Source organism: Hemitrygon akajei, unplaced genomic scaffold (genome assembly GCF_048418815.1).
Source record: "Hemitrygon akajei unplaced genomic scaffold, sHemAka1.3 Scf000045, whole genome shotgun sequence".
Classification (NCBI taxonomy): Eukaryota; Metazoa; Chordata; class Chondrichthyes; order Myliobatiformes; family Dasyatidae; genus Hemitrygon; species Hemitrygon akajei.
The window spans coordinates 1,546,578-1,690,756 of NW_027331931.1; the positions used below are offsets into that span (position 1 = coordinate 1,546,578).

General features: G+C 43.3%; 4 protein-coding genes and 1 pseudogene across 6 annotated transcripts; 2 read left to right on the forward strand and 3 right to left on the reverse strand.

Annotated features, from left to right (window-relative positions):
- Nucleotides 1-20,486: 20,486 nt before the first annotated feature.
- On the forward strand, nucleotides 20,487-28,568 carry LOC140720616 (uncharacterized). Its single transcript, XM_073035448.1, has 2 exons — nucleotides 20,487-20,540; nucleotides 23,206-28,568. The coding sequence occupies exon 2, from the start codon at nucleotides 23,585-23,587 to the stop codon at nucleotides 25,040-25,042; it is 1,458 nt and encodes a 485-aa protein (XP_072891549.1). The 5' UTR covers nucleotides 20,487-20,540; nucleotides 23,206-23,584; the 3' UTR covers nucleotides 25,043-28,568.
- Nucleotides 28,569-36,092: 7,524 nt separating this feature from the next.
- On the reverse strand, nucleotides 36,093-68,200 carry LOC140720619 (uncharacterized). Of its 3 annotated transcripts, none has more exons than XR_012097226.1 (4): nucleotides 68,068-68,200; nucleotides 63,221-63,401; nucleotides 61,874-62,056; nucleotides 36,093-38,433 (listed from the first exon to the last, which is right to left on the reverse strand). XR_012097226.1 is itself a non-coding variant. In XM_073035451.1 (4 exons), exon 4 carries the CDS (start codon nucleotides 47,152-47,154, stop codon nucleotides 46,018-46,020), a length of 1,137 nt encoding a protein of 378 aa, XP_072891552.1. In that variant the 5' UTR covers nucleotides 47,155-47,490; nucleotides 61,874-62,056; nucleotides 63,221-63,401; nucleotides 68,068-68,200; the 3' UTR covers nucleotides 45,257-46,017. The 3 variants fall into 3 exon arrangements, 2 of the variants coding, with proteins under 2 accessions (XP_072891552.1, XP_072891551.1); XM_073035451.1 differs by lacking the exon at nucleotides 36,093-38,433 and adding an exon at nucleotides 45,257-47,490; XM_073035450.1 differs by lacking the exon at nucleotides 36,093-38,433 and adding an exon at nucleotides 45,257-47,561.
- Nucleotides 68,201-79,138: 10,938 nt separating this feature from the next.
- On the forward strand, nucleotides 79,139-80,955 carry LOC140720660 (general transcription factor II-I repeat domain-containing protein 2-like). The gene has a single exon (XM_073035511.1). The coding sequence runs from the start codon at nucleotides 79,139-79,141 to the stop codon at nucleotides 80,945-80,947; it is 1,809 nt and encodes a 602-aa protein (XP_072891612.1). The 3' UTR covers nucleotides 80,948-80,955.
- A 22,394-nt stretch (nucleotides 80,956-103,349) lies between these two features.
- LOC140720573 (N-acetyllactosaminide beta-1,3-N-acetylglucosaminyltransferase 3-like) lies at nucleotides 103,350-104,507 on the reverse strand. Its single transcript, XM_073035409.1, has 2 exons — nucleotides 104,115-104,507; nucleotides 103,350-103,907 (listed from the first exon to the last, which is right to left on the reverse strand). Exons 1-2 carry the CDS (start codon nucleotides 104,505-104,507, stop codon nucleotides 103,350-103,352), a joined length of 951 nt encoding a protein of 316 aa, XP_072891510.1.
- A 31,036-nt stretch (nucleotides 104,508-135,543) lies between these two features.
- On the reverse strand, nucleotides 135,544-136,788 carry LOC140720574 (N-acetyllactosaminide beta-1,3-N-acetylglucosaminyltransferase 3 pseudogene; annotated as a pseudogene).
- Nucleotides 136,789-144,179: the final 7,391 nt, after the last annotated feature.

The window sequence follows — 144,179 nt, forward strand, 5'->3', positions numbered from 1 at the left end:
CCATTAACAAAAGCTTTTAAATTTAAAATATGGAAATATGGAAACTTAGGTAAATATTGCTGTTAAAAATGTCCAAACTGAACATATTGCTGAAAATGTGTATGAGCAAGAGAAAATTTGTTAAATAACTCTTCAAAGGTCATCAGTCGACAATCACAAAATAAATCTGTAAAAGATTGGATCCCTTTATTTTTCCATCGTAGAAAAATAGGGTCAGTTGTTGAAGGTTTAAATGAAAAGTTTCGACATAAAAATCTAGACAACTTAAATTGTTTAAAAAAATTTTAAAAACGAAACTGAACACAAATCCGTAGGGATTGTTTAATAACCGGGTAAAGAGTTAAATTTGGAATTTTACTGAGCTGTATAGGTAATGGAGCTCCTAAAATTGAAGTTAAATAAAGTTGTTTAACAGCTTTTAATTCCAAATCAACCCATAATGATTTTTGGTTCTTACCAAGCCAATATAACCAAAAACATAATTGTCTAATATTCACAGCCCAATAATACAGTCTTAAATTAGAAAGTGCAAGTCCACCATCTTTTTTTAGATTTTTGTAAATGATACTTATTAATTCTTGGTCTCTTACTGTTCCAAATAAAGGAAGAATTAAGAGAGTCAATTTGATTGAAATTTTTTTTAGTAAAAAAGATATGTATACCAAACAAGGCAGTAAGGGGATTTGGGTCAAATTGGACCCTAAAAAGTTGTGAAACGGTATGGAATACTTCCCGCCAAAACTTTTCAATTGTAGGGCAAAACCAAAACATATGAATTAAAGAGGCATCAGCAGAATTGCATTTATTACAGAGTGGAGAAACATTCAGATAAAAACTGGACAGCTTCTGTTTAGAAATGTAAGCTCTATGAACCACTTTAAATTGTAGAAGAGAATGAGGAGCACAGAAAGATGATTTATTAACCCGTTTAAGAATTTTATTCCATCTATCATCAGAAATCTGACAATTTAGGTCATCCACCCAAGCTTTTTTTATTTAATCTAAAAAGTCTTGTCGAGAATCAATCATCAAGTTTTAGATACTGGTAATAGAACCATTAACAAAAGCTTTTAAATTTAAAATATGGAAATATGGAAACTTAGGTAAATATTGCTGTTAAAAATGTCCAAATTGAACATATTGCTGAAAATGTGTATGAGCAAGAGAAAATTTGTTAAATAACTCTTCAAAGGTCATCAGTCGACAATCACAAAATAAATCTGTAAAAGATTGGATCCCTTTATTTTTCCATCGGAGAAAAATAGGGTCAGTTGTTGAAGGTTTAAATGAAAAGTTTCGACATAAAAATCTAGACAACTTAAATTGTTTAAAAAAATTTTAAAAACGAAACTGAACACAAATCCGTAGGGATTGTTTAATAACCGGGTAAAGAGTTAAATTTGGAATTTTACTGAGCTGTATAGGTAATGGAGCTCCTAAAATTGAAGTTAAATAAAGTTGTTTAACAGCTTTTAATTCCAAATCAACCCATAATGATTTTTGGTTCTTACCAAGCCAATATAACCAAAAACATAATTGTCTAATACTCACAGCCCAATTAAATTCACAGTCTTAAATTAGGAAGTGCAAGTCCACCATCTTTTTTAGATTTGTGTAAATGATACTTATTAATTCTTGGTCTCTTACTGTTCCAAATAAAGGAAGAATTAAGAGAGTCAATTTGATTGAAATTTTTTTTAGTAAAAAAGATATGTATACCAAACAAGGCAGTAAGGGGATTTGGGTCAAATTGGACCCTAAAAAGTTGTGAAAAGGTATGGAATACTTCCCGCCAAAACTTTTCAATTGTAGGGCAAAACCAAAACATATGAATTAAAGAGGCATCAGCAGAATTGCATTTATTACAGAGTGGAGAAACATTCAGATAAAAACTGGACAGCTTCTGTTTAGAAATGTAAGCTCTATGAACCACTTTAAATTGTAGAAGAGAATGAGGAGCACAGAAAGATGATTTATTAACCCGTTTAAGAATTTTATTCCATCTATCATCAGAAATCTGACAATTTAGGTCATCCACCCAAGCTTTTTTTATTTAATCTAAAAAGTCTTGTCGAGAATCAATCATCAAGTTTTAGATACTGGTAATAGAACCATTAACAAAAGCTTTTAAATTTAAAATATGGAAATATGGAAACTTAGGTAAATATTGCTGTTAAAAATGTCCAAACTGAACATATTGCTGAAAATGTGTATGAGCAAGAGAAAATTTGTTAAATAACTCTTCAAAGGTCATCAGTCGACAATCACAAAATAAATCTGTAAAAGATTGGATCCCTTTATTTTTCCATCGGAGAAAAATAGGGTCAGTTGTTGAAGGTTTAAATGAAAAGTTTCGACATAAAAATCTAGACAACTTAAATTGTTTAAAAAAATTTTAAAAACGAAACTGAACACAAATCCGTAGGGATTGTTTAATAACCGGGTAAAGAGTTAAATTTGGAATTTTACTCAGCTGTATAGGTAATGGAGCTCCTAAAATTGAAGTTAAATAAAGTTGTTTAACAGCTTTTAATTCCAAATCAACCCATAATGATTTTTGGTTCTTACCAAGCCAATATAACCAAAAACATAATTGTCTAATACTCACAGCCCAATTAAATTCACAGTCTTAAATTAGGAAGTGCAAGTCCACCATCTTTTTTAGATTTTTGTAAATGATACTTATTAATTCTTGGTCTCTTACTGTTCCAAATAAAGGAAGAATTAAGAGAGTCAATTTGATTGAAATTTTTTTTAGTAAAAAAGATATGTATACCAAACAAGGCAGTAAGGGGATTTGGGTCAAATTGGACCCTAAAAAGTTGTGAAAAGGTATGGAATACTTCCCGCCAAAACTTTTCAATTGTAGGGCAAAACCAAAACATATGAATTAAAGAGGCATCAGCAGAATTGCATTTATTACAGAGTGGAGAAACATTCAGATAAAAACTGGACAGCTTCTGTTTAGAAATGTAAGCTCTATGAACCACTTTAAATTGTAGAAGAGAATGAGGAGCACAGAAAGATGATTTATTAACCCGTTTAAGAATTTTATTCCATCTATCATCAGAAATCTGACAATTTAGGTCATCCACCCAAGCTTTTTTTATTCAATCTAAAAAGTCTTGTCGAGAATCAATCATCAAGTTTTAGATACTGGTAATAGAACCATTAACAAAAGCTTTTAAATTTAAAATATGGAAATATGGAAACTTAGGTAAATATTGCTGTTAAAAATGTCCAAACTGAACATATTGCTGAAAATGTGTATGAGCAAGAGAAAATTTGTTAAATAACTCTTCAAAGGTCATCAGTCGACAATCACAAAATAAATCTGTAAAAGATTGGATCCCTTTATTTTTCCATCGGAGAAAAATAGGGTCAGTTGTTGAAGGTTTAAATGAAAAGTTTCGACATAAAAATCTAGACAACTTAAATTGTTTAAAAAAATTTTAAAAACGAAACTGAACACAAATCCGTAGGGATTGTTTAATAACCGGGTAAAGAGTTAAATTTGGAATTTTACTGAGCTGTATAGGTAATGGAGCTCCTAAAATTGAAGTTAAATAAAGTTGTTTAACAGCTTTTAATTCCAAATCAACCCATAATGATTTTTGGTTCTTACCAAGCCAATATAACCAAAAACATAATTGTCTAATATTCACAGCCCAATTAAATTCACAGTCTTAAATTAGGAAGTGCAAGTCCACCATCTTTTTTAGATTTGTGTAAATGATACTTATTAATTCTTGGTCTCTTACTGTTCCAAATAAAGGAAGAATTAAGAGAGTCAATTTGATTGAAATTTTTTTTAGTAAAAAAGATATGTATACCAAACAAGGCAGTAAGGGGATTTGGGTCAAATTGGACCCTAAAAAGTTGTGAAAAGGTATGGAATACTTCCCGCCAAAACTTTTCAATTGTAGGGCAAAACCAAAACATATGAATTAAAGAGGCATCAGCAGAATTGCATTTATTACAGAGTGGAGAAACATTCAGATAAAAACTGGACAGCTTCTGTTTAGAAATGTAAGCTCTATGAACCACTTTAAATTGTAGAAGAGAATGAGGAGCACAGAAAGATGATTTATTAACCCGTTTAAGAATTTTATTCCATCTATCATCAGAAATCTGACAATTTAGGTCATCCACCCAAGCTTTTTTTATTTAATCTAAAAAGTCTTGTCGAGAATCAATCATCAAGTTTTAGATACTGGTAATAGAACCATTAACAAAAGCTTTTAAATTTAAAATATGGAAATATGGAAACTTAGGTAAATATTGCTGTTAAAAATGTCCAAACTGAACATATTGCTGAAAATGTGTATGAGCAAGAGAAAATTTGTTAAATAACTCTTCAAAGGTCATCAGTCGACAATCACAAAATAAATCTGTAAAAGATTGGATCCCTTTATTTTTCCATCGGAGAAAAATAGGGTCAGTTGTTGAAGGTTTAAATGAAAAGTTTCGACATAAAAATCTAGACAACTTAAATTGTTTAAAAAAATTTTAAAAACGAAACTGAACACAAATCCGTAGGGATTGTTTAATAACCGGGTAAAGAGTTAAATTTGGAATTTTACTGAGCTGTATAGGTAATGGAGCTCCTAAAATTGAAGTTAAATAAAGTTGTTTAACAGCTTTTAATTCCAAATCAACCCATAATGATTTTTGGTTCTTACCAAGCCAATATAACCAAAAACATAATTGTCTAATACTCACAGCCCAATTAAATTCACAGTCTTAAATTAGGAAGTGCAAGTCCACCATCTTTTTTAGATTTGTGTAAATGATACTTATTAATTCTTGGTCTCTTACTGTTCCAAATAAAGGAAGAATTAAGAGAGTCAATTTGATTGAAATTTTTTTTAGTAAAAAAGATATGTATACCAAACAAGGCAGTAAGGGGATTTGGGTCAAATTGGACCCTAAAAAGTTGTGAAAAGGTATGGAATACTTCCCGCCAAAACTTTTCAATTGTAGGGCAAAACCAAAACATATGAATTAAAGAGGCATCAGCAGAATTGCATTTATTACAGAGTGGAGAAACATTCAGATAAAAACTGGACAGCTTCTGTTTAGAAATGTAAGCTCTATGAACCACTTTAAATTGTAGAAGAGAATGAGGAGCACAGAAAGATGATTTATTAACCCGTTTAAGAATTTTATTCCATCTATCATCAGAAATCTGACAATTTAGGTCATCCACCCAAGCTTTTTTTATTTAATCTAAAAAGTCTTGTCGAGAATCAATCATCAAGTTTTAGATACTGGTAATAGAACCATTAACAAAAGCTTTTAAATTTAAAATATGGAAATATGGAAACTTAGGTAAATATTGCTGTTAAAAATGTCCAAACTGAACATATTGCTGAAAATGTGTATGAGCAAGAGAAAATTTGTTAAATAACTCTTCAAAGGTCATCAGTCGACAATCACAAAATAAATCTGTAAAAGATTGGATCCCTTTATTTTTCCATCGGAGAAAAATAGGGTCAGTTGTTGAAGGTTTAAATGAAAAGTTTCGACATAAAAATCTAGACAACTTAAATTGTTTAAAAAAATTTTAAAAACGAAACTGAACACAAATCCGTAGGGATTGTTTAATAACCGGGTAAAGAGTTAAATTTGGAATTTTACTCAGCTGTATAGGTAATGGAGCTCCTAAAATTGAAGTTAAATAAAGTTGTTTAACAGCTTTTAATTCCAAATCAACCCATAATGATTTTTGGTTCTTACCAAGCCAATATAACCAAAAACATAATTGTCTAATACTCACAGCCCAATTAAATTCACAGTCTTAAATTAGGAAGTGCAAGTCCACCATCTTTTTTAGATTTTTGTAAATGATACTTATTAATTCTTGGTCTCTTACTGTTCCAAATAAAGGAAGAATTAAGAGAGTCAATTTGATTGAAATTTTTTTTAGTAAAAAAGATATGTATACCAAACAAGGCAGTAAGGGGATTTGGGTCAAATTGGACCCTAAAAAGTTGTGAAAAGGTATGGAATACTTCCCGCCAAAACTTTTCAATTGTAGGGCAAAACCAAAACATATGAATTAAAGAGGCATCAGCAGAATTGCATTTATTACAGAGTGGAGAAACATTCAGATAAAAACTGGACAGCTTCTGTTTAGAAATGTAAGCTCTATGAACCACTTTAAATTGTAGAAGAGAATGAGGAGCACAGAAAGATGATTTATTAACCCGTTTAAGAATTTTATTCCATCTATCATCAGAAATCTGACAATTTAGGTCATCCACCCAAGCTTTTTTTATTCAATCTAAAAAGTCTTGTCGAGAATCAATCATCAAGTTTTAGATACTGGTAATAGAACCATTAACAAAAGCTTTTAAATTTAAAATATGGAAATATGGAAACTTAGGTAAATATTGCTGTTAAAAATGTCCAAACTGAACATATTGCTGAAAATGTGTATGAGCAAGAGAAAATTTGTTAAATAACTCTTCAAAGGTCATCAGTCGACAATCACAAAATAAATCTGTAAAAGATTGGATCCCTTTATTTTTCCATCGGAGAAAAATAGGGTCAGTTGTTGAAGGTTTAAATGAAAAGTTTCGACATAAAAATCTAGACAACTTAAATTGTTTAAAAAAATTTTAAAAACGAAACTGAACACAAATCCGTAGGGATTGTTTAATAACCGGGTAAAGAGTTAAATTTGGAATTTTACTGAGCTGTATAGGTAATGGAGCTCCTAAAATTGAAGTTAAATAAAGTTGTTTAACAGCTTTTAATTCCAAATCAACCCATAATGATTTTTGGTTCTTACCAAGCCAATATAACCAAAAACATAATTGTCTAATATTCACAGCCCAATTAAATTCACAGTCTTAAATTAGGAAGTGCAAGTCCACCATCTTTTTTAGATTTGTGTAAATGATACTTATTAATTCTTGGTCTCTTACTGTTCCAAATAAAGGAAGAATTAAGAGAGTCAATTTGATTGAAATTTTTTTTAGTAAAAAAGATATGTATACCAAACAAGGCAGTAAGGGGATTTGGGTCAAATTGGACCCTAAAAAGTTGTGAAAAGGTATGGAATACTTCCCGCCAAAACTTTTCAATTGTAGGGCAAAACCAAAACATATGAATTAAAGAGGCATCAGCAGAATTGCATTTATTACAGAGTGGAGAAACATTCAGATAAAAACTGGACAGCTTCTGTTTAGAAATGTAAGCTCTATGAACCACTTTAAATTGTAGAAGAGAATGAGGAGCACAGAAAGATGATTTATTAACCCGTTTAAGAATTTTATTCCATCTATCATCAGAAATCTGACAATTTAGGTCATCCACCCAAGCTTTTTTTATTTAATCTAAAAAGTCTTGTCGAGAATCAATCATCAAGTTTTAGATACTGGTAATAGAACCATTAACAAAAGCTTTTAAATTTAAAATATGGAAATATGGAAACTTAGGTAAATATTGCTGTTAAAAATGTCCAAACTGAACATATTGCTGAAAATGTGTATGAGCAAGAGAAAATTTGTTAAATAACTCTTCAAAGGTCATCAGTCGACAATCACAAAATAAATCTGTAAAAGATTGGATCCCTTTATTTTTCCATCGTAGAAAAATAGGGTCAGTTGTTGAAGGTTTAAATGAAAAGTTTCGACATAAAAATCTAGACAACTTAAATTGTTTAAAAAAATTTTAAAAACGAAACTGAACACAAATCCGTAGGGATTGTTTAATAACCGGGTAAAGAGTTAAATTTGGAATTTTACTGAGCTGTATAGGTAATGGAGCTCCTAAAATTGAAGTTAAATAAAGTTGTTTAACAGCTTTTAATTCCAAATCAACCCATAATGATTTTTGGTTCTTACCAAGCCAATATAACCAAAAACATAATTGTCTAATACTCACAGCCCAATTAAATTCACAGTCTTAAATTAGGAAGTGCAAGTCCACCATCTTTTTTAGATTTGTGTAAATGATACTTATTAATTCTTGGTCTCTTACTGTTCCAAATAAAGGAAGAAATAAGAGAGTCAATTTGATCGATTTTTTTAAGTTAAAAAGATATGTATATTTTCGAATATATAAAAATCTAGGTAAAATCATCATTTTCACAGCATGAATACCACCTATTAAAGAAAAAGTAAATGGATTCCATCTAGAAAATAGTTGTTTCATGGAGTCCATTAAAGGAACTACGTTCGCTTTATAGAGATCTTTATATTTTTTTAGCAATTATAATAGCTAGATATCTAAACGTGTTAACAATTCTAAAAGGAATACCATCATATATACTAACATGGACATTTAATGGAAACAATTCGCTTTAATTCAAGTTAAGTTTATATCCTGAAAATGTACCAAAATATTGAAGTGCTTCCAAAACATTAGGAATTGATTCCTCAAGACTTGAAATAAAAACCAAAAGATCATCTGCATAAAGAGAAATCTTATGTATGGTTCCGTTCATAGAGATACCATGAATACTTTTAACTTCACATAGTGTTATAGCTAAAGGCTCCAATACAAGATTAAATAATAAAGGGGTTAATGGACATCCCTGTCTAGTGCCACGAGAAAGTGAGAAAAGAAGACCTGCAGTTATTAGTAATGACAAGCTCAAAGGCGGCTTCCTGTCTGGTTTATAAACCAAATGAATGATAAAATGGACTCGGCCTCACAATGTAACTCGACGTGACCCTGCACCATATGTCTATCTGCACTGCACTTTCTCTGCAGCCATAATGCTTTGTTACAGTGATTGTTTTGTCATTTTCATTTTTCATTTTTAGAATCTTTTTTATTGCTACATAATCTTTACAGCTATAAAATGATACAAACCTTCAATAGATTAATATGTATGCAATTAATAAAGCTGATAAAAAATGATCGTAAAATATAAAATTGGAAATTATATATATGGAAAAAAAGGAACCCCATCTAACTAGGGGAAAACACCCACTAACTACACACATTTGACCATCATCTAAATATGAAAATAAAAAACATCAACCGCCATTTCGTATTTATAAAAAAATAAATTTGGAAGGAAACCATACAGAGTAATTCAAATTAAATGATAATATTTGGCAAATGAACCCCATCTTCTTTCAAATTCGAATCGAGGATCAAAAGTTCTACTTCTATGTTTTTCCAAACTAAGACATAACATTCCTTGAAAAAACCATTCAATTAATGTAGGGGAAGAAATATCTTTGTATTTTAATAAAATAGCCCTTCTTGTCAGTAGTGTAACAAATGCAATTACATGTTGATCTGAAGATGAAATACACTGAATATGATGTGGAGCTATTCCAAATAGAACAGTCAATCTATTAGGTTGTAAATTAATTTTCAGAGCTTTAGAACTTGTAGAAAATAAAGATTTCCAAAACGATTTTAATGAAGTACATGACAAGAACATATGTGACAAAGTAGCTACTTCAGTTTTACATCTATCACAACATTTGTCTATACAAGGAAATATTTTAGATAGTCTCTCCTTTGTTAAATAATAACGGTGAACAATTTTAAATTGAATTAAACGATGGTGGGCACATACAGAAGAAGAATTTAAGTTTTCAAAACTCGAAGTCAATTTTCATTAACAAAGGCCATATGAAGTTCTCTCTCCCAATCTTATTTAGTCTTTAGTGATAGGTTCTCTTTTTGTAACAAAAATAAATTATAAATTCTGCTAATGGAACCTTTCACTAAGGGATTCGATTTCAAAATGTTATCCAACAAATCAGATTCTTGTAAATATGGAAACTTATGTAGATATTGCTCTTAAAAATGTCCAATCTGAACATATTGCTGAAAATGTGTATGAGCGAGAGAAAATTTGTTAAATAACTCTTCAAAGGTCATCAATCAACAATCACAAAATAAATCTGTAAACGAATGGATCCCTTTATTTTTCCATAGGAGAAAAATTGGGTCAGTTGTTGAAGGTTTAAATGAAAAGTTTCGATATAAAAAACTAGACAACTTAAATTGTATAAATTTTTTTTAAAAAAACGAAACTGAACCCAAATCCGGAGGGATTGTTTAATAACCGGGTAAAGATTTAAATTTGGAATTTTAGAGAGCTGTAAAGGTAATGGAGCTCCTAAAATTGAAGTTAAATAAAATTGTTTAACAGCTTTTAATTCCAAATCAACTCATAATGATTTTTGGTTCTTATCAAGCCAATGTAACCAAAAACATAATTGTCTAATAGTCACAGCCCAATAATACAGTCTTAAATTAGGAAGTGCAAGTCCACCATCTTTTTTAGATTTGTGTAAATGATACTTAATAATTCTTGGTCTCTTATTGTTCCAAATAAAGGAAGAAATAAGAGAGTCAATTTGATCGATTTTTTTTAGTTAAAAAGATGTGTATATTTTCGAAAATATATAAAAATCTAGGTAAAATCATCATTTTCACAGCATGAATACGACATATTAAAGAAAAAGTAAGTGGATTCCATCTAGAAAATGGCTGCTTCATGGAGTCCATTAAAGGAACTATATTCGCTTTATAGAGATCTTTATATTTTTTAGTAATTATAATACCTAAATATCTAAATGTATTAACAATTCTAAAAGGAATATCATCATAAATGCTAACATGGACATTTAATGGAAACAATTCGCTTTTATTCAAGTTAATTTTATATCCTGAAAATGTAGCAAAATCTTTAAGTGTTTCCAAAAGATTAGGAATTGATTCCTCAAGATCTGAAATAAAAACCAAAAGATCATCTGCATAAAGAGAAATCTTATGTATGGTTCCATTCATAGAGATACCAAGAATATTTTTAGCTTCACGGAGTGTTATAGCTAAAGGCTCCAATACAAGATTAAACAATAAAGGGCTTAATGGACATCCCTGTCTAGTGCCACGAGAAAGTGAGAAAAGAAGACCTGCAGTTATTAGTAATGACAAGCTCAAGGGCGGCTTCATGTCTGTGGATATAAGCCAAATGAATGATAAAATGGACTCGGCCTCACAATGTAACTGGACGTGACCCTGCACCATATGTCTATCTGCACTGCACTTTCTCTGCAGCCAGAATGCTTTGTTACAGTTATTGTTCTGTCGTATATCAGCTCAATGTACTGTTGTAATGTATCGATCTATGTGGATGGTACGTCAGGCAAAGTTATCATTGTAGCTCAGTACGTTATGAGAATAAACAAATTTCCCATTTTAATTGTGTGGAAATGTTAGACAGACTGATTTTCTGCTCTGGAACCACAGAAGGAAACTGAACTGTTTTCATTTCTGAAATGAACTGAACTGTTGTCCAGCCTCTCGTTATAGTTCGTGCCCTCTAATCCAGGCAGTATCCTGGTAAACCTCTTCTGCGCCCTCTCCAAAACCCCGACATCCTTCCGAGAATGGGGGTGACCAGAACTGTATGAAACACTCCAGATGTGGTCTAACTACTTTTATAATACCGTGTTACGAACTGAAGCGTTTTAGAAACGAACCAGCAGCAATAGAGTTCACACTGGAGTCTGGTTTTGATGGTAAAACCACTCTGTTTATTAGTATCTACTCATAATATAGTAACTTAACGAAATAAAGTTAACAGTGTTAAGTGTATATATGTGTAAATGTAATTCCCAGACTATCGAGCCTGAGGGAACAAAGTTTAGAGTCTTGAGATGGTAAAGTAGGAAAATTCAGTAATCCACGGAATAAATGACGGGAGAGAGATATTTGTAATCCAGGGTGAAACGTAGAGAAAAGACCGTTACTTCAAAATAACCGTCGACGAAGTTCTTATCCGTCAAATCCGTCCACAGACCAGTTATCAGCGAAAATGACCTGTCACAGGAATACCGTCTTCCAGGGGTTACCACACAACATACCCAGGCAAGGGTTAACACAAGATATTCCAAAATCCACTCCTATGGATTATATGAAGTGACAGCCACACACGTTCGTTGTGGTTCTGTGTACCGATGAACAACCCACTCTTGTGGGCATAGGAGAGTTCCAAGCCTCAGCTGTGACTAACTGAAGCGATCAGCTTTTCCAGTCTCTCTCTCTCTCTTTAGACTGGCCGACTGCCTGTCTGCAGATCGCTCTCCCTCTCTTATGGTTCAGTCCACAGTCAGCGCTGTCAGCCTGTGACTGACGTCATAGTCCCGCCTCCTCACGCCGGCGCTCTTAAAGAAACAGTCACAGTACGACCGCAGGCTCGGAACAGCCGCAACACAACTTCCCGACTTTTGAACTCAATGCTTTAACTAATAAAGACAACCATGACATTTGCCTTCTTAACCACCCGATCAATCTGTGCAGTCTCTTTCAGGGAGCGATGAACTTGGAGTCTAAGATCCCTCTGATCATCAACACTGTTCAGGGTTTTGCATTTAACAGTGTACTGTCTCATACATTCGACCTACCGAGCTGCCAAGATGATCATCACTAATCAAATCTCACTGAGATTTCTCAGGTCCTGTTGAATTTATTGCCAAGTGCACAAGTACGGGAAGGTACAGGGACAGAGAAACACTGACTTGTGGCAGCATCACAGGCAAGTACATTCAGATAACACACGGAACAGAAATTGTACGATTCTCTGTCAGTAACAATCTATAAATATGTTTTATGTCATTAACAGTATATAAAATACATTGTGTCATGACCAATATTGTGTCATGATGCCTCGTTATTATTTGGGATCCGGCGGATCAATGTAATGCCGTCAGCAAATTTAATTAGCAGATCGGAACCCGCCACTGCAACCCCACAGTGCACTATGTACTGATTGCAAAGCTACGAAATTGCATGTGAATAGCCTCCCCTCCAACAACTCCACTCTTTCTGCCTCACCAGCAGACTGGGACATCTCACATCTCGCTGCCTCCGCCAGGACATTAAACTGTGAACAACTGTGGTCAGGGACTGATCTCTGGGGTACTCCAAATGGTACCTCCTTCCAGTCTGAAAACATCCCACTCATCCAGACACACACTACCGGCAGTTTATCGATCTCCAACGAAAAAGCCTAATCACCTACTCCCGATGTTCAATACCATTGCTGACTCTCAGTTTACCACCGTCAAATGCCGGGAGGGACATAATAATCAGAAAGTCTCCAGTCACAGCCGTTTAAATAAAATGTGATCTCAGTCGGTGTGTCACGCATGCTAAGAATGCGAAAGAGACAGACAAACTGAGCCAAGTCACAGACTGATAAAGGGGAGGAATGATCCATTTTGATACAGAGAGGGAAGCAGAGAGTTTGATGTTGTGCCTGATGCCGGAACTGTGGCCAGTTAGAAGATTAAGCCTTGTTCCTCTAAATAGTTTTGAACAGTGAAAGTGTTTTTCTCAGAAGGCACCATGGAGACTAATATTATCTGAGTTGAAATGTTGTCCTTCACCCACTGACGTGCTTTGTAAGCTTTTAACAGTGTAGAAAAGTCCATATCGGTGATCTGATTGGATACACCGCCATGACGTTAACAGCAGTGAAATGTCATTCACTGGCTCTCATTTTGGAAGGGATTCAGTCGGCCATCGCAGATACACCAACAGCTTCGCTCTGGGAAGCGGCCGTTCACCTGCTCCGTGTGTGCGAAGAGACTCATTCAGTTAACCCACCTTGTAATGCTCCGGTGAGTTCGCAATAAATAGAGGCCACATTTCTGTCCGGAGTGAGCAAAGAGTTTTACTCAATCATCCCAGCTGCTGCAACACCAGCAACTTCACATCAGGGAGGAAGTTCAAATCAGCTCCGTGTTAAATGTTTAACCATCACGGTGACTGAAGGGAGCTGCAGGTTCATGAGGGACTGTTACTGTCAGATTCTGCAGTTCTTGCGGCTGCTCATCGCACCCAGGACTGAACCCTGGTCACTGAGCATTGGAGGAGTCTGTTCTGCTGATGTTAGCCTTAAACTAGACTGGTGTTTAATATTGTGGAGCTGTGATATATAAATCAGTTCTCTATCAAATTCTGTGTCTCAGGTACTTACTGTCTCTACCACTCTGACATTGTACACTAGAGAGGCCACTCGGCCCATCTGGTTCCTGCCCATGTTTCTGTTCCATATCAGTATATGAAAATCTACCCTTGCCGTTCCTCTCTCACTCTCCCTGAGATGACAGGTTGCAACTAGTCACCACTCCGTGGGATAGGAGCTTTCCCTCGAATTCCATAGAATCATAAAAATCTACAACACATTACAGACGCTTTGGCCCACGATGTTGTGCCGACCATGTAACTTACTCCAGAAACTGCTTAGAATTAGTCTTTTAAAAGACCCTATTGTATCCTCCTCTACCACCGTCGCTGTCAGTGCATTCCACACACACACCACTCTTTGCTTAAAAAACTTAGCAATGACATCTCCCCTGTACCTACTTCCAAGCAGCTTAAACCTATTCCCCCTCGTGTTAGCCGTTTCAGCCCTGGGAAAAACTCACTGGCTATCCACACGACCTGGTCTTACAACATTTATATTGCTGTATCGCATAGTTACTAATAAATAGCATTAGTGTAACGGGGGTTTTTTTCTTTTTCTTTGTTACTGTGTATGTAATCAAAATGGCGTCTTTGTTTTGTTACAAGTAGGAATGCTGGCGCCTGTATTAATAGTAGGAATGCTAGTGTCTTTGTTATAAGTGCTGGAAGCTTGTTTGGGACTATAAACTGATTGTTGGTGGGGGTTTTGGGGAGTCGGCACGATGGAGTGAGAGAGAGAGGACGGGGTGCTGGAAGCTGGGCGACGGTACGGACCCCGAGCGGGGGGTCCCCGGCCCAAGGTTTTCGGTGAGGGGAGGAGACGGAGACAGAGGAGTGTGGAGCGACTGGTCGATCACCGTGGGGGTCCCAGGAGGCGGGTCGAGAAATTCGGAGGGGATCGAATACCAGAAGACTTCAGTAATTGAGCTCCAACGATTGTGCACGAAGTGGTTTGGACTTTGATTTTGGCGCCTTTTCTTTTTTTCTCTCTTATTCATATATACTGTATCGTTAGTAATCGCTTAGTTATAGTAATCTTTATAAATTGTACTCATTTAATCGCATAAGGTGTACTGTCTGTTTTTGAGCGAGGCGGGGACATCACACAGCATCCACACCAGCTGATTACCCAGTTTGGCGGGGCCGAAGGCAACTCCCCCTAGACTAGAACGAGCTGAGCGAGCCTGAGGCGACCCAGGGGTTACATTGTGGGTGCGATCGTCCGGGATTGATTTCTGTGGAAGCTGTGTGATCGCCCTCTTTAAATTGTGTCTGCGGCGAAGAGCTGGTGTGCCTTTGTGGGTGTGCGATTGCCGGTTATCTCTGCAAGTGTGTTGGGTGGGGTGGCTGCTGTTGGTAGCCCGGGGGTCGTTGTTCGAGTTCCGACTAGCGCTGACGAAATGGTGGTGGTACCATGGGTTGTCCGTACTGTTTGGAGAGTGAGGAGTGACAGGTTGGGATATTTCAGCTATGGTGGGCTCCGCCCGGTTGTTGGAATAATGTCCAGCCCTAAAGGGGCGGAGACATGGGCGGAGCTGACCGCTCAGTTGTTGGGTGAGTGGCAGTGCTTGGCTGAGGGAAAGCGACAGGGATTGGTTGAAAGTTTGAGTAGGCGGGCTGGTAGCGTTGTTAGAACTGTCGGGCGCAATTATCTCGAAATGACAGCTGCCAGTTCTGGGAAAGTGTGGGAAAATGCGTGTGGTTCGACTGGAAGTCAAATGCCGCAGCTGGGGGGCTTATCATCCGTGGCAGGAGATTGGTGGGAAGTTTTTAGGGTATCCCTTTTGGTTAGGAGGGCAGATAAATTGCTTTCGGAGACAGGGGGATCTGTCAAGGGGATCAGTTGTTCCGTTGATCCGAGAGATGTCGGGAAACTTAGAGGAGGCCCAGTGGGGGAACGGCTTGGGGTCTCTGGGGGAGCACGTTCCCAGCAATGTACCAAGGAACTCCCGCAAGGAACAGACCCTATTCCTGAAGGCTTAGAGGGACCACGCACTCAGGTGTTGTTACGGATGGATGGAAGTCAAGTTAAAGCCATCCTCGGCACCGGGGCACCGGTTAAGTTGCTGTACAGTTTGTTTTATAACCACTTTTGGAAGCCTTTACCCTTGACGACATTGAGGGCACTGGAGATTTGGGATACCAGTGCCGGTGATTATAAAGATGGCAGTTGTTGGTCAGTGAAAATGGAGTTCTTAGAGGCAAATGTGGAGGTGACTGAGGTTCGTGAATCGTTAATGCTGATGTGTCCGGACACTGTTGAGACGGGCAGCGTTTCGGTTATGGAGAGAACCAATATCCTGTTGGTGCGCTTGGGGGCCTGCCCGGAGGAGGCGGGTGAGAGCTGTTTGGAGGCATTATCGATGCACCCAGAGTTTCGAGCTGCTTGTGCGGACGTGTGTAGCAGCATTGGGCCAATACCGAATTCAAACGAGAGCCGGTGGTGGTATGGCCTGGAGGAGTATCTGAGGGTGAGACCCTCTTAGTGGACGCTGCGAAATACCACCAGGGAGGGGAGTTGACTGCTGAAGACACCTCGGTGAGGCAGAGGTTGCGGCGACTGGCCCCTACAGAGTGGCAGACGTAGGCAGCGTGTGTGTGGATTATATTGGGCCGTAGAGGCGATGGCCTATCTGAGTGGTGCGAAGACGTTTAAGGTGCTGGATCTGAGGAGGGATGTTGCCAGATCCCAATGAGCGAGGCCGCCAAGGAGTAGACGGCGGTTAAAAGTTTCCTAGGAGTCTTTCCGGTCCGAAAAGATACCACAGGGTATCTCCGGAGCCCTTGCAACCTTCCTGCAGGGCATGTGGAAGACCATGGGGTGTGGAGGTGTTTGGAATTTTGACGTATGTGGATGATCTCCTGGTATTTGGATTTGCCTCAGGAGAATATGAAGTGAGGTCGTTGCTGGAGCGGCTGAGAACTACAGAGTTACAGTGTTTTCTGGACACGTGCCAGGGCTGGCGAAGGTCGCAGCTCGTGAGTGTCTGTCTCTACGGAATCAAGTTTGAAATGAAGACTGAGAGACCGGAGAGAGTGATCTGGAACCATTTGAAAGACTTACAAGTTGGAGAGAACGAAGAAAGTTGTTTGACTGAGGGCCACAGCGAACAGAGCCTGGAGAAGGGAGTTTGCGGAGGTGAAGAAATTGCGGACAAATCTCGGAAGGGGGAAGCGGTAGCTTGAAGGGAACCTGAAGATGACCATCGACAGTTCAAATGAAGTGCAAAACCTGAAGGTTGATCTGGAAGAAGTCATGAGGAGAAAAAAAAAAGAAGCTGGAGAGAAGTGCAGTGAATACTGAACTGGAGGGTGATCAATGTGTAACTGCTGCTTTTCAGGTCGGGGTGGAAGAAGCTGTTGGAGTAACTGCATTCCAGATTGAGATGGCCGGGATGCAGGAGTCAGAACTGCTGAGCCAGGGGCCAGAGAAGATGATAATCTCAATTGCAGGAGGCTGAAGAGACTGCAGGAGCAGTGCAGGTCACGTGTTTCCGTTTGGAGAAGATCAAACAGCAGCTACCGATCAAAGAAATGAGGATGAATACGGATTCAAAGGCTGATGGCTGGATGTGTGGTACATGCTGCCTTTTGCTGACTTTCCCTCGATTGAGGAAGAGACCTTTGGCCCTTCTTCCACTGAGTCAGGTGTAGTGGGGAGGGTTAGCTGTGTGCAGTGTGGGGTATGAGTGAGAGATTGAAAGAGGAGTTGGTAGTGGACCCAAGGTATCCCCAGCTGTGTCCTAGCCTAAGGGTTTAGGTGAGGGGGGTACGGAGGTCTCAGAAGGGTTTGGGAACGCCCAGATAGTTGGCCTATATAGCGCCTAAGGAACAGGGCGTGAGGTTTACTGTGTGGGGAGGAGATGTCACTGCTGGTGTTTGGGTTATGGTGTGTTGGCAGGAAAGGTGACGAGTTATCTAATAGTCATGAGGACATGACTTTTATTTGGTGGGGGGAGAGTGTAACGGGGGTTTTTTTCTTTTTCTTTGTTACTGTGTATGTAATCAAAATGGCGTCTTTGTTTTGTTACAAGTAGGAATGCTGGCGCCTGTATTAATAGTAGGAATGCTAGTGTCTTTGTTATAAGTGCTGGAAGCTTGTTTGGGACTATAAACTGATTGTTGGTGGGGGTTTTGGGGAGTCGGCACGATGGAGTGAGAGAGAGAGGACGGGGTGCTGGAAGCTGGGCGACGGTACGGACCCCGAGCGGGGGGTCCCCGGCCCAAGGTTTTCGGTGAGGAGAGGAGACGGAGACAGAGGAGTGTGGAGCGACTGGTCGATCACTGTGGGGGTCCCAGGAGACGGGTCGAGAAATTCGGAGGGGATCGAATACCAGAAGACTTCAGTAATTGAGCTCCAACGGTTGTGCACGAAGTGGTTTGGACTTTGATTTTGGCGCCTTTTCTTTTTTTCTCTCTTATTCATATATACTGTATCGTTAGTAATCGCTTAGTTATAGTAATCTTTATAAATTGTACTCATTTAATCGCATAAGGTGTACTGTCTGTTTTTGAGCGAGGCGGGGACATCACACAGCATCCACACCAGCTGATTACCCAGTTTGGCGGGGCCGAAGGCAACTCCCCCTAGACGAGAACGAGCTGAGCGAGCCTGAGGCGACCCAGGGGTTACATTAGTTTATAGCAATACCAGACTCCACGGTGTTTTCTATTTCTGCTGGTTCTTTGACCCGTCACAGGGTACGTAACAGTATCTACTGCAAATATAAAAGATTAAATGAAATAAACAGAAGTTAACAGTGTTATGCGTATATATAGCTCCCAAACTATCAAGCTTGGGAAACAATGCTTAAAGTCTTCAGATGGTAAAGTAGAAAAGTTCAGTAATCCAACGGAATAAGTGAGTGAGAGGAGGGATTTGTAAATCCACACGAAAATGTAGAGAGAAGGCAATTACGAAGAATTCCACATACATTCCACGCTGGGTAAACGAAATAACAGTCGCCGAAGATCTTATCCGTCGATTACTTCCGAAATCCACTTAGAAATATCACCAGGTGACAGTCACAGGAATATCGTCTTCAAGTGGTTACCACAGAACACCCCGATTCCACGTAAGGGCCAACAAAAGTGATACCACAGGATACTCCAGCAAATCCACACATATGGATGATACGAAGTGACAGTCACACATCCGTTGTGCACTGCGTGCCGATGATCAGATCAACCCAACCTTTTGGGCATGGAAGAGTTGCAGCCTATAGCAGTCACACGCTGAAGTTCCAACAGCTTGTCTCCCTCTCCCGCTCCCGCTCCCGCTCCCTCAGGCTGCGGTAGCTTGTGTCTGACGTCACAGCCCCGCCTCACTCGGGCACTTAAAGCGACACTCACAGTAAACGAACCTGCGGTCTCGTAACACAATGCACCTCTAAAGTCTGACAGCAGACTAGCGAGTGAATCTTCGATGGTGCAGAATCAGAAACCAAAGAGTTGCCAGACTGAGTCAGGCTTTGGGGCTCCAGAGAGAGATGGGGTCTAGAGTTTACACGGAGGAGGAATCAGACCAGCAGGATATGGCTACAAAAGAAAGATCAGAAACATTTGGAAACTAGTAGACCGAGAAAAAAGTGGTTAATTTCTGCAAAATACTGCTGGAAATCAACCGATCCGGCAGTAGATGTGGAGAGGAATAGACAAAGTTTAGACCGAGCCCGCTCCGCATGCTTAGTTGCTGCCTGAACTGCAGAGTTCCTACAGCATGTTGTATGTGTGCGTCCCTGTATTTCCAGCAACTACAGAATCTCCTGTGTTTTACACCTGCATTTTACTTTGGAATTAGATACACTTTGATATTGAGTATATTGTTTATGGGAGCCGCTTTCTGCGTTAAAACAGCTGTTGATTTTTCTATAGGTCAGTTGTGGAGAGCGCCCTCTTCTTTGTGGTGGCGTGTTGGGGAGGCAGCATTAAGAAGAGGGACGCCTCACGTCTTAATAAGCTGGTAAGGAAGGCGGGCTCTGTCGTGGGCACAGAACTGGAGAGTATAACATCGGTAGCAGAGCGAAGGGCGCTGAGTAGGCTACAGTCAATCATGGAAAACCCTGAACATCCTCTGCATAGCACCATCCAGAGACAGAGAAGCAGTTTCAGCGACAGGTTGCTATCGATGCAATGCTCCTCAGACAGGATGAAGAGATCACTACTCCCCAATGCCATTCGGCTTTACAATTCAACCGCCAGGAGTAAGATATGTTAAAGTGCCGGGGTTAGGACTGAGCTTAAGTTACCATTCAATGTATTTAAATAGTTAAGTATTGTATGTAATTAGCTTTGCAACAATAAGTGTATGGGACATTGGAAAAAATGTTTAATTTCCCCATGGGGATGAATAAAGTATCTATCTATCTATCTATCTATCTATATACACGAAAAAAAAGGGGATAGACATTGAACCGGTGCTTGCAGAAATGTTCAATGGCACCGTGATTACCCATAAGGCGCTGCGTTAAAAAATTCTCCAGCGCTGAAGCACCAATAAAATGCGCAGGCGTCAGCGCTGATGACGTCTCCGAGTATCACGCATGCGCGCAGTACACTGAAGGCCTTGGAAATATCGGGAGCAGGTAAGAACGTTTCTCTGTATTTTTATCTTAAACACCGACTTCAGGACAATTCCTGTGAAATCCGGACACCGTAGTCCGCAATCCCGGGATAGTCCTGCTCTCGTCCCTCACTCTCAGCCCCACGATCCATACACGGGCCCCGGGGAGCTTCCGGCTGATGAGGGAATGGGAACGGACGGATCTCTCAGACATAGCTGAGCTCCAGCTATCTAAATGCAAGGATTAGGAACTCGGAGAAAGGGAACAAAATCTTTTACATCACCATTTGAGAAAATCGCCTTTGTTCTACCTCCAATCACTACCGAGAGAAAATCTGCAGATGCTGGAAATCCAAGCAACACACACAAAATGCCGAAGGAACTCAGAATTAGTACTCTTTTCCACAGATACTGCCTGGCCTGCTGAGTTCCTCCAGCATTTTGTGTGTGTTGCTTGTTCTACCTCCTCTTGCTCTGGACTTTCCTACCGGTGAGAACATGTTTTGACCCATTCTCTCTGGGCATATAATGATATCAAACACCTTTGCCCTGGGCAACAAGTGGCTTTCACATCACAAATGTGCCAGACTCCAGTGAGACAGACTACTGCCCTTCCCTTCATATTCATTGCCATTGCCATCACTGAGTTCAACACTGTCAGTCGTTGGGGGAGGGTTCAGGGGGAATATTTATGTAGAATACAGAAACTAGTGATGCCTGTTTGCATTTTGGTAATGCAAGAGTTGCTGGAAAATTTGCAAGTGGGAAGAAGTGGAGTGATATTTGGAAATCTGACTTTTTAAAGTGTAATTTAGCAAGCAAATCACATATGGACAATATGCAAAAACTTTGGTGAGAAAATCCTTCATTACCTGTTACAGGCCTGCTACATAGGTTGTGTGAGAGTGCAGATGAACTGGATCGAACCCAGAGGAGATCAAAGTTCCTATTGACAGTGATTTGCTCGCTGTGAAAATGAATACCTCTCTATATAAAATTCACTGTGCACATCTTGTCACTGGGTAAAAAATGCACAGTATATGCAGACTGATTATTACAAATTAGAGGAAATATTGGAGGGAAGGAGGGGTGACCTCCAGTGGCCCTGATGCCCTCACCTACAAGATGTGCATCCAGCTGCAGCTTGTAACCCTGCACTTCAATGAGCTGCAACTTGAAATGGGTGAATTCCAGATCATCCAGCAGTTGGAGGTGTTGATAGATATGACATGCAGGGAGGTGAATTACACCCGAGGTGCAGGGCACAGGAAACTGGGTGAGAGTCAGGAAGGGGAATGAGGTTAAATAGGCATCACAGAGAACTCTAGTGGCCATCCCCCACAGGAACAGGAAGACCACTTTAGAAGCTGTTGTGGAAATTCCCTGGCAGAGTGCTAATAGGGGATTTGTTAGTTAGGGGAACAGATCAAGAGGCGACTAATATCCTAGTGGTAAGGCTTGCCAGAGGTAGTGGGGGGGGTGGGGGTGGGGGGTGGTTATGTGGTTAAAGTAAGTTGTAATGGGAATAGGAGCCAGAATGACAGAACAGATAGTGGAGAGGGTGAATTGAATTGAATTGACTTTATTATATACATCCTTCATATAGATGAGGAGTAGAAATATTTACATTACGTTACCATCTAAATGTGCAATGTGTAATTTAAATTGTTTTATAATAATTAGTTTGTATATAGGACAGTCAAGAAAGCAAAGAAATCAATTAATCAGTCTGATGGCCTGCTGTAAGATGATGTACCGCAGCCTGTTGGTCCATTTGCTGTGGTACTGTGTCCTGGATGGTAGCAGCAGGAACAGTTTGTGGTTGTGTTGAATTTGGTTCCCGATAACCTTTGTTCCCTTTTTATACAAATCCATACGCCTACCATCCAGGCTCCCATCCAAACTTCTTTTAAATGGTGAAACCGAGCTCATATTCACCACTTGTGTTGGCATCTGATTCCACACTCTCACGGTCATTTCAGTAAAGACCTTTTCCAAATGTTTCCGTTTAATTTTCACATTCCCCACTTACCCATGACCTCTGGTTATTATCCCACCCAACCTCAGTGGAAAAAAGCAGCTTGCATTTACCCTATCTATGCCCTCATAATCTTGTATACATATAACAATTTCCCAAAGCAATGTATAATTTCCTTGTTTATGTTTAGAGCCTTTTTTAGGTGTATAAGATGATGAGGGACATTGACCGTGTTCATAGCCAGAGGTTTGTTTTCCCAGGGCTGAAATGTCTAACACGAGGGAGCAGAGTTTTAAGGTGCAAGGAAATAGATACCGAGGGGATATCAGGGGTAAGTCTTTTACACAAAGAGTGGTGGGTGTGTGGAATGCACTGCTGGCTATTTGACTGAGAGTGTTTCAGTTACTGTGGGGCCAGGAACCCATGCAGCTCAGTGGGAACAGAGAATAATATCAATGTCTCTCCAAACTGAGCCAGGTCACAGATTGGAGATGGCAGAAATGCTCCTCTCTTATAGAGATAGGAAGAACATCAGAGAGTTTGATGGTCATTCCAGATAACAGCAGTGTGCCCAGTTAGATGATGATTTCACTCTCCAACTTGTGTTGAACCTCACTGTAACAGTTCAGTTCCCAGCTTGACAACTCAAGTGATCTCATCTGAAATGTTGTCCTGCAGCCACTGATGCATTTTGTTAATCTTTTTACAGGTTACAAATGACAGGGAATTTGTGTACGGGAATCTAAAACTCAACACGCCAGTTTTGCTGTCTCTGTCCAGATATTTAAGAAGTGGAGCAAGGGATTCACTCGATCATCCTTCCTGCTCAGACTGTGGGGAGGTTTTCACTCTATCATCTGACCAACTGGCACGCCTGTCATTTTAAACAGGCAATTCCCATTCATCTGCTCAGATGGTGTGAATTAATTCAGACGGATATTTGAACTAAAGGGACATAAGCAATTTCACACTGGGAGAAGGGATTCAGTCGGTCTTTCCTCCTGTGGACAAACCAGTCAGTTCACACTGGGCAGAGGCCATTCACCTGCTCAGACTGTGGGAAGGGATTCACTAAGTCATCCACCCTAATGGCTCATCAACGAGTTCACACTGGGGAGCGGCCGTTCACCTGCTCAGACTGTGGGAGGGGATTCACATGCTCATCCCAACTGAAGATACATCAGCGAGTTCACACTGGGGAGAGGCCATTCACCTGCTCAGACTGTGGGAGGGGATTCACATGCTCATCCCAACTGAAGATACATCAGCGAGTTCACACTGGGGAGAGGCCATTCACCTGCTCAGTCTGTGGGAAGGGATTCACTACGTCATCCAACCTAATAGCTCACCAGCGAGTTCACACTGGGCAGAGGCCGTTCACCTGCTCAGACTGTGGGAAGGGATTCACTACGTCATCCACCCTAATGGCTCATCAACGAGTTCACACTGGGGGGCGGCCGTTCACCTGCTCAGACTGTGGGAAGGGATTCACATGCTCATCCCAACTGAAGATACATCAGCGAGTTCACACTGGGGAGAGGCCATTCACCTGCTCAGACTGTGGGAGGGGATTCACATACTCATCCCAACTGAAGATACATCAGCGAGTTCACACTGGGGAGAGGCCATTCACCTGCTCAGTCTGTGGGAAGGGATTTACTCAGTCATCCAACCTAATAGCTCACCAGCGAGTTCACACTGGGGGGCGGCCGTTCACCTGCTCAGACTGTGGGAAGGGATTCACATGCTCATTCCAACTGAAGATACATCAACGAGTTCACACTGGGGAGCGGCCGTTCACCTGCTCAGACTGTGGGAAGGGATTCACATGCTCATCCCAACTGAAGATACATCAGCGAGTTCACACTGGGGAGAGGCCATTCACCTGCTCAGACTGTGGGAAGGGATTCACTCGGTCATCCCACCTACAGAGTCATCAGCGAGTTCACACTGGGGAGAGGCCGTTCACCTGCTCAGTCTGTGGGAAGGGATTCACTCGGTCATCCATCCTAATAGTTCACCAGCGAGTTCACACTGGGGAGAGGCCGTTCACCTGCTCAGACTGTGGGAAGGGATTCACTCGGTCATCTGACCTAATGGCTCATCAACGAGTTCACACTGGGGAGCGGCCGTTCACCTGCTCAGACTGTGGGAAGGGATTCACATGCTCATCCCAACTGAAGATACATCAGCGAGTTCACACTGGGGAGAGGCCATTCACCTGCTCAGACTGTGGGAAGGGATTCACATGCTCATTCCAATTGAAGATACATCAGCGAGTTCACACTGGGGCGAGGCCATTCACCTGCTCAGACTGTGGGAAGGGATTCACATGCTCATCCCAACTGAAGATACATCAGCGAGTTCACACTGGGGAGAGGCCATTCACCTGCTCAGACTGTGGGAAGGGATTCACTCGGTCATCCCACCTACAGAGTCATCAGCGAGTTCACACTGGGGAGAGGCCGTTCACCTGCTCAGTCTGTGGGAAGGGATTCACTCGGTCATCCACCCTAATAGCTCACCAGCGAGTTCACACTGGGTAGAGGCCGTTCACCTGCTCGGACTGTGGGAAGGGATTCAGCTGCTCATCCCAACTGAAGGTACATCAGCGAATTCACACTGGGGAGCGGCCTTTCACCTGCTCGGAATGTGGGAAGGGATTCACTCGGTCATCCCAACTGAAGGTACATCAGCGAGTTCACTCTGGGGAGAAGCCATTCACCTGCTCAAGCCTGAATTATACCTCTGAGTAGGCACTATGGCATAGCAGACTCAGTAGCCCATGCATGTTGACTACACGGTTGTGAGCATTTCTACTTGTGCGTTTGTGTGTCTGCGTCGCTCTGCCAAAATGCTAGTTGGCGTTGGGGTTCTATGCTACTGTGTTGAATTGACCCGTGTGGAGTTGGGAACGATGGCGACTGCTGAGTTCATCTTGTTGGAGTTGGAGCTAATAGATGTTGAACAAGAGTTACTTTTATTGAAATTACTGCAGCACAGAAAAGAGAGAAGTTTTTCCATTTCTTTGCGCATTCCACAACGACCAAACCGATGTTTATGGAAATTTCTTTCCACAAATTTGATGCCATTTTCAATTCTTTATGGTGTGCTGACGAAGGGTCATGCAAATGGACATATTTTCTGACTTCTTCACTTACCCTCTCCTCAATTTGGTCCACTTCCCAACTTCGAAGCAACAGGAAATGCACAGGAGGAAACTGGCTGCTGCCAAGTAGACCAATCACAGTTCTTGCGGTCTGTGTCGCCACGACACATAGGTACATTTTTGGGAATGTGCGCGTTAGACTACATTGGGCAAAAGACTCTCTTGGAGGCGCTAAATGGAATTGCTTTCCGGCTTTGCTCCGTTCATTTTAAATTTACTTACCACCCCTTTAATATCTTTATCAAAGTGTTTATAACACTTTTATATGTTTGAATTTGAATTTTAATCGACTAAAATGGCTTACAGAGGAAGAAAGGCATTAGCCGAAGGCAAGGAAACTGGTGATGGAAATGGAAATAAAGAAGATGTCTTTGAACAGCCTAAAAAATTTCCACTTACTTTACCGGCTATCTAGAATCTTTTGGATGAAAAACTTGATGAAAGATTTACTACCTTGGAAGTATGGTTAAAGGAGAGCGAAGGTGGATTGGCAACACTTGAAAAGAAGAACGAAAAACAGCAGTGGCAAATTTCAGCGATTATCAAAGCTGGCAAACTTGTATCACAAATGGAATTCTTTGGAAATGAAATGAACTTCGACACTCATACATTGGAGCAGAATAAAGTCAAGATTATTGATTTGGAGAGTCAAAGCCAGACTGCATTTGCGAATAATAGACTCAGTGCGGACGTTGAGAGCCGGGATCTTACTCAGTTTTTTCTCAATTCTCAATGGAGGTCTTTGGCTCGGAGGTTTCTTCTTCTCTTCCTGCGCTCAACTGCGCACATCGGGCGCTGAAACCAAAACGATCAAAAGGGTTAAAACCGCGTCATGTAATTCTTCGATGTCACAATCTGAATACCAAGGAGCACTTCATTCAGATTGCTTGTCAGAATGAAGTTACTGAGCATGAGAATCTTAAGTTTCATTATGTTGAAGAATGTTGTCCTGAGGTGATGCAAGAAAGATTGCATTTTAAAATGGTGATGTCAGAATTGTATCAGAGGAATCTTCATCCGGCTTTGTTATATCCCTTTCACCTAAGGGTTGCTCTGCCTCATAAATCATTTAAATGGTTTAAATGTGTGGATGAATCAAAACAATTTCTCGAAGATCTAAGCTTGAACGCAGATGTCTAATGTTTTGAAGATCAATATTTGAGTTTGGATGTCTATGAAATTTACCATTCCTTTATGTCTGTGTATATCTGGTTTATTAGTTAACAACCAGCTTATAGATTTGGACAGTTTAGAACTTTGCCCTTGAGTTGATTACAGTCATACTGTATTTTGACGTTCAGAAGTTTATTATGTTTCCATGTTAAAGTTCCTTTCTTTTACCTTCATTGTTTTACTTTTTTTATTTTTAATTGTTTGCTTTTGAAAATTATTAAGACTCTGATTTGCTGATTATTTCTTTTTTCTTGAAATATTATTAAGATTGTATTTTGTGTCATTTTTAAAGGCCTTGTCTTTTAAAACGGTCTGCAATAGGCTGTTTTCTCTGAAATGTGTTTGACATTCCTTGTAATTTTTTGACTATGGGTGCTTTGTTTATTTTTTTTTGTAATTTGGAGATTTTCCCTCAGGGGAGATGGGGGTAGAGAGGTTCTTAGATAGTTCTCTGGCTGTCTATTGGCCAGGTTTTTGGACTTTGTGGGTGGGGGATAGGGCTATTTTTAGTCTAGTATTTTTCTTTTGGGCTGAATTGAAGCTACAAAAATGTCTGTATTGTCATAACTTCCGGTTCCTCTTTAAACTTTCCCTCTTCCTGATTCGTGAGTTTCCTATGCGATATGGTTAACCCTTTACATACTACATTGTTTATTTAAGGAAAATTGATATCATTAATTATTTTGGCATTATTAATTTTGTTTCATGGAATACGAATGATTTGAATCATCCAATTAAATGGAAGAAGATTTTTAGAGTTTTTCATAGACTGAATGCTCAGATTATCTTTGCACAGGAGGCTCATGTGAGGAAGGAGGATAATCAGCACGTCTTTAGGTATTGGAAAGGCCAACAGTTTCACTCATTGACTAAGGAGAAAGGTGTTTCTTTTTTCTAGACTCCTGGAACTCATTTGTTCACTACAATACAATTTCAGACCCATATGGTAGATCTCTATTAGTCACTGGTTAACTTTATAACGATAAATTAGTTTTGGTTAATATTTATGCACTAAATACTGACTATCCTGAATTCTTTAAGCACTTTTTTGTATTTTTTCTCAATTTAAATGAATATATGGTAATAATGGGTGGAGATTTTAATTGTTGTCTGAATCCTATGATGAGTGGTGGTTCAACTCTATTTTACTTCAGGGCATAAGTTTTGTTAATTTCATTAAAGAACAGATTGCCTTTTTCTTTTCAACTAACTCAATGGAAGAAATTTTCAGTGGGATATTATACGATACCTTTAAAACATATATCCAAGGGCAAATTATCTCATACTCTGCTGAATTGAAAAAACAAATTCTTAATGAAATATGTACATTGGTTAATAATATTACAGAAATTGATAGAAAATATTCTTTTGCTCCCATTTTAAGTCTTTATAAAGAGAGAATTGAACTTCAGATGCAACATCATTTGTTATTAACATCCCCGATTGAAAATCAGTTACTTAAAACTAAGAGTCAATTTTATAAATATGGTAATAAATCAGGAAAATTATTAGGTAACCAATTAAAAGTGATTTGGCGAAACTTCAGATTAATGGGGTTTGCAAACGGGAAGGTATTTTGACGGTTGACCATGGTGAATTTAACAAATCTTTTCAAGAATTTTATACCAATTTATACAAATCAGAATTTCCTGATGATTCTACCATAATGTATGAATTTTAAAAGAAATTCAATATTCTGAAATTATCAGTTAATGAACGTTTAGTATTAGTCAGACACATTACTGAAGAGGAATTAAGCAATTTATTCAATGAATTCTGGTGAAGCACCTGGTTTGGATGGTATACTGCTGAATTTTTCAAATCTTTTTCTGATTTACTTTCTCCTGGTGAGGTAAAAATGTTAAAGATTATTTATAGGTAAATTACCACAATCCTTTTATGAAGCATCTATTTCTTTAATTCCTAAAAATGATAAAGATCTCACTGAATGTGCATCATACAGACCTCTATCTTTGTTGAATGCGGAATCTAAAATCCTTTCTAAAATATTAGCAATTAGATTGAAGAAGATATTGTCACAAATTGTCTCTGAGGATCAGACAGGATTTATTAAAAATCATTATTCACATTTTAATGTTTGGAGGTTAATGAACATTGTATACACAACTTTATCTAAGACTCCAAAATGTGTTATCTTGCTCGACACCGAGAAGGCATTTGATACACTTGAATGGGAATTTTTTTTTTTACTATACTTGATAAATCTAATTTTAGCCCAAAATTTATATTTTGGATCCAATTGATATATCATATACCTTTGGCGTCTGTTTCACTAATAATCAGAGATCCCCTTTCTTTAGGCTTTTCCAAGGTACTAGACAAGGCTGTCCTTTGAGCCCCTTACATCAGATATTGGCCTGGAGCCCTTGGCATCGCTATTCGTGATTCACCCAACATATTTGGTGTTACTCATGGGAATGGGACACATGAAGTATCGCTATATGCAGATGACCTGTCACTATATATTTCTAATTCAGAGGAATCCATTCCTGCAGTAATAACACGACTTGCTCAGTTTAGTAGTTTTTCTACCTATAAACTGAATCTTAATAAAAGTGTGCTTTATCATTAAATATGCAAGTCTCAATGTATAGACAGTCATCATTTCGATTGGTTGCTGATTATTTTATTTATTTGGGTGTTAAAATTACTAAGAAGCTCAACGATTTATTTAAAGTTAATGTTGACCCTTAATTGATCATGTTAAACAATTGTTTACTAAATAGTCCCCATTGTCCTTACCCTTGATTGGTTACATTAATGCTATTAAGATGATTATTTTACCTAAATTTCTGTATCTATTTTATGCAATATCAATTTTTATCCCTAAATCTTTCTTTTTGATATTATTGATACTAAAATTTCTTCATATATAAGGCAGAATAGAAATTCCTGCCTAAGGAAGAAATATTTACAGAAGTCAAAAAAGGAAGGCGGATCCTAGATTTTATTATTGGGCAATTAATATTCGATATTTAACGTTTTGGACACAAGAGTTGGATGAAACTCCGTGTCCAGGATGGATGAACCTCGAGCGTGAGACTGTACAGGTGTTTTCATTGCCTTTTATTTTAGGGGCTTTTCTCCCCTTTGCACTTACTAAATTGAATAAACAAATGGTAAATCCAATAATTAAACGTACAATAGGAATATGGTTTCAATTTTGTAAATTTTTGGACTGAATAAATATATACTGTCAAGTTCTATTATATCTATTTTTTTTCTTTCAACCATTTAAATTGATCAAGCTTTTCTTTTATGGAAAACGGAAAATTATGCTTTCGTGACTTATTTATGGATGATTGTTTTATGTCTTTTGAACAGTTTTCTAATAAATATAATTTGCCTAGATCACACTTTTTCAGATATTTACAGATTAGAAACTTTTTGAATGTTATTTTACATTCTGTTCCGATATCACATCAAATTGATGTTACGGAAAAAAAAAGTTCAAATCCGTATTGGAAGAGTTTATTATCATTTAGTTATGATTTAATTATGAAAATATGCTTAGATACTTCTGATAAAATTAAGAATGGGTGGGAAAGAGAACTTCAGATACCTTTACCTATACAGAAATGCGAGAAAATTCTTCAACTAGAAAATTCCTTCCTCAGTTTGTGTCAGACATGCATTCATACAATTTAAGGTGGTTCATAGGGCTCCTATGACCACTGGTAAGTTAGCTCATTTTTACTGCCATATAAATCCTGTCTGTGATAGAGGTAATTCTGAGGTAGCTTCATTGAAACGTATGTTCTGGTCTTGTCCTCTTCTAAAAATAATATTGGAAATATATATTTGATATTATCTCAGTAGTTCTGCGTATTGATTTACAACCACATCCTATTATTGCAATATTTGGACTACCAGTGATAGACTGTAGTCAACTATCCTCATCAGCTTGTCGTCTAATTGCATTTGTTACATTAATAGCCAGAAGACCCATTTTACTTGAAAGATTCCAATCCCCCTGCTACATTGTAAAGGTTTTCCGAAGCCTTAGCATGTCTAAACTTGGAAAAAAAAAACGAGTGGTACTGTGGATCCTTCGGTTAAATTTGAAGAGACTCGGAGACCATTTATTCAATATTTTCATATGATGTAAGTTGACCCTTTCCGAATCTTGTGTAATAAGGTTTTGTTCATGTATAGAGGAGCGGAGTTAATGACAAATAATAATTTCAGCCATTGTGATATGACAGCCCAATTTTTGTCTATTTGTTTTTATTTAGTTTAGTGTTTTTTTTCTAGTATAGGGTGTTTTCCCCTTATAGAATATCTTTTTCATGGTTAGTTGCTATGAGATTGGGAGGTTAAACTATATTTGTCATTTGGAATTGGTGTTTTTACATGTTAACCGTTATTAATGTAATCTCGATCTCTTTATATCATTACTATTATTGCTATGATTATTAAATTTGAAACTTAATAAAAAGATTGAAAAAGAAAAGGAAATTGGCTGCTACCAGCTGGACCAATCACAGTTCTTGTCGTCTGCGTCGCTGCGACGCGTAGTTACATTTTTAGGAATGTACGCGTTAGGCTACGGCATACGGTACAGCCTAGGGTGCAGCGTCGGGTACGCGGCTACGTAGAGCCTACGGCGTAGCCTCGACGGAGAAGAATAATTCAGGCTTCAGTGTGTGGGAAGGGATTCACTTGGTCATCTCAACTACAGAGACACCAGCGAGTTCACACTGGGTAGAGACTGATCACCTGCGCAGACTTTAGGAGGAGATTTTCACAGCCAAATCAACCAAAGGTGCATCATTGAGTTCACACTGTGGAGAGGTTGTTCATCTGCTGTGACTGAGGGAAGCGATCCACTCAGTCATCTAACCTTACGTAACTTTCACTTCAGCTGGCAGTTTAATATACGGGGTGATAGCTCCCACCCAGCCCGGCCAAACTTCAGAAATCTCATTTGGGTGGATGCTGTGTGATGTGTCCCATGTTACAGATCAGTACCCTGAAATTACAAACGATACACAATATGCAATTAAACGATTCAGCTCTATAATTCTTACTTTGACTATAGGATTAGTAAAGAAAATGAAAAAATAGAAAAAGGGCCCACTCTCTCCATTCATGTCTTCTCATCTCTCCCCAGCAAAAAACCGTGAAAATCTCTCTTCCAAACTCACAAGAAAGAATATTTCTGTCATTGCACAGCCCCACACTCGAAAACCCTATTTCCTCTAGTCGTAACCTAAACATTGCTGCCACAGAGAAACCATTACCTCAGCAGCAAAACATTACAGAGAGGCCGTTACTTTAGCAGTGAAACCTTACAGCGCGTTACACTTACCACACACTGCCGGTTCACACTGGGAGAAAGTTTCAATGAGCTGCATGCTGGATATTTGTCCATCACCATTGCTAAATGCAATTTCGAGAGTGACTGTCGGTGCTGAACTCTGCAATTATTGCTGCTGCTCACCACACCCAGTTCTGCACCCTGGTCACTGGGCATGAGAGAGGTTTCTTGTGCTGCATATTCACTTTTAATGGGACTAGATCTGTGACAAATAAATCAGTTCTATATTAAACGCTGTCTCCGGTACTTAGTGAGTTTATTACACACCTAGTGTACAGCAGAGAGTCAACTCAGGCCGGCTGGACCCTGCCAGTGATTCTGTTCCACAGCAGATCTTTCGAATCCTCCCCTGTTGTTGACCTCTCACTGTCCCTGTGAATGAGTTCCAAATAGTCACCACTCTGTGGGTGAAGAGGTTTCCCTTGAATTCTCTGCAGACCGAAGAAGTCGAGCTGACTGCAGTTCTGTCTGAGATGTTCTTCGTCCCTCAAATCTCTATGCATCACAAAGAGGAAGTAGTATTCTAAAGCTCAGGTGACAAAACCGTGGCTGATAAGAGAAACCAAAGAAAACATAAAAACCAAAGAGAGGGCATAGAGCAAAAATCACTAGTATGTTGGAGGATTGGGAAGATTTTAAAAACCAACAGAATGCAACTAAAATAATTAAGAAGGAAATGATGGAACACTTAAGTGAGCTAGCCGGTAATATTAAAGAGGATACCAAATGTTTCTTCAGGTAATTGTACTGTAAAAGAAAGGCGGAAGCGGATATCAAACCACTGAAAAGTGATGATGGAGAGGTAGTAATGGGCTGGGGGTGTAAGGTGATGGCAGATGAACTGAATATCTCTCGAAGACCCCGGCAGGAATATGGAAGTACCAGATGTCAGTGGACTGAATGTGTGAAGTTACGTTACTCGGGAGAAGGTTCTTGGGAAACAGAGATGGTCTGAAGGTAAATAGGTTCCCTGGATCAGATGGTATACACCACAGAGATCTGAAAGAGGTGGCTGAAGAGATGTGGAGGCGTTAGCAATGATTTTTCGAGTATCGTTAAGGAAATAAAATCCTAAGTTAGTTTTCCCTTCACTACTCCCCCTCTCGCAGTTTCACCTATCACCGACCACTTCTTCTACCCTTTTCACCCCCACACTTCTTCCTCTGACGTCTCATCTTTTCTTCCCCCCAGTCCTGATGAAGGGTCTGGGCCCGAAACGTCGACTGTTTACTATTTCCCATATAAGCTGCCTGGCCTCCTAGGTTCCTCCAGCATTTTGTGTTTGTGTTGCTTGGATTCCCAGCATCCACAGAACGTTGCAGTTGATACAGATAAGAGACAGATAGTTTGGAGTAAAGCTGCAGTCTGCAAAATGACTTCGATAGGTTTGGTGAACGGACAACGAAGTCGTGGATGAAATGTACGGAAATGTACAGTGTATGCAAATGTACGGTCATGTACAATTGTGGAAGGAATAAGGGCGTAGAGAAAAAATAAATAAATGGGAGAAAATTCAAAAATCAGAGGTGCATAAGTACTTGGGAATCCTTGAGCAGGAGTACCTAAAGGTTTGCTTGCAGATTGTGTTGATGAAGGATGACAACTGTAATGTTAGCATATAAGAACAAGGATGTGACTCTGTAGCTTTAAAACGCATTGGTCAGATCGCTCTTCGTGTATTGTGAGCAGTTTACAACCTGCAAAAACAGATGTGCTCATACTGGAGCGGGTCCGGAGAACGTTTACGGGAATGATTCCAGCAACGAAAGGGCTAACGAATGAGGAGCGTTAGATAGCTTTGACCCTGCACTCGCTGGTATAGAAGAAAGAGAGGGGATCTCATTGAAACCTATTAAATATTGAAAGGCCTCGACAGCGTGGCTCTGAAGAAGATGAACACTATACTGTGTGAGTCTGGGACCACAGGTCACAACCTCAATGTATCGGACATCCACTGAGAGCAGAGATGAGGAGGATTTTCTTTAATCAGGGAGTGGTAAATCTTTAGAATTTATTGCCACGGACGGAGTAGAGGCCAAGTCATTGAGTGTATTTTAAATGGATGTTGAAAGATTATGGGGAGAAGGCAGGAGAATGGGGTTGAGAGATAATCAATTGGACAGGAACGAATGGCGGAGGAGACTCGATTGACTGACCAGCCCCTGTCTGATATCTCATGGCTCATGGTCTGAAGAAGAGGCCGGTGAGGTTGCATTAGGGTTAGGATTTTGTTAGGGTATCCACGTCTGGATTATTGTATTCAGTTATAGGAAAGAGGACGCTAAGCTGGAATAAGTGCAGAAAAGATTTACGAGAATGCTGCCGATACTCGAGGCACTGAGTTCTGGAGAGAGGTTGGGCAGGTTGGGACTTCACACCTTGAAGTGCTGGAGATTGAGGTGACATTATGCAGGTGTTCCACACTATGAGTGTACATAAATGGGGAATGTGCGCAGTTGAGTGATCTCGGCCTTTTCTCCTTGGAGCGACTGAGGATGAGAGGTGACCTGATAGACGTGTATAAGATGATGAGAGACATTGATCGTGTGGATAGTCAGAGGCTTTTTCCCAGGGCTGAAATGGTTGCCACAAGAGGACACAGGTTTAAGTTGCTGGGGAGTAGGTACAAAGGAGATGTCAAGGGTAAGTTTTTTACACAGAGAGTGGTGAGTGCGTGGAATGGGCTGCCGGCAACGATGGTGGAGGCGGCTACAATAGGGTCTTTTAAGAAACTACTGGATAGGTACGTGGAGCTTAGAAAAATAGAGGGCTATGGGTAAGCCCAGTAATTTCTAATGTCGGGACATGTTCCTCACAATTTTGTGGGCTGAAGGACCTGTATTGTGCTGTACGTTTTATATGTTTACTTTTCTTTTACCCCATTTTTGTGGAATCAACAACCAGAGGGCACCGGTTTAAGGTGAGAGAGGATTGATTTAATAGTGATCCCGGGGGACAATTATTAATCCACTCACTTCCGGTTCATTGTTTAACTAACATGATGAGGGCACTGTCAGGTTGGAGGAGCAACAACTCATATTACATCCGGGTAGTTTACAACCTGATGACATGAACATCGACATCTTTAACTTCTACCTCTACCTTTTTTTTCATCAACCCACAGGCCCGTCTCCTCCATTCTGTCTCCACACTTCTCTCTTCCCCACTGCGGATCGTCTCCCTCTGGTTCCTCTTTTACTTCCTTTTGTCCCATGGCCCGCTCTCTTATCGTATCAGATTCCTTCTTTTCAGTCCTTTGCATTTTCCACCTACCACCTCACAGCCTCTCACTTCATCTCCCACCTCGCCCACCCACTCACCTTCACTCTTATCTGGCTTCACCTATCACCTACCAGCTTGGACTCTTTCCACACCCCGCACCATCTTATTCCGGCTTATCCCACTTCCAGTCCTGATGAAGGGTCTTGGCAGGAAATCTCTGTTTTGCTTTATCCCCTCTATAGAAGCTACCTGACCTCCTGACTTCCTCCAACATTTTGTGTCTGTTACTCTGCATCTCCAACATCTGCAGAATCGCATCGGGACAGAGTGCAGAATGCAGAGAGAACATCGGGTCTCACTAATGTCGAGGAGGCCACACCTGGAAAACTGAAAACAGTAGATGACCCCAACAAGCACGATGTTGAAAAGTTGCCTCATATGGAAGGACTGTTTAGGACCCTGACTAGTGGTGAGGAGAGTGGTTTGGGGCATCTCTGGCACTTCATCCACTTGCAGTTGGCTTCCAGCCCCTACACCCCTTCTTATCGCTGTAAACCTCTCCCTTTTGTGGACAACACTGCCACTTGATGGTGATTTACCACAATAACAGGACCCCCTGATTTGTGGACTCCATTGTCACCAGGTCGCAATAACGCTGAGAAACAGAAATGTGACGCTGCAGCCTGCTGAAATGTTTCTTCAAGATTCAGGGTTGTTTAATTCCATTTCCAGCAGACACGTGTAAATGAGGTCGAAATAATTATTACTCCGGCTCCAATACAACACAACACAATAGTAACAACATATATCCACAGCTTATATACTGTGCATGCATTGATTGTATGTTCATAAAGTGACGCTCGGCATAGGATGCCTGCATATAAGATGACAGACAGGAAATGATAAAGTAGAGGTGTTTGGTGTTGTGGAAGTATGGGTTAGTGGGCAGAGATATTTATCAGCTTTACTGCTTGGGAAAAGTAGCTGTCCCAGAGGCTGGTAGTCCTGGTGAGGACGCTGCGTATCTACCCCCGATGGGAGTGAGACAAATAGTCCATGAGTGTGATGGGTGAAGGTAGATTGTGAAAATTAGGTTGGTGCTTGATCTCAAGAGAGGGAATTTGGAAAATACCAATGAGATGCCTTTTAGATCAGCTTGGAATTGTGTAGCCGGCTGGTGGCGTAGTGGCATCAGTGGCGGGAGGTCCTGAGTTTGAATCCAGCCGGCACCCATCTGTGCTGGGTTAAGAGCTGGTGATCTCTTAAAAAAAAATCTCACCCGGCAGAAGGCAAATACAACAATGGCAAGCCATTGCTGTAACTAGCCTCGCACACGATTTCCCAATACGTCAGAGGAAATCGCCCGCTAAGTTGAAAATTCCGGATGTGACCTACCTTCCCTTTGCAATTGTGCCCACTAGGGAAAAGTTAATTCTGGAATGGACCAAATTTGATTGGGGAGCTTTTGGAAAAGGGAGCATGTGGATACAGTGATAATAACATGACTGAATTCACCCTTCACTTTGAGAGGGGAAAGGTAAAACAAGATGCATCATTATTAGTGGAGTGAGGGGAACTACGGAGGCACTGGAGAAGAGCTTACCAAAGTTGATTGGAAGGGGACACTAGCAGGGATGATGGCAGAATAGCAATGGCTGGAGTTGCTCCACTTGACAGCCTCAGGGTTGAAGAGAAACAAATCATATTCCACCTACGTAGCTCCAACCTGAAGGCATGAATATCGATTTCTCCTTCCAGTAAAAAAAAATCACAGCCCATTGCCTTTCCTTCTACTTACTCCCGAATAACGTAACTTTACACATTCTGACCACTGACATTTGGGACTTTCATATTCCTGCCAGTGCCTTCCACAGATAAGAGTGAGTACAATACTTATTCAGTTCATCAGCCATCACCTTTCACCCTCACACCATTATTCCCTCTCCAGCATCATTCTCCAGTGGTTTGATATCCATTTCTGTCTCTCTTTTACACAATATGTACCTGAAATTAAAAATGGTATCCTCTTTAATATTACTGGCTAGCTAATCTATTCCTTCTTAATGGTTTTGGTTGCATTCTGTTCATTTTTAAAACTTTCCAATTCTCTAACTGCCTAGTAATTTTTGTTCTGTGCCCTCTTTGGTCTTTATGTTGTCTTTGGTTTCTCTTAGCAGCTACGGTTTTGTCACCTTACCTTTAGAATACTACTTCCTCTTTGTGATGTGTATATCCCGTCACTTCCAGATTGCTTCCAGAAATTCCAGCCATTGCTGCTCTGTTTTCATCCCTGCCCGTGTTCTTTCCAAATCAATTTTGACCAATTTTTCTCTCAGGCCTCTCTAATTCTCTTTTTATTCATATCTGACTTTAGTTTCTCCTTCTCTAATGTCGGGGTGAATTTGATCAGATTAAGATCACTTGTCCCGAAGGGTTCCTTGAACTCATGTGACCTAATTAATTCCGGTTCATTACAACACCCAATCCAGAATAGCTGATCCCCAAGTGGGCTCAACCACGAGCTGCTCTAAAAAAAAGCATCTTGTAGGCATTCTAGGAATTCCTCCTCTTGAGACCAACACCATCCTAATTTCCCTAATCTCCTGCATGGCAATCTCTCATGACTATTGTAACATTGCCCGTTTGACACTCATTTTCTATCTCTCATTGTAATTTGTGGACCACATACTTACTACTGTTTTGGGGTCACTATACAATTCCCATCAAGGATTTTTTTGTACATTTGCTGTTCCTTAATTCTACCCACAGATTCCATACTGCCCAACCCTAAGCCACCTCTTATCTAATGATTTTATTTAATATTTTACCAACAGAGCCACACAACCCCACGGCCGGCTTGTTATTTCACTAAACATATAAATATCTGGGAAACAGGAAGACCTGCAGATGCAAGAAATCGAGAGAAATTCACACAAAGTGCTGGAGAAGCTCAGCAGGTCAGGCAGCATCTATGGATGGGAATCAACATTTCCGGCCATGACCCTTCACCGGGACTCTTGATAACCACGTATCTGGAAAATCAACAAGCAAAAGCAACAGAAAGTAGTGCAATATTGGGAAAACCTTTGACAAAATTTATTTCAAGGCTTTAAAAAACTGCCGAACAGAGCTCAATAGTTAACAAATACAACAAAGGCAATAAACACTTCCATCAATACCGACATTGACTTTTTTTAATGAAAATATCTTAGTCCCATTTCAATCAGTAAAATTTACAAAGATAAGTAAGAACTGAAATGACAAGTTTAGAAAAGACTATTTACACTCAAACCCACTGAGATTAACACTACCTTGGACAGAAGGAGGAAGAGCACATGAGAAAAAAATCACATAAGACCATAAGACAAAGGAGCAGATTCGGCCATTTGGCCCATCGAGTCTGCTCCACCATTTCATCATGAGTGGATCCAATCTGCCCTTTAGTCCCATTCCCCCACCTTCTCACCATAACCTTTGATGACTTGACTACTCAGATACCTATCAATCTCTGCCTTAAACACACCCAATGACTTGGCCTCCACTGCTGCCCGTGGCAACAAATTCCACAGATTCACCACCCTCTGACTCAAAAATTCTCTTCGCATCTCTGTTCTGAATGGGCGCCCTGTAAACCTTAAGTCATGCCCTCTTGTATTAGACTCCCTCAGTCACTCTTGAAATTGCATTCATCAACGGGGATGGACAAATATCCAGCCTACAGGTTATTGAGACTTTCCCCCCAGTGTGAACCCAGTCGTGTGTTACAAGGTTAGATGACTGAGTGAATGCCTTCCCATATTCACAGCAGATGAACGGCCTCTCCCCAGGGGAACACAATGATGCAGCCTTGGTGGAGAGGGTTGAGAGAATCTCTTCCCAAAGTTTGAGCGGACGATCGGCCTCTAAGTGGTGTGAACTCCCTGGTGTTTTAATAGATGACATGATCGTGTGAATGCCTTCCCACATTCACAGGTCTACGGCTTCTCCCGAGTAGAACTCACTTGTGTGCCAGCAGATTAGATGACAGAGTGAATCCCTTCTCACAATCTGAGCGGGTGAAATCCCTCTCTGCAGTGTGAACTGACTGGTGAGTCACTAGGTGAGATGATTTGGTGACTCCCTTTCCACAGTCTGAGTAGGTGAACAGCTTCTCCCCAGTGTGAACCCGCTGGTGACTCTGTAGGTTAGATGACTGAGTGAATCTCTTCCCACAGTCTGAGCAGGTGAACAGCTTCTCCCCAGTGTGAACTTGCTGGTGTCTCTGTAGGTTAGATGACTGAGTGAATCTCTTCCCACAGACTGAACAGGTGAAGTCCCTCACTGCAGTGTGAACTGACTGGTGAGTCAGTAGGTGAGATGATGTGGAGAATCTCTTCCCACAGTCTGAGCCACACAACCCCATCAGTTCCAATATCCAGATCACTGACAAACCATGTGAGAAGTAGCGGACCGTATACTGACCCCTGAAGACCACAAGTCACTGCTGGCCAACCAGAAAAGGCCCCTTTTATTCCCACTTGCTGCCTCTTGGCTGTCAGCCTTCCTCTATCCATGCCAGTATTACTTCGGATTTTTATCCTGTTAAGCAGTTTCATGTGTGACACCTTATCAGATGCCTTCTGAAAATCCAAGTAAATGATATCCACCGCCTCTCGTTTGTCCATCCTGCTTATTACTTCCTCGAAGATCTGTAACAGACTTGTCAGGCAAGATTTCCCTGTACAGAACCTATGCTGGCTTTGACTTATTATATCATTAGTCTCCTAGTACCCCAAAACCTCATCTGTTATCAAGTGATTCTTGACGTGTCATGACCAATGCATCTGTTATCTCTCCAGCAACCTCTCTCAGGACTCTGGGATGTAGTCCATCTGGTCCAGGTGACTTATCCACTTTAAGAACCTGAGTTGGCCTAGCACGTTTTCCTTTGTAATAGCAATGGCACTCACTCCTGCTCCCTGACACTCACGGATCTCTGGCACACTGGTAGTGTCTTCCACAGACAAGACGGATGCAAAGTACCTATCAAATTCATCTACCATCTCTTCCCCATTTGTACCCCATGAGCATCATTTTCCAGTGGTCCAATATCAACTCTCGCCTCCCTTTCGTATATTTTATAACTGGTTTATATTATTGTATAGTTTGCTGTCATATTTCACCTTTCCGCTTACAGCTTTTATTTTAAATTTGCCTGTTGTTGGATGTTAAAAGGTACCCAATTATCCAACCTACTACTCACTTTTGCTACCTTATATGCTTTTATACAGTCCTTAACTTCCTTTGTCAGCCACGACAGCCTAGCCCCGCTGTTTGAGAACTACGTCTGTGGGACATATCTATCCTGCACATTATGAACTATTCCCAGAAACGTCAGCCATTTATGCTCTGGCGTCTTCTCCACCTGCATCCTCCAATCCACCTGGTGAATCACCTTTCTCACGCCTCTGTAATTCCCTTTCATTCCTTTGTGATACTACACATGTGACCTGTGCTTCTCCCTCACAAATTGCAGTAGGAATTCAATCATATTATGATCACTGCCTTCTAATGGTTCATTTACATTAACCTCCATAATAAGATCTGGGTTATTACACAACACCCAATGTAAGAGAGCAGTTCCCCGAGTAGGCTCAACCATCAGCTGCTCTAAAAAGCCATTTCGTTTGCATTCAATACATCCCCTCTTTTGCGATCTCACGCCAATCTGACTTTCCCAATCCTCCTGCAGATTGAAGTCACCCACTACAGCTGTGTCATTAAATTTATTACATAAATGCCAAACATTCAGCTGTACCTGGGGCAGAAGTGAGGATACATGCTTTTACCAAGGAGAGAAGGTTTTTTTGAAGCTGAAAGGCCTGAAGGTTGATAAGACACCGCAGAGTTCAGAAAGAGGTAGCTGAAGAGATTGTGAAGGCATTAGAGTCATAAAACACTACAACACAGGAAAATGCCATTCGGCCAGTCTAGTCCGTGCTAAAGCATTAATCTTCCGAGTTCCAACAACTTCCACCTGGACCATAGCCCTCCATATGCTTCTCATCCAGTGACCTAAGCAAACTTCTCTTAAAGATGACAATCGTCCCTGCCACTTGCTCTGGCAGCTCGGTGCACACTCTCCCCGCCTCTGAATGAAGAAGTTCCCCCCTTAGTTTTCTCTTCAAGTGATGAGTAATGATCTATCAGAAATCACTAGATTTTGGAACGGTTCTGGTGGACCAGAAATTTGCAAATGTCACTCCACTCTTTAAGAAGAGAGGGGGCACAAGAAAGAAAATTATTGGACAGTTAGTCTGACCTTAGTGGTCAGGAAGATGTTATAGTGTACTAAGAGTGTGTTTTTTTGGGTACTGTAATTGGGGAAACATGATGAAGTAGGCCAAAGTCAGCCGGATTGTTTCGAGGAAATCTTGACTGACAAATCTCTTGGAATACTTTGCGGAAATAACAGGCAAGATAGATAAAGCAGAGGCAGTGTATGTTGTTTGCTTGGATTTTCAGATGATCTTCAACAAGGTACCCCATGCAAGGCTTATTGAGAAAGTAAGGAAGCACGGGATCCAAGGGCACATTGCTTTGTGCATCCAGAACTGGCTTGCCCACAGAAGACAAAGAGTGGTTGTAGACTGGTCATATTCTGCATGGAGGTCGGTGACCAGTGGTCTGCCTCAGGGATCGGTTCTGGGTCCCCTACCCTTAGTGACTTTTATAAATGACCTGGATGAGGAAGTGGAGGTACGGGTTAGTAAATTTGCTGATGACACAAAGGTTGGGTTAGGTTGCAGGGGGATATTGATCGTCTGCAAACCTGGGCTGAGAAGTGGCAAATGGAGTTCAACCCAAAGAAGTGTGATGTGGTTCATTTGCTTCGGTCAAATATGATAGAATATAGCAGTGTGGAGGAACAGAGGGATCTTGGGGACGGAGTCCATAGGAGACTCAAAGCTGCTATGTAGGTTGACTCTGTGGTTAAGAAGCCATACTGTGCATTGGCCTTAATCAACCGCAGGCTTGAGTTTAAAAGCCGAGATGTAATGTTGCAGATATATAGGACTTTGGTCAGACCCCACTTGGAGTACTGTGCTCAGTTCTGGTCGCCAAACTACAGGAAGGATGTGGAAGCCATAGAAAGGGTGCTGAGGAGATTTACGAGGATGTTGTTTGGATAGGGGAGCATGCCTTTTGAGAATAGGTTGAGAGAACACAGTCTTTTCTCCTTGGAGTGATGATGAGAGGTGACCTGATAGAGGTGTTCAAGAAAATTAGAGACATTGATCGTGTGGATAGTTAGAGGCTTTTTCCCAGGGCTGAAATTGCTAGCACGAAAGGACATAGTTTGAAGATGCTTGGAAGTAGGTACAGAGGAGATGTCAGGGGTAAGTTTTTTTACACAGAGAATGGTGAGTGCTTGGAATGGGCTGCCGGCAATGGTGGTGGAGGCGGACACGATAGGGTCTTTTAAGAGACACCTGGATAGGTGGATAGGTACACGGAGCTGAGAAAAATCGAGAACTGTAGGTAACCCTTGGCATTTCTAGAGCAAGGACATGTTCGGCATCGCTTTGTGAGCCAAAGGGCCTGTAACGTGCTGCAGGTTTTCTATGTTTCTAAGGTGCTGCACGTGAGGCTGCTTAACAGGATCACAGCTCATGGAATTACAGGAAAGAAACTTGTACTGACAAGGGAGAAAGAGTCAGAATAATGTGGGCAATTCTGTTTTGCTGTCGGTAACTAATGCTGTTCTGCAGGGGTCAGTATTGAGACCGCATCGTTTCATGTTAAATCTGAATGATATGGATGATGGAATTGATACCTTGGTGACGAACATTGCAGTTGATACAAAGATAGGTAAGGGACAGGTAGTTTAGAGCAAAGCGGGAGTCTGCAGAAGGACTTCGATAGGTCTGGAGAATGCCAGCAAAGTAGCAGTTGAAATACAGTGTATGCAAGTCATGTATATTTGGTAGAAGTAATTGGCGTAGAAAAAAAAGATGGGAGAAACTTGAAAAAATTAGAGGTGCATAAGTGCTTGTGAGTCCTTGAGCAAGAGGCGCTAAAGGTTTGCTTGCAGATGGAGTTGATTAAGGATGACAACTGCAATGTCAGCAATATAAGAGCAAGGATGCGATACTATAGCTTTATAACGCATTGGGCAGATCACTGTTGGTGTATGGTGAGCAGATTCTGACCTGTACTTCCGACTCATTATCTGAGCAAAGGATGTGCTTGTATTGGAGTGTATTGGAGTGTATTGGAGAAGTTTCAAAGAATGATTCCAGGAAGACCAAGAGTGGATGACCTGGATGAGGAAGTACGTGGGAAGGGATTCACTCAGTCATCCAACCCACAGAAATTTATCAAAATCCACTGCTGCTGATTTCCACACACAAATAAATCAAAAGGGATATGCCCAATCAAATCGATAATTAATCGATCAATAGCCCCCAAACAACACGGCCCAGCCGGACACATAACAGGGGACTTTACATCTCACAACAGTGGATTCAGCAATGAAACCCGTGATTAATGTTGTTGTCCCTCTGAAATCATAAGAAACGCACATTAAGGTGCATTTAAATGCGAGCGCATCCCCACAGGTGACGTCACACAAAACCCCCTCGCGCCTGACGTCACGCATGGGCTTCCCACATTGGGATCTGCCCTTACGTGCACAGCGTCTTACGTCATCCATGCGCTGCTGAGCTCGGGCTTTATCAGTTTAATAGCTGGGCTAATAATCGCGTGACCAGCCCTCCCCCACGGCTGTCAACAGGGGATTCAGGAGCTGCGCTATTCCCATTGGTGCAAAGCGATGTCAATCACCTGTTACCACCAGTCGCAGAGGTGGACAAGTCCAGAGGGCGTTACCCCAGCTGAGTTCGCCTCCCGCTCCAGCTTCAAACTCCACATCACAGCGGAGTAAATGTCCGTTTTTTGATTTATTTCCATTTCCCTCCAAGGGAAGTTGGGGTGCTTGTGAAGCGTCTTCTGCGGCCGGAGTCTGATGTGTCGCCAAGAAGTAGGAGACCGCTCGGCCCGTCGGTTTGATGCCATTTCCCTGGGGAGGGAGAGGAGGGATTTTATTGAAAGTAAAAAGATGGTGTGAGAGGATGTTTGTGGAAATCTGTGGAAATGTCTGAGCCCACGGTGGTAGCGAGCAGAGGGATTCGCATTGGGGGGGGGGGGAACACCGGCAGACGGTTGACCCGCAAGTGGGGCCAATGACAGTGGTAGGAGGTGAGTGGTTGGGGCAACACGGGGCTGCGGAAGATGGACATTTTTTGCACAGAGGATTAACAAAGTGGTTAGAGAGTGCAATGAAGTTTCAAGAGAGTGATCCCTGAAATGTTTGGGTCATCATATGAAGAAAGATCAAATGTGATAACGCTTTCTTTTAGAGAATCGAGGACTGAGAGGTGAACACATTGAAATGCACACCATTACCGGTTGAACCAGGGATCCCAGTCTCTGAAAAAGGGGGTGGATGCCTATATTTTATAATAAAACCCCTATTGTTTTACCTTTACCTCCTCTCCCAGTTTTATGCTTGCCCTGGTCTTTAACACCCACTTAACCTGGTTAAGATTCAGCCCATTAGCAACAGTCAGCAATTCATTCTTTTTGGCTTTTCCTAATGCCTCAGGGGTTGGCGCTTCCAGAAATTTTTTAAATGTCCACTGCTGCTGATTTCCACACACAAATGAATCAAAAGGGATTTCCCCAATCAAATCGATAATTCTTCGATCAATAGCCCCCAAATTTGTTCATATCCCAGACGCACGCCCCAAATTTGTTACGAACCATAATGCTTTAGAAACAAGCCAGCAGCAATAGACTACACCTGGAGACTGGTTTTGATGTTAAATCTGTCTTTATTAGAATCTACTTGTAATATTGCAACTTAAAGAAGATAAACAGAAGTTAACAGTGTTAAGTTTATAAATGTGTGTAAATATAACTCCCAAACTATTGAGCTCGGGGGAAACAAGGCTTGGAGTCTTGAGATGGTAAAGTATGAAAGTTCAGTTCAACTACAGAATAGGTGATGAGAGAGAGAGTTTTGTAATCCAGGGTAAATGGCGAGAGAACACAAATATGTAGAATTCCACAGGTTCCACGGTGGTAAAACAAGAGAACAGTTGCTGTAGATTTTATCCGTCATCGCTCCAAATCCACATACAAATTATCACCAAAAGTGACTTGTCACAAGGTGTATCGTCTTCAAGTGAACAACCACACCACAGCCAGGCAAGGGTTAACACATAAGTGGTCTCCACAGGATGCGCCAAATCCGATCCACTCCTATGGATCAAACAAGGTGACAACCACACATTCGATGTACGGTGATTGTATAATTAACCCACCCTTGTGGGCATAGGAAAGTTCCAAACAGTGACCCTTGGCCACTAGTTCCCTGGTTTCGATACTTTAGTTTTTCCTCCTTCGTCTCCGTCTGACTCTGAGTGTCTGTGTCCTCAGTTAAAACTAAACAAGCTGTGAGCGATGTAAACAAGCTGCAAGTCAGACTGATTCTGATTCTGATTCTGAAGGTGAATACCTTCTTAATCTCTCTCTCTTAAAATTACAGTCCACAGCAAACGAAACCCAGGGATTCATAACAATGGCCCGTCCCCACTGTGAACTGACTGGTGTGCCAGTAGTTGTGATGACTGAGTGAATCCCTTCCCACATTCTGAGCAGGTGAACGGCCTCTCCCCAGTGTGAACTCGCTGATGATTCTGCAGATGGTGTGAATGAGTGAATCGCTTCCCACAGACTGAACAGGAGAATGGCTTCTCCCCAGTGTGAACTCGCTGATGTACCAGTAGGTTGGATGACTGAGTGAATCCCTTCCCACAGACTGAGCAGGTGAATGGCCTCTCCCCAGTGTGAACTCGCTGGTGTCTCTGTAGGTAGAATGACAGTATGAATCCCTTCCCACATTCTGAGCAGGTGAATGGCCTCTCCCCAGTGTGAACTCGCTGATGACTCTGTAGGCTGGATGACTGAGTGAATCCCTTCCCACATTCTGAGCAGGTGAACGGCCTCTCCCCAGTGTGAACTCGCTGATGACTCTGTAGTTGGGATGACTGAGTGAATCCCTTCCCACAGACTGAGCAGGTGAATGGCTTCTCCCCAGTGTGAACTCTCTGATGTACCTTCAGTTTAGATGAGCTAGTGAATCCCTTCCCGCATGGTGAGCAGGTGAATGGCCTCTCCCCAGTGTGAACTTGCTGGTGGACCAGTAGTTTGGATGACTGAGTGAAGCCTTTCCCACAGACTGAGCAGGTGAACGGCTTCTCCCCAGTGTGAACTCGCTGATGACCCTGCAGGTGGGAGGACTGAGTGAATCCCTTCCCACAATCTGAGCAGGTGAATGGCTTCTCCCCAGTGTGAACTCGCTGATGACTCAGTAGATGGGATGAATCAGTGAATCCCTTCCCACAGACTGAGCAGGTGAACGGCCTCTCCCCAGTGTGAACTCGCTGATGACTCTGTAGGTTGGATGACTGAGTGAATCCCTTCCTACAGACTGAGCAGGTGAATGGCCTCTCCCCAGTGTGAACTCGCTGATGACTCAGTAGGTTGGATGAATGAGTGAATCCCTTCCCGCAGACTGAGCAGGTGAATGGCTTTTCCCCAGTGTGAACTCGCTGATGACTCAGTAGGTTGGATGAATGAGTGAATCCCTTCCCGCAGACTGTGCAGGTGAATGGCTGCCCCCTGGTGTGAACATGTTGGTGTGCCATTAGGTCAGATGACCGAGAGAATCCCTTCCCTGAAATTCAGCAGTTGACCAGCCTCTGCCCAGTGGGAACTGACTGGTGTGTCCACAGGTGGGAAGACCGACTGAATCCCTTCTCACACAGAGAACAGGTGAATGACCTTGCCCTGTGTGAACTTGCTGATGTACCTTCAGTTGAGATGACCGAGTGAATCCATTCCCACTGTCTGAGCAGGTGAACGGCCTTTCTCCTGTGTAAAATGCCGGGCTTGCTAGTTGCTCAGATGACCGAATGAATCCCTCACCACAGTCTGAGCAGGAAGGATGGTTGATAGGATCCCTTGTTCCACTTCTTAAATATCTAGACAGAGACAACAAAACTGGCGTGTCGTGTTTGAGATTCCTGGAGACAAATTCCTTCCCTTTTTTAACCTGTAAAAGATTTACAAAATCCATCAATGGGTGTAGGACAACATTTCAGATGAGATTACTTGAGTTGCCAAGGTTTGATTTGGTATCACACTGTTACAGTGAGGTTAAACCCAAGTTGGAAGAGAAATCATCTCCTGACTGGGCAGAGTGCTGGTATCTGGAATGACCATCAATCCCCATATGCGTTTCAAGTTCCAACTCCTTAAAGTGCAGGGTTACAAGCTGCAGCTGGATGCATTTCTTGTAAGTGAGGGCATCAGGGACACTACAGGTCTCCACATATTCCCTCCAATACCCCCTCTAATTTGTAATAACCAGTGTGTACATAAGTCTTGCACTGTGCATTTTTTTTTACCCAGTGACAAGATGTGCACAGTGAATTTTTTATAGAGAGGTATTCATTTTCACAGCTACGAAATCACGGTCAATAGGAACTTTGATCTCCTCTGGGTTCGATCCAGTTCATCTGCACTCTCACACAACCTATGTAGCAGGCCTGTAATGGGTAATGAAGGATTTTCTCACCAAAGATTTTGCATATTGTCCATATGTGGTTTGCTTACGAATTTACGCTTTAAAAAGTCAGATTTCCAAATATCACTCCACTTCTTCCCACTTGCAAATTCTCCAGCAACTTTTGCAACACCACAATACACACAGGGGACTCAAGTATCACCAGTTTCTGTATTCTACATAAATATTTCCCCTGAACCCTCCCCCCCCCCAATGACTGACATTGGTGAACTCAGTTTCTATATTCCCCTGAAGCCTCCCCCAATTCTCCAGCAACGTTTGCATCGCCACAATACACACATCAGACAAAGACTGACAGTGGTGAACTCAGTGAATTAAATCCCACTGAATATGAAGTAAAGGGCAGTAGTCTGTCTCACTGGAGTCCGGCACATTTGTGATGTGACAGCTACTTGCTGCCCAGGGCAAAGGTGTTTGATATCATCATGTACCCAGAGAGAATGGGACAAAACATGCTCTTACGGGTAGAAAAGTCCAGAACAAGAGGAGGTAGAACAAGCAACAGACACAAAATGCTGGAGGAACTCAGCAGGCCAGGCAGCATCTATGGAAAAGAGTACTAATGCTGAATTTCGCCAGCATTTTGTGTGTGTGTTGCTTGGATTTCCAGCATCTTCAGATTTTCTCTTATTAGTGATTGGAGGTAGAGCAAAGGTGATTTTCTCAACTGGTGATGTAAAAGATTTTGTTCCCTTTCTCTGAGTTCCTAATCCTTGCCTTTACTATAGCTGGAGCTCAGCTCTGTCTGAGAGATCCATCGGTTCCCATTCCCTCATCAGCCGGAAGCTCCCCGGGGCCCGTGTATGGATCCTGGGGCTGAGAGAGAGGGACGAGAGCAGGACTGTCCCGGGATTGTTGGCCACGGTGTCCGGATTAAACAGGAATTGTCACGAAGTCAGTGTTTAATATAAAAACACGGAGAATTGCTCTTACCTGCATCCGACATTTTCAAGGCCTTCTGTGTACTGCGCGCATGCGTGAAACTCAGGGACGTCCTCAGCCTGACGCCTGCGCAGTTCATTGGCGCTTCAGCACCGGTGAAATTCTTAACGCATGGCCTATGGGTAATCACGGTGCCATTAAACATTTCTGCCAGCACCGGTTCAATGTCCATACCTCATTTTTTTTCGTGTGTATAGAAAAATCTGCAGCTGTTTTAACGCAGAAAGCGGCTCCCATAAGAAATATACTCAATATCAACGTGTATGTAATGCCACAGTAAAATGCAGATATAAAACACCGGAGATTCTGCAGTTGCTGGAAATACAGAGACGCACAGACACAAAACGCTGGAGGAACTCTGCAATTCAGAGAGCAACTAAGCAGAGGAGTACACAGTCTAGGCACGCTGAAGGGGCTCGGCCTAAACGTTTTCTATTTATTCCTCTCTCCACAATTGCTGCCTGAAATTAACCTCCTTTTTTTCCGGTCAACCAGTTTCCAAATGTTTCTGACCTTTCTTTTATAGCCACATCCTGCTGGTCTGATTCCTCCTCCTCCTGGTAAACTCTAGACCCCATCTCTCTCTGGAGCCCCAAAGCCCTGACTCAGGCTGGCAACACTTTGGTTTCTGACTCTGCTCCATCGAAGATTCACTCGCTAGTCTGCTGTCAGACTTTAGATGTGCATTGTGTTGCGAGACCGCGGGTTCGTTTACTGTGAGTGTCGCTTTAAGTGCCTGAGTGAGGCGGGGCTGTGACGTCAGACACAAGGAGAGAGAGAGAGAGAGAGAGAGAGAGAACGTCAAAACCACAGTGAGCTCATAGTCTTATTCAGCCTGGAGAAAATCATGCAGGAAAATCATGCGGGTGTCTAAGATGATGAGAGGCATTGGTCGTATGGATAGTCAGAGGCTTTTTCCCAGGGCTGAAATGGCTAACATGAGGGGAATAGGTTTAAGCTGCTTGGAAGTAGGTACAGAGGAGATGTCAGAGCTAACTTTTTAAGCAAAGAGTGTTGTGTGTGTGTGGAGTGCACCGCCAGCGACGGTGGTAAAGGCGGATACAATATGGTCTTTGAAGAGACTCTCAGATAGGTACATGGAGCTTAGGAAGATAGGTGGCTATGTGGCAGGGTAATTCTGAGCAGTTTCTAGAGTAAGTTACATGATCGGCACGGCAATGTGGGACAAAGCATCTGTAATGTGTTGTGCATTTATATGTTTCCATGAAATTCATGGGAAATCTCCTATCCGACAGAGTGGTGACTAGTTGCAACCTGTCATCTCAGGGAGAGTGAGAGGGGAACAGCAGGGGTAGATTTTGATATACTGATATGGAACAGAAACATGGGCAGGAACCAGATGGGCTGAGTGGCCTTTCTAGTGTACATTGTGAGTGTGGTAGAGACAGTAAGTACCTGAGACACGGGATTTGACACAGAACTGATTTATATATCACAGCTCCACAATATTAAACGCCTGTCTAGTTTAAGGCTAACATCAGCAGAACGGACTCCTCCAATGCTCAGTGACCAGGGTTCAGTCCTGGGTGCGATGAGCAGCCGCAAGAACTGCAGAATCTGACAGTAACAGTCCCTCATGAAACTACAGCTGCCTTCAGTCACCATGATGGCTGAACTTTTAACACACAGATGATTTGAACTTCCTCCCTGATGTAGGAGCGTTCAGACTGAAGATGTAGGGGAGAAGGCAAGAAAAGAGATAACAAAGTTATTTGCACCGTTACGGATAAACAGAGAGGAAGAGGTGGAAAGTTTCTTAAATGTATTTATTTTAATGCTAGGAGCATTGTAAGAAAGGTGGATGAGCTTAGAGTATGGATTGATAACTGGAAATATGATGCTGTATCTATTAGTGAAACATGGTTGCAGGAGGGGTGTGATTGGCAAATAAATATTCCAATATTTTATTGCTTCTGGTGTGATAGAATCAGAAGGGCAAGAGGGGAAGGTATTGCAATGCTTGTCCAAGAAAATATGACAGCAGTGCTTTGACAGGATAGATTACAGGGCTCATTTAGGGAGCCTATTTGGGTGGAATTGAAGAATGCGGAAGGTATAGTAACACATATAGGGGTGTATTATAAACAACCTAATTGGGAGCGAGGAAATTTGTAAGGAGATAGCAGATATTTGTAGTAAGCACAAGGTTGTGATTGTGGGAGATTTTAATTTTCCACACATAGAAACATAGAAAATAAGTGCAGGAGTAGGACATTAGGCCCTTCAAGCCTGCACCACCATTCAGTATGATCATGCCTGATCATCCAACTCCGAACCCTGTGCCTGCTTTCTCTCCATACCCCCGATCCTTTTAGCCACAAGGGCCATATCTAACTCCCTCTTAAATATAGCCAAATGAACCGGCCTCAACTGTTTCCTGTGGCAGAGAATTCCACAGATTCACCACTCTGTGTGTAAAGAAGTTTTTCCTCATCTTGGTCCTAAAAGGCTTCTCCTTTGTCCTTAAACTGTGACCCCTCGTTCTGGACTCCCCCAACATCGGAAACAATCTTCCTGCATCTAGCCAGTCCAATCCCTTTAGAATTTTATATATTTCAATCAGATCCCACCTCAGTCTTCTAAATTCCAGCGAGTATAAGCCTAGTCGATCCAGTCTTTATTCATATTGTTAGGGTTAATTTGCGACTGCCAGTTCAGGTCAGCGTGATATTAGCAGACAGAAATACAAGGGAGGGAGCGAAACAAGGGATCCTTTGTCTCCAAACTGCTAGTGTCACGTGATTCAGTAAAACAGGGAATTTGTGAAAAAATGATATCAGACCAGTTAGAAGGGCAAAAGTGTCCAATATTACCAAATATGTATAACAAAGTTCAGTATTATCAAATATGTGTAGCGGGGGGTTGGGCAAAGGGAAAAGGGTATAAATAAGAAAAGAATGTAAGGGGAGGGCAGAATGCACCTTCCCCAGCAGGGGTCTTGTCTCCTCGCTGTGCCAGTTACGCTTCTGCATTAAAGCCAAGTTTTGTAATATTCCGGTGTTGGTTGTCTCTCTTCCTAAACGAACACAGGGCAGAATTTAAAGCCCAACAATATGAAAGTCCTGCCATTCCAGGCATCAATCTGTTGAACCTTCTTTGTACTCCCTCTATGGCAAGAATGACTTTCCTCAGATTAGGGGACCAAAACTGCACACAGTACGCCGGCTGTGGCCTCACCAGGGCCTTGTACAACAGCAGTAGAACCTCCCTGCTCCTGTACTCAAATCCTCTTGCTACGAATGCCAACATACCATTTGCCTTTTTCACTGCCTGCTGTACCTGCATGCCCACTTTCAATGACTGGTGTACAATGACACCCAGGTCTCGTTACACCTCCCCTTTTCCTAATCGGCCATTCAGATAATAATCTGTTTTCCTGTTCTTGCAACCAAAGTGAATAACCTTACATTTATCCACATTAAATTGCATCTGCCATGAATTTGCCTACTCACCTAACCTATCCAAGTCACTCTGCATCCTCTTAGCATCCTCACAGCTAACACTGCCGCCAAGCTTCGTGTCATCTGCAAACTTGGAGATGCTGCATTTAATTCCCTCGTCTAAATCATTAATATATATTGTAAACAACTGGGGTCCCAGCACTGAGCCTTGCAGTCCCCCACTGGTGACAGCCTGCCAATCTGAAAAGGTCCCAGCTACTCCCACTCTTTGCTTCCTGTTTGCCAACCAATTCTCTATTCACATCAATACCATACCCCCAATACCGTGTGCTTGAAGATTGCACACTAATCTCCTGTGTTGGACCTTGTCAAAAGCCTTTTGAAAATCCAAATATACCACATCCACTTGTTCTCCCCTATCCATTCTACTAGTTACATCCTCAAAAAATTCTGTAAGATTCGCCAGACATGATTTTCCTTTCACAAATCCATGCTGATGTTGTCCTATTATTTCACCTCTTTCCAAATGTGCTGTTATCACATCTTTCACAACCAACTCTAGCATTTTCCCCACCACCGATGTGAGGCTAACCGGTCTATAATTCCCCGGTTTCTCTCTCCCTCATTTTTTAAAAAAGTGAGGTCACATTAGCCACCCTCCAATACTCAGGAACTAATCCAGAATCTAAGGAGTTTTGAAAAATTATCACTAATGCATCCACTATTTCTTGGGCTACTTTCTAATGCACTCTGGGATGCAGACCATCTTGCCCTGGGGATTTATCTGCCTTTAATCCCTTCAATTTACCTACACCACTTCCCTACTAACATGTATTTCTCTCAGTTCCTCCATCTCACTAGTCCCTCGGTCCTCTACTATTTCCAGAAGATTATTTATATCCTCCTTAGTGAAGACAGAACTAAAGTAGTTATTCAATTGGTCTGCCAGATCCTTGATCCCTATGATCAATTCACCTGTTTCTAACTGTAAGGGACCTATATTTGCCTTAACCAATATTTTTCTTTTCACTTATCTATAAAAGCTTTTACAGTCAGTTTTTATGTTCCCTGCCAGCTTTCTCTCATAATCTTTTTTCCCTTTCCTAATTAATCCCATTGTCCTCCTCTGCTGGACTCTGAATTTCTCCCAGTCCTCAGGTGTGCCGCTTTTTCTGGCTAATTTGTATGTTTCTTCTTTGGACTTGATACTATCCCTAGTTTCCCGTCAGCCACGGGTGCACTACCTTCCCTGGTTTATTCTTTTGCTAAACTGGGATGAACACTTGTTGTAGTTCATCCATGCAATCTTTAAATGCTTGCCATTGCATAGGAATGTTGAGGAACCAACTAGAGAGCAGGCCATTCTACATTGGGTATTGAGCAACGAGGAAGGGTTAGTTGGCAATCTTGTTGTGCGAGGCCCCTTGGGTAAGAGTGATCATAATATGGTGGAATTCTTCATTAAGATGGAGAGTGACATAGTTAATTCAGAAACAAAGGTTCTGAACTTAAAGAAGGGTAACTTTGAAGGTATGAGACGTGAATTAGCTAAGATAGACTGGCAAATGATACTTAAAGGGTTGACGGTGGATATGCAATGGCAAGCATTTAAAGATCACATGGATGAACTACAACAATTCTTCATCCCAGTTTGGCAAAAGAATAAACCAGGGAAGGTAGTGCACCCGTGGCTGACAAGGGAAATTAGGGATAGTATCAAGTCCAAAGAAGAAACATATAAATTAGCCAGAAAAAGCGGCACACCGGAGGACTGGGAGAAATTCAGAGACTGGCAGAGGAGGACAAAGGGCTTAGTTAGGAAAGGGAAAAAAGATTATGAGAGAAAGCTGGCAGGGAACATAAAAACTGACTGTAAAAGCTTTTACAGATATGTGAAAAGAAAAAGATTGGTCAAGACAAATGTAAGGACCTTTACAGTCAGAAACAGGTGAATTGATCATAAGGAACAAAGACATGGCAGACCAAACTGAATACCTACTTTGGTTCTGTCTTCACTAAGGAGGACATAAATAACCCTCCGGAAATAGTAAGGGACTGAGGGTCTAGTGAGATGGAGGAACTGAGGGTAATACATGTTAGTAGGGAAGTGGTGTTAGGTAAATTGAAGGGATTAAAGGCAGATAAATCCCCAGGGCCAGATGGTCTGCATCCCAGAGTAGCCCAAGAAATAGTGGATGCATTAGTGATAATTTTTCAAAACTCCTTAGATTCTGGAATAGTTCCTGAGGATTGGAGGGTGGCTAATGTAACCCCGTTTTTTAAAAAAGGAGGAGAAAAACCGGGGAATTATAGACTGGTTAGTCTGTCGTCGGTGGTGGGGAAAATGCTAGAGTCGGTTATCAAAGATGTGATAACAGCACATTTGGAAAGAGGTGAAATCATCGGACAAAGTCAGCATGGAGTAGTGAAAGGAAAGTCATGTCTGACGAATCTTATAGAATTTTTTGAAGATGAAACTAGTAGAGTGGATAGGGGAGAGCCAGTAGATGTGGTATATTTAGATTTTCAAAAGGCTTTTGACAAGGTCCCACACAGGAGATTAGTGTGTAAACTTAAAGCACACGGTATTGGGGGTATGGTATTGATGTGGATAGAGAATTGGTTGGCAGACAGGAAGCAAAGAGTGGGAGTAAACGGGACCTTTTCAGAATGGAAGGCAGTGACTAGTGGGGTACCACAAGGCTCATTGCTGGGACCCCAGTTGTTTACAATATATATTAGTGATTTAGATGAGGGAATTAAATGCAGCATCTCCAAGTTTGCGGATGACATGAAGCTGGGCGGCGGTGTTAGCTGTGAGGAGGATGCTAAGAGGATGTAGGGTGACTTGGATAGGTTAGGTGAGTGGGCAAATTCATGGCAGATGCAATTTAATGTGGATAAATGTAAGGTTATCCATTTTGGTTGCAAGAAAAGGAAAACAGATTATTATCTGAACGGTGGCCGATTAGGAAAAGGGGTGGTACATCAAGACCTGGGTGTCATTATACACCAGTCATTGAAGGGAGGCATGCAGGTACAGCAGGCGGTGAAAAAGGCAAAAGGTATGCTAGCATTCATAGCAAAAGGATTTGAGTACAGGAGCAGGGAGGTTCTACTGCAGTTGTACAAGGCCTTGGTGAGACCGCACCTAGAATATTGTGTGCAGTTTTGGTCCCCTAATCTGAGGAAAGACATTCTTGCCATAGAGGGAGTACAAAGAAGGTTCACCAGACTGATTCCTGGGATGGCAGGACTTTCATATGAAGAAAGGCTGGATCGACTAGGTTTATACTCACTGGAATTTAGAAGATTGATGGGGGATCTTATTGAAACGTATAAAATTCTAAAGGGATTGGACAGTCAAGATGCAGGAAGATTGTTTCTGATGTTGGGGGAGTCCAGAACGAGGGGTCACAGTTTAAGGATAAAGGGGAAGACTTTTAGGACTGAGATGAGGAAAAACTTCTTCACACAGAGAGTGGAGAATCTGTGGAATTCTCTGCCACCGGAAACAGTTGAGGCCGGTTCATTGGCTATATTTAAGAGGGAGTTAGATATGGCCCTTGTGGCTAAAAGGATCGGGGGTATGGAGAGAATGCAGGTACAGGGTTCTGAGTTGGATGATCAGCCATGATCATACTGAATGGCAGTGCAGACTCGAAGGGCCGAATGGCCTACTCCTGCACCTATTTTCTATGTCTATGTTTCTATCCACCGTCAACCCTTTAAATATCATTTGCCAGTCTGTCTTAGCTAATTCACGTCTCATATCTTCAAAGTTGCCCTTCTTTAAGTTCAGAACATTTGGTTCTCAATTAACTATGTCACTCTCCATCTTAATGAAGAATTCCACCATATTATGGTCACTCTTACACAAGGGGCCTCGCATGACAAGATTGCTAATTAACCCTTCCTCATTGCTCAATACCCAGTCTAGAATGGCCTGCTCTCTAGTTGGTTCCTCGACATGTTGGTTCAGAAAACCATCCTGCACACATTCTAAGAAATCCTCTTCCTCAGCACCCTTACCAATTTGGTTCACCCAATCTATATGTAGATTGAAATCACCCATTATAACTGCTGTTCCTTTTTTGCACGCATTTCTAATTTCCTGTTTAATGCCATCCCCAACTTCACTACTACTGTTAGGTGGCCTGTACACAAATCCCACCAGTGTTTTATGCCCCTTAGTGTTACGCAGCTCTACCCATATCGATTGCACATCCTCCAGGCTAATGTACTTCCTTTCTATTGCGTTAATCTCTTCTCTAACCAGCAACGCTATCCCACCTCCTTTTCTTTCCTGTCTATCCCTCCTGAATATTGAATATCCCTGGATGTTGAGCTCCCATCCTTGGTCACCCTGGAGCCATGTCTGTGTGATTCCAACTATATCATATTCATTAATAACTATCTGCACATTCAATTCATCCACCTTGTTATGAATGCTCCTTGCATTGACACACAAAGCCTTCAGGCTTGTTTTTACAACACACTTAGCCCTTATACAATTATGTTGAAAAGTGGCCCTTTTTGATTTTTGCCCTGGATTTGACTGCCTGCCAGTTTTACTTTTCACCTCACTACTTTTTGCTTCTACTCTCATTTTGCCCCCCTCTGTCTCTCTGCACTTGTTCCCATCCCCCTGCCACATTAGTTTAAATCCTCCTGAACAGCAGTAGCAAACGCTCCCCCTAGGACTAGCAGGAGGGACAGCCCTCAGTGATTCCTGTGTATGCACCCTGGAAGCCTCAAGAAATGATAATGATCATGAATCAGGCCCCAGATAGAAAGGAAAAACAGCACAGTTTGCTCAGTGTGTCCACAGTACTATACAAATGTTTAATGCGACTCCGCAAGATTTATTCGGTCTCTCCTGCATGATTCTCTCAGCTGATGAGGGGCGGAAATGGAAGGCAGAATTGAGATACGAAACCTATCAGGAGTTACAGGCGGGAAAACAAAATGAGAATGAACAGACAGACCAGATCATTCAAGCTTTGTAAAGGGCTCTCCAGCAACCTGTAAACATCACTAAAGTACCTGAATGCAAACCTAAGCCTGGGGAGTCGGGACCAGACTATTGAGAGCGATTTGTGGCCTGCTACGGCACCTTCACAGGAGACCAAGACTTTAATGATGGGAATCTGTCCCCCCAGTTCAATGCCCTACTGCTCCAATGCTTACCAACTAATTTAGCCAACATGATTAAAACAAATAATATGGATTGGCCTGACAATGACCGAAATCAAATGCGACGAGCTTTGACATATCATTAGGACCCAACTTTCGAATCTCGATCAACCCCGAAGGGAACTAATATTAAAGGTGAATATGCTCAGCGGGAAGAAGGACGCGAGCGGGCTATATCTGAGGAACAGAAATGGGAGCAAAAACCTACCAAGGGACAGGTGGGGGACAACTACCCGTTTAGAAATTGACAAGAAGATGATTCCAACCATGAGTGCCAACCCTCAGGAAGAGCCCAATGTAATATTGCAAGTTGCTGGAAATCCAGTTCCGTTTATGATTGATATGAGGGCAACCACGACCACTCTCGATCAGGAAATAGTATCGGAAAAGGGATTCCAGCTATCAGACGTTATAATCACTCTGTCAGGGTTTGAAGGCATGGAACGTACGTATTCACATACCCAGCCACTGCAGGTGGATTTCCAGGGGAGCCAGTGTGAGGTTTCATTTACAGTCACCACCAGACAGGGGGTGTAATCTAGCATGGAGAGACTTGCTCTGTCTGTTGGAAATCGAGATTCTTTGCACAGACAATGCTGTCACCCTTGACAGGTGACCAACCGACAGCTTCCCCAGTTTCCGACCCCCAAGTGGAGGGCACTTAATTTGGACTCCACTCCTTCTGCCAGCAGCCGACCCTCAAGTGACTCTGTGCTTTGACCCTACAGGGTGCGCCACAGAGGAAAGCCAATATTATGCACCCCTCGACGGACAGAAGTTCCCAGTCACGGTGATTAGACAGGTTAAAGGATGAGACGGTATTGCATTACTGGCCGAATTTCCAGATTTCCTTTGGCGACAGACAGAACTGGTAGTTCCTCATACCACCATTAGGGTTTGCACTGGGTTCAAGCCAAAGAGCCCAGGGTTCCTGGCATACACCCTAATGAAACAAGTCTCCAGCACCGAGGGAGACTGGCAAGACTTGGCCGTGGGTCTAGTCCAATACGGGAGGGAGTCTGAGGTGAAGACGAGATATCTGGTAAGACAACCTTTTAATATTGACCGATCCTAAGACGCTGTACCCCATCTCTGTGCAATTTCAGGCCAAGAAGTCTGTCGCACCAACTGCCCCCTGTCTGGATCACCACAAAAGAAGGTCAGACTCTCCCATCCATTTAGCAATATCCCCTCAATCCCGAGGCAACGTTTTCTGAGGATGGAAGCTCTTTTGTGGGTCCAGCAGGAAAACGATGCGATAGTGACGGACAGTGAAGTAATTGAGCAGGCCTCTTTTGAAGCAGCTGTCTCCGCCCAGAAGGCTGAGCTGTTTGTTCTGACTCATGCCTGTATCCTAGCAACAGACTAAAGTGGGAACATTTACACAGACTCCCGTTATGCATTTGGAATTGTACATGACTATGGGGCTCTCTGGGAACATGGGGATTCCTGACTTCCTCTGGCCACCCCATTAGTAATGCCACCTTTGTAAACAACTTACTCACCACTCTACAGCTACCTCGAGTTTTGTTCTTCTCAGCGGGACACCTCTGAGGAGGAGTGAAAACTGTGGTCCCAGATGGGGTGCCAAAGACCCTGACCTAGCTTTTTGGATCACCCCAGTGGGACAGATTTGTGTTCCTACAGAGTTTTTACCAATATTGGTCGATTAGACACATAATTGTACACACCTGGGAAAGGAGGGAATGGTTGGTAACCTGTACCCTGCACATCGGGTATGACTCCCTTTCCAGGTGGACATTTTTTTGTCTACAAGTTGATTTTATTGAATTGCCTAGAGTACATTGCTATAGATACTGCTTAGATATTATAGATGTGTTTAGTAGATGGGTTGAAGCTGTTCCAACTACCAATAATACTGTTATGACTGTTGTGAAGGTATTTTTACGGGAAATAATTCCCAGGTATGGCCTGGCAGAGATGCTGAGCTCTGACAATGACCCACACTTCGTGATGAAAGTAAACAAAGGCGTACGTAATGAACTAGCTATCAAGCAACAATTCCACTGTGTACACCACCCACGGGCCGCTGGCACAGTGGAGAGAGCAAATGGCACTCTGAAGAGTAAACTGGCCAAACTAACAGTGGAGACTGGACTCACTTGGTTGAAGGTCCTACCGTTACTCAGTTCCACATGAGGGTTACCCCACAGGGGAAAGCAGGGTTGTGACCAGCTGAAATCATTTATGGATGGTCCATGAAGACACCCTGGAGACTAAGACCTTGTGTACCATTGCTCCCAGAAAGTCTACCAGCAAAATTGGATATTCATACCCGAGGGGAAGACATGGGGAAATATATATGCCAACTAACCAAAATTTTCCAAGTATACATTCACAGGTATGACAGGCTTACAAGGAAGAGAACTATTCCGCAGAGAGGAGTGACTATCCCACCATGGAACGTGGGATTTTTTTTCCTGATGAAGAACTGGGATTGAGGGAATCTTGGACCTCGGAGGAGAGGACCATATCAGGTGTTACCGACCGCTCCCACGGCTGTGAAACTGAAGGGGCAATCTCGGTGGATACATCATTAGGTGCCAAACATGTTACTGAAGGAACTGAGTAGAAGGTCTCTCTCGGACTAATGGAAAATGTATTGGTTGTTAGTGGTGTTCTTGTTTATGTCTTTGCGAGGGCTCACCCCAGCATCCGGGGGCCCCCATGTTAACACATTTCCGTCTTTCTGTCATACCTATACCAAACAGGTAGAACTAGGGGCCTGCTGGGTTTGTGCTGAAATTCCACAGCATGGTAAAACTATGGTTCCAATGTCAGTAATCCTGCTCAACCAGAGTGAGGAACTCTCAGCCTGGGCTTTCTCAAATAACATCCGGGGAAGTGAGATGAGGACCTGTGGTCTAGTCAGAGATGACTGTGGCTGTCAGTGTTTTGAGAGATAGTGTCTCAGGCCCCCATCAAACGGAACTTCCAATACTGGGAAACATGCATCCTGGCCATACTTGCAGGTGCCCAGCAGCCGAGAGGAACAACTGAGACTGATTGATTTTGGATGATTACTTTTCTCTCCTATGGAGTAGCCAGGAATTTACGAGAGATAATCAATTTGGATACAGCACTTGAGGAGCTGGCCACAATACTGCAGGGGCCCTGACAGAAACACATGCCCAAGTAACAGAAATATCCACTGAAATGATTGCAATCTGGCAAACAGTCAAACAGAATCGTACAGCTTTAGAGTTTATCCCAGCTGAGAAAGAGGGAATCTGTGCTGTTATTGACACAGAATGCTGCACGTATATCCCTGATGAACCTACTAACATTACACCCCTCTCCGAGCACACTGCAAAGGAGATTGACAGCATCAAGAAAGTAGGGCATGATTTACACGGGTTCACCGAAGGGTCGAAATGGTGATCTTTGAAGGCCTGTTTGGTAATATGTGGGGCATGATACTGCATTATGTCCTGATAGTTGTACATATCTTTGTTACAATTACTGTTGTGCCCTGTCTTTACCCACTGATAAGTCAATGCTGTCATCAGTTGCTATCTCTGTAAGAAGTTACTGTGTTGTTGATAATGTAATGATCAAAAGGAGGGAAGGATAAAGTCTGTAAAATGGTTAACACTTCGTTAAACAATAGCAGCCTGTTTTTCTGAAAGAAACTTCTGATGATCAACCAATGTGCTGAGCCTTGTGGGTAGCTAGCTAGAGTTTCAAGATGCTTATCTCCTTGCGCATTCACATGTAGAGATAGGACAGCTTCAGTCTGTTCTGTGTGTATAAACCATTATGACTATTTTGTAGTTTGTCTTTAGGGGCTCCAGCTTCTCATGTAGTAAATAGCCTGTCTTGTGTGGGGGTATCTGGACGGATATATCTGTGGTGCAAGGGGAATTGTTAGTCAGTTAGTGGATTGGGTGGGAACAGTCACAGACTGTTCCTGTTTGAGCGACTAACTAAGTAAGCCCCGGGTGCTTGGAATAAAGAGTTTGTACTGTACGGTCTCTGAGTGACTTTATCCGGATTCGACTTCCACAGAATAGAACTGGTTTTAAAGGGCTGGGCTGCTGGAAGCTCATTCCCAGACCTGGAGTGATTGCAACTGGGTCTGACAGAGGCATAACTGGTTGTTCTGGTCACATTCAGTCTCACTCCAACTATATCCCACCTTCCCTTATACAGGTATGTAATGTCTAAAGGATCAGTGTTTGAGTAAATGAGACTCACCAAACTTTCTCCTGACTGAATCAATGGAATCTCCGAGTCTCTTGAGGCAGAGCTGTTCTCTCCAGTTAATGCTCTCAGTCCTCAGGCTGGTTCACTTGTTGCTGTTCCCTCGTCTTCAGCCGTGGTTTGCTTCTAGTTGGGGTTTTTCTTCCAATAAACCTCTCACCGCAGGTCTAATTTTAACTAGAGAGACAATGAAACACAATAACAATAAAAAGGAGAACCAAACATTTCTGGTTAATGTTACTAAGAACAAAACATTGAAGGCTGATATAATGATCTCAGTAAACATTTTGTTATTGTCACTCACACATCACAAAACAATATGGGATAAGGAGGAGCCATCATTCAGTCAGGAACAGAATTAGGTGATTCTATCCATCTGGTCTGCCCCATCATTTAACCATGGCTGATTTTCATTCCAACACCATATTCCTGCATTCCTCCTGTAACCCTGAGCTACTCAGCAATCATGAATATGTTGATCTCTGTCATAAATATACCCAAATGGCAGCTTCAACCAACCTCTGTGGCAACAAATTCCACAGATCAGACATCTTCTGGCCAAATTTTTTTCTTCACTCAGTTTTAAAGGGAAGCTTCTTTATTCCAAGACTGTGCTGTCAGATCACAGTCTAATGGAAACATCCTCTCCATGTCCACTGTATCCAGGCTTTTCAGCATTTGGTCGGTTTATTTAACCAAACATCCCCCACCGTCCCTCTGAACTCCATTGAGCACAAGTCCTCATACATAACGCTGAACATTTCTGAGATTATTCTTGTAAACCTTGTTCACAACAACTGTACTGAACACATTTCTAGGAATAACAAACTAATTGGCACCAGGGTAATTTGCAGGGAAAAGTTGTGGTTACTTTATTGTTCAACTATCACAGAGTGAGCCATTTCCACTTCCACATTAAAACCGGTACATTTCAGGAAACATAAACCAATCCAGAGTGAATGTAATAAAAAGAAATTGTAATTACCAAACTGCTCAGCATGTAAGGAACAGCTGTGGGGAGAGGAACAATCTTTACAATTCAGCTTAATAACATTTTGTCAGGATGACTTCAAACATTTTCAGTTTTTAGTGCAGATCTCTAGCAACTTGAGATTCTGCCCGATTTCCACTTTATCCAGATTTGACTTCCACAAAATGCGAGTGATTTTAAAGGGCTGGGCTGCTGGAAACACATTACCAGACCTGGTGTGATTGCAACTGTGTCTGACAGAGGCATAAATGGTTCTTCTGGGCACATTCAGTCTCACCAACTATTTCCCACCTTCTATTCTACAGGTATGTAATGTATAAAGGACCAGTGTTTGAGTAAACGAGACTCACCAAACTTCCTCCTCACTGACTCACTGGGAACTCCAAGTCAGCTGATTCAGAGTTGTTCTCTCCAGTTGATGCGCTCAGTCCTCGGTCCTCGGGACAGTTCACTTGTTGCTATTCCCACATCTTTAGCCATGGTTTGCTTCCACTTGGGGTTTTTTTTTCCAATAAACCTCTCACCGCAGGTCTAACATTAACCAGAGAGATAATGAAGCACATTAACAATGAAAAGGAGAACCAAACATTTCTGCTTAATGTTACTAAGAACAAAACTCACTGAAATTTAAACGCTGAAGCCAAATATAATAATCTCAGTGAACAATCTTTTATTGTCCCTCACACATCACAAAACAATATAGGATAAGAAGGAGCCATCATTCTGTCATGGTAATACATAAGACACAGGAACAGGATTAGGTGATTTGATCCATCTATAAACGTGCAGGAGCAATGTGTGGTTAAGTGCCATGCTCAAGGATACAACGCACTGCCTGGCCTGAGGCTCAAACTCATGACCTTCAGATTGCTTAACCACTTGGCCACATGCACATCACAGAAACCACTCTCCCCCCTAGACTTCCCAGTCCGTCAGTAAAGCAGGCAGTGAAATCAAAGATCCCCACAACCTGGGACGTTCTCCTTCCACACGCACCCCAGTCCAGGAGAAGACACAACAGCCAGAAAGCTCAAGGACAAATGTGAGCAGCCTGAGGAAATGAGGTGAGTTGGGGGAAGTTAACGGGACTCAGTGACTAACGTCAGATTCCCCAACACAACATAGAGGAAGCATCCTGACCCAGCCAGGGACTCTGAGCACACACCACGTCATCTTGCATCACAAAGTGAAGGGCGGGGCAGATCTGCAGTAAACAGCCTCACGTGACCTGTTGGTGGGTCTCCCATTTCAACGCTGCAGAAATAGACAGCCTGGGCTCCAGGTTTGGATCGTTCAATGCAGATTAAGTGAAGTCTACACATTTTTGACCAGCCCAGATAATCGGAAAATAAATGAGTAATTGGTCCTCAGTTCGGGGCTCACGGCCAACATCAGATCTCCCCGCTTGGGATCGGTCTCAATACTCACCGATGGGAACGCAATATCTTCGGCCCACAGACAGTGATCCCGACCCCTGGCTCCCCCACCCAGGAGGTGAGGACCCTTCCCTCGATCCCACAGATGATGCACTTCAGCACTGAGCGGAAAAGAAAACACCGCCCGGCCGGAGACAGTGAACATGCGCGAAGTGAGTGTCACATCATCCGGAGGGCAGGGCCTTGGAAACAGATGCACAGGTGCTGCCCATCTGCTGTTAAATGGGAGGGGCAAACGGGATCACGTGACCAGTCGGGTCTCCCACCCCAGGCAGAGTTTTCCAGCTACCCACCATTCTGTGTAAAGAAACAAACTTGCTGCTTACATCTCCTCTCACCATAAATATATTAGACATTTCAACCCCCAGGAAAAATAGATTGCCTGTCCACTCAGAATCAGAATCAGATTTATTATCACCGGTGTGTGTCATGAAATTTGAAAACCGTGCAGCAGCAGTTCAATGCAATACATATTATAGAAAGGAAAAAAAACAAAATAAAATAATAAAAAGAAACAACTAAATCATTTACAGTATATCTGGGACCCTTACTCTTTGTGATTTTGATAAATGACCTGGATGAAGAAGTGGAGGGATGGGTTAGCAAGTTTGCTGATGACACAAAGGTTGGGGGAGTTGTGGATAGTGTGGAGGGCTGTCAGAGGTTTCAGTGGGACATTGATAGGATGCAAAAATGGGCTGAAAAGTGGCAGATGGAGTTCAACCAGGATAAGTGTGAAGTGGTTCATTTTGTTAGGTCAAACATGATGGTAGAATATAACATTAATGGTAAGACTCTTGGCAGTGTGAAGGATCAGAGGGATCTTGGGGTCCTAGTCCATAGGACACTCAAAGCTGCTACACAGGTTGACTCTGTGGTTAAGAAGGCAAATGATGCATTGACCTCAGTATGTGCGGTTGGGAGACTGTAGGTCTGACACGGTTGTCAGCAGCACAGGAGCGCCACAGGGACCGTGCTCTCTCCGGTCCTGTTCACCCTGTACACATCAGACTTCCAATATAACTCGGAGTCCTGCCATGTGCAGAAGTTCGCTGATGACACAGCCATAGTAGGGTGTGTCAGGAATGGACAGGAGGAAGAGTATAGGAAACTGATACAAGACTTTGTGATATGGTGCAACTCAAACTACCTGCGTCTCAATATCATCAAGACCAAGGAGATGGTGGTGGACTTCAGGAGATCTAGGCCTCATATGGAGCCAGTGATCATTAATGGGGAATGTGTGGAGCAGGTTAAGACCTACAAGTATCTGGGAGTGCAGTTAGACGAGAAGCTAGACTGGACTGCCAACACAGATGCCTTGTGCAGGAAGGCACAGAGTCGACTGTACTTCCTTAGAAGGTTGGCGTCATTCAATGTTTGTAGTGAGATGCTGAAGATGTTCTATAGGTCAGTTGTGGAGAGCGCCCTCTTCTTTGTGGTGGCTTGTTGGGGAGGCAGCATTAAGAAGAGGGACGCCTCACGTCTTAATAAGTTGGTAAGGAAGGCGGGCTCTGTCGTGGGCACAGAACTGGAGAGTATAACATCGGTAGCAGAGCGAAGGGCGCTGAGTAGGCTACGGTCAATCATGGAAAACCCTGAACATCCTCTGCATAGCAACATCCAGAGACAGAGAAGCAGTTTCAGCGACAGGTTGCTATCGATGCAATGCTCCTCAGACAGGATGAAGAGATCAATACTCCCCAATGCCATTCGGCTTTACAATTCAACCGCCAGGAGTAAGATATGTTAAAGTGCCGGGGTTAGGACTGAGCTTAAGTTACCATTCAATGTATTTAAGTAAACTATTTAAGAACTTTTTAAAAGCTATTTATTAATGCTTTTTGTGAGGGTGATTTTAGATGCATATCATATTTTTACTGAGTTAAGTATTGTAAGTAATTAGTTTTGCTACAATAAGTGTATGGGACATTGGAAAAAATGTTGAATTTCCCCATGGGGATGAATAAAGTATCTATCTATCTATCAATCGTGGGATTGAATTTAGGAGCCGAGAGGTAATGTTGCAGCAATATCTGACATTTGTCACACCCCACTGTGCTCAATTCTGGTTGCCTCACTACACGAAGCATGTGGAAACCATAGAAATGGTGCAGAGGAGATTTACACAGATGTTGCCTGGATTGGGGAGCATGCCTTATTAGAAATGTTTGAGTGAACTCGGCCTTTTCTACTTGGAGCAATGGAGGATGAGAGGTGGCCTGACAGAGGTGTATAAGATGACGAGAGGCATTGATCATGTGGGCAGTCAGAGACTTTTTCCCAGGGCTGAAATGGTTATGACAAGACAGCAAAATAGGTACCTGGAGAAAAATAAAGAAATACTAGCATAGAAAAATAGAGGGCTATGGTAACCATAGTAATTCCTAAGGTAGGGACATGTTGGCACAACTTTGTGGGCCGAAGGTCTTGTATTGTGCTGTAGGTTTTCTATGTTTCTGTGAATAAATTAAAAATCGTGCAACAAACAGAAATACTATATATTTTAAATGTGAGGTAGTGTTCAAGGGTTCAATATCCATTTAGCAATCGGATGGCAGAGGGGAAGAAACTGTTCCTGAATCACGGAGTGTGAGCCTTCAGACTTCTGTACCTCCTTACCTGCTGGTAACATTGAGAAAACCACATGCCCTGGGTGATGGAGGCCCTTGCTAATGGACGCTGCCTTTCTGAGACATGGATTCTAATCCTCTGGTAGTCTTATAAACGTCCATCCAGTCTCACCCCAGCTGGCACGGCTCCGGAGAAAACGACACAATTTTGTCCAACCTCCCGTTAAAGCTCAGGCCCTCTAATCCAGGCAATATCCTGGTAAACCTTTTCTGCACCCACTCCAAAGCCCCGACATCCTTCCGAGAATGGGAGCGACCAGAACTGAATGAAACACTCCAGATGTGGGCTAACTAGTTTTATAAAGCTGCAGCACAACTTCCCGACTTTTGAACTCAATGCTTCAACTAATAAAGACAACCATGCCATTTGCCTTCTTAACCACCCGATCAATCTGTGCAGTCTCTTTCAGGGAGCGATGAACTTGGAGTCAAAGATCCCTCTGATCATCAACACTGTTCAGGGTTTTGCATTTAACAGTGTATTGTCTCATACATTCGACCTACCGAGCTGCCAAGATGATCATCACTAATCAAATCTCACTGAGATTTCTCAGGTCCTGTTGAATATATTGCCAAGTGTACAAGTACGGGAAGGTACAGGTACAGAGAAACACTGACTTGTAGCAGCATCACAGGCAAGTACATTCAGATAACACACGGAACACAAATTATACATTTCTCTGTCAGTAACAATCCAGAAACATGTTTTACTTCCTCCGGCTAATAGGCCAGAACAACAGGGGCTGAGCGGCGGCTCATCTCAGACGGTTCGGTGTGAAGGTCTCACAACCCGGACCGACCCCGGCAGATTCTGTGAAGGAAGCGAGGCGAGGCCGCCAGTTCAGGAAAGTTCATCCCCTCCCCCTTCAGGTTTCACCGATCTCCTTGTGTTTCTCTCTCCCTTCCCCACCCCCACCTTTTATTCTCCAGTCCTGCCGAAGGGTTTCGGCCGGTAATGTCGACTGTGTTCTTCCCCGAGATGCTGCCCGGACTGCTGAGTTCCTCCAGCATTTTGTGCGCGTTGCTCGCATTTCCAGCATCTGCAGATTTTCTCTTGTTTGAGTTCGGGAAAGTTAACTCACCACTCAACGTCAGAACTCCCCGCTCGGGACCGGCTTCAATACTCACCGAAGGGAAATTGTTGGTGTTGCCCCGCAGAGAATAATCCGTCTCCGGCTCCCCGTCCAAGGGGGCGAGAACCCCCTCCCGATCCCGAACCCGAACCCAGACCCGCCGCTGACCCACTTCCACAAAGAACGAAAAAACATCACTGCACGGCTCGGGCCTGTGAGCATGCGCAATGTGCTTCTTTTTTTGCGTCACAGGCGGTGGGCGGGGCCACGGAAACAAATCCGCAAATGCTGCCGATCTGCGTTAAAACATGATCACGTTTCGCTGGAGGGTCTCCCATGTGACCGTTGACTGTTCCTCGCCCTTCACATACTGCCCTACCCACCGCCGCATTTCCCACATTATTTCATTATTTCCCTATATCATTTCCATACGTATTTAGATTTTCCCTCCATGTCTTCCCCGATCACTTTCCCTCCAGCCCCAGGTGACAGAGTTCTCAGAGTTATAGTTTTGATTCACTTCCTATCCCGACACACAATTCAGACCCACACAGAAAATGAGCTGGTTTCTTTTAAATTAGTCAACACACACAAAATGCTGGTGGAACGCAGCAGGTCAGGCAGCATCTGTAGGGAGAAGCACTGTCGACGCTTCGGGCCGAGACCCTTCGTCAGTCCTGAAACGTTCCGAAACGTGGCTAACCTGCTGCTTTCCACCAGCATTTTGTGTGTGTTGCGTAAATTTCCAGCATCTGCAGATTTCCTGGTGTTTGTCATTTAAATCAGTCTATGTTTATAAACACTCATTTCTATTCACATTCCTCTAGCCTCACTGGACAGGAACACTGAAGCATTAAATGAGAAACAACAGGAGGAGGTCATTCGGCCCCTTTAACCATCAGCAAGATGGAGGCTACTCTCCCATCTCAGCCACATGCTTCTACCGATCCTCATTTTCTCGATCCGTTGGGTCTCCACAAATCTGCCAGCCTCTGTTTTATGTGAGGACGATCACCAAGTCTTCAACACCCTCTGTGGTGTGGATTTACAGACATTCACCACCCTCGGCGTGGAGACATTTCCTCTCATCTCAGTCCCGACATTTTCTCTGCCATCATATTTGACCTACTAAAATGAACCACTTCACACTTGCCTGGGCTGAACTCCATCTGCCACTTCTCAGCCCTGTTCTGCATCCTATCAATGTCCCGCAGTAAACTCTGACAGCCATCTACACTATCCACAAAACATCCAACCTTTGTGTCATCAGCAAACTTACCAACCCATCCCTCCACTTCCTCATCCAGGTCATTTATAAAAAACACAAAGAGTAAGGGTCCCAGAACAGATCCCTGAGGCACTCCACTGGTCACCGGCCTCCATGCAGAATATGACCCATCTACAACCACTCTTTGCCTTCAGTGGGCAAGCCAGTTCTGGATCCACAAAGCAATGTTCCCTTGGATCCCATGCCTCCTTACTTTCTCAATAAGCCTTACATGGGTTACCTTATCAAATGCCTTGCTGAAATCCATATACACTACATCTACTGCTCTTCCTTCATCAGTGTGTTTAGTCACATCATCAAAAAAATTCAATCGGGCTCGTAAGGCACGACCTGTCCTTCACAAAGTCATGCTGACTATTACTAATCACATTATACCTCTCCAAATGTTCATATCCATAGCGACTTATCCAACTTGATGCTTTCCAAAAGCTGCAGCACATCCTCTTTCTCAATATCTACATGCTCAAGCTTTTCAGTCTGCTGCAAGTTATCAGTACAACCACTAAGATCCTTTTCCATAGTGAATACTGAAGTAAAGTATTCATTAAGTCCCTCTGCTATTTCCTCCGGTTCAATACACACTTTCCCCCTGTCACACTTGATATTTCAGGGTGAAAGGTGAATTATTTTTGGGGAATCTGAAGGGGAATTCTTCACTCAGAGGTTGGTGAGAGTGTGGAATGAGCTGCCAGTGGAAGTGGTGGATGTGGGTTCGAGTTAGACACTAAAGAGAAATTTGGGTAAGGACATGGATGGGAAGAGTGTGCAGGTTGTTGGCAGTAAAAACAAAAACGGGTCCGCATTGACTAGAAGGGCCGAAAAGCCTGTTCCAGTGCTGCTGGGCTCTGTGACTCTAATAATATTCTGATTTGTAATGGTGACACAGTTCTGGTCACCGAATTATAGGAAAGATATCAATGAATTAGAGAGAGTGCAGAGACGATTTACTAGGATGTTACCTGGCTTTCAGCACTTAAGTTACAGAGAAAGGTTGAACAAGTTAGGTCTCTATTCATTGGAGCGTAGAAGGTTGAGGGGGGATTTGATCGAGGTATTTAAAATTTTGAGAGGGATAGATAGAGTTGATGTGAATAGGCTGTTTCCATTGAGTGTAGGGGAGATTCAAACGAGAGGACATGATTTGAGAGTTAGGGGGCAAAAGTTTAAGGGAAACACGAGGGGGTATTTCTTTACTCAGAGAGTGATAGCTGTGTGGAATGAGCTTCCTGTAGAAGTAGTAGAGGCCAGTTCAGTTGTGTCACTTAAGGTAAAATTGGATAGGTATATGGACAGGAAAGGAGTGGAGGGTTATGGGCTGAGTGCGGGTAGGTGGGACTAGGCGAGATTAAGAGTTCGGCACGGACTAGGAGGGCCGGAATGGCCTGTTTCCGTGCTGTGATTGTTATATGGTTTATATGGTAATTTCCACAGTCATGTGCTTTGCTACTAATTACCGAACCCGGTAGTTTACAGAATGGGTGGCGAGGATGCCCAGTTACTGTTCCTGTGATCAAAGTCACTGAGACGTTTCATCACTGAGCAGATAATGTCTTCTCCATTCTCTTTCACTCAGTCCAGCACTCAACACCTTCCATGTTTACAGGAAAGCACAGAACTCACAGAGAAGGAAACCGCGACAGAGGATTCCCCGCTTTTCCTCAGACCTGGTGATGGGGAAAGGCTCCCAGTCCCAGAGAGTGATGTGGGAATCCTGTGTGGAAATCAGGAATGGGTTGGCAAAGTTGGACAAAATGCTGCAATAATTTCTGCAGCTCGGTGTGGTAAAACAACGCGCCGAACTGAAAATAACATTGAAATCTTGCTGACGTAACAAAGAACGTCAACAAAGTTCGGCCCATATTGTTGAGCTCAACCAAATAAATTAGCAACCAAATGGCAACTAAACTGATTCCTTGTGTCTGCACAATGTCCATCTCCCTCCATTTTCTTCATATTTATGTGCCTGTCTCAGTGTCTCTTAAAAGTCTCTAATATATCTGCCTCTGCCATCACCCCAGGCATTCCAGACACCCACCAATCTCTGTGTGAATGAACTTGTCTCTCACATCTCCTTTGAATTTACCCCCTCTCAGATTAACTGATAAAAACAATCACAATAAACATGCGATTGTACTGGAGTGAGTGTCATGATCCGGTCCGTGAAATCCGCATTCCGGTTCACGGTCCGGTTCATCGATCCTCATTCCGGGATTTCCTGTTTTCCCTGGGTCCAGTGGCTGCCTTAATTGAGGCACCTGATCCTCGTTTTGGGCTGGCTACATAAACAGCTTCGGGATTCATCTTCAGTCTGCTGGACTGTTCTCTCCTTTTCCTGACCCCGCATTTCTGAATCCCAGGCAGTTCCTTCGGCAGCTTATCTCAACAGTTATTTTGGCACTAACCTTCGTCAGTTTCCTTCGCCTGCGACCTTGCCTGTATCGCCGTCAAGTTCAACCGCCGGAGTGAGACTGGAGCCTCGCCATGCCAAGATATGGAGGTATCTATTACTGAGTTTGGATCTGTCTCTTTGTGTCCCTGTGTTTAGTGTCCGTGAAGGAAAGAGTCCCGGCCTTAGGAGGGTCCTGACTCTGTATAGATCCCCGGCCCTAAGTCCTGTTCCCAAGGAGGTGTCCCGACTCTGTGACCCTGTATTCCAACACCAAGGCTCTGTGTCCCAAGATCAAGGCAGGGCGCCGTGTTCCAGCCCCGTCCAAGTCCGAGCTTCGTGTCCTCATCCAGTTCTGGTGCCTCACTGAGCCCAGGAGTAGCTCGCCCAGCCTGGTGCTGGAGATTCCTCGTCCAGCCCTAGCCACATCCAAGATCCTGGTCTAGTCCAAGCCACGTCCCTGTGATCCCAGTGTTATCTTGTGTCTAGTCTGTTCCTAGTCCCTAGTCCTCGACTGGATCCGGGTTCCGAGCCCGAGTCAAGACCCATGTTCCGGGTCACTGTCCAGTCTCTGTCTCGGAGTCCTAGTCCAGACATCTAGTTCCAAGTTCCTCATCCAGGTCCCGCTTTCACAGTCTGAGTCCTAGACCCGGCTCGGTGTGCTTGTCTCGTCCAGGGCCTGTATCCATGTCCAGCGTCCTTTCCTCCTGACTTCCCTTGCATTCTGGATAATCTTAGCCCTGCTCCCAGTACTTCAGTGTCTGTGTCTTGCATTTGGATCCGCTACCAGCACCCCCCCTCCCCCCGCTGGCAACATACATAAACCAGCCCTAACTGTTCCTAACTGTGATTTCCTCAATATAACGGACATTACCGGTAATCTGGAATCTGCAGCGTTCGCGGTTACAGAGCTACTGACTTGTTAAGTCATCTTTATGTGAGGGTGGAGGTAGAGGTAGAACGCTACCTCCCTCCATTGCTGAGGAATGGGAGGAGAGTGAGGTGTTGAGAAAGTTGTGTGTGGAAAGTGGAGAGCGGGTAGCTGCAGATGAAAGTGAGTGTGTGGAGAGATGGTGGGGAAAAGAGAGGAGGAGAAAGAGAGACCATAAGACATGGAAGTAGAATGAGGCCATCTGGCCTATCGAGTCTGCTCCGCCATTTAATCATGACTAAACCTTTTCCCCTCCTCCTCAATCCCAGTTCCCGCTCTTCTCCCCGTAATGTTCATTGTCATGTCTAATCAAGAACTTGTCAATCTCTGCCTTAAACATACCCAATGATCTGGCCAGCACCGCTGCATGTGGCAACGAATTCCACACATTCAACATACTTTGGCTCGGGAAATTTTTCCGGATCTGTTTTGAAAGGGCGCCCCTCTATCCCGAGGCTGTGCTCTCTTGTCCTAGACTGTCCCACGATGGAAAACATCCTTTCCACACCTACTCTGTCCGGGCCTTTCAACATTTGAAAGGTTTCAATGAGATTCCCCCTCATCCTTCTGAATTCCAGCGATACAGACTCAGAGCCATGTAAAGCTCCTCGTGTGATAACCCTTTCATTCCTGGAATCACCCTTGTGAACCTCCTCTAGACCCTCTCCAATGGCAGCACATCTTTTCTAAGATGACGGGCTCGAAGCTGTTCAAAATACTCAAGGTGAGGCCTCACCAGTGCCTTATAAGGCCTCAGCATCTGATCCTTGCTCTTGTATGCTAGACCTCTTGAAATGAATGCTAACATGGCATTTGCCTTCCTCACCACCGAATGAGCCTGTAAGTTAACCTTCATGGTGTTCTGCACAAGGACTCCCATCTCCCATTGCATCTTAGATTCCTGGAATTTCTCACAGTTTAAAAAATAGTCCGCACATTTGTTTCTGCTACCAAATTGCATGACCCTGCATTTTCCCACATTGTACTTCATTTGCCACTTTCTTCCCCATTCTCCTAAACTAAATCATTCTTCATCCTTCCTGTTTCCTCAACACTATTGCCCCTTCACCAACCTTCGCATCATCTGAAAACTTGGCAGCAAAACAATCTATTCCATTATCTAACTCATTTATATAAAGCATAAAAAGAAGCGGTCCCGTCACTGACCCCTGTGGAACTAGTGACTGGCAAACAACCAGAAATGGGTCCTTTTTATTTTAACTCGCTGCCTCCTGCCAATCAGCCAATGCTCCAACCATTTTAGTGACTTTCCTGTAATACCATGGACTCTTCACTTGGTAAGCAGTTCATGTGTGTGCACCTGGTCAAAGACCTTCTGGAGTTCCAAATGTACAGCATCCAATTCATCACCTTTATCTAATCTACTTGTAATCTCCTTCGAGAATTCCGAAAGATTCGCCAGGCAGGATTTTCCCTGAAGGAAACCATGCTGACTTTGTATTATCTTGTCCTCTGTCACCAGATACTGCATCACCTCACTCTTAACAATTGATTCTAACATCTTCCCAACAACTGAGGTCAGGCTAACTGGTCTATAGTTGCCTTTCTGCTGCCTTCCTCCTTTCTTAAAGAGTGGAGTGGCATCTGCAATTTTCCAGTCCTCCGACACCATGCTGGAGTCTAATGAATTTTGAAAGGTAATTTCTAATGCCAGCAGAATCTCTAACGCTACCTCTTTCAGCACCCCAGGGTGCAGTTCTTCTGGTCACGGTGACTTGTGTACCTTTAGGTCTTTCAGTATTTTGAGCACCTTCTCTCTTGTAATAGTAACTGCACCCACTTCTCTTCCTTCACACACCACAACATCAGGCGTGTTGTTAGTGTCTTCCACAGTGAAGAATGATGCAAAATACTCAATTAGTTTCATCAGCCATCTCATTGTACCCGGTTATTATTTCTCCTGCCTCGTTTTCTAGCGGTCCTTGATCCACTCCAATTTCTCTTTTATTTTTTAATATACACTTGGGGAAAAACTTTTATATTCTACTTTGATATTATTTCTCAGCTTGCTTTCATATTTCATCTTTTCCCTTCTAATGATTTTAGTTGCTCGCACTCGTGTTGCGATCACATTTTCCAAAGGTTCTTCTACTTTAAGCTCCCTAATCGCCTCCCGTTCATTGTATAGCACCCAATCCAGTACAGCTGATTCCGTAGTAGGCTCAACGACAAACTGTTCTGAAAGGCTATCCCTCGGGCATTCAACAAACTCACTCCCTTGAGATCCATTACTAACTTGATTTTCCCAGTTGACCTTCATGTTAACATGTCCCATGACTGCCATAACATTGCCCTTTTGACTCGCCTTTTCTATTACCTGTTGTAACCTGTGGTCCACCTCCCAGCCACTGTTAGAGGCCTCTATATAACTGCCATCAGCGTCTTTTTACACTTGCTGTTTCTTAACTCAATCCACAAGGATTCAACATCTTCCAGTCCTATGTAACATCTCCCTGCCTTTACCAGTAGAGCCGCACTACCCACTCTGCCTGCCTTCCTATCCCTCTGATATAACATGTAACCTTGGGCATTCAGCTCCCAGCTGCAATCATCCTTCAGCCACGATTCAGTGATGGCCGCATCATCATACCTGGCAATGTATGATGTTGAGAGTGGACAGTCACGGGGGATATAGAGAGGGGGATTTAGAGATGGTTGGACCAAGGGGAGAGAGCTGGAGAGTGAGGAGAGCGAGGTAGAGAGAAAGGGATAGAGGGCTAAAAGAAAGGGAGTGGGAGGTTTTTTTTACGGAGACTGGGATGGAAAGGTGGAATTGGTGGGGGGGGGGGGGTAGGCGACGTGGTGGGCTACAGAAAGGGGTGAGGATGGATGGGTGTGCAGGATACCGAGGTGGTGGGGGTGAGCTATAGGGGTGGCGAGGAAGGTGAAGTGAGTGAAAATGGCGTCAAGAGAAAGGAGAAGGGGAGACGAGTTTGCAGCGTAAATGAGTGAATGAGTGCAGTGTGGAGGGTGTGGTAAACTGACCGGGTTCATAGAAAGGAGGGTTCAGTGTTTTGGGTGGCGAGGAGAGTGAAGCGATTTGGAAGGGAAGAGGGAGTCCACTGTGACGGGGAGCGGCAGTGAGGAGTCATGGATGAGTGAGAGGCGGTGCGTCTGGTCAGAATGATTAAACTAACCAGTTATTTATCCACAGTGGCGAATATGTCAGTCATGGTTGAGATTGTGGCCCTCGTCTCGGAATCCCACAGCGAAACTTTTACCGCACATGGCTCCGGTTCTGCAACCCGACGCTGGGGTGGAGTAGGGGGTGTTGTGGGGTGAGGCGGGGGTTGGGGGTATTGCGATTTCCACGCACTGCTCCCGATCACTGTGTCGAACTGTAAATCCGTCAGATCATGCCGTCCCATCCATGTACTTAACCAAGTTTCTGTATGTACACCAAGTGAGTGTATATTGGACAGCGAAGGAGGCTATCATATCTTGCAGAGGGATTTGGATCAGCTGGATAAATAGCAAATGGACCTTCGGTAGGAACCAGGAGGCTAGGGTTTACAGATTAAAAGTCGGACACTGATGAGTGTGTACAACAATGGGTTCGGGGAATACAAGGTCACAATACTTTGGAAATGGCGTCCTATGTGGATAGGGTCGTAAGGAAATGTTTTGACGCATTGGACTTCATGTACGGGGTGCAGGAGATGGGATGTTATGTTGAAGTTGGTGAGGCCTAATGTACAGTATTGTCTGCAGTTTTGGTCACTTAACTGCATGAAATATGTAAATAGGTTTGTAAGAATATATTGAAAATTTACAAGGATGATGCCGCGATTGGAGAACCTACGTTATAAGGAAAGATTGAATAGGTTAGGACTTTATTCCTTGGAATGTAGATTTCCAGGACATTTGATAGAGATTATACAAATTATGAGGCTTACAGGTAGGGTTAATGGAGCGGAGGGATGGGAAGAGAGGGATAGACCGGGGGAAAGGGGAATGAAGGACAAAGGATGTGCAGAGGAGAGTATAGTGGTGGTGAGGGGGGTGCTGACGGAGCGGTGCAGAGCTAGAGGCGAGAGTGTGGGCGGAGAGCGAGGGGGTTGAGAGAGTGCAGAGTGAGTGGAAAGACTGGTGGAGAGAGGGACAGAAATGTGAAGGGTAAGTGGAGATGGAGCACACAGGGGTGATGATGGTTTCACTCATCTTTCCTCCTCTTCTACACTTCGCTTTCCCCACTCTCTTCCCCAATCTCTTCCCATCCCCTCTCCCGCTTTCCATGTCCCCTGTAGAAGATGGTCTTGATTGACGCTAACCAACTCGCACCTTTAAACCTCGCCTCCAGTTGGCACAGAAATCCATTGAAGACACCTTCCCCGGTCTACAGCCTGAAGAGTTCAGTGCATTTCATCACGGGTGGCCATTTTCAATCCGCGGCTCACTCCTTCGCTGATTGTCAATCAGGTCGTCATACCCTCCCTTCGGGCATTTTAACACAGGTGAAAATTTTCAGTGAATGCATCTCTCCCTCCCAGACGACATTCTGACAACAATTTTTTACTGAAGTTCTTCCCTCACTCCCTCCATGGTTCCCATTTTGGATCAGCCCATCACTCTTTCCCGTGTTAAATCATTTGGCCCTTTGGAATAAGCGACATCCCAAGAGGACATCGAAAGCTTCTTTCGAAACGTACAGTCGAAAACAAAGTGCGAGACTGGATGTCGGACGCTGGTAAAAGATGCTGAAGAGATAGTAATGGGAAAGGAAATGGCAGACAAACTGATTGAGTATTTTGCATCAGTCTTCACTGTGACGACACGAGCAATATGGTGGAATTTCCGGGTGTCATGGTTCATGAAGTGTGTGAAGTTACCATCATTAGAGCGAAGGTTGTTGGGGAACTAAAAGGTCTGAAGGAAGATAAGTCACCTGGACCAGATGGTGTAGATCCCAGGATTCTGAAAGAGGTGTCTGAAGAGATTGTGGAAGCATTAGTAATGATCATTCAAGAAGCACTGGGTTCTGGAAAGTTTCCGGAACACTGGAATTTTGCCTGTGTCACACCACTCTTCCAGAAGGGAAAGAGTCAGAAGAAAGGAAATTGTAGGCCAGTTAGGCTGACCTCGGATTGGAAAGGTGTTGGAGTCTATTGTTAAGTAGCTCTGACGGTACTTGGAATCACATGATAAGATAAGCCGTCGTCAGCATGGTTTCCTCAAAGGACAATCTCGACTGATAAATCTGTTGGAATTATCTGAAGATATAACAAGCAGGAGAGGCAAAGGAGAATCGATCGAAACTGTGTACTCGGATTTTCAGAAGGCCTTTGACAAGATTCCATACATAGAACATAGAATAGTACAGCACATTACAGGCCCTTCGGCCCAGAATGTTGTGTCGACCCGGCCTCCCATATAACTCCCCACCTTAAATTCCTCCATATATCTGTCTAGTAGTCTCCTAAACTTCACTTGTGTATCTGCCTGCACCACTGACTCAGGCAGTGCATTCCACGCACCAACCACTCTGAGTAGAAAACCTTCCTCTAATATCTCCCTTGAACATGCCGCACCTTACCTTAAAGCCATGTCCTCTTGTATTAAGCAGTGGTGCACTGGGGTAGAGGCGCTGGCTGTCCACTCTATCTATTCCTCTTAATATCTTGTACACCTCTGGCATGTCTCCTCTCATCCTCCTTCTCTCCAAAGAGTAAAGCCCTGGCTCCCTTAATCTCTAATCATCATCCATACTCTCTAAACCGGGCAGCATCCTGGTAAACCTCCTCTGTACTCTTTCGAATGCTTCCATATCCTTCCTATAGTGAGGCTGCTTAACAAGTTACGAACTCGTGGTATTACAGGAAAGATTCTGGCATAGATAAATCAGTGGCTGATTGGCAGGCGGCAAAGAGCGGGAATAAATCGAGCCTGTTCTGGTTAGCTGGCAATGGCCAGTGGTGTTCTACAGGGACATGTGCTGGGACTGCTTCATTTTGCGTTGTACGCCAGAATTTGGATGATGTAACTGATTACCTTGTTGAAAATTTTCAGGTGAGGTGAAGAAGGGTGGCGGGACAGGTAGTTTTGAGGAAGTTGAGGAGGTACAGGGAGACAGCCAGATTAGGAGAATGGACAACGAAGTGGCTGTTGGAATACAGCATATATGTCAAACTCAAGGCCCGCGGGCCAAATCCGGCCCGCGGTGGAATTATCTTTGGCCCGCGAAATAATATCTAATTACTATTAAAGCTGGCCCCAGTAATCGAAGCGCCTATGGCGTATGATATGGCTAATGCTGAGTTTATTCAGGTACCAGGTTTTCAGGGTTTTTAGTGTTTATTCGGTTTCCCTGGTTTATTTCCTGAATATCATTAATGATTTTTTTTCTATTAGAGCTGGCCCGCCGGTATATTGCATGCACCACTAATACTACAAATCCCACAATGCACTGCCAGTGAATTGCTCAAGCTTGCCTTACTCTCTCATCAGCATCCTTATGGCGCTAGTCACGTGTGGTCAACTTTCAGCTATCCCTCACCCCAAAAATGGCTGAACGAAAGGTGGACTTTGAAAACAGGGGTTTTCAAGGCAGGTGGGAGGCAGAGTATATGTTCGCAGATATAAAGGGCAAACCTGTTTGTCTTTTGTGTGGAGACGGTGTGGCTGTAATTAAAGAATATAACGTACGACGACACTATGAAACGAAACACCACGACAAATACAAGCATCTGGACAAGAAACAGAAGCTCCAGAAGGTAGAAGAGTTGAAAAGAAGTCTGGCGTCACAGCAGGCTATGTTCACAAAAGCCAAAACACAAAGTGAGGCTGCTGTAAAGGCTAGTTTTATTGTGGCAGCAGAGATCGCTAAATCAGCCCGGCCCATTACCGAGGGAGAATTTGTTAAAAACTGCATGATGAAAGTTTGCGACGTCGTGTGCCCAGATAAAAGGCAAGCATTTTCAAATGTGAGCCTGAGCAGAAACACCGTTGCTGACCGTGTACGTGAGCTTGCCACCAATCTACAACAACAGCTGGTGGGGAAGGGAAGAGATTTCATCGCATATTCCCTTGCTGTGGATGAGAGCAGGGACACTTCTGATACTGCCCAATTGTCAATTTTTATTCGTGGAGTGGACTCAAGTCTGTGTGTAACAGAGGAACTTTTGGGATTAAGATCAATGCATGGCACAACTACTGGAAAAGATCTCTTTGAAGAGGTATCCAGATGTGTAAATATAATGAGGCTGCCTTGGGATAAACTTGTGGGACTGACGACAGATGGAGTGCCCGCGATGTGCGGTCAAAAGAGTGGATTGGTGGGCAGGATCCGGGAGAAGATGCGGGAGGTAAATGGCGCAGGTGAGCTGACAGCTTATTATTGCATCATACACCAGGAGTCGTTGTGTGGCAAAGCCTTGAAAATGGAACATATAATGAGCACCATAAGACGAGCAGTTAACTTCATAAGAGCCAAAGGTTTGAATCACCGCGAGTTCAAGACGTTTCTGGAGGAGTTGGATTCAGAATATAATGATTTGCCCTATCACACAGAGGTGCGATGGTTAAGCCAAGGAAAAGTGCTGAAAAGATGTTTCGGGTTGCGTGAGGAGATCTGTCAGTTCATGGAAAGCAAAGGGAAAGACACAACAGAGCTCCGGGGTAAAAAGTTGCTTTGTGAAATGGCGTTTCTGTGTGACATCACAAGCCATCTCAATGCGCTCAACCTGCAGCTTCAGGGGCGGGGTCGTGTGATCACAGACATGTACGCTGCAGTGAGGGCTTTTAAAACCAAGCTGCGCCTGTGGGAGACGCAGATGCAGCAGGAAAACTTGAGCCATTTTCCGTGTTGCCAAGCTATGAAAGAGCAGGTTTCTACCGCAGTGTTCCCACGTGCAAAGTTTGCTGAAAAACTTAGCATACTTGGTGCCGACTTCACACGGCGATTTGCCGACTTTGAAGCCCAAAAAAGCAGGTTTGAACTGCTCAGTAATCCAATTGCAGCTGACGTGGAAAGCGCACCAACCAACATACAAATGGAGCTGATTGAACTCCAATGTAGTGACATACTCAAGGCAAAGTATGACTCGGTGGGCGCTGCACAGTTTCTACGTTTCATTCCTGACACAATGACCCAGCTGCGTACTCAAGCTGCTCAAATGCTCTCTATGTTTGGCAGCACATATCTGTGTGAACAACTGTTCTCTTCGATGAAGATAAACACAACATCACACAGGAGTCGTCTTTCTGATGAACACCTTCACTCAATTCTGAGGATTTCCTCAGCTCAGAGCCTGACTCCAAACATTGATGAACTTGCATCCAAGATGAGATGCCAAGTATCTGGCTTAGACTAGTGTGAATCACAGAGTGTTGGCCTGTGGAAAAATGTTTACATTAGAAATTACTCCGGAAAAGCTGCAGATAAAGCCATAATAAATAAATGCAACTGATTTATTTATTTATTTATTTAATGTTCAATGTTGTTTTTGTAGGCAATAACCCAAGCTTTGTTAGTTCCAGGTTAATATGTGTAATAAATTCATTTCAATAAGTTTTGCAATAAACGCTGAACCAGTCCGGCCCTCGACTTGTACCGATTTTTTAAATTTTGGCCCACTGTGTATTTGAGTTTGACACCCCTGGTATAGAGATTTGTCACAGATTACAACAGGACAGTGACAGGACGCAGAGCATCGCCGGAAAGTTACAGATGGATTTCAACCCGGAAAGGCACGAAGTGATTCTCTTTGGGAGAATGGATTTGAAGGTAGAGGTATTACTTGCTCGAGTCAACCGAGGGCCGCACATTAGTACGAGGTTCCACAATGGAATCAGAGTGGTGAGACTTTCTCCAATATGCCGAGGGCCGCTCATCGGTACGAGAACCACAATCGGCACGGAGCGGTGCACTGCAGGAGCAGAAGGAAGTGTGATTGACAGGTGAGCTTGAACACATCCGCTGTTCTGAACATACTCATAGTGGCGATTGCCTTATGGAAACAGTTGAGTGAACTTGGCCTTTTCTCCTTGGAGAGACGGAAGATGAGAGGTGACCTGATAGAGTTGTATAAGATGATGAGAGGCATTGATCGTGTGGATAGTCAGAGGCTTTTTCCCATGGTTGAAATGGTTGCCAGAGAGGGCAGAAGGATTAAGGTGCTTGGGAGTAGGTACAGATGAGATGTCGGGGGTATGTCTTCCTCGCAGAGAGTGGTGAGTGCGTGGAATGGGCTGCCAGCAACGGTGCTGGAGGTGGATACGATAGGGTCTTTTAAGAGACTTTTTGATAGGTACATGGCGCTTAGAAAAATAGAGAGCTATGTGTAACGCTAGTGATTGCTTAGGTAGGGGCATGTTCGGCACAACTTTGTGGGCCGAAAGGCCTATATTGTGCTGTAGGTTTTCTATGTTTCTACGTTCGTATGAACGACAATATACCTGAAAGCAAATCAGGAGAAAAACAGACAACCTCGTGGCAAATAATATCCTGAAAACCTGCTTGTTACTTTTGTTCAAACATAGAATGAATGGCGAAATACTGGTAGAATTGCAGCTGGTTTGAGAATATCTTTAAAGTTAAACAGACTGCATCGCAGGTCACGGGTATGGGGTGTTCAAGTCATTCACTGGAAGAGGTCAGGGTCCCGCCAAACACCCCATGCTTGCGCTGGAAAACATTGTTCTTCAAACTGCCCACAGACCTCGCTAATCTCCCGAGGACACGTTCCCTTTTTGATCACAGGTCTCTGGAATATCGCTGTGGATCTTCTAAATTGTTTGGAGGAATGTAAGTGCAGTGTATTTTATTGTAACACATGTCAGCTGTCATATCTATTCCATCACTCACACCGCCCGGAATGACTGGAACGAACGGACGAAAAGAATGAATGAATATTCCCCCTTAATAAAGAAGTGCTCTCCATTTCACCCGCCAGAACAAACTCCTTCCCTCAATTTCAGAAGCGAATGTGCTCCGTCAAATGTTACAAGATAAATCGACTTCAATATGCATGCCGACACTAAAAGCAACACAGATATAAAAATATCCAATTTTAATTGCTAAAGCCAGGTATCATGGAAAGTAGCATGGAAAATTCACATCATACTTTGTTTTAAAATAAATAGATTGCAATATCCCTTGAGGAGTCAAATTAATGACACGGGAACAGTGAGTGAAAATAGTTTAACGTAATTGTTTGTGCAATTGGTTGTCACTAATGTCCCTGACGTGACAACCACGCTAATTGCCTCAGTGGAATTGCTCTCTCCTCAATAAAAGTCTGCTAAACCGATCCCCAGTCCATCTGAGCAGCTGAAACGCTCCGCACAACTGAACACTGCTTCTGACGGAATATGGGATATGCGGCGATTTACTACATTGCGGCCATTTTCTATCCCACACTTGTAGCGGTTGGTGTCCCCGGTAAGATGCCGGAGCTGGTTACTTTATGTATGGTGCCATCGTTACTCTGCTGCGGTATCCGCACTGTTACTGAGCACAGATGCTACCGTCGACTGAAACGTGTTTCCGGAATGGAGGATTCAGGCATCTAATGGTTTTATTTCCATTTTCAGTACGATGATGGCAGTGTTTTCTTCTTTTGTCAATTAAGTTGGTGTCGATATTGTCGTTGTTTTATAATTTCACCTCGCTAGGCTTTCTGAAGTGATGCTGGTCTCTGCTTTTCTAGGTCCGATTCTCTATCAGTGCAGAAACTTCGATTTTATAACAACGTGGCTGTTTATTTAAATGACGGCCCAGTCTATTTTCAACACATAGGTCTGTTCTTCTATGTCAGTAAATGAGAACTCGTGATGTATATCTCATTGACTCCACTGCAAACAATCCCTTCAGCTATTTCGCCTCTAATAATGGAAACGGTGTTGTTTACAGGAGCGATCGACCGCTCACCGGTACGTGAGTCGTGGATCTCGGATGCCTCGCTCTAAACTGTGGGAATATCGCCAATCCACTGGCACTCACATCCGTCATTGTCCTCCAGCCGGAGTGCAGCGACCGAGACCGCACACACTGGATTCCCGCTTTCCACTTCCAAACAAACCATACCCTGCATAGCATCTGTAGAATGTGGGTATTCAGGGAGCTGACCAAATTTCTATTTTGTTTCCAAATTTCTTGCAGTTAACTTAACGGCGATTGTGATCCTATCTCGGGGAAAATGCGGACTCTCCAAATGCATCACCCGTTACCTGGTTGGAATGGCAACAGCGGATCTGATGGCGGTTGTCATTGTCGCTTTAGTGGAACAGACCAACAATATCTACATTTATTCCAGATCCCTGCTCATCACTCCGGTATGCGCTCTGACACTTATATTTCGGACTGTAACGACGGACTGTTCTGTTTGGTTTACGGTCAGTTTTACCTTCGATCGCTTCATCGCAATATGTTGCCGAAGGCTGCGTGAGCGATACTGCACCGAGAGAACAGCAATGGTGGTTATCGTGATCGTAGTTATAGTGAGCTGCGGGAGATGTGCCCCGGTTTACTTTGCCCTTGAACCTTACGTCATCATTGACAACATGCCATGGCGGTGCACCACCACATATGAATACGCTACTTCACCTGTGTGGAAAGGGTACCAATTACTGGACAGTATCTTAACACCATTGCTACCCATCGGCTTAATCCTGGTATTTAACGGGTTAACCGTAAGACATATCGTTGTGGCAAATAGAGTCCGCAGAAGGCTTCGGCACAGCAGCGACAATCAGAAAGATGCCGAGGTGGAAAACCGCAGAAAATCGATTGTTTTGTTGTTTTCTATATCAGCTAATTTCATATTATTTTGGATGCCCTATTTAGCCCATTCCCTGAAATGGCAAGTTCAAAACTATTTTTTCGAGGACAGATATTTGAGTTCCCCAGTATACATCCTGCAGCAATTTGGGTTCATGTTGCAAGTACTCAGCATGTGTACCAATACTTGTATCTATACACTGACACAGAGGAAATTCAGAGAAGAGCTGAGGAATGGAATGACGTATGTGTTTACATTAAATGGCCATTTGTGTAGATAACACCCGTGTCTAATGGTAAGTGGCGGAGTTTTCAAATAAAGCCGTTTTACAATGAACAGGTTTGGCAAATATATCATAAATTTAAACATTCATGTGCCTGGTCATCCGGGATTTTCAGAATTGGCGGAAGATTGCTGACGTCATACAGTTCAGGTCGGTAGCAATACAATCGCTCATTGCTGCTGGCGTGATTGTCACTTTGGTTGAAGTTTGTTCCAAACAATCACAGACACTCGACTGTCACAAGGGCAGGAATGGCTTCAGGGCGTTCCCGGGTTTTAGATTTTTCAAAATGGACAGGGTCGGGTAACAGAGTGTAAAGTGAGTGTGATGGGAAACCAGGGATAGTATCGCAGCTGCAGAAAGGGAGGACAACGTGGAGCGTTCGTTTGTTAATAGTCTGTGAGACCAACACAGAAACATGAAGGGCGCGAACACCCTGTATGGAGTATTCTGTATACCCGCCCACCAGTTTAATAAAGAGACTCCAACGGGAACAGTGAGGAACCGATCGGGAGCGGAACTTGGACATGTACCATGTTATTTGCATCTCCACCAGGGTAAAAGGTTTAGGTATGGCATAATTTCTCAGTTGTGTCCAGGAAGAAATGTCACTATATGAAGAAAGGCAGAGTGGTGAACAGTCCAGACCGGATCTAATATTAGAAAAGGGAACGGATCAGGTGACAGATCTCTCGGTGGGTCAGCGTTTCAGAACGATAGGGCAGAACTTCCAACATTTACCTTGCAAAATGTTAGAACCAGGGAGCATGGGATGTATTTAACTGGGGTTCTGCGAATTATGGTGCTAACTGGCAGGAACTTGGGAACGTACATTGGGAAATGATGTACTCAGGGAAATGCGCCACAGATATGTGGAGATTGTTTAGGGAGCACTGACACGGGGTTTAGTATAGGCTTGTCTCAGTCAGGCAGGGAACGAATGACAGTGTAAAGTAACCCTGAGTGACAAGAAAATTGGAGCGGGTCAAGAGGAAGAAAGAAAGATACTTAAGATTTTGGAAGAAAGGCTCAGGTAGGGACATGGATAGTCACAATGTAGACAGGAAAGAATTTAACAATGGGCTTAGAAGACTTAGAAGGAGACTTGAGAAGTCCTTGGCGAATTGCACTGTGAAGAACAGGAGGAGACTGGAGAGAGTTTGGGCAGATCAGAGGTAAAAGAGGAAACCTTGTGTCTGGAGTCCAAGGAGGCGGTGAAGCTGCTCACTGAATACATTGATCACTATGAACACCGCGTAAAATGGCAGATATGCTCGAACATGCCGACGTTGAGAAAGAGGATGCGCTGGAAACTTTGAAAACATTATGATAGATGATTGCCCGGTGCCGAAAGGGATATAGTCCAGGTAATAGATGATTCTCCGATACCGGAAGAGATATAGTCCAGGTGATTTCGGAACGCGAGAGAAGAGATTACTGAGCTTTTATACAGGATATTTGGGTCTTCACTGGCTACGGAAGAAGAACTAGAAGACTGGAGTGTGGCAAATGTTATTCCTTTGTTGACGAAAGATAATAGGGATACTCCTTTGAATTATAGACCAGGGAGTCTTCCGTCAGTAATAGGTACACTATTGGAGAAGATTATTGTAGACGGAACTTATGAGCGTTTGGAGAAACGTAATCTGGTTAAGGAGATTCAACAAGTGTTTTTTAGGGGCATGTTGTACTTTATTAGCTAGATTTAATTATTTGTAACAGTGAAAAACAAACAGAAGTATCAGAACGGTCGATGTGGGTGCATTAATTTTGGTCATGCGTTTCTCCATAATAGACTCATTCAGAAAGTCAGGAGGCATGGGATCGAGGGAAACCTGGCTGTGTTGATTCAGAAGTGTCTTCCTAACAGAAGATAGATGATGTAGTAGATAGAGTGAATTCTGGATGGAAGACAGCGGGCAGCCATTTTCCGCACCGAGGATCGAAATTTCGGCACACTTTACTACGATATTTGGAGTCTGCATTTCCGAGAAGCAGGGCTGAGGGAAATAACCGATTTAATCTGATCACGCAGCAGCAGCTGGATAATTTATGGTATTAGGGCTGATGACGTAAGCAAATCTCTGAGCTGTTGACTGCACAGCCACGTTATCTAAACTGACCTGCCATTTACATATTATAGGACAGATGCTACAATGAACGCAAAGCAATCTTTTCCAATGGCTCCCTGCAACTTAAAACCAGCATTTCAAAGTGTTCAGCAGCAGCTTTTGCTGCTCATTAAAATCACCATCCTTCCAAACTGCCAATCCCAAATTCCCAATTCAAGTACACAGCAGTTTATCCCAATACTAGTTTACTTTTGAATCGTGGTTTTATCATATCAGGTGTAGATGCGCTCATATATCGATCTATTTAACCCTGAATCCACATGGCCGGTATGAAATCCGTGTCTCCCTCTGAAATCAATAATAAATGACACATACGAAACGACACAAACTGAAAACGCAGCGAGAGCAAAGCGAATATCCGGGCTCACACTTGTCTTCCTTCAAAACCGTCGCAGGCAATTGGAGAATACAGAACAAACAACTTCCAAAGCAAAAGGCCTCAACACGTATTCGAAAGAACTTAGGAGAGTGAGATGTGGGGAGCTGAGGCTCACATACACTAACACTTCATAGAACTTCGGAAAGATACGCAGCCTTCGAATTTCGCATCAGTTCCTGGAAATAATTTCCCGCAAGGTGCGCAATTTTTTTGTCACATGTATTGTGAAAAAGAAGATGAATTCAATCATCCCCCAACACAAACTAAAGAACACACGAATCACATAAAGCCATTTATGGCCGTAATCTTCCGCTCTCTCTTTCAATTGCACTCACTTATGTCCGATCCGTATGCTATAATTTAAATCCGCAATGCATTCATATTTGCAAAATATCGCAGAAAATGGCATGCCCTGATTTGTTCAACAGTTAACAATATCTGTAATACCAACCATACAACATTTAATAAAGCCTTTCGACTTCAAGACAAAGAGACGCAGAAAGTAATGTATTGTATTCAATTAGTATTCGACACAATTGAAATATGACGTCTCCACAACTCCAAGCACCCAACGACTGCCAAGATTTCCCACCTCCAATTTCTTTAAGGATAGGATTCGGATGAATTGACCGCTTTGTTGTATAGTATAGTATAGCATAGCATAGTAAAGTATAGTATAGTATCGGGACGAATGATCCCCATTACCACAGCCGAAGCAACAAATTTATTCACTGTACCGGGACCACTGTCATACCCACCTCCAGCCCGGAACTACTGTCTTTACTGAAAGAGTGAAGGTAAATTCCTGTAGGGTGATACTCCCTTTATCATCTCACATCTGCACTTCCATCTCCTCACGCTGTAACCATCCATTTACTACCTGGTAATTTTACTCAAGTCTCCATGCTTCAGTGTGTGCAAGGACAGAGGGATCGAACAGTATCAACGACTTTCTAGATTGGTCGGTGCTGGAAAACACTAACGTTGTAACCCGGACATGCAGTCAGTCAGGTATAGGGAACAACTGCACAGAAACAGGGTCTCCAGACCGTCAGGTCTGTGAAGAATTATTTACACTGCCTAAAGTATAGATAGATAAAGTATCTATCTATCTATCTACTCCCATCGACCTGCACCCGGACCGTGGCTATCCATGTCCCTCTAATCCATGTACTCATCCAATCACCTCTTAAACGTTGAAATCGGAATCTTAATAACCACTTGCGTTGGCAGCACTGTCTGCACTCTGACCACCCTCTGGGTGAAGAAGTTTCCCCTCATGATTCCCTTAAACATTTCACATTTCACCATTCACCCATGATCTCTAGTTGTATTCTCGCCCGATATCAGTGGAGAAATCCTGCTTTCATTTACACTCTCTATACGCCTCATAATGTTGTATACCTCTATCAAATCTCCACTCAGTCCCCTACCCGCTCGGGAATAAAGTGCTAACATATGTAATCTTTCCTTCTAATTCAAAACGTCCAGTCTCGACAATAGCCGGTAGTTGAGCAATTCCGTACACATCCCCCCCCCCCCCCCCAAATTAGGCCTCAATAAAATTGTAAATAGCATCAACATAACATCCCAACTCCTGTACACAGTACTTTGCTCTATGAAGGACAACGTGCGAAAAGCTGTTTTCACGACCCTGTCTAACTGTGCCGCAACTTTCATTGAATTATGGACCTGAATTTCCAGATTCGTTTGTTCTATCATACTCCTCGGTGCCCTATTTCTCATTGTGTCAGACCAACCCTGGCTGGTCCTCCCAAAGTGCAACATCTAACACTTGTCTGCGTTAAACCAGATCCGCTTTTTTCAGCCCATTATTCCAGCTGGTCCAGATCCCGTTTCCGGTACCATGTTCTGGGACTCTTCCTCGCCGTCAACTACACAGGTAATGCTGCTGTCATCGGCAGTTTGCTGATCCAGTTAACGACATCATTATCCAGATCGTTAATATAGATGACAAACAACAAACAACGATGACAGCAACGATCCGTGCGGCACTCCACTCGTCACAGGTCCCCAATCAGAGAGACAACCATCCATTACCACTCTCTAGCTTCCCCAACGTAGCCAATGGCGACTGCAATGTAATAGTTCATCATGGAAGCCAAGCGACTGAACTTTCTCGAACATCCTCCCCTACGGAACCTTGAGAAATTCCTTGCTGAAGTCCCTGTAGACGGCATCCACTGTCTTGCCTTCCACACCATTCCTGGTAACTACCTCGTAAAGCTCTGTGAGATGGGTTAGACATGGCCTAATACGCACTGGCCCATACTGACTATCGCTAATGTTTCTGTTTGTCCGGATACTTCCCTTCATACCCCATGACCGGCGTAGTCTGAACACCGAGGGCAATTCATTACTTATAATACTTGGCGAGTTCCTTCCGAGCAAAGATATCGAGATCATCCAGCGGTCGGTACTGATATTTGTGCCGTATTGTTTTCTAAATTCTCCTGCAGTATTATCAGACGCATTGAGAGTAGTCTGGAAAAGGAAGGCGTCATAGCTTTAAATGATTAATAGACTTACTTAACTATAGCAAGACACGGTACGCTTTATTGCTCTGATTAGATTGTCCGAGAGTCAAGAATCAGTTCAGAGTGCACGCCCTTCACATAACAAATGGCGATTTGTTTGAGAATGGCCTCAGGTTTATCAGATCATTACCTGAAGCTTCCTGTGTCCACATTCAGTTCCTCTGATTAAATTATTCCAGTGCAAGAATCAGTTCATTATCCACAAAATGGGGGGAAACAGAGAGAGCTGGTTTGTCTGCTTCCCCAGTCCTTGATCAGACTGAAGTTTCTTCTGGCCAACAGTGTTTTATGAGCCATTCAATCTGACACGACTGTATCTTTCTCGGGTCTGCTGTCGTCTGTACGCACCAGGGTGGATGATGGAGGTTTTGCGAAGACGCCGAGTGCTTTAGAGGTCGAAGGGGTTTACAGATATGCGGTGTGATGTAAGGGTTGGAACGGTGTTGTGACATACCCCGTAACGGGTTAAAGGAACCAGCATAAATGGAACACACCTGGAGTATGGTATTGCTACAAACAAAACTGTTTATTAGTATCTACGTAATATAAGTAATATAAAACCAGATAAATCAAACAGGTTAGCAGAGTTTATGCATATATGTGTAAATATAAAACCCCAAACTTCTTCAAGCTTAGGTGGGAAATGAGACAGTCTTACGATGGTATAGGAATGACGTCAGTTCAGTTCGTGATATTAAGTTCAGTAAAATTGAGGAGAGAGAGAGAGGGAGAGAGAGAGAGGTGATTTGTTTTCCAAGTAAGCCGATGCCGTCGATCTTTCCGTTGTCCTCCGAAGTCCTGTTAAAGTTACCGACTGTGAACACACAAAAGGGTACCGTCTTCACAAGGTAATGCTGTCAACCCAGTCCAGGGTTAAACACACCGATACCATTCCACCCGTCACCCCTTTTCCACACTGCGAGCAAAACCTACCCTTTCGTGGGCAGTGAAAGCTCATCCAGTGTCTATTTCTTCTGTATATCTCTCCGTGTCCTCCGTGTGTCTGTGTGTCTGTGTGTCTGTGAGAATGGATTTAAAGGCAGAGGTGATACATTCTTGAGTCAACCGAGGGCCGCATATCAGTACGAGTTCCACAATGGAAACAGAGTGGTGAGACTCTCTCCAATAAGCCGAGGGCCGCTCATCGGTACGAGAACCACAATCGGCACGGAGCGGTGCACTGCAGGAGCAGAAGGAAGTGTGATTGACAGGTGAGCTTGAACACATTCGCTGTTCTGCACACACATATAGTGACCGTCACTTAAGAAAACAGATTGAGTGAACTCTGCGTGTTCTCCTTGGAGCGACGGAGGATGAGAGATGACCTGATAGAGGTGTACAGGGTGATGTCAGGCATTGATCGTGTGGATAGTCAGAGGCTTTTTCGCACGGCGGAAATGATTGCCACAAGAGGATACAGGATTAAGGTACTTGGGAGTAGGTACAGATGAAACGTCAGGGGTAAGTTTTCTATGCAGAGAGTGGTGAGTGCGTGGAATGGGCTGCCAGCAACTGTATTGGAAGCAGATACGATAGGGTCTTTTAAGAGACTTTTGGATAGGTACTTTGAGCTTAGAAAAATAGAGAGCTATGGCTAACCCTAGTAATTTCTAAGGTACGGGCATGTTCGGCACAACATTATGGGCCAAAGGGCCTATACTGTACTGTGCGTTTTCCTTTTTCTATGTTTGTATGAAAGACAATATACCTGAAAGCAAATCAGGAGAAAGACAGACAACTTCGTGGCAAATATAGCCTGAAACCCTGCGGAATGTTCACAGATTTTACTTGTTACTTTTGTTCAAACTGAGAAAGGATGGCGAAATACTCGTAGAATTGTGGCTAGTTTGAGAATATCTTTACATTTAAATCGACTGCATCGCAGGTCACGGGTATGGGGTGTTCAAGTCATTCACTGGAAGAGGTCAGGGTCCCGCCAAACGGCCGATGACTACGTTGGAAGACATTGTTCTTCAAATTGTTCACAACCGCCGCTAATTTCCCGAGGACTCGTTCCCTTTTTGACCACAGGTCTCTGGAATATCGCTGTGGATCTTTTAAATTGTTTGGAGGAATATAAGTGCAGTGTTATTGTAATACATGTCAGATGTCATTGTTTATTCCACCACTCACACCGCCCGGAATGACTGGAACAAACGAAAGAAAAGGATGAACGAATGTTCCCCTTTAATAAAGAAGTGTTCTCCATTTCACCTGCCAGAACAAACTTCTTCCCTCAATTTCAGAAGCGAATGTGCTCCGTCAAATTTTACAAAATAAATCGACTTCAAGATGAATGCCTACTTTGAAGGCTACATAGATATAAAACTATCCTATTTAAATAGCTGAAGCCATGTATCATGAAAAATAACATGCAAAATTCACATCATATTTTGTTTTAAAGTAAATAGATTGCAATATCCCTTGAGGAGTCATATTAATGATACGGGGACAGTGAGTAAAAATAGTTTAACGTAAGTGTTTGTGCAGTTGGTTGTCACTAATGTCTCTGACGTGACAACTACGTTAATTGCCTCAGTGGAATTCCTCTCTCCTCAATAAAAGTCTGCTAAACCGATCACTGGTCCATCTGAGCAGCTGAAACGTTCCGTACAACTGAACGCTGCTTCTGACGGAATATGGGATATCCAGCGATTTACTACATCGCAGCCATTTTCTATCCCACACTTGTAGCGATTGGTGTCCCCGGTAAGATACCGGAGCTGGTTACTTTATGTATGGTGCCGTCGTTAATCTGCTGCTTCTCAGCTGCGGTATCTGCGCTCTTACTAAGCACAGATGCTACCATTGGCTGAAACGTTTCCAGAGTGGAGGGTTCAGAGTTCTGATTGTTTTATGTACATTTTCCATACTTCGATCGCAAATTTTTCTTTGTCAATTAAGTCGGTGCCAATATTGTCAATGTTTCATAATTTCACGTCCCTAGGCTTTATGAAGTGACGAAGGTCTCTGCTTTTCCAGGTCCGAGTCTCTATCAGTGCAGACAATTCGACATTATAGCAACATGGTAGCTTATTCAAATGACGTTCCAGTCTATTTTCGACACGTTGATCTGTTCTTCTGCAAATAAGGAAATGAGAACTCTTGCATATATCTCCTTCATTCCACTTTGTCATCGCTACAAACAAACCTGTCAGCACTTTTTCCTCTAATAATGGAAATGGTGTCGGTTACTGGGGAGATCGACGACTCACCAGTACTTCAATCGTGGAGTTCATTTCCTCGCTGTCAACTGTCGGAGTTTCGCCAATCCACTACCATTCCAATGCGTCATTGTCCTCCAGCCAGAGTGCAGCTACTGAGACCGTACACACTGAATTTCCGCTTTCCCTTTCCAAACAAACCCTACTCTGCATTGCATTGGAAGAATGGGTGCATTCAGAGAGAGTTGTTGCTGACCAGATTTCTATTTCTTTTTCAAATTATTTTTTTGCAGTTTATTTAACGGTGATTGTGATCATCTCTCGGGGAAAATGCATCACCCGTTACCTGGTTGGATTGGTAACTGCGGTTCTGATGGTGATTATCGTTGTTGCTTTAGTGGAACAGACCAACAATATCTACATTTATTCTATTCATATTTCTAATGGTTTTTTTCAAATTTATTGCAGTTAATTTAACGGCGATTGTGATCCTATCTCGGGGAAAATGCGGACTCTCCAAATACATCACCCGTTACCTGGTTGGTATGGCAATAGCGGATCTGATGGTGGTTATCGTTGTTGCTTTAGTGGAACAGACCAACAATATCTACATTTATTCCAGATCCCTGCTCATCACTCCTGTATGCGCTCTGACGCTTGCATTCGGGATGGTAGCGACGGACTGTTCTGTTTGGTTCACGGTCAGTTTTACCTTCGATCGCTTCATCGCAATATGTTGCCGAAAGCTGCGGGAGCGATACTGCACCGAGAGAACAGCAACGGTGGTTATAGTGACCGTGGGTATAGTGAGTTGCGGGACAGGTGTCCCGTTTTACTTTGCCCTTGAACCTTACGTCATCATTGACAACAAGCCATGGCGGTGCACCGCCACATATGAATACGCTACTTCACCCGAGTGGAGAGGATACCAATTACTGGGCAGTATTTTAACACCATTGTTACCAATCGGATTAATCCTGGTGTTTAACGGGTTAACCGTAAGACATATCGTTGTGGCAAATAGAGTCCGCAGAAAGCTTCGGCACAGCAGCGACAATCAGAAAGATGCCGAGGTGGAAAAACGCAGAAAATCGATGATTTTGTTGTTTTCTATATCAGCTAATTTCATATTATTTTGGATGCCCTATGTAGCTCATTCCCTGAAATGGCAAACACAAAACTATTTTTACGAGGACAGATATTTGAGTTCCCCGGTATATATCCTACAGCAATTTGGGTTCATGTTGCAGATTCTCAGCATGTGCACCAATACTTGTATCTATACACTGACACAGAGGAAATTCAGAGAGGAGCTGAGGAATGGAATGAAGTATGCGTTTACCTTAAATGGCTGTCTGTGTAGATAACGCCTGCGTCTAATGACAATTCAGCGGAGTTTTCAAATAAAGCCCTTTTGGATGATCAGGTTTGGCAAATATGTCATTAATTCAAACAATCATATGCCTGGTCATCCGGAAATTGCATAATTGGCGGAAGATTGCTTGTTTCATGCAGTTCAGGTAGGTGGCAATGCAAACGTTCGATGCGGCTGGCGTGATTGTTACATTGGTTGAAGTATCACAGAAGTATGTTCCAAACTATCACAGACACTCCACTGTCATAAGGACAGGGATGGCTTCAGGGCTTTCCGGGTTTTAGATGTTTGAAAATGGCCAGTGACAAGTAAAGCACACGATTGGAAACCAGGGACTGGATCGCAGATACAGAAAGGGAGGACAACGTGGAGCGTACGTTTGTTAATGGACTGTGAGACGAACACAGAAACATGAATCAACCCATTTGTAGTATTCTGTCCAGCCTCCAACGAGATTTAGAAAAAATACGCGACGTGAACAGTGAGGGAAACGGAAATTGGACATGTACCATGTTGTTGACACGGGGAAATGAAACATCTCCAACGTTCTTTGGAACCTCCCCAGGGTAAGAGGTTTCGGTATGGCATAATTTCTCAGTTGTGTCAGGAAGGATTCATGTCACTATATGAAGAAAGGAGGACTAGCGAACAGTCCATACCGGATCTAATATTAGAAAAGGAAACGGATCGGGTGACAGATCTCTCCGTTGGTCAAAATTTCAGACGATAGGGCAAAATTCCCCTCCATTCACCTTGCACAGGAATAGGACAAGAGAGCATGGGAGGGTCAGCGATGCATGGCGCTACCTGGCAGGTACTTGAGAAGGTAAATTGGGAAATGTTGAAATCAAGGAAATGCGCAGGACATTTGTGGGGATTGTTTAGGGATCACTTACACGGGGTTCAGTATAGGCTTGTCTCAGTGACGCAGGGAAAGGATGACAGTGTAAAATAACCCTGGGAGACAAGAAAGTTGGAACAACACGTCAAGAGGAAGAAAGAACAATACTTACAGAACAGGAAGAAAGGATCAGGTAAGGCTGTCTCGAGTCACAAGGTAGACAGGAAAGAACTTAACAACGGACTTAGAAGAGGTAGAAGGGGAGTTGAGAAGGCCTTGGCGAGTTGCACTGTGAAGAACAGGAGGAGTCTGGAAAGAGTGTGGGTAGATCAGAGAAAACCGAGGTAACGTGTCTGGAGTCAAAGGAGGCAGTGAGGCTCCTTACTGAATAAATTGATCAATGTGAACACAGCGTCAAAAGGCAGATATACTCGAACATGCCGACGCTAAGAAAGAGGAAGCGCTGGAAACTTGGAAAATATTATGATAGACGATTCCCTGGTGTCGGAAGGGATATACTCCAGGAGATTTACCAGGATGCTGCCAGGTTTAGAGAGTATGGATTATGATCAGAGATTAAGGGAGCTAGGGCTTCACTCTTTGGAGAGAAGGAGGATGAGAGGAGACATGATAGAAGTGTACAAGATATTAAGCCTCTTCCCCAGGGCACCACTGCTCAGTACAAGAGGACATGGCTTTAAGGTAAGGGGTGGCAAGGGGGATATTAGAGGAAGGTGTTTTACTCAGAGAGTGGTTGGTGCGTGGAATGCACTGTCTGAGTCAGTGGTGAAGGCAGATACACTGGTGAAATTTAAGAGACTACTAGACAGGTATATGGAGGGATTTAAGTTGGGGGATTATATGGAAGGCAGGGTATGAGGGTCGGCACAACATTGCGGGCCGAAGGGCCTGTAATGTGCTGTACTATTCTATGTTCTATGTAATTTGGGAAAGCAAGTGAAGGGATTGGTAAGCTTTTGGACAGGATATTTCTGTCTTTACTGTCCACGAAACCAGATGACTGGAATGTGCCAAATGGTATTCATTTGTTGTAGATAAATATTAACGATACTCCTTTGAATTGTAGACCGGGTCTTACGTCAGTAGTGGGTAAACTGTTGGAGACGATTATTGTAGAGGGAATTTATAAGTATTTGGAGAAACGTAGTCTGGCTACGGAGAGTCAACATGTTACGTTGTCCTTTATGAGTCAGATTGAATTATTTGAAAGAGTGAAAATAAAAAGAAACAGAAGAATCAGAACAGTCGATGTGGATGTATTAATTTTGGTCAGGCGTTTGAACAGTTCCGCACAGTAGATTCAGTCAGAAAGTCAGGAGGCAACGGATCCAGGGAAACGTGACTGTTTGGTTCAGAATTGGCTTACTAACAGAAGGCAGATGATTAGAGTGCATTCCGGCTGGAAGACAGAGGGCAGCCGTGTTCCGCAAGGAGGGTTGAAATTTCGGCACACTTCATAACTATATTTGGAGTCAGCAATTAGAGTGCTCCGAGAAACAGGGCTGAGGGAAATAACGGATTTAATCTGACCACCCAGCAGCAGCAGGATCATTTATGGAGTTAGGGCTGACGACGGAAGCAAATCGCTGAGCTATTGACTGCACTGCCACTTTATCGAAACTGACCTGTAATTTACATATTATAGGGCAGATGCTACAATGACTTCAAAGCATCTTTTCCAGTGGAACCCTATAACTTAAAACCAGCATTACAAACTGTTCTGCAGCAGTTTCTGCTGATCATTAAAAGAACAATTCTTCCAAAATACCAATTCCAAATTCCCAGTTCAAGTACTCACCAATTTATCCAAATGCCAATTTACCTCTAAATTGTGGTTTTAATGTATCTGTTGATACGCTCATATTTCGATCCATTTAACCCTGAATCCACATGGCCGGTGTAGAATCCGTGTCTCCCTCTGAAATCAATAATAAATGAAACACACAAAACTACACAAACTAAAAACGCAGCGAAGGCAAAATCAAATATCCGGGCTCACACTTGTCTTCCTTCAAAACCATCGCAGGCAATTGGAGAATACAGAATAAACAATTTCCAAAGATTCCATCTTCTTCTGCTGTAACCATCCATTAACTCAGTCTCCATGCTTCAGTGTGTGCAAGGACAGAGGGATAGAACAGTATCATCGACTTTCTAGATTGGTCGGTGTTGTGAGACACTGAAGTTCTAACCCAGATATACAGTCAAACAGCCATAGGAAACCACTGCACAGGTCTTCAGCCCGTCCAGTTAATGAGGAATTATTTAAACTGCCTGCTCCCATCGACCTCACCTGGACCGTGGCCATCCATATTCCAGTACTTATCCAATCATCTCTTAAACGTTGACATCGAAATCTCAATTGCTATTTGCCTTGGCAGCACTGTCTGAGTGAAGACGTTTTCCCTCATGTTTCCCTTAAATATTTCACATTTCACCATTCGCCCAGATCTCCAGTTGTATTTGCCCAAAAGCAGTAGAGAAAGCCTGCTTGCATTTACACTCGCCATCCCCCTTATGTTGTTGTATACCTCTATCAAATCTCCCCTCAGACCCCTACACGCTCGGGAATAAAGTGCTAACATATGTAATCTTTCCTTCTTATTCAAAACGCCCAGTCCGGGCAATAACCGGTAGTTGAGCAAAATCGTACACATTATTTTTCCAAATTAGGCCTCAATAAAGTCGTAATTAGCATCAACGTCACATTCCAACTCCTGTACTCAGTACTTTGCTCTATGAAGACCAATATGCGAAACGCTGTTTTTACGAACCTGTCTAACTGCTCCGCAACTTTCATTGAATTATGGATCTGCATTCCCAGATTCGTTTGTTCTATCGTACTCCCCAGTGCCTTATTTCTCATTGTGTCAGACCAACCCTGGCTGGTCCGCCCAAAGTGCAACATCTAACACTTGTCTGCGTTAAATCCGATCGGATATTTTCAGCCCATCTCTCCAGCTGGTCCAGATCCCGCTTCATGCTCCGGTACTCTTCCTCGCTGTCGACTACACCCGTAATGTTGTTCTCATCGGCAAATTATACATCGCCAAAGTTTACGACATTAATATCCATATCGTTGATATAAATTACGAATAACAACGGGCACAACAACGATCCCTGGGACACTCCGCTTATCACAGGTCCGCAGTCAGAGAGACAACCATCCATTACCACACTCTAGCTTCCCCAACGTACTCAATGGCGAATCCAATTTACTTCCTCATTGTGAAAGCCAAGCGACTGTACCTTCCCGAGCATCCTCCCATACTGAATCTTGAGAAATTCCTGGCTGAAGTCCCTGTTAGACGGCATCCACTGTCTTGCCTTCCACCCCATTCCTGGTAACTACCTCGTAAAGCACTGTGAGATTGGTTAGACGTGACCTTCTACGCACTGGCCCATACTGACTATCGCTAATGTTCCTGTTTGTCCAGATACTTCCCTTTATACCCCATGACCAGCGTAGTCTGAACACCGAGGGCAATTCCTCATTGCATAATACTTGGCGAGTCCTTTCCAAGCAAAGCTATCGAGATCATCCAGCGGTCGATACTGATATTTATGCCCTATTGTTTTTTATATTCTCCTGCACTTTATTAACTGACGCATTGAAAGTAGTCTGGAAAAGCAAGGCGTTATAGCTTTAAATAATTAATCGACTTACTTAACTGTAGCAAGATACGGTTACTCGATCGAGCACAGAACATAGAATATTACAGCACAGTACACGAGGTTCTGATAGGCTTTCAACGAATGGAAGTTCGAACTAACACATCCCCCCTGCATCTGAATCAGAATCAAAGGTTTCAAAGGTGCATTTAAAGAATCAGAACAGATTTAATATCACAGACATACGTCGTGAAATTGTTAACATTTCGGTAGCAGTACAATGAAATACAGGAGAAATAAATATAGAGAAAACAAAACTGAGATACAGGTGGCAGCGGGGAAAAAGCTGTTCCTGAATCGCTGTACCTGAGCTTTCAGGTTTATGTATCTAATTCCCGATTGTAACACTTTGTAGAGGTGACGTCCTGTTAGTGGGCAATGTTAATGATGGACGCCACTGTGACAAGAATCATCCCTTGTAACAATGATCAGTGAGATACAGAGAATCTGTATTTTCCAACAAGTATCTTTTATTATTTCTGCTAAAAGCACGTAGATTTACACACTATCTTCCTGTGTGCACCCTACTGGAAACCCTGACACTCCATGAACAATCAATGAAGAGAAAAGGTATTACCCGGGAAAAGAGTCTACGCTGGCAAGGCATTCCATAGAAACATAGAAAACATAGAAAATCTACAGCACAATACAGGGCCTTCGGCCCACAAACTTGTGCCGAACATGTCCCTACTTGGGAAATGACTCGGCTTACCTATAGACCTCTATGTTTTTAACCTCCATGTACCTATCCAAAAGTCTCTTAAAAAGACCCAATCGTATCCGCCTCCACCATTGTTGCCGGCAGCCTATTCCATGCACTCGCCCCTCTCTGAGTGAACAAACTTACCCTGACATCTCCTCTCTACCGACTCCCAAGCACCTTCAACATGTGTCCTCTTGTGGCAACCATTTCAGCCCTGGGAAAAAGCCTCTGACTATCCACACGATCAATGCCTCTCATCATCTTCCGATCCTCATGTTCCCGATCTCCACGTGTCCGTGTGGTCCTACTTTTCGGCAATGGTTGGTCTCTGGCCGCTGGAGAGTTATCAGCCCTGCATGTATGAAGCTCCGGAATCTTATACTGTTCCTCATCAATTGAACCATTGGATCTCCAAACCACTGGCTCAAGGTCACCTGACCTACCTGGGTCACATGGTTACTGATCATTGTACAGAGCTACAACCAACATATTTTACGTGGCTCTGCCCACCCCAGCCTTGTGTATTCGTATCTTTACACCCTGATTGGTCCGAACCAGTTAAATGAGGCAACCCAGACAGAGACTAACGAGACTGCAGATTGCTTCTTTGATACGTCTGGCATTTCACATGACAAGTAGCTGCTCCTCTGAGCATGGTCTCAGGTTTATTGCTCTGATTAGATTGTCCCAGAGTCAAGAATCAGTTCAGAGTCCACGCCCTTCACATAACAAATGGCGACTTGTTTGAGAATGGACTCAGGTTTAGCGGATCATTACCTGAAACTTCCTGTGTCCACATTCAGTTCCTCTAATTAAATTATTCCGGTGCAAGAATCAGTTCATAGCCCACAAAATGGGGGAAAACAGAGAGAGCTGGTTTATCTGCTTCCCCTGTCCTTGATCAGACTGTAAGTTCTTCTGGCCAACAGTGTTTTATGAGCCATTCAATCTGACACGACGGTATCTTTCTCGGGTCTGCTGTCGTCTGAATGCACCAGGGTGGATGATGGAGGTTTTGCAGAGATACCGAGTGCTGTAGGGGTCGAAGGGGTTACAGAAATGCGGTGTGATGTAGGGGTTGGAACGATTTTGTTACGTACCCCGTAACGGGTTAAAAGAACCAGCATAAATGGAACATACCTGGAGTCTGGTATTGCTACAAACAAAACTCTATTAGTATCTACGTAATATAGTAATATAAAACCAGATACATCAAGCAGGTTAGCGGAGTTTATGCATATATAAGTGTGTAAATATAAAACCCCAAACTTCTTCAAGCTTATGTGGTAAATGATACAGTCTTACGATGGTATAGGAATGACGTCAGTTCAGTTCGTGATATTAAGTTGAGAAGAATTGAGGAGAGAGAGAGAGAGAGAGAGAGAGAGAGAGAGAGAGAGAGAGAGAGAGAGAGAGAGAGAGAGAGAGAGGTGATTTGTTTTCCAAGTAAGCTGATTTCGTCGATCTTTCCGTTGTCTTCCGAAGTCCTGTTAAAGTTTTGTGATCACACAAAAGAGTACCGCCTTCATGCAGTAAAGCTATCAAAGGTTAAACACACCGATAACATTCCACCGGTCACCCCTTTCCCACACTGCGATCAAACCCCACCCCCCCTTTCGTGGGCTCTGAAAGTTCATCCAGTGTCTATTTCTTCTGCATTTCTGTCCGTGTCTTCCGTGTGCCTGTGTGTCTGTCTGAAAAGCCAGCTGACCTTGTATATATCCCAAACATGCTGAACGCCAGCTGTCCATTATATAGCCCCGCCCTTCCGTAACCATGGAGACTCATGAGCTGCTCTGTGCTCTCTCTCTCTCTCTCTCTCTCTCTCCCTCTCTCTCTCTCAATCGGTGTACACCAACTGTCTCTCTTTTTAAAGGCACAGTCCATATTGAATACACCTTAGCATGTCGTCATAGTTTTTACAGATAGCGAGGGGTGTCAGCACACTTCTCCACCAATGTAGAAATGCAGTTTACCTGTAGTACCAAACTGGCATTTCTGTCTGTAACAAAATGAAACCCGTCTTGTGTCGGAGTGTTTTGCTAATAATGTTCGTGCAACATTATGCTGAGTGATCCTGAGTACCTGACTGCAGACCGCAGTCCCTACACTATAATGGCAGAATATGGCATTAAAGGCAAAACTTTTGACAGTGCGGAGGATCAGAGGGACCTTGGGGTCCGAGTCCCCAGAACACACAAAGCTGCTACACAGGTTGACTCTGTGGTTAAGATGGCATATAGTGCATTGGCCTTCACCAATTGTGGGATTGCGTTTAAGAGCTGAGAGGTAATGTTGCAGCTATATAGGACACTGGTCGGATCCCACTTGGAGTACTGTGCTCAGTTATAGTTGCCTCACTACAGGAAGGACATGGAAACCATAGAAAGGGTGCAGAGGACATTTACAAGGATGCTGTCTGAATTGGGGAGCATGCCTTATGAGAATAGGCTGAGTGACCTCGGCCTTCTTCTCCTTGGAGCGATGGAGGATGAGAGGTCGCCTGATAGAGGTGTACAAGATAATGAGAGGCATTGATCGTGTGGACAGTCAGAGGCTTTCCCCAGGGCTGAAATGGCTAGCATGAGAGGGCATAGTTTAAGGTGCTCGGAAGTAGGTACAGAGGAGATGTCAGGGGTAAGTTTTTTTTTACACAGAGACAGGTGAGTTTGTGGAATGTGCTGCTGGCGGAGGTGGTGGAGGCGGAAACGATACGGTCTGTTAAGATACTCCTGGATGGATACATGGAGCTTAGAAAAAGAGGGCTATGGGTAAAGCCTAGGTAGGTCTAAGGTAGGGACATGTTCGGCACAGCTCTGTGGGCCGAGAGGCCCATATTATGCTGTAGGTTTTCTATGTTTCAACTCAGAAGACGGCCACTGGGTTTGTCCAACCTTCCTTTAATTTGCTCTTACTAATCAATCCCAAATGCCGATTGGCCACTAGTTGATTGGTCACCGATTGCTCTATTGCACTGCCGTGAGCTGCCCCTCGGACAATGAGCCTTGTTGAAGTCCCCTCCTCTCCAGATTTCCGATGTCCAGGTTGGCCACTACTCAAAGCTACCGGACTTACCTCTCAGTGATGACCGTGTCAATACCAGCAACATGACACTGGCAACCGAGTACATTATCTTAGACAAGACACCTGCCAAATCTAATGCCACTCCCCTTCGCACTACATATGGACTGCTGCCTATGTGTGCATATTGATCTGTTGTCCCCACATGTTCATTGATCTCTTTCCCTCTCTGCAATGTGAATACCCCAGTTAAAGCCATCTCCTGCGTGTGTGCTTCTATTTGATATGTAGTTACACAGACACACTGCAGGTTGACATTTGAGTACAGAAGTGATGACCATAAGTTTCTCTATTCCTCCAACGCTTAGACAATTCTAGATCTAGATTCTTTGTTGTCCTCACAGTTCCAGTCCAAGAAATACATTTGTCTCTTTCATATTTTGCAAGGGACAAGTAAGAAACGGCAAGAAGAAAATACACAGATATAACTGTTAGTAAAAATTTTATTGGTGGCTTATTATACAAATGCGCCAAGTGAAGATGCTGTACCTATCTGCACGCAATGCAACAAGGACTGCTCACTTGGAATAACTTTACAATTGACTTAAATTGTGGTGCTCCTGACAATGTTGCAATGTCATTATGGGTGCAGTAAGAATTAGGCTGAGTGATGACACCTGACAGCTTTACAAACATTTGTGGAATGTAGAAAGGCACCAACCCTATGAATTAATGTATCCTCCAATATAATTTAGGAATTGAGCTTCTTACATTGCATAAACAACTGATTAACACATGCTTACAAACTTCATTGCATTCCAACAGTTGCTACATGCTCTCATGACTCATGCGGTCCTTTCCGTGGATGCAGACTTCTGGGAAGCATGAACACACTTCAGATTGGCATCATGCACCGCATCCCACATCAGTAGCAGTTCGAAAGGCCGAAAACGGTGCACTAGCAGCAACTCACGGTAATAGCAAGGATTGAAAGAGTCATCTTGGGTTGAAGGAACCCTGATTCCAGCTGTCCTGAATCCGCTATGGGAGTGTGGGGCTAGTCCAGCCTTGGCCAGACACATCCCCAAAAATACATCATCAATGGGGTATAGTTCAAGGTCTTGGGCTATGTGGTAAATGATATGAGCTGTATACACAGACATAAGTATGCCCCCTCCACCAATGTATGGTGGGTACGACTTGATGGTGGTCACTATTTCTGGCACATAATACTTGCTCGACTTCTGGCGTTTGGGCCCAAACCCATAAATGAGACGGCCCACAAACAGGTGTTGGTGAACCTTCATGCCTAGCAAGTAATCAACCATGTTATCGGTGTTGGCAAAGACATCATCATCTCCATTGAAGATGAATTTAGCACTGGGGTAAAATTCACTGATCCACTGCAGCAACTTGTATTGTTTGAGGGTGAGGTTGAAAAAGGTATCCAAGAAATCCCATTGTAGGACATCTCTGTGTTCTCTGTTTTCCATGGCTAACAGCTGATTCAATTTCCTACTTTCTTTTTGGTCAGGAGAGACACCAGAGATAAAGACTCTCTTAATTAGGACCCCATTGAATTCGCGTTCTCTGCCCCAGGTCTTCCTTACCATTTCACGCCGATCCTGGTGGAAAGGGTGAGATTTGATCACCAGGAGCAGGAAGACATTCTGAGATCCTTCTCGACCACCACATTTGTCTGGGACATTTTGAATCATGTTAAATTCTCGACAGTGTTTATACATCAAGAAGTTTTTTATGTGCTCTTTCTCTTGATGAAATGAGGACAGGTGCAGCAATGTCGTGTTCGCGTGGCACTTTGGCTTGAGCACTGATTTAGTTGCATCAGCAGTAACAACCTTGGGCAGATCTTTGCGATGAAAGGTTTCTGCAAGATCATCAGTCTCACGACGTTTGTCATTATCCCAGAACATGAAGAACAATCCAAGAGTAATCAGAACACCCGGCACTACTTTCTCATAGAATCGCCGATGTCCTCCCATCTTTCACCTGAAGTAGAGAAAGATATGGATTAATTCAGAGAAAACTTTATATTTACATGATGCTTGAGAAGAATGAGAAGTTAAGCTATAATGAGGTTCACTAATGCTTTGTAATATTGACCTCAAAATGGTGGTGAGGTAAGGAATAGGCAGGGCCCGTCGCCCTGCTGAAATTTTAATTGACCTGAAGCAGTCCATCCCAGCAGAAAGACAAATTTACCTATAGGATACCAACTCTGTCATTAAACTGAAAATCGCATAGTTTCTTTCTGGGCCTTAAAGGTATATGATTTCAAAGGGTTTATTCCACCTCGCTTCACAGGTCTCATCACTCCTCTCGGGGCTTAAACTGAACTGAGACAAAGAGCAATATAGCACAATGCAGACATTTTGGCCCATGATGTAGCACCGAACTTTTAACCTGCTCCAAGATCAATTGATTCCTACTCTCTCAAATAGCTGTCCATTTTTCTTTCATCCATGTGTCTATCTAAAAGCCTCTTAAATCTCACTGATGCATCTACCCTTATCACTACCCAGGCTGTGCATTCCATACAGCCACCATTTTCTTTTTTTAAAAAAATACTACTTCTGACAAACCCCTATACTTTTCTCTAATCACCTTAACATTATGCCCCCTCATATTAGTCATTTCTACCCTGGGAAAATGTTGTTGGCTCTCCATTCTTCCTAAGCCTCTTACCAGCTTATACGCCTCTATCAAATCACCTCTCCCCACCTCCCCACCCCCAACTTTGCTCTAAAGAGGAAGGTCCCAGCTCGCTCACCATTCAGGTTGAGTTCACAGGTTACTGATACTATGGAAGATGATGTATTATTGACCATTGATTAGTAACTGAATGTATGGCAGTGCAGGGAAGTTAACGTGTTAGCATAGCTACTGAAAACATCTGATTTTCATGGCATTTCAACCTGGTCTATGTATGCCTACAATAGGAGAAACAAAGTGAAGTATACTCAAGGACCTTGGCTTTTTGCTTCTATGTTAACCAGAGAATTGTTTTCAAAGTTAAATTAGCAGTGGCCCACCCACCCTGCCATCCATTGGTCAAGCCACTTTATGAAAGGCTGCAACTAAGGCATAACTAGTTCCAAAGGCAAGGCTAATTCCACTCAGATATTCAGTAGTAAGCAATTGTAACAAGACAGCGAAGCCATCGCAAGCCCACATCTATTGAAGGAAAATGACACCAGCATCACCGATGGCAGGAATTTACGCTTCATGAAGAGCAGTGAACCTTGGACTCCAGGAGCCCAGAGAAAGCACAGATAACTGATAGCAGAACAGGGCAGATAGTTAGCATGATCCACAATGTGTGTGAGTAAAACCTTGGATGCCAGGAGCCCTGAAAAGACGCCAGTGACTGATAGCAGAACGATGTGTACAAGTAAAACTATTTGCACTGGGATGCAACTTGTGTCACTTTAGAATTATGGAATCCTAGAGTAATGCGATCTAAACAGGCCCTTCGGCTCAACTGGTCCATACCAACCACAGCATCCTCCCTGCTAGTCCCAGTTGTCTAGTTTGGCCCATAACTCTCCAAGTCTCTCCCTTCCATGTACCCGTCCGAATGCCTGTTAAATGTTGCAGTTGAACCCACTTCAACCACTTCCACTGGTAGCTACTTCCGGGTACTCACTGTCCTCCGTGTGCAGAAGTTATCACCAAGGTCTGTTTTCAATTTTTCCCCTCTTCTCTTCTATTTGTGACCTCTCATGTTGGACTCTCCAACTTTCCAATAATGATAATCCACCTTATCAATACCCCTTATGATTTTAAACTTCTGAGGTCACCTCTCATTCTCCAAGGAATAAAGGTCCAGCATGGCCAGCCTCTCTGTAACTCACGCCCTCTAGTCCAAAAAACATCCTCGTAAATCCCGTCTGCACCCTCTCCAACTTGGCGGCGTCTTTCCTATAACAGGGTAACCAAAATTGAAGATAATATTTCAAAAGTGGTCTCAACAAAAACTTATGTAATTGCAAATAATGCCCCGCCCTTAAACTCTACACCATAACTGATGAAGGCTAGCATGCTAAACGCTATTTTTCACCATCTTGCTTTTCAGTGAACTATGCATTTGTTCGTGCCTTGCCATTCACTGTACAAATCCTACTCCATTTGAATGTCTGTCATCCCACATATCACCATATAACAATTACAGCACGGAAACAGGCCATCTCAGCCCTTCTACTCCGTGTCGAATGCTTGCTCTCACCTAGTCCCACGGGCCCGCACTCAGCCCACAACCCTCCATTCCTTTCCTGCCCATATACCTATCCAATTTTACTTTAAATGATAAAGTTGTACCTGTCTCTACTACTTCTACTGGAACCTTGTTCCACACAGCTACAACTCTCCGAGTAAAGAAGTTCCCCCTCCTGTTACCATTAAGCTTTTACCCCCTAACTCTAAACTCATGTCCTTTACCTTGAATCTCCCATACTCTCAATGGAAAAAGCCTATCCACGTCAACCCTATCTATCCCCCTCGTAATTTTAAATACCTCAATTAAGTCCCCACTCAAGCTTCTAAGCTCCAAAGAATAAAGATCTAACTTGTTCAACTTTTCTCTGTAACTTAGGAGCTGAAACCCAGGGAACATTCTAATAAATCTCATCTGTACCCTCTCTATTTTGTTGACAACTTCCCTAAAATTCGGTGACCAGAAAAGTACACAGTATTCCAAATTTGGCCTCAACAATATCTTGTACAATTTAAACATTACATCCCAATTCCTATACTCAATGCTCTGATTTATAAAGGCCAGCAAACCAAAAGCTTTGTTCACCACCATATCCACGAGATTCCACCGTCAGAGAACTATGCGCCATTATTCCTAGATCACACTGTTCTACTGCATTCTTCAATGCCCTACCATTTACCATGTATGTTCTATTTTGATTAGTCCTACCAAAAAGTAGCACCTCACACTTATCAGCATTAAACTCCATCTGCCATCGTTCAGCCCACTCTTCTAACTGGCCTAAATCTCTCTGTAAGCTTTGAAGATCTACTTCATTACTTCATTATCCACAACGCCACCTACCTTCGTATCATCTGCATGCTTACTAATCCAATTTACCACCCCATCATCCAGATCATTGATGCATATGACAAGCAATATTGGACCAAGTACAGATCCCTGAGGCACACCACTAGTCACCGGCCTCCACCCTGACAGTTATCCACCACTACACTCTGGCATCTCCCATCTAGCCACTGTTGAATCCATTTTACTATTCAATATTAATACCTGACGATTGAACCTTCCTAACTAACCTTCCGTGTGGAACCTTGTCAAAGGCCTCACTGAAGTCCATATAGACAACATCCACTGCTTTACCCTCGTCAACATTCCCTTTAACCTCTTCAAAAAATTGAATGTTCTGTCAAACATGAGCTTCCAGGCACAAGTCCATGTTGACTGCTCCTAATCAGACCCTGTCTATCCACATAATTATATATACCATATCTAAGATTACTTTCCATTAATTTACCCACCACTGACGTTACAATTACAGGCCTATAATTTCTAGGTTTACTCTTAGAACCTTTTTTCAACAATGGAACCACATGAGATATACGCCAATCCTCCGGCACCACCACCTATTCTAATGATATTTGAAATATTTCTGTCAGAGCCCCTGCTATTTCTACACTAACCTCCCTTAAGGTCCTAACGAATAACCTGTCAGTTCCCGGAGACTTATCTACTTGTATAACCCTTAATAGAGCCAGTACTTCCTCTTCTTTAAACAGCTCAGGTATTTGTAAAGTAAAGGTGATAGCGGAGTAACACACCGACGGGAGTAACGTGAATAGACCCGTTAGTCAGGAAAGTCATCTGATTGATAAGGTTATTTATTTCCAATAAGTCAACACGAATCTGATGGTGAAATATGTTGTACTCTTTTGGACGTGGTTATGTCCAGTTTGTAATCTCCACATAGTTGTTGTCCTTCATTGTAATGGCCCAAATGTGGACAAATATTTAAGATTGCAGTGTGGAGTTAAATCTGGCGAAAGGGAATGTCCTGTGTTCAAAAGAAAAGATTATTCCAAAATCATAACTTTTCACCAGAGTTCACATGTCCCATCCTGCTACTGTGTCTTTCCTATAAGCCCACAGCGATTTCTGCCCTCAGCTGTCACTGAAGTTTATAGTCTGACAGTAAATTGGTCCCAAAGTAAAAAATAATTTCATGCGATGACATCACACGATCTGAACCAGGATGCAGGTCGCGGTTGCTCCCTGGAGCAGATCGATTTGTCGTGAGATACTGTATGTAATCATTGTCACCGTCTACTGAGGTACAAAATTAAGCCTGGATCGAACAGCACATCAGAACAATTGGCTCGAAGGAGTTTTTGTGTCGTTTAGTTCCTGCGCTGTGGAGCATGGTCTGGAGTTACGTGCTGATGAGTGTGAGTGCAGGCTTATGTGTGTGTTGTCAACTGAACATTACTCTGATTGTGTTCACATACTGTTTGGTCCCACGGAATTCCGGTGCTCGGATTCGCTGCTAACAGAATCAGGAGCTCAGCACAGAGTAAACACAGAGACTGTACTGGGTGGGCGACGTTATGATGAGTTAATACGTCCATTTGTGACGGCAGGTTTTCTAGTGTTTCTTCTTATGGTCCGGGCCCCCATTCCGGGTCTTGATCTGGACCGCGGACTCCGGACTCCGGGTCTTGTAGCCGTCCTTCCTTTCACCCTTTGAGTCAATAAGTCACACCTGTGGATCATTGTGGCTTGTTTGGACTCAAGGAGGCGCACCTGATGCCGATCGGCTGGTTGGTGGATATAAGGGGCTGTGAGACTGAGTCTAGTTGGGGTGGGATAGAGAGAGAGATGATGAGAATTAATCTAAGGGAATTGGGGGTGCAGGAATTCACATTAAAGTGTTGCTGGGCATGGGTGAGAGAACATAGGTCAGGGTAATTTTAGCTTAAGGGGTACAGGGTTTTTTTTATAGGATATGATGGATAAACAGAAATAGGGTACTAGGATGGGGAGGATAAAGTGTAGGTTAGGGTATGTGTATGTGTGCGATTGGGTGAAGGGATTTAGAATGGGAGTCCATCGCATACTCTGGAACAGAAGGAGGCGGCAATGCACCATTAAGTTGGGTGCCAACCGGCGTAAAACAAGACAGAGAGAGAGAGCGAGAGGGAGAGTTTAGATGGGGGTCGTCCTGCTCTGAACCTGTTTTGTCCTGTTTCCCTGGTAGGCGCTGGTCCCGCGGTTCCGTCCGGTTTGCCCAGCTGGCGCTGTCGCGCTGTCCGACTGTCCATCCCGTATTGACCTCCTCGTCCTGTGTTGCGCTGGTCGCCCTGTTTTCCCTGTGCAGACCCGTGCGCCATGTGTGTCCTGCTGGTGCTGTTCGGCCGATCTTCGTTCCTGTTCGCCCTGTCTTGGAGTACCCACCGCTAATCAACTAGTTCTGTGAGTCAGTCTCGGAGTCATCCTGGACTTAGTCCCCTTCCTATCCCTTGCTTCCGTCGGGTAGGTCAGGCCAGATTGCCGTTACCTGGCGGAGGGCTCTGCCCCTTTTCCTACCCCTCCCACCCCTCGTCGGGGTCAGGCCGGATTGCCGTTACCTGGCGGAGGGCTCTGCCCCTTTTCCTACCCCTCCCACCCCTCGTCGGGGTCAGGCCGGATTACCGTTACCTGGCGGAGGACTCTGCCTGTTTCCTACCCCTCGCTCCCGACGGGTGGTACCCCGCACCTGCCCAGTTTTACCGCGTCTTGCCCAGGCCTCTGTGTTCACGCCTGGGAGGCGGAAGGGCCAAGGAGTCATGCGGCACGTCCGAAGGTCTCTGCCCCTTTCCTACCCCTCGCCTCCGTCAGGTAAGTCAGGCCAGATTGCCGTTACCTGGCGGAGGACCCTGCCTTGCCATGAACTCCAAGACCCTGCTTTGCCTGAACTATCTCTGAACCCCAGGAGCACCTTTGAATGCCATGTTCCTCCCGCCATGGTCACTCCACCTTGTTCTATCCTTTAGTTGTCCCTGTCCTGCCCCTAGTACTTCAGTGCCTGCGTCCTGCATTTGGGTCCATTCCATGTCCCCTTATGACATTTCTACCATTTCAATACTGATTTTAACATTGTGTGGTTTTGCGGATCCCTCTGATTTTTTTTTGCAGGAGTGAGTGTGCTATTTTTTTTGCAGGAGTGAGTGTGCTATTTTAGCAAAGACAAGTATGTGTCAGTGATATTGAAAATTAAACTTTATGAGTTAAATCTCATTGTTGATAACAAATGTCGATGTGCACTGTGTTATGCTCCTCCGGTACCTATTAATACGGCCTCTGATTGTATGTCCGTGGTCTTCTACTGCCGTTGCCCATTCAGTCCAATGTTCGACATGTTTCGCGTCCAGTGATACCTCTCTGCACAGTGCAGTAGTTCGTGATTATTTGAGTTACTGTCGTCTTCCTGGCAGATTGAATCAGTCCGCCTTTACCCACCGATCTCTCTCATTACCAAGACGATTTTTATCTCTCAGAATTGCCGCTACCTGATTTTAATCACAGCATCATTCTCCATAAACTGAGACTGTTAAACTTGACAATCCCAGGAGTTCAGCAGTTCCTGCGATATTCAAACTGCACCCTCTGGCACCGACAAACATTCCACTCTCAAAATCACTGAGATCACATTTCATCTCCATGGTGATGTTTGTTTGGAGTCAGAACGTACCCTGTGCTAAGGAACAGGTCACGGAGTGACCCGCTGGTAACGCTGTGGGTTTAGTTAATAATTACCACCAGGAGCTGACTGAACATTAACCAGCGTGTGTTCATTACTTACAGAACCCGTAACACAGCCTTACTGGGACAGGGTGGTAACAGAACCTGGAGCCGCGGTACACGGTAAGAAGCTCTATATACTGAAATATAAACATCACAAAGGCAGTCAGACACTTTTATGAACACGAATGGAATTGATAACGTTGATCGACATTAGAACTGTAGCGAATCGCTTTTAAGTGAATTAATAATTCCCTTCATCTAATTGAACGCATCGACTTCCTGTGCAGGTCCCGCGGGGAACCGGGGCAGCTGATAGTGCTATTGGAATCGCCGCACTTTCAACCCAGCTCCGAATCATCAGCAAAGGCTCGGGAGGTGCGAGCTTCCCGCATCTCGGAACTGTCCCCGGGCTACTGCTTGCAGTAACAGGAAGCCGATCAGCCCACACTCGGGGCTTTACCGATCCCCGACCGAGGGAACTGAGGATTCGCTTTGTTTATTCCTTCACTGGCGGGATTGATACTATCTGTCCATCCTAGACGGCATTTCGGTTGGTGGTCAGAAGTATGGAACCACCCACATTGGAGATTACAGCCGGGGCGGGGGGTGGTCGTGGGGGAAGGCGGTGTAAGGAGTTAATTGTTCCATTATATAGTTGGTTGGTGGGACCTGTTGTGGATCACCGTCTGCAGTGTTGTTTCCTTTCTGTCAGATAAGAGTGGGTAGGTGGGAAACCAGAGGAAGGTTTACCAGACAGATATCTGCCCCTGCAAGTTTTTCTATGAGGAATCTGTTGTGATCTTGACAACAGGGGAGACCTGCTTATATACAGTACAGTTTTTTTTAAAAAATAACAATGCACTGGATTGTATCCGCGGATATTTAATTTAATTGGCATCCCGTATTCACTGTGCCCAATGCAGATCTGACTGTGATCTCGGCTCATCACTCCTGCATCTCACCTGTAAAATCTCACTCATTTGTGTATCACTACACTGCAAGATTGCAATATTAACTGAAAGACTCTCCTTCTGCTGAATATTGAGGACGATCATTCCCATGACACACGAGACCCAGAGAGGGAGAGAGAAAAACATCTCGGCTGTCTTCAGCTGGCGGTGCTTGGTTTCAGACCCTCACACAACAGGAACTATCAAACTGTCAACTGTCAAACTCCGCGGCATACTTTATGTCTCATCGAAGTTCCCCCTCATTTTACCAAATTTCCGCGGATACAATCAAGTGCACTGTTATAAAAAAAATGTATACAAGCAGGTATACATTCCATCACCAACTACTGCTCTATACATGCTGGAATCTTTCCCGCCATACCCTGGGCTCGTAGCTTGTAACTCTTACCTCACCAGGTGCTGCATTCAACTAAACCTCTGGTAGTTCTAACTAACAAAAACAAAAAAAACGATTCCTGGAAAACTCACAATGATGTCAAATGTTACAAGGAAACTTTACTGATGTACTGTACATCATTGAGGTGGGTACACACGGGCTGGAGAGAGGTTGCACAAGATGTGAGTGAATGAGGAGATGGAACCATATGGGTGAGGGATCAAGGACAGTCACTGGTGGTCATTCAGCAATACACGGGCACTGAACAAAACGTTATAAAAAGATTCTAAAATGACAAGCCTAGATCAAACAACAATAACTTTGGCTTAGGCACATTGCCCCACCCCAAACCTTATCAAAGCGCCACAGAAAGTATCCCATCCGGATACATAACGCCTTCATAAGGCTACCGCTCTACCCTTGACTGCAAGGAACTGCAGAAAACTGTGGGCACAGCTGAGGACATGACAGAAACCAGACTCCCCTCCCTGGACTGTGACTGCACTTCCCATTGCATCAGTAAAGCAGGCAGCATCAAAGATCCTCATAACCCTCGCTATTCTCTCTTCTCAGCCGGGTCGGAGATTTAAAATAACATTGAAAACACAGAGCACCAGGCTCCAGGAAACCTTCCAGGCTGCTGTTGTAAGCACATTGAATGTTCCCCACGTGATAAGTTGGACTCTTGATCTCCCAGTCTAACTCGATATACACTGCACTCTATCTGTAACCATAAGGATTTGTAACAATATGTTATCACCTCAATGTGCTGTTGTAATGTGCTGTACAAGTTTGAGAAACCCAGATCACAGGAAAAGGCTTATTTCTTGCATTTATTGGGGTTATAAAACCGGAATTATTGGCTGCGCTTCAGCAAGTCGGAACAGTGGCATGGATTCAACAAAGATAAACACAACGATGGCCACCCAAAACGAGAGGCCGTGAGAGATCTGGATCTCACTGCCTTGTCTGAAAGGGCGAAAGATGGATCTACTCAGACAGATGGAGCAGTGTCCCGAAGGGGCGATTACTCGGTTTAACTTCTATGTCTGGAAGAACACAACAGGTGGAAGGGCCGCTTCCCGCGCCCTGGAATGATGTAAAACAATTGTAGACACTGGCTATCGATCCAGGTGAAGTTTGGACCCGATGTGGGGCCGGGTGATGAAGGAAGCTCCCGGGATAAACCTCAATGAATGAGTACAGCCTCGATATCACCACCCTATCACGGTCCTAGGACCAGGGCAAGAGGGGCCGAGCGGTGGATCATCTCAGTCGGTACGTTGTGACCGACCCCGGCAGGTTCTGTCCAGCAAGCGCAGGGAGGCCACCAGATCGGGGAAGTTAACCTGGTGCATTACCTTACATCAGACGTCCACACTCGGGACTCACCGATGAGAACTTGTTTTCACGCCCGGACGGTGAACCCTCCCCCGGATTCCTGACTCTGGGGGTGATGGTCGTCTCCCAATCCGGATCCTACAGACGATCCGCCGCCGCCGCCGACCCGCTTCAACACAGAACTGAAGGAAGGCAGGACTGTAATTCATGTCATCAGAGCTGGGGACGGAGCCTCGGAAACAAGGCAGATCTGCGGTAAAATGGGAGCGGGGAAAAGGTTCACGTGACTTACACATGCATGTACGTCCATGAAATGTTGCAAGGTTTTGAAATTTCCGCCATCAGCTGAGATTCAATCAATAAAGCTTTCTTAAAAATATGCGAATATATCACAGATCTTGTAGCTATGTTTAGATTGTGACGAGATCCGAAAGATTATTGTAAAGTGGACTGTTCCTTTAAAAGAGAGAGGGGGGAGCGAACAGCTTGTGTGCTAAATCAGCAGCAGGGAGACAGAAAGTCTGTGAGTTGCCTTGGAAACTGAAAGGCGGAACTATGTGATGGACAGCTCGTGTTCAGCACTTGGAGATATATACAAGGTCAGTTGACTTTTTAATCAGACACACACCAGAGACACACAAGACACACCACAGGAGACACACAAGACACACCACAGGAGACACACACCAGAGACACACAAGACACACCACAGGAGACACACGACCCCTGAGGCAAGGAGGACACTGGTGAGCTTTGTGTGCCCACGACAAGGGTGGGGTTTTTGCTCGCAGTGTGGACAGAGGGGTGACGGGTCGGGAGCTATCAGTGTGTTTAACCCTGGTCTGGGGTTGATAAATTCACCACAGAAGACGGCAACCCTTTCTTGCGGTCACAGTCGGTGACTGTAAGCTTCGGGAGCAGGAGGAGGACGTGAGGATCGACATCGGCATTGGAAGACAAACCAACACCCTAACTCTCTCTCTCCAACTCTACTCAAACCAAATTCCTGAAATGAACTGATTACTTACCATCCCACCGTGAGACTGTATCACCCAATCACCTGAGCTGGGGAAGCTTATTTACTCACCTGTATATGTGCATAAGCTCTGCTAACATGTTTAATTTATCTCGTTTTATATTCCTTTATTCACGTACTTACTAATAAAATAGAGTTTATAACGGCAGACTCAGACTCCGTGTAGGCCCATTTCTGCTGGCTCTTTAACCCGTTACGGGGTACGTAACAGGCGTCCAAACCCAAAGGCAGTATTCCAAGTTCGGGCTCACCGACCTCGTCAATACCTGCTGCCTCCCGTCTGAGGTGTCTGACTTTGTCTGACTCGGTGGAAAAGGAATGCCGTCTTTTTCAGCCGGATGGACTTGGTTCAGTGAATAAAGGGTTAACCTAGGTGCCGGTGGAAATTGAGGATTCTCAGTTATTTGTGTTGGACGGTGTTCTAAAAGTTGGTGATGAGTTGAAAGTTGGTGATGCGAATTTTATTGGAAATATGGAGAATGGCTGTTTCTGGATTTTTGAATAAAGAACTTGGGAGGTTTGGACTGGTTTCGCGACCTTTGACCCTGCTTGCAGGACAATGGCCTGTAAATATGTGAATCTCTGTTGAATTTTGTTTTCGCAATAGGAAGTAAACACCTTCAAGGTTGTGGAGTTGTTTTTCACGATTGCAATATAGAGAGAAAGGATTGTTTTGGTTTTGAGAGACCACCTGACTGGGTTACTATGGAGACGAGTAAAGCTGAAAGTCGAAAGATCGGAATGGATGGGTTGTTTGGGAATTTTCATAATGTAAACATGATCTTCGTAAGCTTAGTAATGTTGCTGGGTTTGGTAAATATTAGGTTGGCACCTATCCAGGGTGAAGTTTATTCAACAATACAGCTAACAAGCAAGCTTGTGTCTGACGACACACGCACAGATACTGATGTGAACCTCACATGCGCAGTAGCCCGAACCCTGTCTAAAAAAGCTGCTGATGCAATTAGATAGATAGATAGATAGATAGATAGATAGATAGATACTTTATTCATCCCCATGGGGAAATTCAACTTTTTTCCAGTGTCCCATACACTTGCTGTAGCAAAACTAATTACATACAATACTTAACTCAGTAAAAAAATATGATATGCATCTAAATCACCGTCTCAAAAAGCATTTAATAGCTTTTAAAAAGTTCTTAAGTCCTGGAGGTAGAATTGTAAAGCCTAATGGCATTGGGGAGTATTGACCTCTTTATCCTGTCTGAGGAGCATTGCATTGATAGTAACCTGTCACTGAAACTGCTTCTCTGTCTCTGGATGGTGCTATGTAGAGGATGTTCAGAGTTATCCATTATTGACCGTAGCCTACTCAGCGCCCTTCGCTCAGCTACCGATGTTAAACTCTCCAGTCCTTTGCCCACGACAGAGCCCGCCTTCCTTACCAGCTTATTAAGACGTGAGGCGTCCCTCTTCTTAATGCTTCCTCCCCAACATGCCACCACAAAGAAGAGGGCGCTCTCCACAACTGACCTATAGAACATCTTCAGCATCTCACTGCAGACATTGAATAACGCCAACCTTCTTAGGAAGTACATTCGACTCTGTGCCTTCCTGCACAAGGCATCTGTGTTGGCAGTCCAGTCAAGCTTCTCGTCTAACTGTACTCCCAGATACTTGTAGGTCTTAACTTGCTCCACACGTTCTCCATTAATGATCACTGGCTCCATATGGGGCCTAGACCTCCTAAAGTCCACCACCATCTCCTTGGTCTGACAGTGGTTTAATTTATGAGAATTTTGTCAGAGACTTTTCTGCCTTCCACATTGCATCAGAATGTGGGTAGTAAGGAGGAGGAGAAAGGTTTGTCCTTGTCCTGGGATGAATTTTTAGCGGAACAAAGTCGAGATTCTGAAATTGCTGCGTTAAGGGAGACAGCTCTCACAGGAGAGGAGGTTCAGAGAGAGTCAGTAGGATATTATCTTAAGGATGGGGTGTTACTGAGAAAGCGGAGATCACCTACTGTGCCTGCAAGTGAGAATTGGGCCATTGAACATCAAGTTGGGGTCCCGAAAGACTACAGGGCTGAGATTTTAAACATGGCTCATAGCATGCCTTTAGGTGGACACTTTGGAGTGAGGAAGACAGTAAACAGCATTATGAAGGAATCCGACTGGCCTAATTTAAGGAAGCATGTTGTGAACATTTGCAGGACTTGCCATACCTGTCAGGCTGCGGGAAAACCTGATCAGGTGATCCCAGCGGCACCACTTAGACCAACACCTGCTTTTGGTGAACCTTTCTCTAGGGTCATAGTGGATTGTGTTGGCCCATTGCCAAGGACTGCAGCTGGTTATGAGTGTGTGTTAACCATCATGTGTGCGATGTCTAGGTTCCATGAAGCTGTGCCTCTCGGGAACGTCAAGGCCAAGACTGTGGTAAAAGCACTTATCAAACTTTTCACACTGGTATGTCTACCTAAAGAAATCCAATCTGAAGTAACTTTACTTCGAAAACATTCCAGGGGGTAGTTAAAGAATTGAGAGCTAAGCACATTATGTCACCTTTGACCCTACTCAGAGAGCATTGATCAGATCAGAATGTGAGTAGGAGCGGGCTCAGTTACGTTTCCGAATTCAGAGACAGACTTAACAAGGCTTGTGACCTTGTGAAGCAGAATTTACAGCACTCTCAGATAAACATGAAACAGAGGTATGACAGAAGAGCGAGGGAGCAGAGATATCGTGCTGGAGAAAGGGTCCTGATGCTGTTTCCTCTCCTTACCAACCCCCTTCAAGCGAGAGTTAGTGGACCATATGAAATAATTAAGAAAATTGATCCTTTAAATTATGTTATTAGGACTCCTGAGCGATGAAAGGCTACCAAGCTCGTCCACGTAAAAATGATCAAACGTTATCATGACCCCGACCCTGCACCAGTGAGTACGGCCGGTGTGTTTAACCCTGGTCTGGGGTTGATAAATCCACCACAGAAGATGGCATCCCCTTTTCTGTGGTCACAAGTTGGTAACTTTTAAATAGGTTTCGGAAGCAAGGAGGACGACTTGGAGGATCGGCATCGGCACTGGAAGATAAACCAACACTCTAACTCTCTCTCTCCAACTCTACTCAAACCAAATTCCAGAACTGAACTGATTACTTACCATCCCACCGTGAGACTGTATCACCCAATCACCTGAGCTGGGGAAGCTTGGGCACACAAACACACACACACACACACACACACACACACACACACACACACACACACACACACACACACTCACACACTCACACTCACACACACACACTCACGCACACACTCACACACACACACACACACACAAACACACACACACACTCACACACACAAACACACACACACACACACACACACAAACACACACACACACACACACACACACACACACGCACACACACACACACATATATATATATATATATATATAGATAGGTATACGCACATATAAACTCTGCTAACCTGTTTACTTTATTTCCTTCTATATTACTTTATTCACGTAGTTACTAATAAAATAGAGTTTATAACGGAAGACTCAGACTCCAGGTGAATCTGCTGGTACTTTTTAACCCTGCCGGATATTTGACTGGGTGAAGGAGGAGGTTAAACGCCGGAGTGGAAACATGAGGAGTGAAGCTGGTAAAAGGAGCCTCCTGAACACATTGCACTACCTGTTTGAGTCTCAGAATCGTGGACTGGCTCAGGCCGCTGTGGGATCTGTGGAAACACTTTCATTCAGTGGAATGACACTGACTCCGATTGACTGCGCGGTCCTGTCTCATGTCATCGGACTCTGTGATACAATATAACATTTCGACCTGGGACACTGCCTCATTCAGTTTGAAGGAATCCTGCGGCTGGGACCCGGGCTGCACAAGTGCCAGGAGTTGAGGTAACTTGACTTGTCTCTTCCTTTGAACTGTGAAACCGTTCCATTGTGTTGGTTCAATGTAAAGGAATTTGGATAAAACTGTAGAAAATCAGATTAAGAAGAATTGTGACAAATGCCCAGGGGATCGATCAGTAAATCTCCAAGGCGGGAGGGTTCTGTGGTTCCTTGTGAAGGGATGTTGGAGACTTCATCAGATCAGTGAACAACGGCCATTGGTTTAATGGTAGTAAATCACAGGAATTACCGTGTTTCTCACTGCCTGTGACATTTCCATTGACAATATTCTTTCTCACTGTTACTGACACCCAGACCGACACTGACTGCAGCAGGTGGGTCAGAGATTCACACTCCCTTCCCGGTGAGGGACAAGAGACCGTCAGCAAACTGTCCCAGTGAGAAGGAAAGAAATAGCATTGTGAGATTGTACTCTCCTGCCCTTCCCCATGTGTGACTATCACCATCAGTCCACCTGTGTGACTGTGCTCACTAACAGATACCCAGAACCCATGCGCGCATCTCCTCTCCCGATTGTGGGACTTAAGTCACACCCACCCCTCCAGAAAAATCGGTTTCTGCGTCATCCGGTCTGTTGGATTAACTTCTCCTATCGCTTTACTGCTGTGGGACCGCTCTTCCCCATCCCCCTTCATCCTGCGGGATCTCTTTTCCCCATCCCCTTGCTCCTCTGTGGTCTCTCTTCCACTTCCCCCTTCCTGCTTTGGGATCTCTCTTCCCCATCCCGTTTCTCCTGTGGGATCTCTCTTCCCCATCTCCTATCCTCATGTGGAATATCTTGTCCGCATTCCCGTCCCACGTTCTTGTTCTGTCTTCCCCTATCTTTTCCTCAGATGTAGTCTTTTCCAACTTATCCCATCGACAGTTCCACATTCATAAATCTTCCTCACTGTGGGCCTGCCCTTTTGACCATTTCACATCAGGAACACTTTTGTAACCATCGGGAAATGAGACAGAACATGAGGAGTTTACAAAATCACATTTGCCGACTAAATTGCTGCATTCGGTGAATAGCCTGGATATGGACAGTGAGGGACATTGAGAGTGATGGGAACTCCGAATAGTGATTTACTGAAGTGCTTAACGTTCTTGAACTATCCGAATGAGAGAAATTCCCTCCGATGTACGGTTTGAATCACTTTGTTCTTCAATTTGTCTGTTTGTGTTTAGATTCGGAAAGAATGGACTGGGAGATTCAAGAGTGAAACTGGTGTTTGCGGCTCTGATAAACCCGGAGTGTAAAATACAGCAACTGTGCTAAGTACCAGACTGTGAGAGATTGTGTTTATGGTGACCGTCAGTTCCATAGTAACAAGATGAAAACACTGCGACAGCCTCTGAGAAGATCTTAGAAATTCTGTTCATTAATCAGTTGAATAATTGAAGTGAGCGGGTATTTCGCTGCGCTGATGAACTGCTCTCTGAACTTGGACTGAGTTACCCCATAAATAAACGTGTTTGTGCAGCAACTTAATATCATCAGCATGATTCCAGCGTGTTGAAGTATGTATTCCGAATCGTTGTAATTATATGGATCCAATCCGGCGATGATATAATAAAGGAATTCGGCAACGAATACCGACCACAGGATGATGAAGCTCCCGGAGATGGTGAGAAGTAAGATCACAGACCTCCTCCTGCTCTCCATCTCCGGGTCACTGCGGTTCTCCGCCTGGTTCAGACCCCTCAGACCCTTACGAACGCGACTGTTCACTAAAATATATCTGACTGTCAGAGCGTTGAACAGTAGTATTAACAGGAAAGGGAGTAATGGCGTTAGAACTGTGGCAAACCAGTCATATCCCACCCACCCGGGATCCGTATAGTAGCCCGGCTTTATAATACAGTCCCAGGGTATATTGTCAATCACTTTCACAGAGTGATATATGAAGAAGTCGGGCACATTTTTAACACAGATCAGGACGCCGGTTGTTGTCAGAACCACAGCCGCAGTTTTCCCGGTGCAATACTTCGCTTTCCGCTTCTGACAACAGATGGCGACAAACCGATCAAATGAAAACATGACGGTGAACCAGACAGAGCAGTCAGTGGCTGCCTGTCCCAGGGCACCGATCACACTGCACACGGGGGTGATGTCCAGGAAAGTCCCGGGGAAGTAGTAATAACTGAGCCGCCACAGTATGACATCAAAGATGATGGTTAGTAGATCCGCCGTTGCCATGGCCACCAGATAGCGAGTGGTGCAGGTGGAGAGGCCGCACTTTCCCCGGGACAGGATCGCAATCGCCACTAAATTCACTGGGGGAACAGCAAACAGAATGAGTGAATTACTGTCTCACCGATCAGTGGGTCTCAGGGCAGAGACAAGCTGGAAATTGAGAACAATCAAACTGTGCAGACAACTCATTTCTGGGGGTTTAAAAGGAGTAATGCGGGAATCTCAGATCCCTCTCACGAATGCATGCGGAGTGAACGGAGAAGGTACTCGATACTGGAAAAGGAACAGGGTTTGGGAAGGAGGCGTTATCAACGGATCGCCGAGAACGCTTGAGGGAAATCAATATAAATCTCCCCCCGACAGGTTTTGGACTGATGTGTAAAACCTGGGTACCTCGGCAACTTTCTCAGCGATGCTGATTGCCGCGTTCCTGTCACCTATGTCCTGGTACTCTCACTGTGCAGCGAAGTCCCGCTCCCTCCACCTCTGTCCATCTACAAAGTTCAAAGCAAATTCATTTCCACCGTTCCAATGCCTGCGTCTCCTTCTTGACTCCCGGTTTATCACCCGCACACACCCTCCCCCCGCCACCTCCGCTTGGATGGCTTCTTTTAAATTCCGCAACTACCCTTGGCCGGGGTTCCTTCACACGCTCTCAACGGATCCGATCAGGAAGTTTCAATTTTCGTTTTTGAGGTTTATGCTTGACCCGCTGAACTTTAATGTATTTAGCACGCTAGTGTTTATATCATCAAAGACAGTGTCGGTACTCCAAAAGATCTGTCTCTTTTGGGGCCGCTCCGAATTCCTTCAGCATTATTCTAAATGTTCCGAAGCACATTGTACAAGAACGGAGTATCGCGAGCACCTTACTCCATCTGACCCCTAACGGACACCGCTGGGCTTGCTCTTAACTCCTGCTTCACTTCACGGATAACAGGGCGTGGTAATAAACCCTGGTACAAAACACGCACACAGGTCCTTACTTGACTTATATTCGGAGTCTGACTTACAAATGCAATCGACCACATTCCCCTGAATCTCAAAGTCCATTCGCTTCCGGCGTTCCCTTCAAATTTGCAGGTATTTCTTTGATCAGAGCGCAATACCTTGAATTTTGAATTTAAAGCACGTTGCTCTAATGAAACGGTATAAAACCAAATAGCCGTAAAGGTGGCGAGCGCGCTGGATTATCGGGGTTTACTTGACAGCGGCTTTGCATTGATAAATCACAACTGCCTGCTATGAATCTACAAAATGAATCCATCTACCCGATCTTGCTCTCTACGGCCGCTTCAGCTGCCGGTTTACTTCCAGCAGAAGCCATGAATTATAAAGCAAGGGAACTTCTGAACGAACGCAGAGATTGGTCGCAATGTGAACACCGCACTCTCTGACACTCCGACATCACAGCGCTGTCGGTCACTGAACGAGTCCACGGACCGCGCACCCAAAACTTAAAATGTTAATTTGCTTGTGCTCTTACCAGGAACACCGATCACGGCAATGACCAAGTACCATATCTTCCTCACACGGTAAAAGGTTGCAAGCATGCTGTCTGAGATTCACCCTGTCTTCCAGCTGACCGCGATCTCGCTGGAGAAACTCTGAGCTGATGAATCTCCACGCACACTCATTTATACTCGGTCCATCACACGGACTATTTAATATCACACAAGGCTGACGTGTTTTCGAACAGCTGGGGTTAAAATAAACATGATGTCATTCAAGTAAACTCCCAGTTGTGATGAGATATGAATAGCTTGACACGAAATTGCAAAATCTCAAAGATGAAGAAATGTCGATTGGAGAAGTCAGTGAATGTTGTTGTGAAACACTCTCAGGCTCATCTCTCGGTTTCATGATTGTTATTGTTGATCTTGTCCATTCCGAGGATCCTTGGACTTTGTCACCATAGACCAATATTATACTGTCAATGGGCTGTTCTGTTTCACTCTGGTAATTGTCTCGGTTATAGATCTTGCAATAGAAATATAAAATAAAGAATAACATGTTTGTACGTTCCTGTAACGTAGTGAAGAACCTTAAACTAATATCATATTCAGGCTCACGGAGATATTGAATGCATGTAAACGTTTAATCAGATTTAATGCAACACGCACAAAATGCTGGAGGAACTCAGCAGGTTAGGCAGCATCTTTGGAAATGATTAATCTGTCGACATTTTTGGCCAAGACCTTTCTTCAAATTAATTAACACTTCGTCGCACCTCACCTCCATCAACAGAAGCGAGATTTCCCAGTGGCAAACCATTTTCTTTCCGATCCCCGATGACTTTCCGATATGTCGACCCGTGGCTTCCTCTCGTGCCACAATGAGGCTACTCTCAGGCCGGATGTGCTGCACCTCAAATTCCGTCCATGTAGCCTGTAATGTCAGGGCAAGAACATCGATTTCCGTTGAGTTCCGGTATATTCCCCTCCTTCCTTTCCCCACTTCGGCCTCTTATCTCTCCGCCTGATCTGCCTTTCGCCTCCCATGAAGCCCCTCTTCCTTCCCTTTTCCTTGGATCCACTCTCCTCTCCTATCAGCTTCCTTCTTCTGCAGCCCTTTGCCTTGTTCACCTGTCATCACCCTGACTGTTATTTCGCCAACCTGGCAACACCCATTCCCTTCTAGCTTGTCCTTCCCTCTCCCCAACAGGTACTTATTCTGCCATCTTCCTCCTTCCTTTCTACCCCCTGATGAACGGTCTTGGCCCGAAACGTCGTCTGTTTGTTCATTTCCATATAGATGCTGCCTGACCTGCGGAGATACCCTCAGCGTTTTATATGTGAATACAATTGATATACATGCAGTCTTTCGTGTAGTAAACCAGCGGCCACCAGTGCTCGCACCGGTATGAAGCAAAGTAATTCAACGACCGTACACATGACCCTCGAATTGGTGTATATGTTTAAACCGACATAGCATCTGCATTCATTGCATTTGTAACAAGAATTGTTTGGCAGATGCGCTAAAGTGCTAGCGTTGTTGATAGTGTTGTAGACAATGGTATTTGCCTATTTAACACTTCCATTTTAAACACAACATTGTTTTAATGTTCCTAATATGCCACTTCGATTTACTTATGTATTGAATGGTCTGAACAGAATGGCTCATGAGAAGAGTAGTGGGATTAAATTGATCATTTTGTCAGCTAGTCAGCGAAGGGCAGACAGGGGTCAATATTGAGGTACGAGTTTACCTTCCATGGGTGAGTATGGCTGGGATATTCACAAAGAGTGACCGGGTTCTAGGGAGTGCTGATGTGAACAGGAAGAAAAAAATGGAAGTCCAAACATCAATAAAGGTATGGAATCAGATTTGCAATGGGGCATCCAATATGTTCTGAACAGATGCCGTCACGGACGGGAAAAGTCATGATGCAATAATATATAATAGTAGTCTGATTTTCTGCTCCCCGTGAGTGATGGACGTGATTGCTGTGGAGCCGCTGCACAAGTGTTTCACCAGGAAATTGCCGAACATAGAACATTTCCGATATCAGCGGAGAATCTGTCATTCTCTATTTTAAGCGGAGGACCAGGGGGTGTTACACACAGAAGCTAAACTATTATTAGCGACATACAGTGGCTTGCAAAAGTCCGGTCAAAATTTCTGTTACTGTGAATATTTACGTGAAGAGAAGTTGAAATGATCTCCAGAAGTCATAAAGTTAAAGATGAAACTTTTTTTCATCAGTTTAAGCAAGTTTAGTACATTATTTTTGTTTTGTAAAATTTTACAGTGCAAAATAGGAAAGGAGCACCATTCAAAAATTTGGGCACTGCAAGAGATTTGAACTCTGAGATAACGTTGACCAAGGTCTCAGACCTTAATTAGCTTGTTAGGGCTATGCCCTGCCGACCGAGCCTACTGCACTTTCAGGGTTCACAATGATGTCTCCACTACATTGGAAAATAAAACACAACCTGGATTTGCTCGGACTGCGAGCATGGTTGATCCTGAGCTCATCACAATTTAATGCTTAATCCACTGATATTCGGACTTCTTTCTTCTGTCTGGGGCCTTCTCCACTGCCATCGTAGGCATAACATAAATGAGAAGAACAGCACCTCATCTTCCAACTGGACACCTCACAACGATAGGGAACACACTGCTGTTTTTTTTCTTATTCCGGCTGAATGACCTTTCGTTGTTACTCTGATGCCCATGACCTCTTCCTGCCCCGGTGCCATATAATCCTAAATAACGTCCAGTATTTCGCATAACATTCCATGGTCTAATTGATCTTTCAACGCCCTGTCATCTCCATGTTGACAATTGGCACACTTGCACCTTTGACTCAATCCCGTGCTTTACGGTTAAGGGGGATTCACTTTCGACAGACTCTGCTACTTTGGAGGTGTTCTAAAAATTTTTTCTCTCTCACACCTTGGAATGACATCGTATCGATACACACTTTTGGGAAAAATAATGTGGCCTACATTGTCAAATGCCTGAGGCGAAAACAGGCCGATCTAAGGAAGGGAGTAAAGTGGAGGCATTAGTTGACGTGGTGTAATGACAGGTGAATCACATCCAAAACATCGCGAAAGTTCCTCAAGGATGAAATGTACATTGTGGAAAGCGACTGTGTTATAAATGAAGTGTAAATACTAGTGTGTGCGCCCAGTAATTTGTACCCGCCACAAAGTGTCAGCGCATAGGGAAGGTAATACTGGGGAAAAGTAATCCACGCTGGCCGGGAGTTCCTCGTCATCCTGATATAACGTTCAAGATCCCACCTTTGTGTCATTCACTTCCGCGATGGCTGGTCTCCACAGAGTTGTCGCTGCATGTACTCCTGAAAACCTCTATTCCTCTCTTTCCCTTATCACATTAATCTAATAGCTTTCAATTTCGTTGACTCAAACTTTATGGCCCTTTCCCCTGACATGTGATCTTGGTAACTGATTTTGTCCTTCCCAACTCAGACTGGTTCACGCCAGACACTCGGCGCAGACCACCAGGTCACAGGCTGTTCCTTCTCATCTGAAAATGGTTTGCTTTCGATCATCAAAAACAAAACAACTCATTATGTCCACCTGTAGTTATTTTGATGAAGCCATCCCTGAGAACGGACCTCCATTCCTGCGATCACATGGCAAGAACAAAAGCATCTTCTTTGTCTATTTCCATTGCCTTTGCCTCGTTTCCGTTCACTGATTTGCAGATTATAGTTTTCTGAACAAATTATATGTTCGTCTGTCGATATGCGTGTCTGCACATCTACCTATCTATCCATCTATGTCTCTATGTATCTGGCCGTCTGCCGGTGTGTCTGTCCTCTGCCTACCCGTTTCTCTGTCTGTTTGTCTGTGTAACTATATATCATTCATCTACTTCTTCCCAGATATTGTGACTTTGATCAAGCGCACTTCGCAAGAGTGCGGACAATGAGAAGCCGTTTCGAATATTTAAATACTTCTTTTCTCAATCTTACAGGATTGATATCGACAAGGTAGATACGCTGTGACATGGAAGTGATGTCAGTTCATCATTCAATTGTCACTTCAAAGGTATTTACAAAGGCCGACTGAATTCCATGATCCAGTAGAAAGCGAGTCGGCAGAGTGTAATACCTCACTTGCTGTCCCAGTTTTAACTGTATTGATGATATATTGTTTGTTGGACATGGAGTACAACAATGAAGTGAAGGTTCACGTGAACTGGCTGCGAAAATGAAGCACAGTGAGTGGACAATCAGCTCAAATGAAAATACAAGTTCTCAGCCCTGATGTGGTGTCTGGACATACAACGTAATAATGTAAAAGAATGAATGCCGTTCTCCCTTATCAGACTGCCTATTATTGCTGTCATGTTTATTCATGGAAAGTCCCTGCATGAAGTCCTCGTACTGAGCGCTCAGGGCTCAATCGGAAGAGTTGCATTTTTCGTATTACTGTTTGAGATTTCACCAACGGATTGTGTTTATATCGTTTTGTTAATTTTGAGTCTGAGTCTGAGCTAATTCCAGACTTTACTCTGCATTTGAGTTCATCCTGATCCAAACCTCCCTCGTTACGTTCACAAGATCATACGGCTCCTGTGTCATCCAATCTCAAGGTCGCTGTGTCGTTCGTCCCATAACCGATACAAAATTTGACCAGAAAGTGGAGGACTTTTAAGTGGAATCTAATCAACAAACTACTAGTGGCCGCGAACGAAGCAACCTTGAATGGCTCCCCGAAAGTCTTTTGAAGTTTGGAGGAAAATAAAATGCCCGTGAGAAACACAGACTACTGCAAGTCGAATACGCTGCAGAGTAAAATTCTGAGGTCCAGATCTAATGTGATAGCTGAAACTATATGGTCGTAATTTTGCACGTTGCGACATCCCGTCTCCACTAGCAATGATTATTCTTGTTAATACACACACACACACACACACACACACACACACACACACACACACACACACACACACACACACACACACACACCACACCATACACACACACACACACACCACACACACCTCCCGCACACACACGCACACATCACACTCAACACCCACACACACACACCACCCACACAGACACACACACACACACACACACACAAACACCACCCACACACACACACACCCACACACACGTACACCACCCCCCACACACGCACACACCACCCACACACACTCACACACACACAGCACACACACACACACACACATACACACACACCACACATACCCACACACACACAGACACACACATATATATTTTATTTATTTATTTATTTATTTATTTATATATAATTTTTGGTGATGGGGTGCGGGTCTGCGGTCTGTACAGAATGCTCACAAACTAGTGATTGCTCCCTTTCTGCTCTGAGATCTACTCCCAGTCTATCAATAGACAGTCACTCCACGGTTCCTTCCCTTTCGGACTCTGCGTGCTATCATACTCTCCCCGTGTTTCAGTGGGACTTCCTTTACTTTCTTTTACCTGATTCCATTTTGAAATATATGAACCCGGGAAAGTCCAGCAGCCATTCCTGCCCTTGCGGTCTGGCATAATCTCTCAGTTGTGTGCTGGAAGGATTCATGTCAATATAAAAAAGAAAGACAATCTATCGAACAGTCCATACCGGATCTAAAATTAGAATAGGGAACGGATGAGGTGACAGATCTCTCCGCAGGTCACCATTTCAGAACGACAGGGCAGAACTCTCCTTCATTTACCGTACACGGGGATATGACCAGGGAGCATGAGATGTATTGAACTGGAGATCTGCGATGTGTGGTGCTAACTGGCCAGAACATGGAATGGTAAATAAGGAAATAATGTACTGAAGGAAATGCACAACAGATATGTGGAGATTATTCACTAAACACTTACATGGGTTCAGTATAGGCTTGTCTCATTGAGGCAAAGGATGATAGCGTAAAATAACCCTTGCTGACAAGAAATATGGAACAGCTCGTCAAGAAGAAGAAAGGAAGATACTTAAGGTTTAGGATCAGATAGGGTTATGGCGAGTCACAATGTAGACAGAAAAGAATTTAACAATGGACTTCAAAGTTAGAAGCGGAGTAAAGATGCACTAAGATAAGTAAAGAACAGGAGGAAACCTGATAGAGTGTAGGCAGATCAGAGGTAAAAGAGGAAAACTTGTGTCTGGAGTCCAAGGAGGCAGTGAAGCTCCTCACTGAATACATTGATCAATGTGAACACAGCTTAAAAAGACAGATATGCTCGAACATGCCGACGCTGAAAAGAGGATGCGATAGAAACTTGGAAAACATGATAGATGATTCCCCGATACCGGAAGGGATATACTCCAGGTAATAGATGATTCCCCGATACCGGAAGGGATATACCCCAGGTGATAGATGATTCCCCGATAGCGGAAGGGATATACTCCAGGTAATAGATGATTCCCCGATACCGGAAGGGATATATTCCAGGTGATAGATGATTCCCAGATACCGGAAGGGATATACTCCAGGTAATTTTGGAAGGCGAGCTCAGATATTGTTGTGCTTTTGGGCAGGATATTTGTGTCTTCGCAGGCCATGGAAGTAGAACTAGAAAATTGGAGGGTGGAAAATGTTATTCATTTGTTGACGAAAAATAATAGGGATACTTCTTGGAATTATTGACCAGGGAGTCTTACATCAGTAGTGGGTAAACTACTGGAGGGTATTATTGAAGAAGGAATTTATGAGTATTTAGAGAAACGTAGTCTGGTTAAGGACAGACAACATGATATGTTGTCCTTTATGAGTCAGATTGAATTATTTGAAAAAGTGAAAATAAAACAAACAGAAGAATCAGAACAGTCGATGTGGGTGCATTAATTACGGTCAAGTATTTGATCAGCTCCCCAAAGTGGACGCATTCAGAAAGTCAGAGGCATGGAATCGAGGGAAACCTGGTTGTGTTGATTCAGGATTGGCTTCCTAACAGAAGGCAGATGATGTCGTAGACAGAATGAATTCTGGATGGAAGACAGCGAGCAGCCGTGTTCCGCATGCAGAGTCGAAATTTCGGTACACTTCATAACTTTCTTTCGAGTTTGCAGTTAAACTGCTGAAATAGGGCTGAGGGAAATAGTCGATTTAATCTGAACACAGAGCAGCAGCTGGATAATTTATGGAGTTAAGACTGACGACGTAAGCAAATCGCTGAACGATTGACTGGACCGGCACGTTGTCTAAACTGACCTGTCATTTACGTATTACAGGGCAAATGCAACATTGACTTCAAAGCACTACAACTCAAAACCAGCATTTCAATGTGTTCAGCAGCAGCTTTTGCTGCTCATTAAAATAACCAGCCTTTGCAAAATGCCAATTTCAAATTCCCAATTGAAGTACACACCATTTTATCATAATGCCAATTTACCTCTGAATCGTGGTTTTATCGCATCCAGTGCAGACACGCTCATATTTCGATCTATTTAACCCTGAATCCACAAGGCCCGTGCGGAATCCGTGTCTCCATCTAAAATCATTAATATATGAAACACACAAATCTACACAAACTAAAATCGCAGCGAAAGCAAAGCAAATATCCAGGCTTACACTTGTCTTCCTTCAAAACCATCACAGGCAATTGGGGAATGCAGAATAAACAACTTCAAAAGTTTCCATCTTCTCATGCAATAACCATCCATTATCTCAGTCTCCATGCTTCAGTGTGTGCGAGGCCAGAGGGATCGAACAGTATCAAAGACTGTCTAGATTGGTCGGTGCTGTGAGACACTGAAGTTCTAACCTAGACATACAGTCAGTCAGCCATAGGAAACCACTGCACAGAAACAGGGTCTCCAGCCCGTCAGATCCGGGAGGAATTGTTTAAACTGCCTACTGACATCGACCTCACCCGGACCGTGGCCATCCATATCCCTCTCATCCGTGTACTTCTCCAATCATCTCCTAAATGTTGACATCGGAATCTCAATTATCATTTGTGTTGGCAACACTCTGACCACCCTCTGAGTGAAAAGGTTTTCACTCATGTTTCCCTTAAACATTTCACATTTCACCCTTCACCCATGATTTCCAGTTGTATTCTCGCCCAACATCAGTGGATAAACCCCTCTTGCATTTACACTCTCTATACGCCTCATAATGTTGTATACCTCTATCAAATCTCCCCTCTGTCTTCTACCCGCTCGGGAATAAAATGCTGACATATGTAATCTTTCCTTTTAATTAAAAACATTCAGTCCGTCACGGCACTAGCCGTGTAATTTTTTTCTGCATTATTTTAACTTTATTTTCATTTTTCGCGCACACAGTATTCCAAATTAGGCCCCGATAAAGCCTTAAACAACAGCAAGGTAACGTCACAACTCCTGCACTCAGTACTTTGGTCTATGAAAGCCAATGTGCGAAAATCTTTTTTTTTTATGACCCTGTCTTACTCTGGTGTAACTTTCATTGAATTATGGACCTGCATTCCCAGATTCGTTTGTTCTATCGTACTCCTCAGTGCCCTATTTCTCATTGTGTCAGACCAACCCTGTCTGGTCCGCCAAAGTGCAAGATCTAACTCTTGTCTGTGTTAAATGCGATCTGACATTTTCCAACCCATTTTTCCAGCTGGTCCAGATTCCGTTTCATGCTTCGGTACTCTTCCTCGCTGTCGACTACACCCGCAATGTTGCTGTCATCGGCAAATTTGCTGATCTTGTTAACGACATTATCATCCAGATAGTTGATAAAGATTACAAATAACAACGGGCACAAGAACGATCCCTGGGGCACTCCACTCATCACAGGTCCGCAGTCAGAGAGACAACCATCCATTACCACACTCTAGCTTCCCCAACGTATCCAATGGCGAATCCAATTTGCTACCTCATCGTAAAAGCCAAACGACTGAACCTTCTCGAACATCCTCCCATATGGAACCTTGAGAAATTCCTTGCTGAAGTCCCTGTTAGACGGCATCCACTGCCTTGCCTTCCACACCATTCCTGGTAACTACCTCTTAAAGCTCTGTGAGATTGGTTAGACATGACCTACTACGCACGGGCCCATTCTGACTATCGCTAATGTTCTTGTTTGTCCAGTTACTTCCCTTCATACTCCATGACCAGCGTAGTCTGAACAACAAGGACAATTCATCATTACATAATACTGGGCGAGTCCCTACCAAGCAAAGCTATCGGGATCATCCAGCGGTCGGGACTGATATTTATGGCCTAATATTTTTTTAATTCTCCTGCACTTTATTATCCGACGCATTGAGAGTAGTCTGGAAGAGCTAGGCGTTGTAGCTTTAAATCATTAATCGATTTACTAAACTATAGCAAGATACGGTACGCTCGGTCGAACACAGAACATAGAATATTACAGCACAATACACAAGGTTCTGATAGGCTTTCAACTAATGTAAGTTCGATCTAACACATCCCCGCTGCATCTCCATCAGAATCAAAGATTTCAAAGGTACATTTAAAGAATCAGAACAGATTTAATATCACAGACATACGTCGCGAAATTGTTAACTTTACGGTAGCAGTACAATGAAATACAGGATAAATAAATATAGAGAAAACAAAACTGAGATACAGGTGGCGGCGGGGAAAAAAGCTGTTCCTGAATCGCTGAGCATGAGCTTTCAGGCTTCTGTATCTCCTTCCCGATGGTAACACTGTGTAGAGGGCGCGTCCTGTTAGTGGGCAATGTTAATGATGGGCGCCACTGTGACAAGAATCATCCCTTGTAACAATGATCAATGAGATACAGAGAATCTGTATTTACCAACAAGTATTTTTTATTATTTCTACTAAAAGCACGTAGATTTACACACTGTCGCTGACAGCAACATTGCGGGTGTAGTCGACAGTGATGATGGGTACCGGAGCATGAAACGGAATCTGGACCAGCTGGAAAAATGGGTTGAGAACACTTGTCTTAACAAGTAGCTACTCTTCTGAGCATGGTCTCGGGTTTATTCCTCTGATTAGATTGTCCCAGAGTCAAGAATCAGTTCAGAGTCCACGCCCTTCACATAACAAATGGCGACTTGTTTGAGAATGGTCTCAGGTTTAGCAGATCATTACCTGAAGCTTCCTGTGTCCACATTCAGCTCCTGTGATTAAATTATTCCAGTGCAAGAATCAGTTCATAGCCAACAAAATGGGGGGAAACAGAGAGAACTGGTTTGTATGCTTCCCTGTCCTTGATCAGTCTGTAGTTTCTTTTGGCCAACAATGTTTAATGAGCCATGCAATCTGACACGACGGTATCTTTCTCGGGTCGGCTGTCGTCTGTATGCACCAGGGCGGATGATGGAGGTTTTGTAGAGATGCCCAGTGCTGTAGGGTCGAAGGGGTTTACAGAAATGCGGTGTGATGTAGGGGTTGGAACGGTTTTGTTACGTACCCTGTAACGGGTTAAAAGAACCAGCATAAATGGAACACACCTGGAGTCTGGTATTGTTACAAATAAAACACTGTTCAGTAGTATCTACGTAATCTCGTAATATAAAACCTGATAAATCAAACAGGTTAGCAGAGTTTATGCAAATGTAAGTGTGTAAATATAAAACCCCAAACTTCTTCAGCTTAGGTGGTCAATGATACCGTCTTACGATGGTGTAGGAATGACGTCAGTTCAGTTCGTGATATTAAGTTGAGTAGAATTGAGGAGAGAGAGAGAGAGAGAGAGGTGATTTGTTTTCCAAGTAAGCTGATGTCGTCGATATTTTCGTTTCCTTCCGAAGTCGTGTTAAAGTTTTGTGATCACACAAAAGAGTACCGCCTTCACGCAGTAAAGCTATCAAAGGTTAAACACACCGATAACATTCCACCGGTCACCCCTTTCCCACACTGCGATCAAAACCCACCCTTTCGTGGGCAGTGAAAGCTCATCCAGTGTCTATTTCTTCAGTATTTCTGTCCGTGTCTTCCGTGTGTCTCTGTGTCTGTGTGAAAAGCCAGCTGACCGTGTATATATCCCAAACATGCTGAGCGCCAGCTGTCCATTATATAGCCCCGTCATTCCGTAACCATGGCGACTCACGAGCTGCTCGGTGCTCTCACTCTCTGAATCGGTGTACACCAACTCTCTCTCTTTTTAAAGACACAGTCCATATTGAATACACCTTAGCATCTCGTCACAGTTTTTACAGATAGCGAGGGGTGTCAGCACACTTCTCCACCAATGTGGAAATGCAGTTTACTTGTAGTACCAAACTGGCATTTCTGTCTGTAACAAAATGAAACCCGTCTTGTGTCGGAGTGTTTTGCTAATAAAGTTCGTGCAACATTATGCTGCGTGATCCTGAGTACCTGACTGCCGACCGCAGGCCCTACACTATGATGGCAGAATATGGAATTAAAGGCAAAACTTTTGGCAGTGCGGAGGATCAGAGGGATCTTGGGGTCCGAGTCCCCAGAACACACAAAGCTGCTACACAGGTTGACTCTGTGGTTAAGATGGCATATAGTGCATTGGCCTTCATCATTTGTGGGATTGAGTTTAAGAGCTGAGAGGCAATGTTGCAGCTATATAGGACCCACTTGGAGTACTGTGCTCAGTTATAGTTGCCTCACTACAGGAAGGACATGGAAACCATAGAAAGGGTGCAGAGGAGATTTACAAGGATGTTGTCTGAATTGGGGAGCATGCCTTATGAGAATAGGTTGAGTGACCTCGGCCTTCTTCTCCGTGGAGCGATGGAGGATGAGAGGTCGCCTGATAGAGGTGTACAAGATAATGAGAGGCATTGATCATGTGGACAGTCAGAGGCTTTCCCCAGGGCTGAAATGGCTAGCATGAGAGGGCATAGTTTACGGTGCTTGGAAGTAAGTACAGAGGAGATGTCAGGGGTAAGGTTTTTATTTTACACAGAGAAAGGTGAGTGCATGGAATTGGCTGCCGGCGGCGGTGGTGGAGGCGGAAACGATACGGTCTGTTAAGAGACTCCTGGATGGTTACATGGAGCTTAGAAAAAGAGGGCTATGGGTAAAGCCTAGGTAGTTCTAAGGTAGGGACATGTTCGGCACAGCTCTGTGGGCCGAGGGGCCCATATTGTGCTGTAGGTTTTTTGTGTTTCTACTCAGAAGACGGCCACTGGGTTTGTCCAATCTTCCATTAATTTGCTCTTACTAATCAATCCCAAATGCCGATTGGCCACTAGTTGATTGGTCACCGATTGCTCTATTGCACTGCCGTGAGCTGCCCCTCGGACAATGAGCCTTATTGAAGTTCCTTCCTCTCCAAATTTCCGATGTCCAGGTTGGCCACTAGTCAAAGCTACCGGACTTACCTCTCAGTGATGGCCATGTCAATGACAGCAACATGACACTGGCAACCGAGTACATTTTCTTAGACAAGACACCTGCCAAATCTAATGCCACTCCCCTTCGCACTACATATGGACTGCCGTCTATGTATGCATATTGATCTGTTGTCCCCACATGTTCATTGATCTCTTTCCCTCTCTGCAATGTGAATACTCCAGTTGAAGCAATCTCCTGCGTGTGTGTTTCTATTTGATATGTAGTTACACAGACACAATGCAGGCTGACATTTGAGTACAGAAGTGATGACCATAAGTTTCTCTATTCCTCCAACCCTGAGACAATTCTAGATCTAGATTCTGTGTTGTCCTCACAGTTCCAGTCCAAGAAACACATTTGTCTCTTTCATATTTTGCAAGGGACATGTAAGAAACGGCAAGAAAAAAATACACAGATATAGTTGTTACTAAAAATTTTATTGGTGGCTTATTATACAAATTCCCCAAGTGAAGATGCTGTACCTATCTGCACGCAATGCAACAAGGACTGCTCACTTGGAATAACTTTACAATTGACTTAAATTGCGGTGCTCTTGACAATATTGTAATGTCATTATGGGTGCAGTAAGAATTAGGCTGAGTGATGACACCTGACAGCTTTACAAACATTTGAAGAATGTAGAAAGTCACCAACCCTATGAATTAATGTATCCTCCAATATAATTTAGGAATTAACCATCTTACATTGCATAAACAACTGATTAACACATGTTTACAAACTGCATTGCATTCCAACAGTTGCTACATGCTATCATGACTCATGCGGTCCTTTCCGTGGATGCAGACTTCTGGGAAGCATGAACACACTTCAGATTAGCATCATGCACCGCAGCCCACATCAGTAGCAGTTCGAAAGGCCGAAAACGGTGCACTAGCATTAACTCACGGTAATAGCAAGGATTGAAAGAGTCATCTTGGGTTGAAGGAACACTGATTCCAGCTGTCCTGAATCCGCTATGGGAGTGTGGAGCTAGTCCAGCCTTGGCCAGACACATCCCCAAAAATACATCATCAATGGGGTATAGTTCAAGGTCTTGGGCTATGTGGTAAATGATATGAGCTGTATACACAGACATAAGTATGCCCCCTCCACCAATGTATGGTGGGTACGACTTGATGGTGGTCACTATTTCTGGCACATAATACTTGCTCGACTTCTGGCGTTTGGGCCCAAACCCATAAATGAGACGGCCCACAAACAGGTGTTGGTGAACCTTCATGCCTAGCAAGTAATCAACCATGTTATCGGTGTTGGCAAAGACATCATCATCTCCATTGAAGATGAATTTAGCACTGGGGCAAAATTCACTGACCCACTGCAGCAACTTGTATTGTTTGAGGGTGAGGTTGAAAAAGGTATCCAAGAAATCCCATTGTAGGATATCTCTGTGTTCTCTGTTTTCCATGGCTAACAGCTGATTCAATTTCCTACTTTCTTTTTGCTCAGGAGAGACACCAGAGATAAAGACTCTCTTAATTAGGACCCCATTGAATTCGCGTTCTCTGCCCCATGTCTTCCTTACCATTTCCCGCCGATCCTGGTTGAAAGGGTGAGATTTGATCACCAGGAGCAGGAAGACATTCTGAGATCCTTCTCGACCACCACATTTGTCTGGGACATTTTGAATCATGTTAAATTCTCGACAGTGTTTATACATCAAGAAGTTTTTTATGTGCTCTTTCTCTTGATGAAATGAGGACAGGTGCAGCAATGTCCTGTTCGCGTGGCACTTTGACTTGAGCACTGATTCAGTTGCATCAGCAGTAACAACCTTGGGCAGATCTTTGCGATGAACAGTTTCTGCAATATCATCAGTCTCTCGACGTTGGGCATTATCCCAGAACATGAAGAACAATCCCAGAGTAATCAAAACACCCAGCACTACTTTCTCATAGAATCGCCAACGTCCTCCCATCTTTCACCTGAAGTAGAGAAAAATATGGATTAATTCAAAGAAAACTTTACATTTACATGATGCTTGAGAAGAATGAGAAGTTTAAGCTGTAATTAGGTTCACTAATGCTTTGTAATATTGACCTCAAAATGGTGGTGAGGTAAGGAATAGGCAGGGCCCGGCACGCTGCTGAAAGTTTAATTGACCTGAAGCAGTCCATCCCAGCAGAAGGACAAATCTACCTATAGGATACCATCTCTGTCATTAAACTGAAAATCGCATAGTTTCTTTCTGGGCCTTAAAGGTATATGATTCCAAAGGGTTTATTCCACCTCGCTTCACAGGTCTCATCACTCCTCTCGGGGCTTAAACTGAACTGAGACAAAGAGCAATATAGCACAATGCAGACATTTTGGCCCATGATGTTGCACCGAACTTTTAATCTGCTCCAAGATCAATTGATCCCTACTCTCTCAAATAGCTGTCCATTTTTCTTTCATCCATGTGTCTATCTAAAAGCCTCTTAAATCTCACTGATGCATCTACCCTTATCACTACCCAGGCTGTGCATTCCATACAGCCACCATTTTCTTTTTAAAAAAAATACTTCTGGCAAACCCCTATACTTTTCTCTAATCACCTTAACATTATGCCCCCTCATATTAGTCATTTCTACGCTGGGAAAATGTTGTTGGCTCTCCATTCTTCCTATGCTTCTTACCAGCTTATACGCCTCCATCAAATCACCTCTCCCCCATCTCCCCACCCCCACCTTTGCTCTAAAGGGGAAGGTCCCAGCTCGCTCACCATTCAGGTTGAGTTCACAGGTTACTGATACTATGGAAGATGATGTATTATTGACCATTGATTAGTAACTGAATGTATGGCAGTGCAGGGAAGGTAACGTGTTAGCATAGCTACTGAAAACATCTGATTTTCATGGCATTTCAACCTGGTCTATGTATGCCTACAATAGGAGAAACAAAGAGTAGTATACTCAAGGACCTTGGCCTTTTGCTTCTATTTTAACCAGAGAATTGTATTCAAAGTTATATTAGCAGTAGCCCACCCACCCTGCCATCCATTGGTCAAGCCACTTTATGAAAGGCTGCAACTAAGGCATAACTAGTCCCAAAGGCAAGGCTAATTCCACTCAGATATTCAGTAGTAAGCAATTGTAACAAGACAGCGAAGCCATCGCAGGCCCATATCTATTGAAGTTAAATGGCACCAGCATCACCTACGGCAGGAATTTACGCTTCATGAAGAGCAGTGAACCTTGGACTCCAGGAGCCCAGAGAAAGCACAAGTAGCTGATAGCAGAACAGGGCAGATAGTTAGAATGATCCACAATGTGTATGAGTAAAACCTCGGATGCCAGGAGCCCTGAAAAGACACCAGTGACTGATAGCAGAACGATATGTACAAGTAAACCTATTTGCACAGGGATGCAACTTGTGTCACTTTAGAATTATGGAATCCTAGAGTAATGCGATCTAAACAGGCCCTTCGGCTCAACTGGTCCATACCAACCACAGCATCCTCCCTGCTAGTCCCTGCTGTCTAGTTTGGCTCATAACTCTCCAAGCCTCTCCCTTCCATGTACCTGTCCAAATGCCGGTTAAATGTTGCAGTTGAACCCACTTCAACCACTTCCTCTGGTAGCTTCTGCCGGGTACTCACTGTCCTCCGTGTACAGAGGTTATCCCCATGGTCCCTTTTCAATTTTTCCCCTCCTCTCTTATATCTGTGACCTCTCATGTTGGACTCTCCAATAATGGCAATCCACCTTATCAATACCCCTTATGATTTTAAACTTCTGAGGTCACCTCCCATTCTCCAAGGCATCAAGGTCCAGCATGGCCAGCCTCTCTGTAACCCAGGCCCTCTAGTCCAAAAAGCATCCTCGTAAAGTTCTTCTGCACCCTCTCCAACTTGACAGCGTCCTTCCTATAACAGGGTAAGCAAAATTGTAGATAATATTCCAAAAGTGGTCTCAACAACAAATTACATAACTGCAAATAATCCCCCGCTCCTAAACTCTACACCATAACTGATGAAGGCTAGCATGCTAAACGCTTTTTTTCACCATCCTGCCTTTCAGTGAACTATACACTTGTCAGTGCCTTGCCATTCACTGTACAAGCTCTACTTCATCTGAATGTCCATCACCTCACATATAACCATATAACAATTACAGCACGGAAACAGGCCATCTCAGCCCTTCCAGTCCGTGTCGAATGCTTACTCTCACGTAGTCCCACCGACCTGCTCTCAGCCAAGAAACCTCCATTCCTTTCCTGTCCATGTTCGTATCTAATTTTTTTTTAAATGACAATATTGAAGCAGCCTCTACCACTTCTACTGCAACCTTGTTCCAAACAGCTACTACTCTCCGAGTAAAGAAGTTCCCCCTCGTGTTACCCCTAAACTTTTACCCACTAACTCTCAACTCATGTCCTCTTGTTTGAATCTCCACTACTCTCAATGGAAACACGCCTATCCACGTCAACTCTGTCTATCCCCCTCATAATTTTAAATACCCCTAACAAGTCCTCATTCAACCTTCTACACTCCAAAGAATAAAGATCTAACTTGTTCAACCTTTCTCTGTAACTTAGGTGCTGAAACCCAGGTAACATTCTAGTAAATCTTCTCTGTACTCTATTTTGTTGACCTCTTTCCTATAGTTCGGTGACCAGAACTGTACACAATACTCCAAATCTGGCCACAGCAATGCCTTGTACAATTTTAACATTACACACCAAGTCGTATACTCAATGCTCTTATTTATAAAAGCCAGCATACCAGAAGCTTTCTTCACCACCCGATCCACGAGATTCCACCTTCAGGGAACTATGCACCATTATTCCTAGATCACCCTGTTCTACTGCATTCCTCAATGCCCTACCATTCAACATGATTGTCCTATTTTGAATAGTCCTACCAAAATGTAGCACCTCACACTTATCAGTATTAAACACAATCTGCCATCTTTCAGTCTACTCTTTTAACTGGCCTAACTCTCTCTGTAACCTTTGAAAACCTGCGTCATTATCCACAACGCCACCTATCTTAGTATCATCAGCATACTTACTAATCCAATTTACCACCCCATCATCCAGATCATTAATGCATATGACAAACAACACTGGACCCAGTACAGATCCCTGCGGCACACCACTAGTCACTGGCCTCCAATCTGACAAACAGTTATCCACCACTACTTTCTGGCATCTCCCATCCAGCCACTGTTGAATCCATTTTACTACTTCAATATTAATACCTAACGATTCAACCTTCCTAACTAACCATCCGTGTAGAACCTTGTCAAAGGCCTTAGTGAACTCCATATAGACAACATCCACTGCTTTACCCTCGTTAACTTTCCTCGTAACCTCTTCAAAAATTCAATAAGATCTGGGGACGTCGCGTGATGACGTAGGATCAAGACGTTGGGAATCCAGCTCCCTCGTAAAAAGTAATGAAATAAGGTTTAAATGAAGAAGAGTTAACAAATATCTACTAGAAACTATTTATAAATAACTCAGAATTATCTTTTGATATGGCTCCTAAACCGAAACAGAAGAAAGCTACTACTTCGAAGACTGCGCAAATCGGCGGGGAAAAAGGCCTAACCGTGTCGGCGAAGCCTCGGACTCAAGTTGGATCTCCTCCCGGCGAAGTGCATGGCACTTCTAATGATGCGGGACAGGAAGTTGCAGCAATGTCGGCGGTCTCTAAAAGAAACGGCAAGAACAATGGATGCGCGAAGAAACAAGTATGCATGAACAGATATCAGCAAAAGTAACAAAACTACAAATCCCAACTACGGCTAGATGGGAAACTGGAATTATATCGGAAGTGGAGTCAGACTCTTTGGGAAATTCAGAGGAAGAAGAAGAGGAAAAGAAAATGAAGATTAAAGGAGTCATAAAAGATATCCTGATATATATTATGAATGAATTAAAAGCTATAAGAAGGATGCAGAGTACACTCGATAATGTGGTGGAAAAACAAAAGAAGATGGATAATAAAGTTAAAGAAATGGAAGTAAAAGTGGAAGAAAATACTGAAAGAATAGATAAGATAGAAGATAATAATCTTGCCTGAACAATAAAAAGAAAACGGATGTTGGAAAAAATAAATGCGCTTGAAGACTCAAGTTGACGAAATAATATCAAAATTGTTGGTCTTATGGAAGGTACAGAGGGAGAAAATCCAATAAAATTCTTTCAAGAATGGATTCCGAAAATTTTGGCAATGAAAGAAGGAAGCCAAGTAATTGGAATTGAAAGGGCACACAGAACTTTAAGACCAAGACCTCAGCAAGATCAAAATCCAAGATCAATTTTGATAAAATGCTTGAGGTACCAAGATAAAGAAATGATCTTGAAGGCAGCTACTCAAGGTGCTAAAAAGAGAAATGGGCCATTGATAATAGAAGGGAAAAGAGTTTTTTCTTATCCAGACATAAGTTACGATCTTCTGAAGAGGCGGAAGGAATTTAATCCAATGAAAAAATCTTTATGGGAAAAGGGCTATAAATTTTATTGAGCTACCCAGCAAAATTTATAATTTTCCTGGATAACGAAGAAAGAAGCTTTTTCGTTGACTACCAGAAAGCAGAGAAATTTGTACAAGAATTACCTGATGTCCACGAAGAGGAGTAAAGAATTATAGAAATGAAGTGGACTAATGATGAAGACTGAAACAAGGTTGGACTTGACAGACATTTATAAGGAAAAAAATAGCTGAGTATTAATTAGGAGTAGAGACATTAATTATTTTCTTTTTTTTTCTTCACTAATATATTTTCTTTTTTTTTTGCGGGGGAGGTGGAGGAGCTCCAGATCGATGTCTGCGAGTTTCACGTGTACAATCATGGCGATTGCCATGACCCGTAAAATGGGGGGTGGGTAATGTTGTGTTCTTTTTGTTCGCAACATTAGTGGGGGGAAAGTATCTGGGGATTTTTTCCTTATATATTAGTTACCTTTCTTCTATTTTTCTTCTTTTTTGCCTGGATGGTTGGGGAGAGAGTCATAGCAACATGGAGAATTCTAACGAGTTCCCAAGGTATTATGAATGATTAATTTACTTAATTTTTTAAGTTTTAATGTTAATGGACTTAATGGACCTGTGAAAAGAAAAAGAGATTTAGCATATATTAAGAAAATGAAAGGCGATATAGCTGTTTTACAAGAAACACAATTAACAGAAACAGAACATAAGAAATTAAAGAGAAATTGGGTTGGAAATGTCATTGCAGCTTCATTTAATTCAAAATCGAGAGGAGTTGCAATTTTCCTTAATAAATCTTTACCAATTAAAATACAGAATGTAGTAATTGATTCTGTGGGGAGATATGTGATTATACGTTGTCAATTTTTTTCAGAATTATGGACTTTTATGAACATTTATGCACCAAATGAAAATGATGTAAAATTCATACAAGAAGTTTTTTTGAACTTGGCTGATGCACATGATAAAATATTAATAGGTGGAGATTTTAATTTTTGTTTAGATCCAGTTTTGGATAGGTCAACTAAAGTTGCTACAAAATCAAAAGTAATAAAACTAACTTTATCATTAATGAAAGATTTAAACCTGATTGATATATGGAGAAAAATTAATCCAAGAGAAAGAGATTATTCATTTTATTCAAATAGACATAAAACTTACTCAAGGATTGATTTTTTTTATTATCAAAAAATATTCAGGATAGAGTGAAAAGTGTGGAATATAAAGCAAGAATACTGTCAGATCATTCCCCGTTGATAATGACAATGATAATGATGGATAAGGAGAAATTGATCTATAGATGGAGATTTAATTCTATTTTATTAAAACGTCAAGATTTTTGTGATTTTATGAAAAAACAGATTCAATTTTTTTTGATACAAATTTACATTCAGTTGAGAATAAAATTGTATTATGGGAAGCGATGAATGCATATTTAAGGGGTCAGATTATAAGTTATACATCTAAAATTAAGATGGAATATTTGGCAGAAATAGATCAATTAGAAAAAGATATCATAAAGTTAGAAAAAGAATCTCAAAGATATATGACAAAAGAAAAACGAAGACAACTTAATAAAAAACTACAATATAATACACTTCAGACATATCGTACAGAAAAAGTAATTATGAGAACTAAACAGAAATATTACGAATTTGGTGCAAGATCACGTAAGATTCTTGCTTGGCAGTTGAAAACAGAACAGGCTTCTAAAACAATAAATGCAATTAGAACAAGTGTAAATAAGGTTACATATAAACCTTTAGAAATTAATGAAACTTTAAAAATTTTTTATACTGTATCAATCAGAATCACAAAATAAGATTGCTGAGATAGATACATTTTTATCACAAATTACCCGTCCAAAATTAAATTTGGAAGAACAGAAATGATTTGATATGCCCTTTACATTAAAAGAGGTTGAAGAAGCTTTAGGATCACTTCAGAGTAATAAATCCCCAGGAGAAGATGGTTTTCCTCCTGAATTTTATTAAAAAAAAATTAAAGATTGATTAATTCCACTTTTTTGGAAGAAATATATCAAGTGGAACGAATGCATAAACTCCCACAATCTTTTTTAACAGCGATTATAACTGTTTCGCCAAAAAAAGATAGAGATCCTTTAAAGCCAACATCTTATAGGCCTATTTCTTTGTTGAATACTGATTATAAAATAATAGCAAAAAAATTATATAATAGAATGTCTAAATATTTACCAAAATTAATACATATGGATCAAACAGGTTTTATTAAAAACAGACAATCAATGGATAATATAAGCCGGTTACTTAGTATAACTCTTCTGGCACAAAAAAAGAGAGGAAATGAGTGTGGCAGTTGCTTTGGATGCAGAAAAAGCATTTGATAGATTGGAATGGGATTTTTTATATAAGGTCTCAATATCACCAAGACCAAGGAGATGGTGGTGGACTTTAGGAGATCTAGGCCTCATATGGAGCCAGTGATCATTAATGGAGAATGTGTGGAGCAGGTTAAGACCTACAAGTATCTGGGAGTACAGTTAGACGAGAAGCTAGACTGGACTGCCAACACAGATGCCTTGTGCAGGAAGGCACAGAGTCGACTGTACTTCCTTAGAAGGTTGGCGTCATTCAATGTCTGCAGTGAGATGCAGAAGATCTTCTATTGTGGAGAGCGCCCTCTTCTTTGTGGTGGCGTGTTGGGGAGGAAGCATTAAGAAGAGGGCCGCCTCACGTCTTAATAAGCTGGTAAGGAGGGCGGGCTCTGTCGTGGGTAAAGGACTGGAGAGTTTAACATCGGTGGCTGAGCGAAGGGCGCTGAGTAGGCTACGGTCAGTTATGGAAAACCCTGAACATCCTCTACATAGCACCATCCAGAGACAGAGAAGCAGTTTCAGCGACAGGGTA

Excerpts from the sequence above, each read along its gene's own strand:
- LOC140720573 (XM_073035409.1), bottom strand. The coding sequence starts at position 104,507 with ATGGGAGGACATCGGCGATTCTATGAGAAAGTAGTGCCGGGTGTTCTG. Across the intron at positions 103,908-104,114 it reads ACCAGGATCGGCGTGAAATG|TGGATCAGTGAATTTTACCC; the intron begins GTAAGGAAGACC and ends AAGTTGCTGCAG.
- LOC140720660 (XM_073035511.1), top strand. The coding sequence starts at position 79,139 with ATGGCTGAACGAAAGGTGGACTTTGAAAACAGGGGTTTTCAAGGCAGG.
- LOC140720616 (XM_073035448.1), top strand. The coding sequence starts at position 23,585 with ATGGCTCATCAACGAGTTCACACTGGGGAGCGGCCGTTCACCTGCTCA.
- LOC140720619 (XM_073035451.1), bottom strand. The coding sequence starts at position 47,154 with ATGGCACACCAACATGTTCACACCAGGGGGCAGCCATTCACCTGCACA.